At 37.5% G+C, this 123,830-nt stretch overlaps 1 protein-coding gene across 3 annotated transcripts; it reads left to right on the top strand.

Moving 5' to 3' along the window:
* Positions 1–8,998: 8,998 nt before the first annotated feature.
* Positions 8,999–114,086, top strand: LMBRD1 (LMBR1 domain containing 1). 3 transcript variants are annotated; one of them, XM_047760040.1, is made up of 17 exons: positions 8,999–9,222; positions 15,194–15,370; positions 24,629–24,689; positions 41,556–41,653; positions 44,336–44,403; positions 54,509–54,597; positions 57,535–57,608; positions 67,082–67,207; positions 69,799–69,951; positions 85,890–85,954; positions 86,313–86,415; positions 86,953–87,057; positions 88,982–89,131; positions 90,744–90,822; positions 96,366–96,427; positions 113,399–113,490; positions 113,628–114,086. In XM_047760040.1, the coding sequence occupies exons 1-17, from the start codon at positions 9,145–9,147 to the stop codon at positions 113,635–113,637; spliced, it is 1,590 nt and encodes a 529-aa protein (XP_047615996.1). In that variant the 5' UTR covers positions 8,999–9,144; the 3' UTR covers positions 113,638–114,086. The 3 variants fall into 3 exon arrangements, with proteins under 3 accessions (XP_047615996.1, XP_047615986.1, XP_047616005.1); XM_047760049.1 differs by lacking the exon at positions 96,366–96,427 and adding an exon at positions 10,664–10,745 and having other exon boundaries at positions 9,207–9,222; XM_047760030.1 differs by lacking the exon at positions 96,366–96,427 and having other exon boundaries at positions 9,007–9,222.
* Positions 114,087–123,830: the final 9,744 nt, after the last annotated feature.

Genomic DNA, 123,830 nt, shown 5'->3' with positions numbered 1-123,830 from the left:
AAGCTCTGTCTTCTTTCTCACCACCCCACTGAAATTGTCCTAGAAGTCATCAGTGATATACTCAGTGTGTACTTATTAGTTCTTTTCTACATTTGATATCAGTAATCACTGGCCTTTTTTTTTTTTTAATTATCTGCTTCCTCTGCTTCTACATTTCCTTGTCTTTTTTTTTGATTACTTCTTCCCTTTTGTCTTTAAATTTGGCTGTTCTTTAGGGTTTTCTGTTCAGCTGGCTATTCTTCTCACTCTAACTTGCATTCCCCAGGGATTTCATCTTTTCCATTGCTTCAACTTTCACTTGAGCATAGGTAACAAAAATTGCCTCTCCTTGGCAAGCCTCATACCTGAGTTTCATTAAGTTTTTTACCTACATGTTCTAGCCTTGTCCCTCAGGCCCCTCAAATTCAAGATACCAAATCAGAGCCACTACCTTGTTTCCTAAGGTGTCATGACTGTAAAATACACCATCATTTTAAAAACTACTAAGGAAAAAAAATATTTACAGTGGTGAGATTTCTTCAATTATAAGGCATCCTAACTTGAGATTTAAAATGTAAAGAAAAGAAAATGCATCTTGGAATTTATGTATTTTTTTAGGTTTTCATTTTTTCTATTATAGTTGATTTACAAGAATTTATGAAATACAGTAGATTTCCCTGTCATTGTCATTCCTGATCTGCTCTTCCTCATGTGTTCCCCATCTTAATTAGTGTCACAGTCCCCCTTCCCATCTCTCATTTCAGAATCCTAAAAAGAATATATAATGGTCAGTTTTATGGGTCAACTTATCTAGGCTAGAGCACTTAATTCTCTAAACACTAACTAGATATTTCTGTGAAGGTATATGGTGGATGTGATTAACATTTACAATCAGTTGACTAAGTGGGGGAGATTATTTTCCATAATCTAGATAGATCTGATCCAATCAGTTGAAAGCCCCTAAGAGCAGAATTGAGGTTGCCTGAGAAAGAAGAAATTCTGCCTGTGGACTGTCAATGTCAGTTTCTGCCTGAGAATTTCCAGTCTGCCTTCTGATGGCCTGCTCTGAATTTCAGCCTTGCCTTGCCAGCCCCCAGAAATGCATAATCCAACACCTTACAATAAATTGTCCCTTTCTCTCTCTCTCTTCGCCCTCTACCCTTAGACACCATGTCTTGAAAATGAATCTTCATTACTGTATCATAAATTTGTCTTCTTTCGTTTCGACAGCCTCAGTTTAGCTTTCATCATCTCTTGGTTTGACCATAACAACAGCATTTTAACTGAAATAAATCCCTGCTTCAAGTTTTCTCCATCTCCAACCTAAGCATTCAGATTATCCTAAAGGGACCTTTTTAAAATGAAAGTCTAATTATATCTTTCTCTGCTTAGAACACCTCACTGTTCTCATAACCTACAGGATGAACCCCAAGTTGCCTAGTAGGGAATATACATCCATTCAGGACCTAGTCTTTTAATTGGCTAATTCTCACCTGCACCCTGATTGCTTAAGCAATACCGAACCTGTGCTCTATCCTTTACATACTCTGTTCCCTTGATGGAATGTTTGCTTACTCTTCTCCTAGGCTACTTGATAAACTCTTCTCCAGTGGTTAAAACCTAGCCCAATATTACCTCCTTCTGGAGTCCTTTCTAAAGATCTATGAGTATTTTTTGTATTTTTAATTAAAATATTTTTAGGAGTTCCTGTCGTGGCTCAGTGGTTAATGAACCCGACTAGGAACCATGAGATTGTGGGTTCTATCCCTGGCCTCTCTCAGTGGGTTAAGGATCCCGCATTGCCGGGAGTTGTGGTGTAGATCGCAGACGCAGCTTGGATCCTACATTGCTATGGCTCTGGTGTAGGCCAGCGGCTACAGCTCCGATTAGACCCCTAGCCTGGGAATCTCCATATGCCGCAGGAGTGGCCCTAGAAAAGGCAAAAAGATAAAAAAAAAAAGAAAGAAACATTTTTTAAAAGAGAATTTGGGTACAATGGTTGAAACTTTCTACTTTGTATCCTTAAAAAACAATAGGAAAAATTACAGTATCTATTTGGCAACAAATGAAAACCTAAGTATGAATGTCTTTAGTCTATCCATTGTTTGAAAAGTTAAAGATCAATTTTAAATTCTTTCACATTGTGTTACCAATGTGGCTATCTAGACCTGGGCTATTTTAGCCCATAAACACAAAGAGAACCAATTGGCTTTACAAAATCTTATGACCAGTGAATCACCAATATGTGGGAATTGAACACCAAAAATTACACTTTGATTGCAAATATATTCTGAGAAACTCTGCCCAGATATGAGGCAAATGAAACCTCATAATAAAAAAGAATAGATTTTGGAGTCAGGAGAGAAAACCTATTGTTAAAAAAAGGTAACATATGCTGCTAATGAAAAAAAAAAATTCGTCCTCTGTTAAAAATATTGAGAGTGCTGTGGATCATTTTAAAATATCATAAATTGAAAATCAGTTTTTATTGTAATTTCTACTAATATTATAAACTGACTGACATTCTTCTGTATTTAAGTTGTATCACCAAATTTATTTTTTATACCTTAATGTACATAAACATCAGGTTCAGGAGTTGACACAATGAAAAACACATGAAGGTTTTAAGTGATATTTTAATATGTCTAGTCTATGGGTAAATCATTTCTTGCATAGCCAGAAGAAAAATCTTAAGAAGAAAAGGAACATGTATTACCAGTTCATGTGGGAATGTTTGTTCCATTAGAAGTATATAAACTGTATCCATTAAGAGTTTATGATTGTAGAAATACAGAATTGCAAATTTCACAATTCACATTATGATACTGTGTGCAATCTAATTTTAGGATGAAAAATTGGAAAGTTGCCTCTGTGTCCACAAATTAAAAACACTGAGATATTAACATTTCACGGTGTCATTTTCTTTTGGGCAGTTTTCTATACAAAGAAGCAGGTAAACTACATTTTTTAATATGCCTTACACTTTAGGGCTCCAAAAAAAAAAAAAAAGCTATTTTGATTTTAAATGGAAAAAAAAAAAAACCTGTGAGAACACAGATATTTAATTTTTCATGGATTGGCTCTTGTGTGAGAACCTCTGGCTCCCCACTGTGTTATATACAAATGAGCAAATGTTCCTGCAGAACCAAATGGGCTTCTCAACCATATGTGCCAACTGCTTTATAAACACATTGTAAGCTCTTTCACAAAGAAAAGAACTTCCTTAGGGTTGTGATGACCAATTCACACAAGTGGAAGAATAGGGTGGGGGGGAGATAGTACAGTGTTGGGAGGAAAAGTCTTGCTCAAACTTCCTCAAGCCCACGGTTATGTTCACTTTGAATCGTTGTCAAATCCTTTCGACAGAAGATTAAGTTTAGACAGAACAGGGAGCGCAACAGTGAAATAAATTCTAAATCAACACATAATGGATCAGGACAGACACAGACATGCAAAGTCACTAGGATCTGAGGCCAGGAAGGCTTAACTGTAACCTGACTGAAGGTATTAAAGTAGCTAAAGGAGAACTTGTCAATCAGAAGGAGGATTATCGGTTAGCAAGAGAAGCACAGACAAAATGACAGAAAGATAAATTCTGAGGATTTTCAAGTGTCTTATTTGGAAGGACAGTCTGATATCTTAAATTTCCCACAAAGTAACAAAATTTTTAAAAATGATGTATAAAAATCAGCTGTGTTTTTTTGTTTGTTTTGCTTTGCTTTGTTTTTTGCTTTCTAGGGCTGCACCCACGGCATATGGAGGTTCCCAGGCCAGGGGTCGAATCGGAGCTACAGCTGCCAGCCTCTGCCACAGCCACAGCAACGCAGGATCCAAGCCGTGTCTGCAACCTACACCACAGCTCATGGCAACGCCGGATCCTTAACCCACTGAGCAAGGCTAGGGATTGAAACCGAAACCTCATTGTTCCTAGTCGGATTTGTTTCCACTGAGCCACAACAGGAACACCAAAATCAGCTGTTTTTTAAACACAACATGTTAAATCCAGTAGTATAATAACACACAGTTAATTTGGGTGCATAACTAGATTTCACTGTAGTCTAAATGTAATTTCAGGGTGCAAGCCACATCAACTTGTCCAGTTACCATTAGGCAGTTTGGTGGACTCTCTTTTATGGGCCTAATCTCTGCAGTCATTGCAATGGGGCTCTTATAAATCGATGACTGCACCGCCTCCCCCCCAACAGCCCCTTACATATTTCCAACTCATCTACCCTCCTACTCTCCAGTTTTAGGCCTAAGTCGGCCTTTATATCCTATTTCCTTTCTTTATGACCTATTGGTTTAAGTTTTTCTTCCAGCCTGTTCTTTCCTCTTAAACTGCCAATTTTTTTTTTTTTTTTTGTCTTTTTGCCATTTCTTGGGCTGCTCCTGTGGCATATGGAAGTTCCCAGGCTAGGGGTCAAATAGGAGCTGTAGCCGCTGGCCTACACCAGAGCCACAGCAACTCGGGATCCAAGCCGTGTCTGTGACCTACACCACAGCTCACGGCAACGCCAGATCCTTAACCCACTGAGCAAGGCCAGGGATCGAACCTGCAACTTCAGGGTTCCTAGTCAGATTCGTTAACCACTCAGCCATGATGGGAACTCCTAAACTGTCCATCTTTTTTTTTTCTTTCTACCAATTTCTATATAAGATTATTTTTATAAATTTTATCTTACAGAACCTGTCACTTGATCATAACCCTAAATTTGGGTTTCCAAAAGCACCTTATAAAGAAAATGAGAAACCATTCTTATACCTCCTCTTTCCCACACCCACCCTCCAACCCCCTGCTCACTGAGGGGAGCTTCCTCAGTGCCATCAGGATGGCCTAAGAGGAGTGATTGTGTTTGCTTCACAGACTCTTTCGTTGAGAGTTTTGGCATCTCTGTTCATGGTAGTTTTCCTCTCTTGTTCTTTGCTTTTGGTGTCAAGATCACCTTTCTTGACAGGAATAGGTCATCCCTATCTGGTTTGGTTTCCCGCTTGGGCCACTCTGTCCTGCTAGCCACATGTTCCTGGTCCAGGCCAAGAGAATTCTCTAGCAGGCCTCTCCCAATAAAAGTTGTTGCATCTCTCCTTAGCCCTCCACAGGAATAAGCACATGGAAAGGGTGGTTCCACCAAAGTCTTCAGGGTGAGTTTAATGAGCTAGTGTGTATATGTGGGGGGAGGGGGGAATAGAGGGAATGGGAAGAAGCTAATCCACACCCCTTCTGAACCAAGAAACTCCTCATCAAGACCTTTAGGCCAGCTCAGCACTGCACACCTCTGTAATTGTCTACCCTCTGAAATTGCAGCCATGCTGGGCCTCTCCCAAAATTCATGTCATGCCCTCCAACCTTATGGATAATTCTCTTGTGTATCCCCCTGCAATTGGCTTTGAGGAAAGACTATTCAAAAGCTGAGATGGAGTTCCCCAGTGGATTGGCAGGTTAAGGAGCTGGCATTTTCACTGCAGCAGCTAGGGTTGCAGCTGTGGCTCGTGTTGGATTCCTGGCCCAGAACTTCCATGTGCCACGGGTGCGCCTCCTACCCCCTCCCCAAATAAAACCCTGCAAGAGAGAGAAATGGAGGATAGTTGCTTCCTTACACACATTGCCTTCCTGCAAAGGCGTCTTGCTTTCTTAATATCAAGGGGGTCTAGGCTTTGATAGGAGTGATGGGCTATACATGGCTCTATCTTTGAGCTTAAATCCTGGTACCTTTCCAAGAGATGTTGAGTGGGGGTGGGGCGTGGGGGTAGGGCAAGGGCTTCTACAGTAACTCCAGGTGTCTTGGTCCATTTGGGCTACTGCAACAAAAATAACATCAACTGGGTAGCTTGGAGACAGTAGACATTTTTTTTTTGTCTTTTTGTTGTTGTTGTTGTTGCTATTTCTTGGGCCGCTCCCGCGGCATATGGAGGTTCCCAGGCTAGGGGTCGAATCAGAGCTGTAGCCACCGGCCTACGCCAGAGCCACAGCAACGTGGGATCCGAGCCGCGTCTGCAACCTACACCACAGCTCACGGCAACGCCGGATCCTTAACCCACTGAGCAAGGGCAGGGACCGAACCCGCCACCTCATGGTTCCTAGTGGGATTCGTTAACCACTGCGCCACGACGGGAACTCCCTTTTTTTTTTTTTTTTTTTTTTTTTTTTTGTCTAGTAGACATTTTTTCCCACAGTTCTGGAGGCTGGAAGTCCAAGATGAAAAGTGCTGACAGATTCAGTGTCTGGCTAGGGCTGTCTTCTCTCTCACTTCACATAGCGAAGGGGCTAAAGAGCTCTCCAAGTTGTGCACTAACCAATCCTGAGAGCTCTGCCCTCATGACTTAAGCATCTCCCACAGGCCCCATCTCCCAATACCATCACCTTGGGCTTTAGAATTTAATATATGAATTTGGGGGAGGGGTGTACATATTCAAATATTTAATCTACAGCGTTAGGGGAGCAGGAAGGGACTGTCTATTGGGTTTTTACATCCTTATGCAATACAATAGAATGTGCACACAAAAAGCCTTGAATTATCACTGCAGTGGCTCAAGTCACTGCTTGAGTTTGATCCCTGACCTGGGAACTTCTGTATGCTGTGGGTTCTGCCCAAAAAAAGAAAAAAGAAAAAGAAAAGAAAAGACTGCAATGTTTTTGACAGATTATTGACATGGTATGATTTACCTTTTAAAAGATAATTTTTGGATTATAAAATTGATTACTGGACAGTTCTCTGTATCTCCCCTCCTCAAATGATGAGAGAAAGCAGTTCCTTCTTAAAGGCAAGTATCCAGGGGTGAGGAAGATTGCATTCATCATTTATTAGGAGTTTCAGTTTCTAAATTATCCATGTTTTGGAAATGTTATTAATGAGCATGTATTCCTTTTTAAATCGTAAACAACCAATAAAGGTGATATATTATTTTTAAAGAACTCTGGTCTTTAAACCAGAGTAATGGAAGCCTTCCTAGATTTAACAACGTCATTCAGGACAGTGTGTTCAGTTCTTGCTGGTCTGGATAGTACATCTGGATCACGTGAAAGAATGGGAGACGTGTTGATGTGCACATTTCTATCTGCTCAGGTGCCTCACTTTCTCTTTTGACCTCTCTCCCAATTTTCCTGATTCAAACCATTACCGTCCTTGTATGTAACTAGTCATTCTTATCAGCAACAGAAGTTTATAAGGCTTTTCCAAATTGAAAAATCAATTAACTTTCCAATACTACCCCAACAGTTAGTCTGCAAAAAGGTTCATTCCAGTCTTGAAAAAAGCATCAATTTTATTACGTAAAATTTAAAGTGGTGGGAAGATTATGACCTTTAATTCTTTGTCTCCATCCTAACCATAAATTCTCTTTTACATGCAGAGCTTAAAAGGCTCAGCAGGTTAAGGACCCTAAAGTTGTCTCTGAGGGGATGTGGGTTCAATCCCTGGCCTGGCTCAGTAGGTTAAGGATCTGATGTTGCTATAAGCTGTGGCGTAGGTCCCAGCAGACCTATAGGACCCCTGGCCCAGGAACTTCAGTATGGCACAGGTGTGGCTGTAAAAAGAGAAAGAAAAAAAAAATGGGATGTAAGAGAAATTTATTCTAAATTCTTGGGTCCTTCAGCCAAATAAAATATTAATAAATGGACTGGAGTTAGAGAACAGAAATTGAAGAGATTTTTTTTTTAATGAGATTTGGTGCTGGTTTATGAATTTCCACCTTTAACACAAAGAAGTGATATGTGTATAGAAGGTCGGGATGCGATGTTACCATCCATTTCTTAACTTAGTAAGGGAAGCCTCTAAGGAGCTACTTGGAAAATCTGAAATATGGCTTTGAATCTGAGAGAGGGCTGGTATCCAACTCAGGCCTGGGAGAACTTCAGCCAACTGTGGAGTATAAGCTGACTTCCTCCGAGATATCTAAGAAGGGCCAATTGCTTTAATGGTAGAAGTTGGAGAATGCAGCTACATTGGGAATGGCCAGTGGTCAAAGGTTACTGGTGCAAGGCATGTGTGATAATGTTGTGTATCAGGGATTTGGGTTATGTGGGGAAAGGGGGCGGGGACAACAGTGCATCCTGCAGCTAGTTAGGGAATTCTAAGTGGCCGCTTCGAAGAGAGATGTCTCTATCAACTTTGAGCAAACTATATGAGAGAGGTATCTAGAGAAGTGAGTGGCCCAGAAGAGAAAAGAGTCTTGCTCAAATATTCCCACGGTCAGAGGGCAGGAAGCCATCTTTGATGGTACACTGCATCATCTCTATTTTTTTTTCCCCCTTCTCATTTTGTCCAGGCAGGGAGATCACCCCACTTCTTCTCTTCAGTGGGATTTCAATCTGAAAGAGGTTCTAGGTGGGAGATAACATCACCACATTAATACATTGTAAAGAGATGGTGGGATTCATCCATAAAGTTATGTTTGGGTTACAAGTTATGTTTACTTAATTCAGCGGTTAAAAATGTGCCCACACGCCAATGGACCCAGGCAAGACATCCCGGGACCACTTCCCTCTGCCTCACTGTGGGCTTTTGGCAGTATTTTGTTTACTGGGAACATTATGGGGGAAGCTGAGATTTCATTATGATATGTATGCAAATTCAGATACCTTTAGGGTATAAGATCATCTTGGAAAATTACAAGCATGCAGAGATATAAACAGAAAAGCCATAACATCACACGATAACACAACATCCAGCCCAACAGCTACTCCGGCTGGGCCCAGTTCTGGCAAAGTACGAAATCAGTTGGGCAATCGGGAAACTTTTCCTTGAAAGTCAGCCATTCTTGAAACCTGGGCAGAACTTCTGCAAATCAAGCGCTCATTCTTCTTTGGACACTAGAGACCTCATTCTTTACAATGGTAATAGGCCAATCCCGACACACCCTTTCCACAGCGCTCCGTACTCCCCAACTTTGCCAGTCCCAGAGCTTTGACCAGAGGTGCAGCGGGGTTGCTGTGAGGCCACGCCTCTTCATAGCGCCGCCCTGCGAGCCGGCAGCGCGATGACGTCATGGCGTCCCGGAAGTGCCCCTCTCTGGGACGCCGGTCGCCAGGGGCCGCTCGCGGGCCTGGTCTCCTTGGCAACAGGAGCTCCGCCCCTCCGCCCCTATAACCTTTAGGGTGCGCGGGCGCCGCGTCTGTGCGCTCACTCCCTCTCCGCCCCTTCGCTCAGGCCTCCTCGGCCGGAAGCGAAGATGGCGGCAGCAGCGGCGGCGGGCGCGGCGTCTGCCGAGCTAGTGATCGGCTGGTGCATCTTCGGCCTCCTGCTCCTGGTAGGGGAGGCGCTTGGCGTTTCTCTGGGCCTGGGCTGGGGGCAGGAGGAAAGAGGCGGCTCCGCCGCTGGCCTCCTGGTCGGGATCCTTGTCGCCCCGCCCCTCCAGCTCCTGCTGGGCCCTGGGCGGGGACAGGGCCGGGGCAGTGGGGCGGGTGGAGAGAGCGCGCGCCCGCCTGTAGCTTCTGGGGAAGGTGTTCCCGAACAAGCTGGCTGCAGACCTGGCTGAGTGCGGGGCCGAGGGAAGCTGGGCACTGAGGCGGGTGGGTGAGGAGGATGGGTGAGGGGGGGCCGCAGGAGCCAGGAGCGCTTGGCTGTGCGCATCCCGTGAGCGCTGTGCTGGCCACCTGCGCCTAAGTGTTGACACCTGCCGGGGGTCGAGTCTCCAGCCTTCTCTCCCCATTGTGTTGTCCTGCCTTGATGACGTGGGCGTTCGTTCCACTCCTGGGTTTCTCGTTCTTTCCCATTCTCTGATGGGCGAGAAGCCTGCACAGAGTAGACCTGTGGCCCTCTTCACTGCCACTGTCAGGGTGTGTACGACCGCCTGTCTGACCTCAGGTGCTGCCTTTTCTGGCCACCTGACTCCTGTTTAGGCACTAAACAAAACGTGGACCTAACGGGCCAAATGGCCTAGCTTTTACTCCCCTAACCCGTATTAAAATCCTTTTATTTGGGAGTTCAGTTTCTTTTCTGTTCGTACCTCTCCGAATTCTCACACTTCCCTCGTGGTCTTCAGCCCTCCTCAGTGTCCCAGAATATTTTACCACTTTGCATTACGAAAACAAAATCAAACCTAAAAATTGTTTACTTCTTTTGAATTCAAGACTTCTCCGATTTTACTTTACTTTGTAGATTCTACTACCGTGTTTGCAACCTATGCAGTATTTTTTTCTAGCAGACGTTGCAGCAGAAACCCTCCCTCCCCCATTCAAAGCGTGAAAACTTGAGAAGATTTCTCTTGTTGCCCTTAAAACTCACCCATAAAACAATACTGCCCTTACTCTGGAACATGCTTTACTCTGCTTGGAGAAAATGGAAGCCGTGAAGGTTGACTGTAGTCTCCAAAGCCCGTCCAGTCCTGTACCTTGAGAGCTCACGGGGCTTTAAGGCCATCATACTCAGTTGACTTTGTAGGAGAGCAGAGTTTGGGCACCCCAAAGTATAACTATGGTTTAATAAGGACTTATTTAGGCTTATTTTTAAGAAGCAGAAGACTCAGGAAGACTTCGTTTTTACCTCTTAGCTGCTTAAGGAATTTAGAAGAGTCCTGTTCCCAAAATAGAGCTATCACCAGAGATATCAGCAAAGACTGTGGGCTGGGTGTGGTTGTGGTGGAGGATATGCCGTTGGGCCTAGAGTTCAGGAGTCCACTCAGTGGCCCATTGTCTTTGCCTGGCCCTGCAAACATTTGTTTACCAAACTTTTGCTTTTGTATCTGCAAGTGAATTGCCTTCCTCAGTGTTGAAGTTCCAGATCTTTAACCCCAGCATCCTCGTGTGTCTATAGCTGAAGGTGGTGTTTGAGGTGAGGGCTTTGGCCATTTTGGCCAGTTATTCAAGTTTTCTTGGGTCTCTGATATATGCATGTTTCTAAGCTTTTGTTTGATTTTCTCCTGTTAATCTATATCATGTCAATTTAATTCTTAGGCCAGCCAGAAGAACTTAGAAGGAAAGTTCCTCTAAGACAGTTTAGAGGAAAAAAAAGGAGCATGTAACTTGTATCAAAGCCTAAGTGGAATATCTTGGCAGTTATCAGTTAATAAACATTTAAGCTATAGCACTTGTGCTGTAAATTGTAGGAGGATGCAAACAAAACGAAATGTTGCTTATTTGATAGGGCCAGAAGATAGGTGGGAAAACAAAAATTCCTGAAATGTGTTTTAAGTATTGAAAACCAAAGTAGGATTTTATGAATTAAATAGGGTATAAGAGAATAATATTGGAAGAAAGTGGAATTAAGGAAAACTTTGGATAGGTGAAAAGGGGAAGGCATTTAAGTTGATGATTGCCTTCATCAGGAACAAAATAAGATGAGAAGGGAATTAAGAGTTTGAAACTAGATGTTGGAGTAGAAAAAAATTAGTAATGGGGCCGTTGTTTAATTTTCTACAAATCTCTTTAATTCCTGGATTATTAGAAGAGCTGGATTCCCATGTCTGCTCCTGCAGTCAGCCTTTTGAGATGTTGTTTTGGTTGAAGTAGATGAAGTGTGAGTGTCTTGTGGTTGGAAGCAGAGTATTTTTTAGATAATTGTGGATATTATTCTGTAACACTATACCAAAACTCAGTAAGTAGAAGCTCCTTAAATGTTAGTAGAAATATGGAATCTGAAACCCTGTCAGTAAATTTTTCATTCTGTTGCATTAAAATCCCTTGGTCCATTTTGCATTTTGAATGGGTCTTTCCCCATGCATGATTTGATAGCATGATACATTTGGTCATTTAGAAAATACTGGGTCACTGAATTATATACAGATCTTCCAAATAGGGGAACGTTTCATTACATAGTATCAAAAAACCATATTCATCAGTATCACCACCGATCTTGTCAGAGGAAATGTATTGGAAATAAGTATTAAGAAATTGTCAAGCTCATTGTCCTGGATAAAGATTTTCCAAAAATCCTGATTTTCATTTGAGAGCTTGAATTTTTATCATTGGCAACAAATACTGTCAATTGTTTTTCTTGAAGTGACAGGCTCCCTTTGTTCATTTAGACAAAATCTGCCAAATATCCAACTCTGAATAACCATATTTAGTCACTTGTGCTTTCAAGTGAAAATGTTTCTTGGAAATAGTGCCTGGTTTGGCTTTCAACTCATAATTATTGATGTACTTTCCCTGGAGACAGCCATCGCAACTTGGGTGCATACTTCACATTTTCCCCCATGGAGTATTGAAAGACTCAAGGGTTGAAGTTTAATAAAGTTAATGTTTACTGCATTTCCTGTTACTATGCAAGATGGGCTCCCCATTTCTATAAGTTTTGCTCTTCTTACTCAAGGTGAAGGGATCATCTGGGTACTTGTTAGAAATACAAAATATAAGACCCCAGCCCTACAGATTCAGAATCTGCAGTTTCACAATATCCCAGGCCTTACGTGTGCTGGTTTAGTTTAACAAATGTTCATCTGTTCTTATTCCTGCCTCTTCCCCAGTGGTTGTCCACCTTGATGCTTCATTAAAGCCACCCAGGGAGTGTTAAAAGTCCTGATGCCTAGACCAGTTAAATCAGAATCTCTTGAGAAGGGTTGGGGACAGCTCTAAACCATTCCTTATAATTGTTAGCAAAATTATATATTAGTTTATTTAATGAAATCCTCTATGATGTTATTTCATATGACGTTTAACAATAATTACTGTTTGTTTAGCAATTACTATGACCTGGCACTGTGCTAAATTCTTTACATGTCACTTAATTCTTATAACCTGCTATGAAAGAAGTATTTTATACCTATCTTCTAGATGAGAACATTTGATTTATAATATAGTAACTACTGATAGATATAACCCACATAAACAAAAAGCTCTTTGGGGTTCTGTTTTAAAACTGAGACCAGAAAGTTTGGGAAGCTCTGGCCTAACTATTTTGCTTAGGTTGTCTTTTACCTGAATGCCTGCTTTTATTGATAGACTCCTTCTTTGCAGTAATACCCATCACCTTGAACTTTGTAAAAGTTCAGATCTGGAAGTCCAACAATAAATTTATTGAGGACTTTGTGTCAGGTACTGCTAAGAATAGAAAGAAAAGGCTTGTCTTCCAGTTAACGCCAATATAACTTGAGAAATATTTTAAATATTTATGAGATCATTTAGAAGCAGACTCATTGAATATTAAAATAATATTCAATGAAAAATAATTTTCCCAAACGAAAAGAAATTAGTAAATAGTTAAGCCCAAATTTGAACCTAGGTAGGCCAGCCTACTTGCTTTCCTTCTTTCTTTCCTTCCGTCCTTCCTTTTTTCATCCTTTCCTTCCTTCCTTCCTTTTTCTCTCTTCTTCAGCATCCAGGTTCCAAAGTACACATTCCCTTTTCACTTTACTTTTTCTTGCTGTTCTGACACCAGCTGAAATGTTAGTAATGTGAAGGAATTACATGCAACAACTTGGATGGATTTCAAATGCATCATGCTGAGTGAAAGAAGCCAGATCCAGAAGACGTATAAGTACATCATGACATTCTAGAAAAAGCAGAAGTTATGGGAACAGATAACAGATAGTGGTTGTCAAGGGCTGGAGAGAGAGGTTAAATATGGAAGGGCATAGGGGATTTTTCTACCATGTTGGAACTATTCTGTCTTGATTGTGGTAGAAATTGGAAACTGGAACTAGTTAGGTGATGTTCTCACTTCACTTCTGGCTCCTGAACTAGGATACCCAGAATCCCAAAAAAGAGGATTCACCTCTTGGTGGGTGTGGAGTCAAAAATATACAACCGAGCCAAAGATTGGGAGAAGAGAAGATTTCTTGAGGCAAGCAAGGAGAACTCTGGGGATCTTCCTAAATTAGTGTCTCCTCAGCAACAAGATTAGGGAACTTGTAAGCTAAAGGTATTATGCATATTCATGAAGGGGCTTGAGCAGAGGAGAATTCTAATTTAAGATTGGGGCAAAGGTCAGTGGAGTCCATGCTTTAGTTGGCTGAAGTCGAGTGTCAGAAAAGATCAACATCATCATCCCTTGTTCCTGTTGACCTAGTGCTTGAGGGGGGTTTAAATTATGCTGAACAGCCCCAGAAAGAGCTTCAGGCTAATCTTTACCCTTGAAACAGAATCGGGCGTTTACCACTGATTTCTTATCTTTAGTGTTGTTACTTCTCTTGCCAATAACAGTGTTTTTTTTCCTTTAAGATCTTTAATTAGGTAGTTCCTTGTAGGACTTGTACTATCACTGGGTTTAGATCACATCTGGGTTTAGATGACTTGGGCCAAAATGGCTTCTCTTTCGTCAAGAAAGTCATTCTGGGTTCTCTTTCTCTAGGGAAGCCCTGCCTTTCCTGCTTACTCTCAAAGCTGAATCTGTTGGGATTCAACAGATTCAACAATCAAGGCATGAAAGGACAAAACAGTGCTTTTGTCCCAGAGCTTTTGTAGAGCTTACTTAAAACAATGGTTCTCAAGTTTGGCTCTTATTGAAATCCTCAGGCATTTTAAAGTGCTGATACCTGGAGGAGCCTCACTCTCTGAGTGAACTGATTTGCAGGGAGGGCGTAAGGGTAGTCAAGTTTTTACCCAGGTGATTCTAACACAGCCAAGGTTGAGAATCACGATTTAGTATCTATCTGCAATCCCCTATGATTGAGCAGAGCAGAGATTCTCAAAGTGTGGTTCCTGGGCCAATATCGTCCTCACCTGGGAATTTGTTACAGATGCAGATTTTTCTGGACCCTCTCCAGACCTATTGAATCTGAATCTTTGGGAGCAGGGCCATCCAAGGGGTTCTGATGCTCCCTAAGTCAGAGGAGCTGAAGAGTAAAGTCCTATACTCAATTAGTTTCTAGAAAGGCGTTGTTGACTATTAAGAGTACCTGGTTGGTTAGTGGTATATATTAATGCTTCCATAGTAAGAATAGAATAGAACAACTTCCAGTTAATCTTCAGTTAAGAGATCTGTAAGGAAGAAGTCTGCTGAGCTCATTACAACTGGAATGATTGTGTGAGACCATTAATGGTTGCACTGTGTTCGATGAGGAAATATGTAACTGAGCAATGTTATCGATAACTTTTGCTTGTTTTTGTGTGTGTGTGTGTTTGTCTTTGCACCCAAGTGAAGTTATATGGCATTCATGAAATAAGCTTTAAAAACTATAAATCTTAAGTTTATAAGGGGTGGCAGACCTTATACATCTGAAAGAATCTTTACTTGCCATAGTTTGCCATTGGAGACTTCCAAATACATACTAAAATTAGTTTTAGAGAATACGTGTTCTCACTTAGGGCAGTAACAAAACATTTCTTTTTGTTCTATTTCAGGCTATTTTGGCATTTTGCTGGATATATGTTCGTAAATATCAAAGTCAGCGGGAAAGTGAAGTTGTCTCCACCATAACAGCAATTTTTTCTCTGGCGATTGCACTGATCACATCAGCACTTCTCCCAGTGGATATATTTTTGGTTTCTTACATGAAAAATCAAAATGGTACATTTAAGGTAATTATTATCATATTTTGTGATTTTCTCCTCCCCCCCCCCTCATTTATTTTTTGCTTTTTAAGGCCGCATCTGTGGCATATGGAAGTTCCCAGGCTAGGGGCTGAATCGGAGCTGTAGCTGCAAGCCTACACCACAGCCATGGCAATGCCTGGTGCGGGTCTGCCACCTGCACCACAGCTCTCGGATCAGGATCGTGACACCAGATTCTCAACCTGCTGAGTGAGGCAAGGGATTGAACCTGCATCCTCATGTATTCCAGTTGGGTTCCTTTCTGCTGAGCCACAGCGGGCAACTGCCTCGCCTTTCATATTCTTGGCAATGAAGTGCTTAAGTGTCACAGTGCAGTGTTTATTGTGTTTTATCCATGTCTCTGGAAATAAGAGAGAATGGAAATAAGGCTGAGAATGTGACAACAAACTTGGAACAGACCCTCCACTGGCCTAAGGACTATTAATGCAACAGCCACTCAAGTGCGAAGAATGCCTTTTGTTAATCTGAGGCAATACTGAGTAATCATAATGGGTTTTATCTTTGTGCCTGTCATTGCTCCCTTGAATTCTGTTTGACTTGATTTGCATTAATGTAGTAAGTAGATAGTTTAGGAGGGCACTTGTTGGTGATAGACGTAGGGTCCTCATCTCTATCTCATATTGAATATTCTGGGTCACTCTTGCGTACGTAGTCTGTGGATTATCAGACCTGAGTTCTGGTCTCTTCACTATCTAGTATGTGTCATTGGCCAAAATGAACTTTTCTGAACTTCAAGTTCTTCATTTTTTTTTGTCTTTTTGTCTTTTTGTTGTTGTTGTTGTTGCTATTTCTTGGGCCGCTCCCGCGGCATATGGAGGTTCCCAGGCTAGGGGTCGAATCGGAGCTGTAGCCACTGGCCTGCGCCAGAGCCACAGCAACGCGGGATCCGAGCCGCGTCTGCAACCTACACCACAGCTCACAGCAACGCCGGATCCTTAACCCACTGAGCAAGGGCAGGGACCGAACCCGCAACCTCATGGTTCCTAGTCGGATTCGTTAACTACTGCGCCACGACCGGAACTCCAAGTTCTTCATTTTTAAAGTAAGTGGTGTTGGACCGAAGATTTCTGAGTTCTTTTTCAGTTATGCAAATATAAGCTTTTATGAAACAGGAACTGTGTCTTGTTTGTTTCTGTATGGCCAGTGTTTAACATGTAGTATGTACTTAGATATTTGAATTGAATACTATTTCAACTATCTGAATAATGCATGGTTCCAAAATAAGTTCCTGAATTGGACCAACTGGGCTTAAATAATTTAAAAATGTTTCTGTAGTTAGATTTGCCTGTTTTTGTTGTTGTTGTTGTTGTTTTTTGCAGCTACACCTGCTGCATATGAAAGTTCCCAGGCTTGGGGTCAAATCAGAGCTGTAGCAACTGGACTCAAACCTCATCTGCAACCTACGCCACTGCAACACTGGACTCAAATCGCATCTGCAACCTACACCGCACCTTGTGGCAAACTGGATCCTTAACCCAGGGATCGAACCTGAATCCTCACAGAGAAAACATCAGCCTGCTGAGCCACAGTGGGTACTCCCTGTAGTTAGGTTGGATAGATTCTGATTTTTGTGAAAACTACATTTACTTTCTGTTGGTCAGTCATTCATTTAGCAAGTATTAATTGAGCACTTAGTAAGTTCCAAATGTTGTAAAGAGAGATAGTAACTAACATCTGTCGAGTTCTTACTATGTTTCAGATCTTGTCCTAAATGTTTTATGTATCCTAACTGCTGTTAATGTCCCAAACAACCCTACAGGGTAGATAGTGTTATCCATGTTTTTATGGGCAGGAAACCAAGGTTCAGAGTTGATGGAACCCATCTCAGGTTGTAGGGTTTCTGAGTGCTATTGCTGGGATTTGAAGCTCTGATGTCTGGCTCCAGGGCTCTGCTCATAGGGATCTAGATCAGTACCTGTATCTATATCTGTCTGATGCAGTGGATATAGTATTTTCCCTTGTACAATTATTGTTTGAGCAGGAGATTTTTTTTTTTTTAAGTTTTAAATTTAGAATACTTGATTTGTTTAGATTTTGTGGGATTATGTTTTCATTTGAAATTTCTAAAGTAAGTGTTTTCATGAAACTATAAACCTTCTCTTTAGATTAGTAGTTGTTCTGAAACTATGCTTAATTTAGTAGTCACTTTCTGGGTACTAGTTTTTTGTTTTATATTTTGTTTTTTTGTCTCATCTAATTTATAATAAGATTGCATTATACTTGTTTAAACAAGACTTTAGGAATTCATCTACCTGAAGAAACAGAAGTATTTCCTATAAACTTATTAAATGCTCCATAAGAGAAGAAAATGTATAACAGTAGTTAATGTGCTTATATTATGTTAAATCAAAATGTGGCACTGATAATTAGAAGGGGAAAATTCCATGTTAATGTTTTTTCCCCTACATTTTTTTTTGGCTGCGCACGTGGCATGCGGAAGTTCCTGGGCCAGGGATTGAACCCAAGCCACAGCAGTGATGATGCTGGATTCCTAACTACTAGGCCACAGGGAACTCCTCCCTTACTTTAAAAAAACCTTTTTTTTTTTAATTATTGAGGGGTTATTCATTCAGCAATTGTATGCTCTTCCCCCCCCCCCCCCCTACTTTTCATTTACTTAGTTGTTTCTATTTAGTTGTTTGTTTTTAGCCAACTTGACCTGGCCTATGATAATACCCAAAGTTGAACTGAAAAGACTTTCATAGAACTCTTTCCCAATAAACTGTAGAGAGTATTTTCTTCGAAAACTTATTAATGAATTCTCTTGAGGTGCTTAGTGAAAGACAAGAGAAAGTATTTAAGAATTACTTTTCAGACTTTATGCCACAGCTCTCTATTTAGCTATCCTAGGGTGAATGTATGCCACAGTGTCTGTAATCTATTCCATCCTTATTAGTCAACATATACAGTATAAGACAATGTTATTGTCTATGATGAATTATTTTGTATCCCTGTTTTACAATGTGTATTTCTTGCTCCTAAATGAATACATGTATTGTCTTTCTCCATTTCCATCTCAAATATTGGAACCTATGACTGGTTATAGACCTGCTTTAAGGTATGATAACTGCTTGAAAGCTCCAGATGTCAATGACAGCTAACATTTGGCTTAGGAATCAAGGGTGCCAGGCAGGGAGTCAACAATACTTTCTCTATTTTGTCTTATTTACCTTCCCACCTGTCTCTGCCTTCTTTTGGCCAAGGGTATATTGTAATCATGTTTGAATTGTTTCCATTGACCCTTTTTTCAATACATGGAATTATAAATAATTTTAACCAGGTAATCTGTTTCTAGTTTTTTTATAAAATAATTTAGCTTTTTAGATTAAAAAAAAAACCCTAAAGAATAGCTGGAAGTGTTCTGTTACCGTGTCTTGTATAGTTGGCCAATAACTTTGGATAGTGATATACACATAGTGAACCAATCAAAAAATTAGAAATGGCCACTAATGTGAACAAATGTTTTTTTATTTTATACAGTGCATGAAATGAAAATAAAATTAGTAATTAAGATATGGCATCAGAACATTTAATATTTTGGTAGCTAAAGTGTCCATCTCTTCCTTCCCACTGCCAGTGATTAAATGTCTTTATGGCCTATTACTGTGAGATGTCTGGGTTGAATTCTCTACTGTTGCCTCACTGCTACTGTCAAACACTAGTAATTGTATTTTAGAACTTTGTATTCTTCACTACATTTTAATATATTCATTCACTTAATATTTATTTATTTATTTTTGCTTTTTAGGGCCGCACTTGCAGCATATAGAAGTTCCCAGGCTAGGGGTCAAATCTGAGCTGCAGCTGCCAGCCTATGCAACAGCCACAGAACTCAGGATCTGAGCCTCATCTACAACCTACACCACAACTCGAGGCAATAGTTGATCCTTAACCCACTGATCGAGGCCAGGGATCGAACTTGTATCCTCATGGATACTAGTGAGGTTAGTTACCTCTGAGCTACAACGGGAACTCTGTTTCACTTAATATTTCTTAAATATGCAACGTATAGCTGACAAATGATTTCTGGAGATTAACGATGACAACCAATGAGGCCGCTGGTCTCAGGGAACTTACATTCTGTAAGACCAGACTCATGTAAACAAACAAATAAAACAAGCTCACTTTGAGGTGCTCGATTCTATGAGGGTATAGAACAGATTGATGTGTGAGTCAATTTGGTTGTAGGTATTCAGATGGGAGGACTGGAAGGCTGGATTGCTGAGGCAGACCAGGCTGCCAAGCATCCTGAGTGAGGGAGCCTTACTGAGGAGCATCTGGTACAGGAGCCTTAGGCAGGCAGAACTTGGCCTGTTTGGCTGAGAGGTGTTGTGTTGGGGGTCAGGCTTTGTTATGAGCTGAGATGAGAGGAAGGTGGGGACCAGTTTTTTATGACTTTCAGGTCATGCTAATGGGTTTAGATTTTCTTATAACTGAAATGGAAAGTTACTGAAGGTAAAAAAATAAAAGTGACTTGGGTAAGACTGGTGCTTGCTAGTGGGGAAAAGTGATTAAAATTGGTATGTACTTTGGAGGTAGAACTGCTTGGATTTGCTGATGGATTAGATATGGGGGTTGACAGAAAAAGAAATCTGAAGCACTGATGCCTAGGTCTTTGTACACCTTGGAGAAATAGGGAAACCTGGGGGAATAATAAGACCTATGTTTGCACATGGGCAGGTGAAGGAATGTAAAAGAAGAACTAGCTGTATTTTGGACAGGTTACCTTCAAAGTGCCTGTCATATATATTCAAGTGGCCATGTCCAGTAGGGAGCTGAAGCTTCAGGGAAACCTTCAGGTGGAGAGAAGTATCTGGAAGTCATCAGCATGTGAATGTATTTAGAACTGTGGACTGAACAGTAGCTGTGGAGACTGGGTGGTCAGAGAAGGGCTGGCCTGAACCATGGATTGCAGTGCTGCGTTATGTGGAGGCTAGCCCAAGGGAGAGGCGACCACCTCAGAGGTGGAAGAGGGAGGCTGCTCAGGCAGAGAATGTGTTACAGGAAGAGTGATGTTGCCGGTGGAGGGAGAGAGGTAGAGAAGTGACCATTGGCTTTGGCCAGTGGTGACCAAAGAATGTGAAGTGTAAGTTCAGTGGAGTAGACGGGTAGTCAGATGTGGACAGGAAAGTGTCCCCCTCACTACTTTCTCACTTTCCTGTCCACAGGGAAGAGGGAAATGGAGTCAAGGGAGGTGTGTTTTTTTGTGGTGGTTGTGTTTTGTTTAGTGGAAACTACTAGAGTTTGTATCTGTGAGGTTTTTGGGAGGGGAGTGAGGGTATCATTGCAGGTGCAGTGTCCCTGAGAAAGCAGAGGGGTCGGGAACCTCAAAGTGAAAGGATTGGCTGTAAATCGTGCAGGCACTTGGCAGAAGGAAGAGCTGGCATTTGAGTACAGATGGAGGTAGGTCTTAGATTTGGGAATAAACTGAGTAGCTCTGGTCTTTTATTTCAGATTGTTTTAGAGAACTTGTCAGTGTTTCTCAACCATTGGCATTTTGTGCTGGGTAATTCTCTGTTGATGTTTACCACATCCTTGCCTCTACCCACTGGATGCCAAGATGTCAGTAGCATATAGACCTCCCCCTACCCAGCTCCGCAGTGTCCGAAACATGGCCAGATAGCCCATAGGGGACTAAATCACCCCTGAATGAGAACTACTGGTATAAAGTGAGGTTAAATTAAGGAGAGTCAAAGTATAGTTTTGTGTGGGACTGAGTATTTCAAAAAGTCATCTTGAAAAATAGGAAAGGGAGTTTTATATACACAGACCATTACATCTTTATTCTATGGAATTTATATTCTTTTCCTTTGTTCTAAAATGTTCTTTTTTAGGATTTCCCTGGTGGCCTGGTGGTTAAGGGTCACTGTTGTCACTGCTGTGGCTCAGGTCGCTGCTGTGCTGTGGATTTGATCCCTGGCCTGGAAATTTCCATATGCCGTGGGCATGGCCAAACAAAACAAAACAATACAAAATTATTTTCTTTAATATTCTCTATTTAGTATTCTTAAGATTGTCTCATGTTTCTTTGAGTCTTCTGAAGTTCCCTTTGGTCTCTACTTGGGGAGGCTGTAGTTTGTAAAATGTATCAAGGGCATAACATTTCTCAGAATGCAGAAAAAAAGATTTCGTAAACTAAGCACTTTTTTGAGAGTACATCAGAGTATATAAAAGCCAAATACACAAATAGTAGTTGAGTGATGTTGTATACTTTACACATATTTTTGATTTAAAATAGTAACAGTAATACTTTCTAACTGCCATAAGATTTGGTTAGACAAAAGAACCTTGGAGGGCAAAAGATGCTAAATTTCAGTGGACCTTTAGCATTAGGTTACTTTCAGACTTTCCACATTTACTCTTTTTCTGAGGTTTGGGTCTTCAGTTTTAAAATTGAACTTTCAAGTGATTGTCAGTGGATACATTAAGACCTCATTGATAGGAAGCTTGCGTAGGAATAGATGTAATTATCCTCTGTTTCAAAAAATCTTCAAGTTTTAGAAATCTTTTAAAATTTCTGTTTTGATGCATAAACTACCACTAAAGAAACACAGCTTTGGGGAGCTGAAGCTTTGATTGTGTATATATTCGTTTGGATACTTGAATCATTGATGAAAATTTTTCTGGTCATTGGCTAGAATTCTCCCCAGTGCTTTTCCAGTCTTATGTGGTAAGCACTATTTAATTTTCTTTACATTTTTTTCTGTAGTATATGTACAGTGTTTCATCATTTTCTAGACAAAGATTTCATTGTTAAAACTATTGGTTGCAACTTGTTTTGTCCCCCCCCCCCACACACACCTCAAAATTACTTCATGGATGATAGCCACATAGGCCAGTTTATAGGGCATTCATTGTTTTTAATGTCTATATGATATTCCATGTTATAAATGAATAGTGGTACATTTTACCATTTCTCCCCAGGCAATAATATTGTCTCCATTTTGTTGTTGTTTACAGTTTTTTAGTTTTTAAATCACATTACCGTGAATATTATTGGGAGAGAATCTTGGGTGAAAAATCAATCAACACTGCTTGGTACAGGTTGGACTTTATAGGGATAAGGGTCAGCAACTACACATGTTCTTATATGCTTGAGAGTCTGCACAGTGGTGAGTTTTCCTGAAGTGGAAGTGCTTCAGCAGCCACCCCTGCCTCCTTTTGTTCTCTCTTCCTGCAGGGCAAGCAGAAGAGTGGGCCCCTGGGTAGATAAACACTGTGGACTTGGTATGGATACAGGCTATTCATGGGGCGATGGAACATTTCAGTGTCTTTGGGCCCCTTGGTCATCTGGGTGATTGAGGTGGAGGACACCCCTCCTCCTGGTGGGCAGGGGAGATCCATCTGGGCTAACTTGTTGCCAGACATCCCAGCAGAAGACCTTGAGGTCACTCAGTGGATGGGACCACTTGTCTCAAAACATGCCTGTGCACTCATACTGCCCTGATTTGCGTGACTCTTTGTAGGGTAGATTCCAATGAAGAAATGTCTATGTCATGGACTGTCTTTCTTACTAATACTGTGTGTAGATGGCTTTTCCTCCACATTTGCCACTATTGGATGGTTTTACGTTTTGCCATTTAGGTAGGTGGCAAATACATTTTCGTGCTTTATTAGTAAAGTTTAGTAGTGGGGTAAATTCCTCATTGTTGGTCTTTTCCAAAAAATGTCTCCAGAGTCCCGTTGTGGCTCAGCAGGTTAAGAACCCAACATCAAGTCATGAGGATGCTGGTTTGACCCCCGGCCTCACTCAGTGGATGAGGATCCAGTGTGGCTGTGGCTATGGCTGTGGCATAGGTTGCAGATGCAGCTCCAATTTGACCCCTAGCCTGGGAACTTCCATATGCCGCAGATGGGGGCCTAAAAAAAAAATTTCTTCACTTTTGCTTGTATAGTTTTCAGATGCCTGTTAGAATCAGCATGTCAAAACACTGTACCTGCTATTGGGATTTTGATTGGCAATATACTGTTTTTATAGATTTGGGGAGATTTGGTATTTACATTGCAGTCTTTTCATGTGGGAACACGTGACTTCATTTATTTGGATTTTTTTATATGCTATAATTTTTTTCTTTATATAGTTAATGTAATTTTTAAATTTAGCCTATTAAGTTTTTTTTAATAGTCTTTTGCTATTGGAAAAAATACTATTTTTATTGTGCACTGTGTGTCAAGGTTTGCATTTGTAGTGCTAAATTTGTATTTTCCACATTTTTGTTCTTTTAGGCATCTGTCACTAAGAAATTCATAGATATTCATTGCTAGAGATGTTTGTAGGTGAAAGAAAGAAAAACCTAAATTATTTTAGAATTAAATGTTGGTACTCTTCCTTAAGAGACCTTGTAGTGGGATGTTGATACAGACTTGAGCTCTCAGAGTGGTGATAGAACAAAACTGACCTGGATACTAATTTGAGCCTTGCTACTTAATAGCAATGACCAGTAACATAAACTCTCCAGGTTTAATTTTTCATGTGCATAAGATTAGGATATTCCAGAGGACTTGCTCTTATACCTCAGGTTCTTTTTTTTTTTTTTTTGAAAAGATTCATTTGAATTAATGTTCTAAGTTAAATTATTAAGTTTAGATTGCTAATTTAAAACATGTGGGATGAATGTAAAAGACTTCAGATTAACTGTTCTTTTTTTTTAGGTATTTTCAAAAAAAATTATATTATGCTATCTTCTTTCAAAAACACAAATCATACTTGTCACTCTGCGTAAAAATGTATCACTGTTTTCCATTGCCCTTAGGACGGAGGCCAAAATGCTTAGCATGGCTCACAAGTCCCTCAAACCTATATCCTTCCTCTTCCTCACTCCACCTGCTTTCTCTTACCTTTCCAAAAGCTTTAGGCAATCTATTTTTAGCTTCTTGGAATTTTTTCAGACTTTCTCTTTAATGCTCCTTTACTCTCTTCCCTCCTTCCTACTATTTTTTTCAGGTCTCAGTTTAGGGTCATTTTGGGAAGCCATCTCTGGCCTTCAGTGGGCCCACAGTCGCCCCCTGCTTCTGTTTTCCCAGACATGTTGTCATCTTATCAGCATTTACCTGTTGAAATTTGTCAGTTTCCTTGCCCGTCTCTCACCTCTTGAGGCACAGACCATACTTGTAGGAGACAATTGATACATTTTTAAGGGATACTCAATCATATTCAAAGTTAATTATAACTGTTAAGCAAATGGATGCTTCATTAATATTTCTATTGTTTCCTTTTTATCCTAGGACTGGGCTAATGCTAATGTCAGCAGACAGATCGAGGACACGGTATTATATGGTTACTATAGTAAGTATCTTTCCATTTCATTTCCTATCTGGGTTGCTCACCAAAATGTAGAATAAAGCTACATGTAAACGTTTAGTTTTGATATCAGACTTGAGATGACTGTTTTTATACCATGTATAAGTAATGTGGAACTCACCTCATCATTCTGAAACTTCCTAATACCCTTTTCTTCACTTAGATTCACTTGCAGTGCTTCTTTGTGGGGGTTCAATGAAATTACTTTAAATCTCAGCTATCTTCCTTTGTTACCATTATTTGGTAGTGTTACATGTTACAAATTTCCCACTTGCTGTAAGATTTTTTAAATCTTGGAGTTTGCAGCATAGCCTTTCTTATACTCTATAGAGTCCATTAATCTAGGGGTCTTGGTAGATTGGGCCCTCCCTCTTTCCCTCTCTCTTCCTTCCCTAGTGTGGGATTAGAGAAGCTTTATAATAACCACCTAAATGTTTCCAAAATTTTCTCTTTGAGTAAACGTAAGACTCATGCTTTTATAAAAAATTTTTAAGTGCTCAGTTAGGAAAGAGATGTCATTTTTTTCAGCAGTGAATCAAGAGGTTGACTAAGATTTCAGTAGGACACAAAAAATCTACAGAAGATTCTGTTGATGGGATAATTTTTTTTCAAGGGTTTCAGTGGATTTTAATTTAGCTGCTTTGGCACTAACTTTTATCTTTTCTCCTGGTCTGAAATCTATAGGACCTTTGAAATTCTATCCCATTGATACAGATTTTAGAAATATTTTTGTGATATTTTATTATATTCTTTATTATTGCCAGTGAAATATATATCATGATTTAACTTTGACCTATTTAAGTTAAAACTTTTGAAATGCTATATTAATATTATTAGAATACTGCTTTTTCAATACAAACTTATTGGCAGGATATAAATAACTTATTCAAAAACATTTCTGGCTGATGGGGCCTGTCTCCCATGTAACACTAAAGTGTATTTATATGACATATGACAAGATAAGCCAGCTTTTATCTTAGTGTAGTCCAGTTGTATGAATGATATCTTATCATTGAACCTAGAGGCTACTGGATTAATCCATTGTTACCATGGTTACAAAGACTTCTACACTGGAGTATTAATTCAGCAGCTTTTCCAGTTGGTTTCCTGGAGAGAATTAAGCTTATAGGAAGTGATTTTTGTTATTATTTTTCTTAGTCCTCCCAAGGATAGGGTATCTCATTTTAAACGCATGAGGGGTTAGAGTTCCCATTGTGGCTCAGTGGGTTAAGGACCTGACATTTTCTCTCTGGAGATGCTGGTTCGATCCCTGGCTCACTTAGTGGGTTAAGGATCTGGTATTGCTGCAAGCTTTGGGGGCTATGGTATAAGTTGAAGATGTGGCTCAAATCCAGTGTTGCTGTGGCATAGGCCTGCAGCTGAAGCTCTGATTTGACTCCTAGCCAAGGAACTTGCATATGCTGCAGATGCAGAAATAAAAAGGAAAAAAAGTGCTTAAATGCGTGGGGGATAAATTAGTCATTATAAACAAGATGGCTCAGGAATTTAGGGCTTGATTATCCATATAACTTAAGTTGTAGTGAGAAATACAACTACCTTGGGATAGGATAGTTGAGACCCTGATCTAGGGAAGAAATTTGCTCAGAAAGCCAAATTATGAATAGACGATTTCTTGACGGAATCCAGAAAATAATCAAAATAGGGTTTAATTTGATAATATTAATGGCTATTGTCATAAAGTTAGTCATATCCATTTTAGCTATGACTGATTTAACTTTAACTCAGTTGGTTACTTAAACTTAGGACCCACAGCTTCTGAGGTAGTTACTGTTCCCAAGCCTGCTTTGTTTCCCAGAAAGGCTAGATATTATCTAACTACCCATTCGATGTCATCTTCTGGATCCTAAGGACTACACAGACTGTGGAGAATCTAAAATGTTTTCATCCATTCCCTTCTGTGAGATTCTGTAGTTCATCTAACTTCTCCTAAATAGCAACACATTTTCATTGTCGGATATTGCCAGGCAAGGATTTCACGGTCAACATTTTATTTGATATCATGAATGTCATTTTGTGAGGCGTTTTCTACATTTTGCAGATGAAGTAATTGATACTTAGAGATACTAAAGATCTTATTAGTGAGTGATGAAGCCCGGAGTGGATATTACGTCCTCAGCAGGAGTTGCTTACTACTAATTGAGCTGCTTTTTCATAAATGATTCTGGGGATATTACCTATGGGGATGCTTAGCAGCACTGAACCCCTGGGGCAGCTTCAAAAATCATCTGGAGACCTTTTAAGTAATGTGGACTGCTAGATTACATCTGGAAAGATTCTGATTTACTTTGGTATTCTGTTAATCACCAGTGTTCTTATCAGAGAAGTGTTTATGTGTTGGAAGGATGTAAGGTTTAAAGTGCTGTATTCAAGTTTTCCAATAATTCTGATTTTTCTCTGGAGAGCTCACATTTTTACACTGGCAACAAATACGGTTATTTATTTTCTTCAGAGTGACAGGCTCATTATTTATCTATGAGAAAGTCTGCCTGATACTCAAGTCTGGATAATTGTTGCTTTTCCATCTGCTGTTCTTTCAAGTAAAAATGATGTTCTTTGAAAGGAAGTGCCTAGTGTAGCTCACAACTGAAATAGCACAAGTGCTTCCCACAGGTATGCTATATGTGTACTTCCCTAAACTCAGAATATAAAAAGATGTGCACTCAAGGGTGGACATCTCAGAGAATTATTACTGCTTAAGGGACTTTCCTGAATTAAAGTGCCCCCATTGGTGAAGAGTACAGAAACTGCTGGTGGAAAGGGAAGCAACATCTTAACACTGTCATGAGAATAATTTCACATTGCGAATACCCTGAAAGGATCTCTACTAATCCTAATGTCTCAAAACCAATTTTTTTTTTTTTTTTTTAAGGGCTGCACCCATGGCATATGGAAGTTCCCAGGCTAGGGGTTGAATTGGAGCTACAGCCAGTGACCTACACCACAGTCATAGCAACACCATATCTAAGCCTGGTCTACGACCCCCACCATAGCTCATGGCAGTGCCGGATCCTTTACCCACTGAGGAAGGACAGGGATCGAACCCACATCCTCATGGGTGCTGATTGGGTTTGTTTCTGCTGAGCTATAACGGGAACTTCTCGAAACCACATTTTAAGGAACTTCTGTTATTCTAGTGGAACTTAGGTTTTTTTTTTTTTTTTTTCTGGAAAGTTTGTAGAAATCAGGCCTCCTGCTTCTACCCACGGGTACCCCCAGCTGTTGATTAGTTATTACCAGTCTTCATTAACTGAAGCTGCCTACAGAGATACCATTCCTGGAGCTCATTGAAGGATGAGAGGATAGAATTGTTAATCTGGGGACCCTCTGCTCAGAAGGGGACTCCCTCATCTGAGGATGTTGAGTCCACCTCAGAAACATTAAGGACTCGTTCTTTTTCTCCATTTGAATGTGTTTATTTATTTCTTCATCTGTGTCTTCAAATTTCTTTGATATTTTCTTTTAAAAAAACTTGTCCGACTTATTGGCTCTCAGTTCTGTTTTAATCTCATATTTCAGCCTCTTATGAAATCTTTTATCTCTATATGTGTTTAGCCTTTTATCTGAGTTTATTTTTGGTTTCAAATTTATTTTTATCTTTAAATTCTTTCATTTCATTGCTTTTCCAGGCAAGATAGAAAAACTGAGACTTATATTTTGGGGACTTGTTTAGTGATTCAGGTCTGTAAAGTTCTTTTTGATGAACTGGAGTTGTGCCCTATTTCCTGTTTCCCTCGCCCTTTTATTTTTTTTTAATTAAAAAAATTTTTTTTTGTCTTTTCAGGGCCACACTTGTAGCACATGGAAGTTCCCAGGATTGGGGTCGAATCAGAACTACAGCTGCCAGCCTATACCACAGATACAGCAACTTGAGATCTGAGCCGTATCTGCAACCTGCAATGTAGCTCATGGCAATGCCATGGGAATCCCACTGAATGGGGCCAGAGCTTGAACTTGTGTCCTTATGGATACTAGTCAGGTTCATTACTGCTGAGCCACAATGGGAATTCCTGTCTCCCTTTTAAAAAACATGTATTCTTAATCATAGGGGGACTTTCCTAAGTGGCTTTTAGTTAGGTTTATGCAAGAGACTCTCTAGATAATGACTTCTTGAGATTTAGTGACCTTAAGAATTTGTTTCCAAGTGGAAATATTAGGAAAAGGGTTTTCTTGGTCTTATATCTCATGTTATTTGTATATTCAATCTCTAAACAAGCTGCTAATTTGTAACATATCATAAACTTTCCTTAAGACTCCAAGGGGATAAAGACATAGAATCTTGATTTTTCCTTCTTACATTGCTTGTTGTGCCTTTTGAGTATCTTTGCTGGTTCTTTCTCTTTTTCCTGATCTCTTTAAATGTTTATGTGCCCTGGAGTTTAATCCTTGGGCCTATTCTCATCTCGATTAATCCCTTGGTTATTTTATAGCATTGCTTGATTCTAAATAACCATCTGTGTGCCAAACTCTCAGATGTAAATCTTTGTGCATACCTCTCCTTGTGTCCAATAGTCCACTTGACAGTTTTTACCAAGAGGTTAACATCTCAAACTTAACATTTCCAGAACAACTGATCCTCAGTCTGTTATATGCTATAAATTTCTTGGTTTCAGTGAAGAGCAACTGGAAGGATAAGAGTTGCTCAGGCTAGAAAACTTGGAATTATCCTTGACTCTATTTTTTCACAGTTTACATCAAATATGGCAGTATATTCTCTTGTGTTTGAGTTTCAAAATTTATCCAGAATCTGACCACTTCTCAGTACTGTCTTAGTCAGCTTGGACTGCTGTAAGAAAAGCATCATAGCTTCAGTGGCTTAAATAACAAACATTTACTTTTCTCAGTTCTGGAGACCAGGAGATCTAAGATTAAGGTGCTGATGATCTGTTGTCTGGTGAGGACCTGCTTTCTAGTTTGTAGATGGCTGTCCTTGTTGTGTCCTCACATGGCAGAGGAAGAGAAAGCAAGCTTTCCCTGTCTCCTCTTAAAAGCACTAATCCCATTCACAAGTCATCTACTCCCAGATCCTAATTACCTCCCATCTCCAAACACCAGGCATTGGAGATTAGATTTCAACATATGAATTTTGGGGGGATACCAACAATTAGTCTGTAATGTTCTGTAGATGAGAAGAGATAGTGTGTACCTCCATGTTAAGATTGAATGATCTGGTAGTGTGATTTCATACATGACCATGGAAGTAGAGTGGCAGATCCTCTCCCCAAAAGGCAATAAAAAATTGACAAAAGAACAACCTCAATGCTTTGGAAATCAACCAAAGGTGTAGAACAGTCTGAGAAGTGTTTATCCTTGAAAACTGTTAAGGACAGTGGTAGTGTGTAATATTTTAGACTAGGTCTGTTGCCTTCTCCCCCTAACCAGTTCTTCCCTCTCAGCCTGATTATGTTTTGAACTGAATGAAAATAAAAATACACCATATCATAATTTATGAGGTGTGGCTAAAGAAGTGCTTAGAGGATATTTACATCTTAAATTATTTCTCTTTGAGAAATTAAGTGCCAGTGCCTAAATTGGTGCCTTATAAACTAGAAAAAGAAAAGCCAGCTGAACTCTAAACAAGCAGAAGAAAGAAAAAAAGATTAGAACAGAAATCAGTGAAATATAAATCACATATTATATACCATGCAAAGTGAGATTCATCCCAAGAATGCAAGGTTGGTTTAACGTCCAAAAATCAAGACGTGTAACATACCATATTAATGGAATAAAGAAAAAAAACACAATTGATTAAAAAAAAAAAAGAACTCAATAGATACGAAAAAAGCATGAGTTTTACAAAATCCAGTAGCCATTGCTGATAGGAACTCTCAGCTATGTGGTTACAAAAAGGACTTCCTTAACTTGATAAAGGACATGTATGTATAATCTACTTTAAACATTATGTTTAGTGATGAAAGACCGAAGAATGCTTTTCCTCTAAGATTAGGAACAAGGTAAGAATGTCTGTTCTCACCAGTGCTGTTCAACACTGCCATGGGGATTCTAGTCAAGGCAATAAGTCCAAATAAAGAGATAAAGGCATCCAAACTGGAGAGGAAGAATGACATAGATTTATTTTCAGCTAACGTAGATCCTTTAGGTGGAAAATCTCAAGGAATTGTATAAAGTCAAATACAACCAAAAAACAAGTTTAACAAGCCTAGGGGTTGTGAGATTAATATGAAAACTAGAAACCTACAGTTCAAATAAAATGAAAAAAATAATTCCATTCACAAAGCATCAAAAGGGGGAAAAAAAAACTCTTGATAATACATTTAACAAAAAAGTGTAAGACTTATACACTGAAAACTACAAAAAATTATTGATAGAAATTAAAGATCTAAATAAATAGACATTATTATTAATGGATTTGGAGGCATAATATTGTAAGGATGGCAGTTACAATAATTTTCCTTCAAATTTATCTGTAATCTTTTTCTATTTGTTTAAGAAATTGACAAACGATTCCTAAGATTTATGTGGAAATGCAAAGGATGTAGATAAGCCAAAAATAATTTTGAAAAAGAATAATGTTAGAGAACTATACTATTAGATTTCAAAACTGACTATAAAGCACAATAACACACTGTTATATTGCAGATAAATAGGATATAGAGCCATAGAATTCAGAGACCAGAAATAAATATTCATGATCAATTGATTTTAAACAGCTGTGGCAGTGCAGTTTAATTCACTTTCAAAAATTGTTGGGTAAGTTGGATAGAACAATAACAATGACAACAATGAAACTTACTTCATATCATATATAAAAATTATTTTAGAAAATCAGAGACCTAAACTATAAAAGTTTAAAACTTCTAGAAATCAGAGGACATATTTTCATGATGTTGGGTTAGACAGAGTTCTTATATATGACCCCAAAAGCTTTATTCATAAGAGAAAGTTTGATAAATTCTACTTTATCAAAATTAAAAACTCTGTCCTTCAAAAGACATAATTAAAAAAATGACATTAAGCCACAGGGAGAAGATATTTGCAAATCATTTATCTCATAAAGGGCTTGTATTCAGAATATATAAACAATTCTTACCAGTCATTAATAACACAGTTTAAAAATGAGCAAAATATTTGAGCATACTTTCATCAATAAAGATCGGTAAATGCTTTTAAACACATAAACGGATGTTTAGCATTGTTAATCATTAGGAAGGCAGCTGTGCTCACCACTATACCATCAATGCTACTTGTTAATCATTGGGGAAATATAGGTTAATTCCCCAGTGAGATATTACTACTCATTGACTAGAATAGTTGTCTTAGCTTGGTCTGCTATCACAAAGTACCAGAAACTGGGTGACTTAAACAACAGACATGTATTTCTCATGGTTGCAGAGACTTGGAAGTGTAAGATCAAGGTGGCAGCAAGTTTAGTTCCTGGTGGGGCCTTCTTGGCTTGCAAAAGGCTGCCTTCTTGCTGTGTCCTCACAGAGCAGAGGAAGCGGGAAAGGAGGAGTCCGGAGAAAGAGGTCTGGCTACTCTTCCTTTTATCCTAAGGACCTGAATCGCATCATGGGGATCCTACTCATGACTTCATCTAAACCTAATTACCTACCAAAGGTCCCACCTCTAAATATCATCACATTGGATGTTATGACTTCAACTTGTGCATTCTGCAGGGGAACGAACATTTAGTCCTTAAGGGCTATATAATAAAAAACAGACAATATGTAAGTATTGACAGGGAGAAACTGGAATGTTTAAATACTGCCGTTGGAAATGTAAGATGGTAAGATGAGTTGGAAAATAGTTTTCAACTTTCTTAAGAAGTTAAACTTTATGAAACAGCAGTACACTTCAAAGAATATATTCCAGAAAAATGAATACAATGTCCACACAAGGATATGTTTGCAAATGCCATAGTGGCTTTTTCATAATAGCACAGAACTGGAAAGAATCCATATGGGCCAACAACTGGTGATCATTTAAGTAAGATGTGTTATGTCTGTATAATGAGATGCATGTTTAGGAGTCTTAAGTCAGGGATCAGCAAATTGTGGCACAACCCATGGGCCTAGTGTAAATCTAGCCATACCGATTTGTTTACCTGTTTTTGTTTGTTTGGTGGCTGTTTTCATGCTCTAACAGCAGAATTGAATGGTTGTGACAGAGTTGTATAGGCTGCAAAACTGAAAATATTATCTGACCCTTAATGGAAAAAAAAATGTCCCAACCCCTGTGCTTATTAGTGAAAGAAGCCAGATACAAAAGACTGCATCTTGTATAACTACATCTATATGAAAGGCAAATCTCTAGAGACATAAGCAGATCAGTGGTTGCCTCATAATGATGATTGGAGTGGGATTAATTGCAAATTGGCACAAAGCAGCTTATTCGAGGCAATGGAAATGTTGGATTATAGTGGTAGTTACCCAGCTGTATACATTTACTAAAAAATTGTTGAATTGTAGACTTACAATTTGTGCATCTTTTGATACGCAGATTATGAAGTTGTTGGAAAAAATACTGAGCAAATATAAGTCAAGAATACAGCATAGTGCTGGATACATGATAGGCTGTCAGCACAGGTTTTGCTGTTATGACTTAAAACTTGAGGGAACTCGCATTTTTATGATTTCTTTTTATTTTCTACAGTTGGAATCTTACCCTAAGTTACAGACGGAAAAAAAGAAAATGAGGCTGAAAAGTTAGGAAGTACCAAGTTTTATAAATTGGAATGTGGTTCTTTGCGTATCACACAACATGGACTCCAAAAGAATTGTCAGTTAGTAATGCTAATTTGCATTATGTGTTTTTTTGTGTACTGTTATTTCAGCTAATGTTTCTGTGCAGCTTTGGAGTCAACAGTCTAGTCATCATTAATTGCTACACAATTGTGAGTTACACTTTAAATTGCTTAGGCTTTTCTCTGACCATGTAATTTAACAAACAATTTCTTATTATCAAAATGGCGTTGCATTGTCAACCTTGGAATAAATACCATAGGAAGAAGAAACAATCAACCAAAACTTAAGGGAAACGAGTGTTCCCTAAAAGGCATATTCAACGTTAATACCTGTCAATGACTTTATTCTCTAAGTCCTATACCATTACATCATGCACCGGGATGTTTTAATCCCTTTGCTGTGCTGTCAGCAATGGTCCTAGTTATCTATTGTGTAATTTATCTCCAAATTTAGCAGTTTAAAACAGTTATCTCACAGTGTCTGTGGGTCAGGAATCCAGATGCAGCTGAGCCTGGGAACTCTGCTCAGGTTATCCCCTTGAGAGGCTGTAGTGGTATCTCCAAGTTCAGCTAGAGGAGACCTGGATCCCTAGCTCCCTCTCGTGGGCATAGAGGGAGCATCAGGTCTTGGCTGTCACCGGCAACATCAGTTCCTGGCCATGTGCACTTTCCACAGAGCAGTTCACAACATGGCAGTGAGCAATATAGAAAGCAGAGTCTTTTACTTTTTTATTTTTACTTATTTTTCTTTTTCGGCTGCCCTGCAGCATATGAAGTTCCCGGAACAGGGATCAGATCTGAGCCACAGTTGCAACCCAAGCCGCAGATCCTTAATTTACTGTGCCAGGCCGACTGTCGAACCTGGGTCCCAGCACTCCCAAGACAGCTCTGATCCCATTGCGCCACAGTAGGAACTCTGAAAGTAGAGTCTTTTAGTCTCTCATCCCAACTCTTTTGTCATACTCTCGTCATCAGCAGTGAGTCACTGGTCTAGCCCACACTCAAAGGAAGGGCGTGAGGATTGGGATCATCAGGAGCCATTTTAGAGGCTGCCCAGCACTGCTGGCTTGCAACTCTTCACAGCTCTGATATTTACTCAACATATGGTACTTTTATACTTGCAGAATATGAAGCATGCAAGAGGTGAGTTTGAAGTCACATTTTGGAGTCCCTGGTGTGCCTTTCCCCAGTCCCCTTAGAAATAACCACTATTTAAATTGAATCTAAGTTAATTCCTTGCTTGCCTTATAGTGTTACTATGTTTTATCCTTAGTTTTACATTTTTTGAATTTTAATGAAATTACTTGTTTTCATTCAACTACCTGTTCCTGAGATTCGTACCTGTTATTGTAAAAGTTTATTTTCATTGTCTACGGCTATACCACATGTTAATCAGCCTGGACATTTGAGTTTTTTGCTATTAAAAAATGTGCAGTGAACATGTTTGTACATGTTTCCTGTTGCATGTGTGCAAAATACATACGTAGGGTGGAGTTGATGAATCATAAGCTCTGTGCATCTTTGACATTCTAAGTAACGACATCATTTTTCTAAAAGTACCGGTTTTAAGTCCCATTAGGAGGACATAAGCCTTCTGGTGGCTCTATACCATGTGTTTTTAGTTTTTGCCAATCTGGTGAGTTGAAATGATTGTTCACTAAATCTGTGTTTCACTTATTTGGAAATGAAGTTGCATGTCTTTTAAAATGTATTGTCTTTTTCAGTTTTCTGCTTCAAGTGCTGTTTTGCAGTTGGAGCGTTTGTGTTTTTCTTTCTGATTTAAGAAAGTTTTTTATCTACTCTGAGTAGTTCACATAGTGATTCTAACCATTTTCTTTTTTCCCCACTGGCATTAGGTGAGGTAAGATTGGGGAACTTCTGAGTTTTGATCTAACCATGTCCATGACAACCTGAAACGATGCCTAGAGGGTATTCAGTAGGTGTCTGTTAAATTGAATACATTTGTCAGGGGAGATATTATGTGAGGCTTGTTTCTTTTTAGTTCTTCCAAGTGATGTATTGCATGGATAGATTGTTCTTAAACCAACTTTGCATTCCATGGATAAACTCAGATTGGTCATGATGGTGGCTTTTTTGGTTTGTTTTAAACTCTTTGCTGGGTTTGATTACTGCTGTCTTGTTTAGGATTCTTTTAAAAATTGCGTCGGAGGTGAAACTGGGCTGTAATTTTCCTTTATCTTACTCTCATCAGGTTTGAGTATCAAGGCTCTGTTAGCTTCATAAATGAATTGAGAAGTGCTCTTTCTATGTGTTAGAGAATGCTGTGAACCTGGGAGCACTCACCATATGGTTCTTTTCTCCCATGACCTCTATCCGTGTTACTGGTAACTAAGGGATAGAAGTGAGCATGGTGGTTTGTACTGCTATCTGTAATGAACTACTCACAAAGCTCTTGCTTTTTACCTTGCAGCTGAGCTCTGCTGTTTCAGAATTCTTTTTATTTTTTTTTGTCTTGTTTTTTTCTGCCACACCCACAACATATGTAGGTTCCCAGGCTTTAGGCCACACCTGTGGCGTATGTAGGTTTCCAGGCTAGGGGTTGAATTGGAGCTGCAGCTGCTGGCCTACGCCACAGGCACAGCACCACGGGATCCAAGCCATATCTGCAACCTATACCACAGCTCACAGCAACAACTGACCCTTAACCCACTGAGCGAGGCCAGGGATCCAGCCCGAGTCTTTATGGATACTAGTTGGGTTCTTTAACCACTGAGCCACAACGGGAACTCCTGTTTCAGAATTCTTAATAGCTATATGGGAGTACTTACAGCAATGATGAAACAGTGATTTTATGAATTAGGAGGTGTGATTTCTACCTGACCATTTTAGCTTCTTTTTTCCTTTGAATGAACAGGCAAAAATAGTTACTGTATCAGCTGGAGTGATTGGTGCTGATTTTAGGGGAAGTAGGGAAGGAGAAGTATATCTTGAACCCAGAGCTTTTGGTGCCTTGTGATGCTGCCATGTTCATTGGTAAAAACTAGTAGATCATTTCACTCACCCCTCACCAGCAGCACCACCAAGGACTCAGGATAGCTCAGGAGTGAGTGTTTGGAGTCCCTCATTTCTCCTAAAAATTCTCTTCCAGAAATTACACCCAGCTGCTATTAATAGATTGGAAATACACGGCTTAAGTAGTATGGTGGTTTTCAATCTTGCTTGAAGTAAGTCTGGAGATAGGTTATCCAGAGCTGATGTGGCAGTATTAGGAGTCTCTAAGCTTGTTTGCTCTCTGCTGTACATCCTTAGAACATGATTTCTATCTTAAGGTAACCAGAGAGTCCAAAATAGGGGCTGGAGTTTAAGCTATCATGTGTCCATTTCAGGCAGAAAGTAGAAGGAAGGAAGAAAGACAAAAAAGGGAATGTGAGCTGAAAGGAAAATGAGTACATATGAGTATATATGCATTTAGTGGTTAACTAATCTTAACCCCAGATTTCTTCAGCTGGGCAAATGGGATAATTTTAGAAGGCTTTTAGAGTTCCCAGAATATCTTTATACTTTGACCTTTTAAAACAAAAAGCTTTGTAATAATTAATTATACTATTACAATATCGAGTAAGTTTGTCTTATATTTTCATTGGTAGTTGGGAGGAATAAAGAATGTCTAAAAATTTAGAAGGCTAATTTATCCAAGTTAATCCTTATGTGAGTTATAATTTAATGATACAGTTTTTAAAAGGTAAGATTGTTGTATTTGCATACATATAAAAAATCATAAGAATTATCATGTATTCTTTACCACATTAAAAGGCTTTTGGCTTTTTAAGAGTTGATGGCTTTCTGTTCGCTTGTTTTTGCTAGTTTTGTTTAAAAAAAAAAAACAACTTGTTTTATGAGTTTAATTTTTGCCAATTTCTGTGGACATGAGGTTTAAAATATTTTTCTTAGTATGTTTTCTTTGATGTTAGTGGGACTATTAAACCAAATAGTCTGTTTATCTTTTACTTGGTAGTAGCGATCTTTTAACAAAAACAGTTTCGAGTAAAAGCTTATTTTATAAAGACATCAGGATATGAGAATATCATTGCTGTTGGAGTTAAGAATAATTTTCCTTTGAAAATAGATATCAGTTTGAAGTAGAACTTTAAAAGAAGCAATTCTCTGTTTCATGATACTGGTAGCAGCATTTTTTTTTTTTTTCCCATTTACAGGTGTATAAGTCCAACTTGGCATTAGAACTGATCTGAAACACATAAAAATATTAATTTAATTCCTTCTTTACAGTTAAACATTTATAGGCTAAAGGAAGAAATCTTTTTGCAGGACACTGAGAAAGAACAGTCAGATTACCAGAAGATAGCTTAGAATGTGGTGTCAGGGAAACAAAGATTTAGAGCAGCCCCAGACTCTATGGCGATATTATTATAGTCTCTTCAGAATTGTGTCTGTTTTCTACTTACTTCCTCCAGGTGTTGATTCCTAGAAACTATCTTTTTCTGGGTATTTCTGCTGGCAACATGGGAAATTTTTGGTTGCTATACATACTCAAGTCTCTTTGTCATTTATCATTAGCTGCCCCAACCACATTTTTGACTTGGGTCTTAATAAATTAGTTCTGCAAGTTCTAGAACTTTTTTTTTTTTTTTTGTCTTTTTGCCTTTTCTAGGGCTGCTCCCGCGGCATATGGAGGTTCCCAGGCACCACCTCTGCGACCTACACCACAGCTCACGGCAACGCTGGATCTTTAACCCACTGAGCAAGGCCAGGGATCGAACCCACAACCTCATGGTTCCCAGTCGGATTCGTTAACCACTGTGCCACGACGGGAACTCCTGGAACTTTTTTTTAATTGTAGAAAATGTAGTCTCGTGTCTGTGCTGGTTTTATTCTGCTTAAGGGCTGAGAGATTCATCTTCATTACATGTACTCAGAGTTTACTCATTTTTATTGCTGTGTGGTAGGTCATTTGTATGATTTTCCACTCAGCTTATCTGTTCACCTGTTGATGGACATTTGGATCATTTCCATTTCTTAATCACTATTAATGCTACTCCCAACATGCATACTTGTTGTGAATCATACCTGGTATTGTTTAACTCTTACTTATCTTTAGGAGGACCTGCTTGTGTGGCTGACCTTTGACCAATACTTGGGAACCTGGCCCTTGGATATTCCCTAATAATACCAATTGATGAGCAGTTATGTACAGCTGAATGTGGAACCATGTAGTACCAACTTGTTTAGACAGTTTATGCACGTGATTTATGGTGAACATTTGCTGTTCTTCTTGGGGTCTGTACCCGTGGTCATCATAGCTATCACTCAGGCAAATGAGCCTATGTTATATATAAAGTCCCTAGTAAGAGCACTAGCCTGCAGCTCAGGCAGGCTTCTCTGTGCATCAAGACTGCATATGTTACTGCCCTTCACTGCTGGAGGAATAGAATTGTTCAGTCATATGGTAGGTATATGTTTAACTTGGTGCGAAAAAGCTAGACAGTTTTCTATAGTGTTGTGCCATATTACACTCCTTCTAGCAAAATATGGAAATGTCTTTTGTTCTTCACTCTTGGCAACACTTGGTATTTGCCAGTTTAATTTTAGCCATTTTAGTGGGTCTGTCATATCTAATTATGGGTTTAGTTTGCATCTTCCTGATGACTAAAGACCATGAGCACCTTGTTAAATGTGTTCGTTGGCCATTTTGTATATCTTCTGTGATGAAGTATCTGTTTGTCTTTTGTCCATTTAGAAAAAGAGTTATTTGTATTTTCTTGAGTTATAGGGATTAATTTTATACCCTGTTATTCTAAATGAGTATGATGGTAACTTGTACATTTAAAAGACCATTGATCACACAAGTTCAGGAATACCAGAATGTTTATGAAATAGTCATTAGCCTCTTTGTGTCAAGGCCAAGGCCACCAAGTGGTAGACAGAAGTGGCATGTTGAGGCTGAAGCCAACCAGATCTTACTTCATCTTTCAGTTTATCAAAGTTTTTCGCATATGGCTGTCAGCCCATTAAAATCTGTTGTGCTAATTTAGGTTTTTTCCTATTCTGTACAGATTACTCAGTTATTTTAATCATAGTATTGTTAGGGCATTTATGGTGATTTATAGTCCTTTCCCTTCTATGTTTAATTTTTTTTGAAACTTTCAGAATACTTGAATTTTCATTTCTTTTCTCAGTATTTAGCTGTTTTTTTTTTTTTTTTTTGGCTGAGCCTGTGGCATGTGGAAGTTCCTGGGCCAGGGATTAATCCCACACCACAGTTGTAAACAGAGCCACAGAACACTGGATTCTTAACCCGCTGAGCTACCAGAGAACTATTTCCACTAGCTCTTAGATTTGTAGTAGAAGTGTTAATACTAACTACTCTGGTCTGTAGTAGACACACACCAATATTCATTACTCTTTAAAGATTCACTGTTTTATTAGTTTCTCATAATATTAAAAGACTGCATAAATTTTACTAAATATCTGTAGTGCCCAAATTCAGTGTGCTGACAGTCACTTTGTGATTATTCAGTATAAATTAACTCTGACCTATCAGTTATTTAGGGCCCTGTTTGTTCTAAGTTTTTTATTTTTTTTTAATTTTATTTTTATTTATTTACTTATTTATTTATTTTTGTCTTTTTGCCATTTCTTGGGCTGCTCTCATGGCACATGGAGGTTCCCAGGCTAGGGGTCTAATCGGAGCTGTAGCCGCCGGCGGCCTACACCACAGCCAGAGCAACGCGGGATCCGAGCCGTGTCTTCGACCTACACCACAGCTCATGGCAATACCGGATCCTTAATCCACTGAGGGAGGCCAGGGATCCAACCCGCAACCTCATGGTTCCTAGTCGCATTCGATAACCATTGCGCCACGATGGGAACTCCTGTTCTGATTTTTTTAAACTATGTTGCATTTGGGCTCTTTTGCTAAGTGGCTTCCAAATAAATGAGATAGTGCTAGCAAGTAGTTAGGTCATGTTTAAAAATCCTATAACCTGGACAGTCATTCCTTCTAAGAGAGTAAGTAATTTAGGCTTTGTTATACATTACTAACAAATACATTTTTTATAAAGGAGTAGGATAATTTTCATCCTGTTGTTGCTTTATATAAATATGTAGTCACTGTTTTCAATGAACTTATGGGTATGTAAATATACAGGTTTTAAGAACAGATTTCTTAGGTTTGTTAAGTCTTGAAAAGTTGTTATATTGTTTTTATGGCTAAAAACTACATCTTTGGCTCTTCAAATTTTAAGTTCTATATTGAATTAAAAGAAATATTTTGATTGACTCTGGTTGAAAGTATCTCAAATCTAAAATTATTTTAAAGCAGATAAATAGAAATTTGTATCAGTTAACTTTTTTTTTTTTTTTTTTGCTATTTCTTGGGCCGCTTCCACGGCATATAGAGATTCCCAGGCCAGGGGTCAAATTGGAGCTGTAGCCGCCGGCCTACACCACAGCCACAGTAGTGCGGGATCTGAGCTGTGTCTGCAACCTACACCACAGCTCATGGCAACACCAGATCCTTAACCCACTCAGTGAGGCTGGGGATTGAACCCATATCTTCAGGGATACTAGTTGGATTCGTTTCTGCTGCCCCATGATGGGAGCTCTCTTAGTCACATTCTTAACCAGCTGAGCCACAATGAGAACTACCTGTAAAAGGTAATTTAAATGAGGTGGTTCAGAGTTCTCCTGTGGAGCAGTGGGTTAAGGATCCAGTGCTGTCACTGTAGTGGCTTTGGTGGCTGTAGTTGCGCAGGTTTGATCTCTTGCTTGGGAACCTTTATGTGCTGCAGGTGCAGCCAAAAAAAAAGGGGGGGGGGAAATGAGGTGGTTCACAGAAAGTTCTTATCTTAGCACTGGTGAGTATGAGTAAGACCTGGGATGTTAACTGCTACAATTTTATTGGCACAAATACTATTTTTATTGCTAAAATATGCCCCATAGTTAACTTGAATTATGATTTGTTCTGTAATAATACTGTTAATTTCTTGGAACAGGGATCAGAAAAGGATGATTTTGATATTACATATATGTATAGAGTTATGGGCCAAGAGAATAGATGGGGGAGTAAATTGTGTGTATACATATGTACATATGAAGCAGTTATTAAGTTCATCTGTTCATATAACGCAGCTTGTTATTTCTTTCCGCAGCCTTATATTCTGTTATATTATTCTGTGTGTTCTTCTGGATCCCTTTTGTCTACTTCTACTATGAAGAAAAAGATGATGATGATACTGGTAAATGCACTGTAAGTAGCTTTATTTTAGATTTCTCTTTTGAGGGGGAAAGTTTATTTCCTCCTTTTTCAAGGATTGATGTGACTTTGAATTTGCTTTAGAGCAGTGTTGTCTAATAGAGATATAATGTAATCCACCTGTGAAATTTTAAATTTTTTAGTAGCCACATTAAAATAAGTAGAAAGGAACAGTTGAAATTATTTTTCATGACCCTTTGTATTTAATGTAATACGTTCCAAGTATTATTATTTCAAATAGTCAGAAACAGATTATTGAGATTTCTTTTTCACACTCTGTCTTTGAAATTTAGGGTGTATTTTTACATCTATAGCATATCCCAAATCAAACACGTCTTATTCCAAGTACTCAAGAGCCATGTGGAACTTGTGACTACTGTTCTAGAGCAATTCTAGAACAGGGCACTGCAAACTTGTTTCTGTAAAAGGCCAGATTTATCTTAGGCTTTGTAGGCCACTTAGTCTCTATCTCAACCACTCCACTCTCCAGCTGTCGTGTGAAAATAGCCAGAGACAGTACTCAGTGAACATGATGTGAAATAGGAGGCATGATGTGATTATCATTCGCTGACCCCTGTTCTAGGGCATAAGGAAGGAACACTTGTAGACTGTTCTCACTAATAAATGGTAACACCAGTACAAAAGCCTGATCAATAGAGCACATGTGCACAGGATCACTTAAGTACTGGTATAAAAATCTTCACTAAAACATTACGACATGGAATTTAGGAGCATCTTGAAAATACATTAATACAGTATAACTGAGTTGGGCCTGTCTCTATAGATTGCATGGGTGGTTTAGAATCAGGACAGCTGTTGATATACAGTAATTTAGCAGGTCCAAGAAGAAATTGTATGTTGACTAGTATTTGCCAACATCGGATACTTTTTTTTTTTTTTTTCTGATTTAAGGGATAAAAAGCAGCATAAAAGAAATGTCTTTTTATTGAGTTTTGAGAAATTTTTTTATACCTTGTTTTGTTTTGTGTTTAAATACAAAAACAAATAGATTCACTCAAAAGCCAGCATTATGGAGTTCCTGTTGTGGCACAGTGGAAATGAATCTGACTAGGAACCATGAGGTTGCGGGTTTGATCCCTGACCTCCCTCAGTGGGTTAAGGATCCGACATTGCCCTGAGCTGTGGTGTAGGTCGCAGATGTGGCTCAGATCTGGCGTTGCTGAAACTGTGGTGTAGGCCAGCAGCTGTAGCTCTGATTCGATCCCTAGCCTGGAAGCTTCCATATGCCGTGGGTGTGGCCCTAAAGAGAATAAAGAAAAAAAAAAGCCAGCATTATGCATACTGATACTTACTAAAACCTAAAGCATTTGTATTAACATCATGAACAGAGTACAGCAACAATATTTTAAATGATTCCCAGAGTGGTAATCAGAGCAGTTTGCTAGAGGAAAAAAAAAATAAGATGTGTTAAGTATTTATAAAGAAAGTCAAATTATTATTTGCAGATACTATGTATAACTCTGTATTTGAAAACCCAAGGTATGTAAGGTAAAGGATAAGGTAAAGTAGCTGGTTACAAAGTCATTGTTTACAATTGAATAAAATAGAGGCTTTTCCCTTCTCTTCTGCTAAAGGTCAACTTCCCATCCCTTTTGGTTGATCCCCCTTACCTTTAGGTATTTTCCTAAAGACTGTTCAACTCCTTTGTGAATAACAGTGTATCTTATGAAGCATAAACTTATATTTTGAAAGGTAGTTTTTAAGGACTTCTTAGGCTGAGACACAAAGTAATGTTTTTTATTTTTTATTTTTTTCTCACTGATTTAGCTTTTCCTTTGAATTTAAACTTTTCATATTTAGAATGTACAATTTGTGTTTATCTTTGGATTACATTATGGGTACTAAGCAAAGCACAGACTTTATTTTTTAATTTATTTTTATTTTTCAGAGTCTCCCATATAGGTTATCACTGAATATTGCATAGAATTCCCTGTGCTATACTGCAGGTCCCTGTTGACCATCCATTACATATACAACAGTGAAAGCACAGACTTTAAAGACCTAAGTTCTTGGTTTCAAGTTCTTATTTAATCACTTACCATCTTTGTGACTTAACAGAAAATTATTTAACCTCTGGACCACAGTTTCCTTATTTCTCAAGTAGGAATGGGAATACCTGACTCAGGGGTGTGGTGAGAATGAAATGAGTTAATGTATGCGAAGCTTTTATAGCAGTCCTGGCATGATATGGGCCTTGTATACATTTATATAGATGTTTTATATATTTTATATAATACATGTATAAATATATGGTGTATGTATATTATGTATACATACAAACATGTAAATAAATATTTATTATAATTATTAACTTATTTTGGCGAATTGGGAATAGGGGCATTGTAGATTCTGGCTTTTCCTGTTTTGAGGGCTATTTTATTAAATATTCTGGTAATTTTACTACAAATGCCCATTGGATAATTAATTATGCTTTGGATGTACTGCTTCTCACAAGGTCTAACCATTGAAAATATTTTTAAATCTAGTGTAGTTTGCAAAGATACTTAAGATGTGGTATTTACAGTGTTTAAATTTTAAGATTTGTTTTTAAATATAAATATACATTGGTTGTGAAAGTTTCAAAATGGTAGTGAGAATAATTTATATTTTAAAGGTCTTATTAAATGATATATTTTTTTCCCCTTTGACATGTAGCAAATTAAGACAGCACTCAAGTATACGTTGGGATTTGTTATGATTTGCGCACTTCTTCTTTTAGTTGGGTAAGTCTCGATTTTTCTTTTCCTGAAAATGGAAATAGCATTATTTTAATAATGATAATAGTAAGACTTATTCAGAAAAGTCCAGGAAAGAAAATAATAAAATCTGAAAACAGAGAAAACTACCTTTTGTATCACCAACAAGGAATAACTAACTAATCTTTTTGTCTGTGTTGTTCAGTGTAGACATTCTTTTTTTTTTTTTTTAACTAGTTACTAACCAATATCTTTTTTTTCCCCCACTGTACAGCAAGGGGATCAAGTTATATACATTACATTTTTTTCCCCCACCCTTTGTTCTGTTGCAACATGAGTATCTAGACATAGTTCTCAATGCTACTCAGCAGGATCTCCTTGTAAATCTATTCTAAGTTGTATCTGATAACCCCAAGCTCCCGATCCCTCCCACTCCCTCCCTCTCCCATCAGGCAGCCACAAGTCTATTTTCCAAGTCCATGATTTTCTTTTCTGTGAAGATGTTCATTTGTGCTGGATATTAGATTCTAGTTATAAGTGATATCATATGGTATTTATCTTTGTCTTTCTGACTCATTTCCCTCAGTATGAGATTCTCTAGTTCCATCCATGTTGCTGCAAATGGCATTATGTCATTCTTTTTGATGGCTGAGTAGTATTCCATTGTGTATATATACCACATCTTCCGAATCCAATCATCTGTTGATGGACATTTGGGTTGTTTCCATGTCCTGGCTATTGTGAATAGGACTGCAATGAACATGCGGGTGCATGTGTCTCTTTTAAGTAGAGTTTTGTCCGGATAGATGCCCAAGAGTGGGATTGTGGGGTCATATGGAAGTTCTATGTATAGATTTCTAAGGTATCCCCCAACTGTTCTCCATAGTAGCTGTACCAGTTTACATTCCCACCCACAGTGCAGGAGGGTTCCTTTTTGTCCACACCCCCTCCAGCACTTGTTATTTGTGGACTTCTTAATGATGGCCATTCTGACTGGTGTGAGTTGGTATCTCATGGTTGTTTTGATTTGCATTTCTCTTATGATCAGCGATGTTGAGCATTTTTTCATGTGTTTGCTGGCCATCTGTATATCTTCTTGGAGAACAGCAATGTAGACATTCTTTGTGTGCTCAAATACATGCTCAGTGCCCCTTCCCCCACATACCCTCCATGTTGTGATTTTACACAAATGTGATTATATTTAGGTCATTCTTAGAAATCTCCTGTTTGACATATTGCAGGCCTCTGTTCAGGATAATGAATGTAGATCCATCAATTTTGTCTGTATTGCATTACCTTCTTAGGAGGAAACAATTTATTTGACTGATCTTCTAACACTTGGGGTGTTTGCAGATTTTATATTTTTATAAACAACACTTTGATGAAAATCCTTGTCTGTACATCTTTTCAGATGCATCTTTGAATTTTTGAATTCATCTTTTTCAAGGAGTTCCTTCCTTTCTTTTTTTTCTTTATCAGCTGCACTCATAGCATATGGAAGTTTCCAGGCCAGGCATCTGAATCCAAGCTGCAGCTGTGACCTACAACCACAGCTGTGGCAATGCCAGATCCTTAAACTGCTGGACCACAGCAGGAATTCCCAAGGAGTTCCTTTCTTAATATTTCTTCCTTAAATTTTTATAAACTAATATCAGTAAAGTTTTACACGTTTTAACATGTGGATATTAAGTATTTCATGTTAGTGGTCCATGTGGCACCACTCAGCTCTACTCTTGTAGTTCTAAAGTAGTCATAGACAATGCATAAACCAAAAGACATGACTGAGTCCCAGTAAAACTTTATTAACAGACACAGGCAGTCAGTAGTTTGCCAGCTCCTTATTTATTTATTTATTAATTTTTATGGCCACACCTGAGGCATATGCAAGTTCTCGGGGCTAGGTGTCAAATCAGAGCTGCAGCTGCTGGCCTACACAGCCACAGTTACGCTGGATCCCCAGCCGCATCTGCCACCTACACTGCAGTTTGGGACAACGCTGAATCTTTAATCCACTGAGTGAAGCCAGGGCTTGAACCCACATCTTCACGGACACTTAATGTCAGGTTCTTAACCAACAGTCACAATGGGAACTCCCAGCTCCTGATTTAGAACATGACTTGAAACCATCAGTAAAATTGCAGATCTTTACAAAATATCTTTCCCAGACAAAAGGGAAAAAAAATTTCTTCTGAAATTTATTGGTTCCTTGCATGGTAAATCACCTTCGTTCCTAAAGAGTTTACATTTTGCATGATTTTAATAAGCTTTAACTGATTCTGTCCATAATATTTATTTATTTAGAAGCAATATATTAAAAGTGAAGCAAACAGTTCTTTGCAGATCCAGTAATAACAAGAAGTGATGGTTTGACCAGCCATTTTGAACAATATAACATTCAATTTATTTTCCAGATATCTATTGTATACCTGTAGTGTTCCAGTTATTGTACAGTGTACTGGTGAAACAGTGATTAACAGAAAAGACAATCCCTTTTCCTCTGGAGCATATGTTCAGGAGCGGACTAGGGGAGCAGAGAAAGAAAATACCAAGAAATAGGTTATGTTGGGGGTGTGGAATTTTCAGGAAGGCATTGCTGAGAAGGTAGTATTTGAGAAGACATTTGAAGGAGGTGTGGGAGCCATGAATATATGTAGGGGGAGGAACACTGCAGTCAGAGAAACAGCCTGTAAAGAGTCCCAAGGCAGCAGAGTGTCTCTCATGGTCAAGACAAAGTGAGGAAAGCAGGGTGGCTGGAGTTAGGAGTGAAGGCTGGGGTGGCTTAAAATGCAGTCAGAGGGGACCAGAGCTACCAGACTGCACAGGGCAGCAGGGGCCATTGTCAGGATTTTGGTGTTGTTTCAAGGGAATGGAAGACTGTTGGAGAGTTTTTGGTCCTTGGGTGACATAGCCTGTTTTTAGAGATTTCAGGATGGTGTGTTGAGAGTTGACATTGTGGTGTGAGGCTAGAAGCATGACAAAGTCTGTTGGGAGTTTTTCCAGTAACCCAGGCAAGACAGGGTGGTAGTAGCAAAGATAAGGTTCTGTCCGTTGTCCAGAGAAAGAGCCTGCAGGGTTTATTGCAGTTCCCAGGCTAGGAGTTGAATCGGAACTATAGCTGCCAGACTACAGCCACAGCCACAGCCACGCCAGATCAAAGGCATGTCTGCGATCTACACCACAGCTCATGGCAACTCCAGATCCTTAACCCACTGAGCGGGCCAGGGCTTGAACCTGCATCCTCATGGATGCTAGTTGGGTTCGTTTCTGCTGAGCTACAACAGGAACTGTGGCAAGGTTTTCTGATAGGTTAGCCGTGGAGGAGGGTATGAGAAGGAGAAACTGAGGATGTACCTCCTGGTCTGATAAACATTTTTCTCTCTTTTGAAACCAACTGCAAGCTTTGAGGGTTCCTCAAACCACTCTCACTTTTGATAATTCTCTAGAAGGACTTACAGAGCTCTCCAAAGGCATGGTTACCATTTATTACAGGTAAAGAATACAGATTAAAATCAGCCTTTTTAGAGAGGCATAGGACAGAGCCTATGCTGCAAGGGAACTTGAGGAAGTACTCTTTGAATCAAAATTTGATGGAGTGGAAATTGCTTAGCAGACTAGATAAAGAAAAAAGATGGATAGCATGTGTAATGTACAGCTCATTCTTGAACAACTTCAGTTTGAACTGGGTAGGCCCACTTACAGGTTTTTTGTTTCTTTGTTTTTTTCAGTAGTACACACTGCAGTATTCTGTGATTGGTTGAATGTGTGTTTGTGGAACTGTGGATCTTGAGAAACTGTGGATATGTAGGGACCATGTGCACAGAAGGCCCAATATAAGTCATACCCAGATTGTTGACTGTGTGGAGAGTTGACGCTGCTAACTAGTCAACCATTTGTCTGCTCACACTGCCTTAAACAACAGACATTTATTTTCTCCTAGTTCTAGAGGCTTGAGGTCATGATCAGGGTGCTGACAAGTTTTGTTTCTGGTGGGGGCTCTCTTCCTTGCTCATGGATGGTCTCATTGTGTCCTCAATGAGACTTTCCACCAGTCTTTCCTCTGTACCACCAGTCCTGTTGGGCTAGGGTCCCACCATCTTGACCCCATTTAACTTCAGTTATGTCTCTAAGGGCCCTGTATCTACCTACCATTGTTTTGAGAGGGCTTCAATGTGAATTTTTGGGGGACAAATTCAATCTGTAGCACTCTGTTCTCTGGCCCCTCAAAATTCATGTTCTCCCATGCAGAGTTCATTTATCCCAGCCCATCAAGCCCCCAAATTCTTAACCCAGCATCAAGTCTGAATCCTAAGGCTCATCTAAATATCATCTGAATCAAGTATGAGACTTGGAAGTAAGGCTCATCCTGAGTCAGAATTCTTCTTCATCAGTGAACCTGTGAAACTTGACAGGCTTTGTGCTTCCAAAATATAAAGGTGGGATAGGCATAGGATAGAGGTTTCCATCCCAAAAAGGAGACATCAGGAAGAAAAGGTGATGGGTCCCAAGCAAATCTAAAAGCTAGCAAGGCAAATTGTTAGATCTTAAGGCTCAAGAGTAATCATCTTTGATGGATGCTCTGCCCTGCAGGCCCACCAAGGGGTAGGTCACTGCTATGGTTCAAGGCAGTGGCCCTGCCTCTCCTGCCCCCTTAATTCTGGCTATAGGTCCTACAGCAGCTGCCTAGCAGGTAAAACTGAGGAGCAGACCCTGTTATCTGAAATTGAGGAGGAAGCAGCCTTGCCCCTTGGGCCTGTAGAAGTGGCAGCCTTGATGATAACTGAATTGCCATTGGGGTCATTCTTAGGTTTTCTAGAAAGATAAAGCATGTTCTCAGCGAACTATCACCCCTTCCTGTGGAATCCCAAATTCTCATAGCCTTCCTGTATTTTGTGTCAGCCACGTCACTTCTGGTGTCATCCTGTCACTGCTCCTGTCCTCTGCTGAGGAGCTGATTAAATCCTTTGTTTCCTCCTATACTAATCTTGTTAAATGTTATTCAGCTGCACTCTCTGAACATGCTGTCTCACTTTTTGCAGTATAGACAGGCTGGTTCCTTTTTATTTATCTCTGTCTTCTCCATTTTATTATTGGTGGGAAGGAGAAACCAGCTTGCTTCTAATGCTTTGCTTAGAATTTTCCTTAGCTAAATATGCAACTTTCTCTCTTACAAGTTCTGCCTCCCGTAATATACTACAAGACAGTTCAGCTGAACTCTGTCGCTTTATAATAAGGATGTCCTTTTTTTCAGTTTACTCATTTCTATCTGAGATCCCCTCACAATGACCTTTAGTTGCCCATATTTCTACCAACATTCTGTTAATGGTGATGTATGTCTTCTCCAAGATGATAGAGGCTTTCTTTATAACTCTCCTCTTTTATTTCTTAGTCCTTACCGGAACTGCCTTTTAACATTCACTTTTTTTTTTGACTGCTCCTGCAACATACAGAAGTTCCTGGGCTGGGGATCAAACCCGAGCCACAGCAGGGATGATGCCAAATCCTTAAACTTTAGGCCACTAGGGAACTCCACATCCACATTTTTATCGATAATCCCTTCAAGGCAGCTTAGGCTTTTTCTGGCATTCACCTTCAAAACTCTTTAGGCCTCTTCCAGTCACTGGGTTCCACAGTCACATCCACATCTTTAGGTGTTTGTTACAAAGTAGCAACCTACTTGTTGGTACCACAATCTGTATTCCTCTACTTAGGCTACTTTGGCAAAATACCACAGGCTGGGTAGCTTGAACTGTGGACACTTATTTTCTCACAGTTCTGGAGGCTAGAAGTTCATGATCATGGTGTCAGCAAGTTTGGTTTCTGGTGAGAGCTCTCTCCTCAGCTTGTAGACAGCAGCCTTCTTACCATGTCCTCACATGGCCTTTCCTCTGTTAGACACAGGAAAAGTGCTCTCTGGTGTCTCTTCCTCCTCTTTCTAGGACATCAATCCGTTTGATCAGAGCCTTACTCTTAGGGTCTCATTTAACCTTAATTACCTTCCCAAAGGCCCCATATCCAAATAGCATTCACATTGGAGGTTATTGTTTCAACATGTTAACTTGCGGGAGAGGGGACACAATTGAATCTTTAGCAGATAGTAACCGAGAGGCTCAAGTTAGCCTGGAATGGTTTAAGGAATAATATAAAAATGATAATGTGAATTTAAATCCTCCTTCCCTCATTAGCACACACAAAAAAGGATGTGATATTTTAAGTATTCGTGTTGGCAAGTAACAGAACATGACTTAACCCATATAGGTAGACTCTGGATCTTACATATAGTGTTTAAGGCTTTGGGTTTTATTTTGCTGAGGCTTTGAAAGACAGTGTAGATATGTATGTATTTGCATGTGAATGCAGTAAATATGTATGAATTTGTTGAGTTGCAACATTGGAGGATGCATTGAACTGTTGGGCATTTGGGAATTGGTCAGGGAAGTGAAATATAAATGGTGGATTGGAGTTCCCGTCGTGGCGCAGTGGTTAACGAATCTGACTAGGAACCATGAGGTTGCGGGTTCGGTCCCTGCCCTTGCTCAGTGGGTTAACGATCCGGCGTTGCCGTGAGCTGTGGTGTAGGTTGCAGACGCGGCTCGGATCCTGCGTTGCTGTGGCTCTGGAGTAGGCCGGTGGCTACAGCTCCGATTCAACCCCTAGCCTGGGAACCTCCATATGCCACGGGAGCGGCCCAAGAAATAGCAACAACAACAACAAAAAGGACAAAAAGACAAAAAAAAAAAAATTGGTGGATTGATTAGAAGACTAGTTATTTTACCATTGTCATAGTTCAGGTGAGACAAAAGGATCTGAACTAGAGTAGTTACAAAGAGAGCAGAGAAGAAACAGATGAACTGTTTGGAAGATGAATATGACTTGGTGATTGAGTGTAGGAGGTGAAAATCTTATTTTCAATCTGCCGAATTCATGATTTCAATTTCTACTGACATTCATCAGCCTTTCCTTTGTCTCTTTCTGAAGAGATGATCTGTATTAAGCTAATTCACTGAATCAGATTGGGTGTATAATATTTTTTCTAAGCAGTTTTACTATTGTTAAGAGTGTAAGGGAAATTTATAATCTTACAAGGTTCTGGTGCTTATCTTGACCTAAGATTGTATGTCTTTGAAAGCTAAGGATCTCTGCATCCATTATTTTGAGAAGGACTGAGATTTAGAATATATCTGTATCGTTCTATCTAATTACATTCTTGGTTACTTTAGTTATCATCACCATTTCGAAGATGCCTGATAATCTTTTTTTTTTATTTATTTTTTTTATTATTTCCCCAACACCCTTTTTTTTTTTTCCCACTATACAACATGGGGACCCAGTTACACATACATGTATACATAATTTTTTCTCCCATTGTTGCGCTGCATTGTAAGTATCTAGACATAGTGTTCGGGCTACACAGCAGGATCTCATTGCTAATCCATTCCATGAGCAATAGTTTGCATCCATTGACCCCAAGCTCCCAATCCCTCCCACTCCCCCCACCCCCCGGCAACCACAAGTCTATTCTCCAGGCCCATGGAAACTTTCATTTGTGCTGTATATTAGATACCAGATATGAGTGATATCATATGGTATTTGTCTTTCTCTTTCTGACTTATTTCACTCAGTATGAGATTCTCTAGTTTCTTCCATGTTGCTGCAAATGGCATTATGTCATTCTTTTTTATGGCTGAGTAGTATTCCATTGTGTACATATACCATGTCCTCCTAATACAATCATCTGTCGATGGACATTTGGGTTGTTTCCATGTCCTGGCTATTGTGAATAGAGCTGCAATGAACATGCGGGTGCAGGTGTCTTTTTTAAGGAAAGTTTTGTCCGGATATATGCCCAAGAGTGGGATTGCGGGGTCATATGGTAGTTCTATGTATAGATTTCTAAGGTGTGTTCATACTGATCTCCATAGTGGTTGTACCAGCTTCCATTCCCACCAGCAGTGCAGGAGGATTACCTTTTCTCCACACTCCCTCCAGCACTTGTTATTTGTGGACTTCTTAATGATGGCCATTCTGACTGGCGTGAGGTGGTATCTTGATTTGCATTTCTCTAATAATCAGGGATGTCGAGCATCTTTTCATGTGCTTGTTGGCCATCTGCTGATAATCTTATAACTGCTCTCTCCCCATCAAAATGAATGTGTCTCTGTCGTAGGCCTATCTAACTGAAGTTACCTCTGTATCTGTTAGGAGGTGCTCCCAACAGGTCTCTGTCTGGGTCTTTGTCTGTAGGGCTGACATTTGGCCAGTGAACATTAATTGGCCCCTTCTGGTTGTTAAATGGTTGGAATGCTTCCATATCAGTCAGTGGCTGCTCTGCCTTCTTGAGTCTTCTTACTCCACCCTTGGCCCATTCAGAGGGTATAACCTGGTTTAGCTGGCCTGGTTCCTCCAGAACCAAAAGGCCAGAATCTATGGTGAATAGTAGTGCCTTTGCCATATTGGTTGTTAAATCTTTTGAATCTTATTGCTCAGGACACATTTAGTTATAAATTCTGCTTATGGATGTTACTCTTAGTTTATGAGAAGATATTTTATGTCTGTTTATTGGATTATACAGTCCTAGTCACAAGGTGGCCACCACTTTTGATTTGTGCTTTTGCTGCTCCCTGTAGTTCCTCCCTAAAATAATAGTGCTAAAATGTTAGTGCTCTTCAAAACAAGTGTTTTCCTGAAGTCATTTTGACAGTAGTTTGGACTGTTTGACTTTTTAAAAAAATTTTTTTGGTCATGTAAACTTCCTTTGGTGTTATTCTTTGTTAAATATTTGAACTGCTAAAGAGCCCTGCTCAGCAGTTTGAACATGAAAGTGTCATCATGAGTGAGAGTTAATTTTCTTCTACCACTGGACAGAACCTTTGATTGTCTAAAACTGATATAGATACTGAATGTTCTAAGTATAAATGCTATTATTAGATATTTGTAATAGATATTTTAATATACTGTAGGTGATATTTTGTACAACATAAAAGTTTTTCTGCCTATTCATGGATGATTGTTCCAACTAATGAGTTCAAAATATGCTTTTTAAAATATGTATATCTGGGAGTTCCTGTCATGGCTCAGCGGAAACCAATCTGATTAGCATCCATGAGGACGCAGGTTTGATCCCTGGTCTTGCTCCATGGGTTAAGGATCTGGCATTGCTGTGAGCTGTGGTATATGTCACAGACATGGCTGGGTTCTGACGTTGCTGTGGCTGTGGCGTAGGCCAGTGGTTACAGCTCCGACTCGACCCCTAGCCTGAGAACCTCCATATGCCGTGGAGGCTCATGTTAAGAGTTACTTCTTACATTCCTGTTTGATTCTTCACATATACAATCTAAGGAATATCCAGCCCTTTACCTTAATCTTTGTCTTCTTGTTTCTGATGTAGATAATGAAGTGCCTTTCTGTCTCTTTGCCTTTGTCTTTCTCTCTCTTAGATGTGTATTGAGAAGTAAATAGAAACTATTTACTTTCATTATATGTATTGGGTAGAATCTTGAAAGATACAGAAAAAATACTAAAAAGAAAGTAGAAATCACCCCTAATTCTACAACGAGATATTTACTGTTAATTTTGGTGTATTTCCTTTCTTTTCTTTTTATGCATATGAATATACTGAAATCATTAGTTATATTCTGTTCATCTGATTTAACAAAGAGATTCTTAACCTGTTTTGTGCTATGGACCTTTTTGACTGTCTTGCACCTATGGCTCCTTCTCAGAATAGCTTTAAATGCAAAAAATAAGATAGAGGGAATTCCCTTGTAACTCAGTGGGTTAAGGAACCAGTGTTGCTGCAGCTGTGGTGCAGGCTGCAACTGCAGTGTGGGTTTGATATCTGGCCCAGGAACTTCTGCATGCCGCAGGTGTGTCCAAAGAAAGAGATACATATGATTACAAAGAAGACTAATTATACTGAATATAGTAATTAAACTATTAAAACAAATTTGATATAATAAACACATAGATAAGAAACTCCTCACATCCCTCTGTACATGGTGTAGATTTGATTTGCTTATTCTTTTGAGGGGAAAGTTGATCTTTGTTTAAAAAAATTATTGAAAATTGAGTTTCAGATCATTTATTTGACCTTTTGTCCTTAAAACCATTAAACAAAGTTTTTCCTCCTTTCTAGTGCTTTTGTTCCATTGAATGTTCCCAATAACAAAAATTCTACAGAATGGGAAAAGGTGAAGTTCCTGTTTGAAGAACTTGGAAGTAGTCGTAAGTATTCTTTTTTAAAAAATTCATTATAATTCATATTTCATGATCCTGGTGACTTTTTTCAGAAATAGTCTGCTAACTTCACAATTCTTTTAACTTGTGGTTAAAAGGGTGCTAGACAAATTAGGAGCTTTGTGTTACTGAGACTCATTCTAGCCATCTAACTTATATAACTTAGTCTCTTGACTTCATGAAATTATCATGTTGAAAAGAAAATGTAATCTTCAAAGTATTTTATCAGTAAAAATTTTAAAATTTCTTTATGGTCTTTAATTCACTTAGGATAATATAGAATAGCATGTTAAAAATGTACTAGATATATTGGTTCTTATTTTTAACTGAAGGAACCCTGTGTTAACTGTTTGAGCATGATTAAGTAATCTTTTTTGTGGAATATAAATTACAGAGGTTTTATGTGGATGAAACAATTTTTTAAAATGTTTTTGGTTTTTTTAGGACTGCACTGTGGCATATGGAAATTCCTATGCTAGGGGTCAAATTGGAGCTGCAGTTGCTGGCCAACACCACAGTCACAGCAACTTGAGATCTGAACCGCATCTGCAAACTACACAACAGCTCACGACAACACCAGATTCTTAACCCACTGAGTGAGGCCAGGGATCGAACCCTCGTCCTTATGAATGCTAGTTGGGTTTGTTTCTACTGAGCCGTGATGGGAACTCCTGAAATAATACTTTATTATAAATTTTCCTCACCTAAATATTTTGGAATTATTTTTCCAGAAGTTTCCCTTAACATGACCTAGGTTTTTAGAGAGGGGAACAAAAGTGGGTTTAGAAAGTTAGCTTAAGAAAGTTGCCTAGGAGTTCCCGTCGTGGCTCAGTGGTTAACGAATCCGACTAGGCACCATGAGGTTGTGGGTTCGATCCCTGGCCTTGCTCAGTGGGTTAGGGATCCGGCATTGCCGTGAGCTGTGGTATAGGTTGCAGACGTGGCTCGGATCCCGCATTGCTGTGGCTCTGGCATGGGCCGGTGGCTACAGCTCTGATTCAACCCCTAGCCTGGGAACCTCCATATGCCACAGGAGCGGCCCAAGAAATGGCAAAAAGACAAAAAAAAAAAAGTTGCTTAATCACTGAAAAATATAGTTGGCATTAAAACCTGATATCAAGTAAGAATGTGACATATTACACAGAATTTCATGTGCATTTGAACATAGTAACTCTATTTTCAAAGAAACCTAGAAAACTTATAAACATGCTGAAAGTTCTTACTGCTTTTGTATTTATTCTTTTTAATAGGTACTGTACTTTCTTTGATCAGCACTTCTTTCTCTTTAACCAGATACAATACTAAATGATGATTAAATTAAGTCTTGGAGTCTTTGCTATACAACTTCTTAATTTTCTTGCTTTCCACCTAAGATTTCGTCTTGTAAATTGTGGTCCATTAATATCTTGCTGATACCAGCAGGAATATAGTTAGCAGGCCTGGCATCTACTGATACTGAGTGTCAGGATTTATGCACCTGATCCCATTGTTAAGAAATAAATTGCTTTTTGTCCTGCAGTTAACTCTGAAGGTCTCTTGAGTAACTTCTCTTCTAACCTGAACATTGTGCTATAAGTTAGGCTTTGGGTATTAGTGTAACTCAAAGCAGTGATTATTTAGTAGCATTATTGCTCTTGCTATAATCTCATTCTCTTTTATCTTAAAAACCCTCAAATCTTAGAGTACATTTTTCTTATCCTTATTAGTAATATTAACTTTTTTGCTTGGCAATGTTAACAGAATAGTCTACTTTATCAATTCTAAAATGTGTATTTTTACACCTTTTTATATCTCTGATTTTGTGTTGTATTTTAAAAGTGGAGTTACTTAAAATTGCTATCAGCCAAAAGCCAGACCTCTCCTACTTCTATGAATACTTTTTGGGTTGATACTTCTAGTAAGATCAAGAAAGTATATCAGCATCAATGTCTGTGATTTGGTAAAATGTGGTATTATAATTTTAAAAAATTAAGGCTTAAAAATTTGCTTTGCATAGTTTCTGAACTTGTTAATATGATCACTTATTTAAGTGTTAGATTTTAAAACTGAGTTTTAAGATGATAGGTCATTCTAATTTTATTCATGGAAAGATTAATATTGATACATTAAATTAATCAAAAATTGTATTTGGTTCCATAGGACCTGCATTTAAACTAGATCAATAGAACAATTAGTATTACTTCCATTTAAGAATATTAAAATTTGTGTAGTGTTTCATTGCATTTTCTGGTATATTTGTTTGAGAGTGTCACTCTTGCTCAGAACTCATTCATTGACCTTCCTTTAAATAGTTTGCTAAAGCTAGCTTGTTAGCATTGTATTCCTATTTGGGTATTATATTTGAATCTATTTTCTGTTTGTTTGCTATTTTTTTTTAACTTAGGGAGCATGCCAGCTTCTTTCAAGTTTAAGGGTGAAATAAACTCTAAAATTTTAGTTTTAGGCTATATTCTAAAAACTTTTTTGAAAATTAAGAACAAAAAACCAGGAGTTTGAGATTAAGCAGAGAGGGAAGAAAGGATCAACATCCATTGATCCATTATAGTGGCATTTCTATAATGTTATTTCTCAAGGTCTGCCATTGAGAAAGGCCAGGAATTTTTTTTTTTTTTTTTTTTGCCATTTAAGCATCTAATATTTTACTGATTTCTCTTTAGACTTAATAGGCAGTAATTTCTCCCTTTAATTTTAAGAGGTAAAGGAAAAATCATATTAGTTAATCTGAAAGATCTTTAACAAATCAACTTATGAAGAGCTATTTAAAAACTCTTTTCCACTTGGAGTTAGCATTTCAGGAATGAACTAATCCATATTAGGTTTATTCCTATAGAATGTGTAAGAAACCCAATATTTATTTTATTGATTTGTTGAGTGTAAACATTTGAATAACTATACATTTTTAACAGTATTTTTCTTTCTTTGCAGATGGTTTAGCTGCCTTGTCATTTTCCATTAGTTCTCTGACCTTGATTGGAATGTTGGCAGCTATAACCTACACAGTAAGTGTAATGCTGATATTTGAGTTAAAATGAGAGAATCTCTTTATGAAGCAATATTTTTTTACCATATTCATGTATCAGATCTGTTTCCTTCTTTAATATTTTAGTGCTTTCTTCCTTTTTCTTGAAAAGTGGCTATGCAATAATAGATTTAGTGATATATAAGCATATTAGAACTCCGAACCATAGATCACTATCTGTTATGGAGTCAGTAAGTTCATCCTATTTGGGGATATAGGACTTTTAAAATCAGATATTTTACATAACTTGATAGTTCTCTAGTAACAGGAAATCTAATCTTAAACTCTCAGAGACTTGAGTTTTTTCTTTTCCTTTTGGTTGTGCCTGTGGCTTGTGGAGTCCCCAATCTAGGGCTTATACCTATGCCACAGCAGTGACAACGCTGGATCCTTAACTACTAGGCCACCAAGGAGCTCCAGAGACTGATTTTTTTTTTTAATATCTCTGGGGATGGTACAATATGAATTATAATAGCCAGGGTAACTTGTGTACAGACTGCGTTTTTAGTTTTATGCTCAAATTATAGAGCAAACACCAGTAAAAATGCTTCTTATCTGCCTCCCAAAAGAGAGTTGTGCAGGAAGCTTTAAATTATGTGGAACCCTTTTCATATTATTGGAATTTATATTTACAGCATTCTGGATTTTTGCAAAGATGGAAAATATTAGTTTTAAAAATTTTTTGGATATTCTTCCAATATCTCTTCCTTTAGGTCTAAAGGAAATGAGCTATTACTGTGATAGCACTTTCTAGTTTTGTTACGTAATCATTCAAGTGTCATATAATAAAAGAAGTCTAAAGTACTGCATTTTAGTATCTTTTAGTATCTTTCAGGTGCTTATTTGAATACTCGGTTTTATTATCAAGTGCCGTTTTTGCTTTTTTCTTCTATTACTACACAAGGAATATATTAATGGGTAATTATCCTCCCATCTTACAGAATATATGTATAGCACAATATATGTATAGCACAATGAACTGTCTCTTAGAAAACATTCATAAGCTAATTACACATTAGGAGGTAGACCTGACTCTGATTGCTGTGAGTGACGTGTTATGCTAATCTTGAGTTTGTCTTTTAACCTTCCTGGGTCAGTGTCTTCCACATTAAATGGGAATTAAAAAAAACAGGATTTTTAAAGATCAAATGATGCTTATTGTTAAAGTGCTTTGAAAGTATGGGGAAATGAGGATCTAGCAGTCAATGAAAGATTGGTCAGGAGAAGTAAATAGAAAAAGAGGAAACCAGTAAGCCAAGGTCACCATCAGTTTGTAAGAAGTATGAAGGATCTGAGGTTTTACCCTACTTGTAGCCTGCTGTGGTTTCATGGATTTTGGTCAAAGACGCAGGACTTCTGGTCGCAGACAGAGAACTCTATTACTCACAGCCATAGCAGTAGCCACAGAATCAGTGCTGTCTTGTGCCAGTATTCTGAGTCCCAACTCCCTCGTGGAGATGTGAAGATCACCAAGAGAGACTGTCACAAAGCAGGGGACTCTTGAGTGTAGGGAAGCTGAGTCTGTAATAGACAATAAGCATGCCTCCCAGACTCTAGAAGAAGAGTCTGTCTTTGGACAAAGGTTCTTGAAAAGCTAGTACAGAAAAAAAAGAGCAGTTGGTGCCTAGCTTGTAAGATGTACAGAGATGAGAGACCCATCTCTGTCTTCTGATGGCCCAACAATTGATGCTGTGGACGAGCTCAAACGGGGCAGTGTAAAGGGATGGGCAATGGCGAAAGACCAGGGTAAGCTTGTTTAACCATTGAACAGAGACCTGAGTGAGGTGAAAGGCCAGCCAGTCAGGAGGGCAGGGCAGTGCAGAAACCCTGAGGTAAGTACAGGTATGCTGTATCAGGGAGTCAGAGCTGGTGTGGTTGGAGGTAGGATACTGAAGTATGGGTGAGAAGCAGCCAGAGGACATGTTTTATAGTGCTTTGTGGACCATGGTTAGGATTTTATATTTTACTCTGATTAACATTAGAAATCATAGGAAGGTTTTAAATGGAAAAGTAATAGGATCTGACTAACATTATTCTGGTGGATCTGAATTAAGCTTTGGGGGTGTTGAGTGGGAGTGGGAAATGTGAAATTATTAAAATTCTTTTAAAGAGAGCTTCCCTGTAGGAATAATATTATTATAAAGATAAATATTTCAAATTAATATGATATTTTATATTTAAATTGAAACTGTGGAAGTTATCATTTATGCAATCAATTAAACCAATTAAACAGTAATCATACCAGCTTAGTTAACATATCCCCTTAGAAGAGCTTTAAATTTCTAGAATGCAGAGGGCTTGGCTCAAGGACATTGATCAGACAATCAGAGGGCCTGATGACAGGAACAAGAAAGACGGGAGATGCTGAGTTAGGTAGGGAAGGTCCACTTCAGGCCCGAGACCAAAGGAGAGGGTCCGTTGTGATGCACACCAGGTCAGACTACCTAGGAGTTGCCTTGTATGTTTTCTTTAAACAGCATGAGCTATGCAATTGTGATCATTGGAAGAGAGGCTTAAATGTAGATCCCTCTTAAGTCCATGGGTCCCTTGAACTACCTTGCCATCTAAATTTACTCATCTCTAAAGTGGGAGTAATCTCTAAAGTGGGAATAATGTTTAATAAGGTTGTAAGGGTTTAATTAATTACACACTTCACCAAGTCTTGAAATCTTTAGGCCATTCAATAAATAGTCACTAGTAGCTCAAATTGTTGAATATTCAGTTTCATTTTGTTTACATTATAGTTCCCACCTCTTTTGCAGTGAAAGGTAAGCCAGGTTGGAGTTCCTGTCATGGCTCAGTGGCTAATGCATCCGGCTAGGAATCATGAGGTTGCGGGTTCAATCCCTGGCCTTGTTCAGTGGGTTGAGGATCCGGCATTGCCGTGAGCTGTGTTGTAGGTCACAGATGCAGCTCGGATCCCGAGTTGCTGTGGCTGTGGCATAGGCTAGCAGCTGCCATCCCGATTCGACCCCTAGCCTTGGAAACCTCCATATGCTGTGGGTGTGGCCCTAGAAAAGACAAAAAAAAAAAAGGAAGCCAGGTGTTAACAGTATTATGATCAGTGAGAATGTGAATTTATGAAAAGATGAATAAATAAAAATAAATTGAATGGTGGTTACTTTTAGGTGTGATGATAGATTAAAAGCATTTAGATAGCACTATGAAATACACTCATAACTTGGTGGAAGAATGTTTTGCTACCAAACCATAGTCTCGCCAGTTTTCCTATGTAGGTGGGGTAGAGAAGACCCTGTTTAAGGGGGTGGCATGGTGTTTATAGCTGAGTATGAGCCGTTATGTAAAAATCTAATTTCTGAATCCTGGCTTCCCCATCTGTAAAAGTGGGCCAATGATACCTATTCAGACTTCATTAAAATCAACTCTTTATGGATAGGTGGTTTTATTATGGATAGGTGGTTATCGTAATTTGCAAAATGCTTGTGCAATATGACAGACAGTATTATGCAGTTAAAACTATGCAATCTAGTTTTCTCCTAGGTTGTTAGGGAAAAGCTTAAGAATTGGTCTGTTCATGGGGAAATGTGGAGAAGTATAAGTTTAATTGTCATTAATTACCCACAGTGGGAACTTAATACTTAGACTACTTTGGCCCCGAGTACAAAGAATTAATTATGAAAGGTGAAGTCATGTCTGTTATAGGATCTATAACAATTAGTATTGAGACTCCAGAAGTTTTGGTAATGTATGTGTCAGCCGACTGTGAATTACTTAGTTATGCATTATTGTTTAGTTTTTAGAAACTAGTTGATTATTTAAATTTTACCAAGATTGTATCCATCATACCACATATTAGCCGAATAATTAATTGAGCATTCAATTTTAGGAGAGGAAGAACGCCAAATGACAAATTATCTTGTCTCTTGTTTTCAGCTTAAATTGAAAGGGAATCTGGTACTTTTTGAATTAAAAAAGAAGAAACTGCTACGCACAGATATTTGTGCAGACATTTTAATTTTTTGGTGCCACCAAGTGGGAGAATGTTGAATAATGCCCTTTTCATACAAAGTGTATCATATGGACCACAGACATGCCTATAAAAGCAGCAACTACTGAACTTATCAGTAAAAAAATTGAACATATCTTCCAGGAGTTTATGAGTTATATATACATGTATTTATTTATGTGGATCTATATGAATTTAATATAAGCTAATGGAGTAAAGATCAGAATGATAAATTAAGGATTCAAAAGTAGAAATAAATAAAGCGGTAGTTCTCAGTAATGATTAAAGACAAAAATTCACTTTAAAAGTCAAATATCTCAGCCTTCCATGTGATACTGTATTTCATTGACCCTATGACATTGATTGTAAGATGCACCTTTCTTCTATGGACCACAATAAGGAAAATATCCTTGCCCATGCTTTCTTATTTATAATTTTTGTTTTATATTAATGAGAGAAGTGTTTTAGACTTACATAAAATTCTGTCAATCTTCATAAAAAATAAGGAAATATAAATGAAATAAGTTGGAAAAGTATTTCTGAAACTTGGCATTGGGAACATGAGTCTTCTGAGTCAGTTTTTTTTTTTTTTTTTTTTTTCCCTTTTTAGGGCTGCACATGCAGCATACGGAAGTTCCCAGGCTAGGGTTTGAATTGGAGCTTCAGCTGCCGGCCTACGCCACAGCCACAGCAACGCAGGATTTAAGCCATGTCTTTGACCTGCACCACAGTGCATCGCAACACTGGATCCCTAACCCACTCTGGGAGGCAAAGATCCTGATGGATACTATTCTGATTCATAACCCTCTGAACCACAGCAGGAACTCCCTGAGTCACTTTTTTGAATTGGTTCTTCTTGTCTGCATTTCGGTCTACAAGCTTATCTTTTGTGTTGTCAAGAGAATTGATGATGCGGCTTTTCTTGAGTGCTCCACTCTTGTCTCTGGGTTTTTCTTTATAGCTGCTAACACACCTATTATATAAATTTAAGGTTTTTTTTGTTGTTTTTTTATTGTTTTTTCTTGCTACCTAAGTCATAAAATACAAAATGTCTTCTACTTTGGGCATCTTTCTTTCTTAAGCTCAAAAATCCTTTGACTGTTGCTTTACAAGAAAATGAAGAATCATGCTTATTGTTCCAGTGAATTTTTGTTCCTTTTTTCAGTTTCTCCTTACACAGTAACTTTTTGCTTCAGTGTCAAATCGTAGTACTATCTTATAAGACAATGTAAGTGGCAATTAAACTCAATATTGGTATCAAGAATTCATGTAATTCAACTGAGGAAGTAACTAATATAACCAGCTGTGACCAAATTTGTGAATATTCAGGTAATTATAGCAGTGTCATAATTTTTACCTAGCCAGTGTTTATAAGATGCAGCCACATTTCACTGATGTTAAATGGGAAAAAGTACATATATATTTTTGAATCAATGAATAATTTAAAAGAGAAATTTTTAGGGAGTTTCCATCACAGCGCAGCAGAAATGAACCCAACTAGTATCCATGAGGACACGGGTTTGATCCCTGGCCTTGCGCAGTGGGTGGAGGATCCAGTGTTGCCGTGAGCTCTGTGGTGTAGGTTGCAGATGCAGCTTGGATCTATTGTTGCTATAGCCGTGGCATAGGCCAGCTATTACAGCTCTGATTTGACCCCTAGCTTGGGAAGTTCCATGTGCCACGGGTGCAGTCCTAAAAAGACAAAATAAATAAATAAAAGGGAAATCTTTATTGAGTACATGTTGAGTTGTTTTATTAGTCATAACAGATCCATGTCCTTGAATAATAGGTTTTATAAATATATGCAAATATATATTCAGTTTACAGGCAGTGCTTGGCGTTGATCTTTTGCAGTAATCCAAGGCTCATAGGTTAGAAACTGTCATCCTACACGGAAAAGAGATATTCAGGGAAAGGCGTTCTAACCTGGACAAAAAGGTATTAGAAATGTTTGTACTTTGTATATATTCTTTAAAAACATTTGGGTTTTAAAATATAGGTGGTGATTTATTCTTGGAAGTTGAAACAAATAAAATTAGAGGCAATTATGGCTGACCTGGAAGCATTTTAAGTGATCTCTTTAGCCTTGTTGATTTTCTGATCATTCACTAGAGGGCAGTAATAAGCAATGAGTTTGGTGTTGTCTGAAAAGGAGTCTTCATTTTTTCAAAGAAGTGTGGGGTTAAATTCATAAGATTGTTGTTCAGAAATCTTAAAGTTATAGTGATTAAATGTTTTGTAATGTATTATGTCAGTTTTATCATAATCTAAATGTTATAGTTAAATTCCCTGATAATTTTTGAAACTTAAGCATGCAATCCAAAAACAAGCAAAAAGCTAGGTAACCAAAATAATTCTTACTTTCTTTTATTTGTTTTCTTCAGACAATTAACAGTTCACAAAAATGTATTGTATTCTGGTCCCATGTTACAACAAGGTATTAGCAAGGATACATTTGTATTTTCTGCAGTTTTTGCATTAAGCTGTTTATTTAAGCTATAGGAATTCAGTTTAACTCTACTAATAGATGAATAAATTCCATACAAGGAAATATGTTCATATGAATAAAGAGTTCTTTAAAAAAGTTTTTTTGGTCAAATATTATTAGAGAAGTTACTTTATTAATTGAATACATGTTTATTCTTGGAATAAAGATAGGACGAAGAAATTGGAGACCTAGTCGTTCCATACAAAATAGTCTACTGCAGTTATTTCTAGTCTGGTTGAGAAACCTGTATTGTTATGAGCTTCCTGAATGATTCTGATTAATAGATGTAGTGATAAACAGATGTACAGACCAATAATGTTAATGTTCAGTGTCTTGTATATAATTGAGTTATAAGCAAGGCACATTTACAAATCAAAGAAGATTTCTCAGACATGGTGTAATTAAGCTGAGACCTGAAGGACATTGGACTCTGCTAATGAAGTAAGGTGAGAAGATAGGAATTCGAGATGAGGGCACTGTGTGTGCTAAAGTATGGATGCTGGGCAAACCTAAAGTAGTGTGAAACTGGAGTGATTTAGGAGTAGTGATTAGATTATGTGCTAGGATTAGATAATGGTGCCTATTCACAAGACTAGTAATTCTACCTCTCTCTGTGTTCGTATGTATGTATGTATGTATAAATCAATAGATGAACAAAGTAGAATTGCTCTGGCCTGAAGTGGTAGCAGGTCCCTCCAAGGCTCCCTGCCTTATCCCTGCAGTGGCCCTAGTGGCACCTGACCAGAATCCTAGGGACTTGTGCCAGAGTACTTTGAAAAATACCCTTATTGGTCCTGGAGAATTTCAGTTGGTATTAGAAGAATGACATTATCTCCTAGTGGCACCTGACCAGAATCCTAGGGACTTGTGCCAGAGTACTTTGAAAAATACCCTTATTGGTCCTGGAGAATTTCAGTTGGTATTAGAAGAATGACATTATCTGACTTGAGTGTTAGAGAGCGATCACTTTGGAAACAATATAGAAGATGGATTTGTAGAGAGTGAGAAGACCAGCAGACCAGATGGGAGAATTAGATGACCTTGTATTTGACAGTAAATTCTAAGTAGGGGCTTCATTTTTAACACTAACTAGAGTAACAAATCCCTTGGGAAATAGTGTTAAATACTGAGATTGCTAGATTTAGAGACCCAGATCCATCCAACACTGAATAGCAAGCATTGGGATGAAATAAGCCTAGTCTGGAGATGGTTGGAAAGATGGGGAAATAAACTTGTAAACTTGGCCATTAACTGGGTTTAGCAAGGTATTTTTGACTTGGTGACTGGTTGTAAAAAGCAACACAGAGTTGTGGTAAAATGATATGTGAATGTGAAGAATTGGTAAATAATCGTCATGTAATCCTATATTCATTAGAGTCTTAAAGTTCTTTTCAATAATGTTTAAAAGAAGTAGAACTACTAGAACAACAAATAAGTCAAAGTGACACTAGGAATAGGACAGTTGTATGAGGAAAGTGTAAAGGTCTGTGGGACACTTGTCTTCCATAAGCTTTTTTCTTGACATTTTCAGTGCTTTGAGAATGTAAAATTTAATGTTAAAAATAGAAATTTAAAGCTGATTCTGTTTTTCTTGTTTACATTTTATCAAGGTCTAGGGATATAAATTGGATAAGAATTTAGGAGAAAATTATTCTACTCTATACAAATTATATTTTCTTCTAATATAAACAGAACCTTTCCTTAGTCTCCTTTTTAAAATTTTTTTTCATATAGCAGAGAAATCATGAAAACATTAACTTATGCTTTAACAATATTTAAAATGCAAGATTTTAAGTATTTCTCCTTTAAAAAAATGCAGAGATTTGTATATTGGGTAATAATTTCATTTAGTCAGTTACCTAAAACAACATGCTATAGAGTTGATATTACCTGATAGAACTGGTTGATCTGAGATTTCCTTTTAGTCATGTTCTTTGTTCATATTCTCCCTTAATTACAAAACAACCCTGATGTATCAGAATATATGCTTCACTCTATGAATTGTGGTTTAATCAGTGTTGAATCAATGTCTAAAGGAGACTCAGTAAGATTGTTGAAGTGATGAAAATTGACACTAAAGGTATTTGAGGTCATCCTGGGAGTTGACAACCAGGCAGCAGAAAGCATGAGAGAAAATATGCAGGACCACTCAGGACATTTTGGAGATGGGGGGTAAGCCCAAGAGGTATCATTTCACTTCTGCTCACATTTCATTGTTTGAACTCAATTTCATGGTCCTACTAACCTAACTTCAGGGAAGACTGGTCCAGGTGTTTGTCTGTGTCCTTAGGAAGAAAATGAAAATGAGCTCTACTTTAGAGCCTGTTGCTTTAATCAGGAGATGATAGTTGTCAGTTTTGCCTCTAAGGATTTAAGATGAACAATGATTTTGAATAATGGTCATAAGGCATTTGCCATTAAGTGTTTTTAGTAGTTACAATTAAAAATACACATTTGGGATAGCTAATATAGAATCAGGTAATATTAAATAATAGTATGTTTATTTTTAATGCTGATTATTATTTTAAAATTTTTTATATAGGTAAATACTTAAAATACTTAGTAGAAAGATTATAAATATTAGGATTTATAAGTAAACTACATACAAATCATTGGTATGATAATCAAATAACATGTTTATTAAAATACATTTTACTAGGGTTTAGTATATATATATACTTGTATAATTAGCCTGAAATTGTGATTGATTACCTTGATAAAGTATTATGTTTACATTAATTTTTTAGCTTTAAGAAATAGATACTGTCTGTTCTGGGCATAGTTAGATTTACAGATGTAATCTCTGTAACTGTGAAATAAATGGGAATTATGAGATGCTATAATCATGGTTCACCCACATATACCATGTTGTTCAATGACTGTGCGTTCACAACTGCTTATTCTTTTTATTACTTTAAAGGACATTTTTTACCTGAAAATTGTGTATAATATGTTTAAAATGGTCTTATTAAAACATGTTTTCTCTTATTTCTTTTAGGCCTATGGCATGTCGGCACTGCCTTTAAATCTGATAAAAGGCACGAGAAGCGCTGCTTACGAACGTTTAGAGAACACTGAAGACATTGAAGAAGTGGAGCAACACATCCAGACAATTAAATCGAAGGTGAGTTGATATTTTATTATAATTGGGGAGCATAAAAATACTTGTCTTTGGACTGCTTTCTGTTGTGATTTAGACTTTGGTAAACTCATATTTGACATTGAGTTTTTGGGCAACATATCCTTAAAGAACCACATCTATATTTTAAAAAGATTTGTCTTTTGTGAAATGTTGGACACTGACAGTTTGAGAGTTCTTATGACAGTTATGACAACTAAAGCACAAAAATTCTCCTTACACATGATTAAGACCTTGCTGGTCTCAGGTACACTGATTCCATGTGTAATATCCGATTTTACAGTATCGATTATGTTTTATGTACTGGTTGAATAAAATAAGATTTTATTTATTTTAAATGAACAATTAGCATGTAACCACTTGCTAATTAAACATACTTCTAAAAACACAATAAAATTTTTCTTCCTTTGTCACCTTCAGTAATAGTTAAATCTTATTTATAGAAGATAAGAAAAAATGGAAAGTTATCTGAATTTATCCTATTAAATTATTATAATCCCAGTACAGAAACCAGATGGTAATAGCACACAAAAAACAAAACTGCTTATATACTTACTGGTCTCTTTTATGAAAGTATAGACAGATATTTTAATATAAATAAAAATATTTGCAATTCAAAAACTATGCTGTTAGAATATTTCATAATAATTATTTAATATATTGAGATTAAATGAGAAATTTAAACATCTTGATAGATGTCAAAGAGGAGTAAGAATCAATTTGTAGTTACGATTTTTAGAAAAAAAGTGTTATCAAATTAGAAATAAGAAACTTTTTAGCCAGGGAAGCCGTAGTGAGCATCATACTTAATGATGAATGATAAATCTCATTAAAGTCTTGAATAGGACAGCGATGTCAGTAGCATACTCCTGGAGGTTCTGGTCAGATGAGAAAGAAGGTAGATATAAATATGGGAGAGAGAGGAGAAAAAAAGGGAAGTAACTTTTATATTTGCATAAGTCATCTATCAAGAAAATCTTGAAAGAATCAGCTGACAAACCGATAGAACTAATGAGTTCTACGTATACACGTATGAATCATTCTGCAGTTGGAGGATGTAATAAAAATGATCTCATTCACAATAACTTCAGACTATAAAATAATAAGAAATGTCAGGATCTTCCTGGTAGAAATGATAAAATTTATTGAGATACATAGTGGAATACGGAAATGAATGGAGAACTTCCATAGGTCCCTAATTAGGAAGATTCAGTATTGCAGAGAGGACAGACTTTCGTAAGTTTCGAAATTCAGTAGTCTATAAAAGATAATACGTTTTCATAAACCTCCTACTATATAAAACAAATTCTGAATTTATATCACATGTAACATTTATAAAACATTAGGAGAACATGAAAATAAAATTTTATCCTGGTGTGTAGAACACCTTTATAAACAAGACTCAAAACCTGAATGCAAATTAAGGAATTAGCGAGGTTTAAATTTTTATGTTTTAAAATTTATATACCCAAAAAGCAGCACCAAAAAGGATTTTAAAGAACCAAAGAACCGGGTTGGTTTATATAGCTTAGCGAATATGTCTTATAAAATCAAATTAGATTTTCTCAGTTTAAACATCTCCTTATGAAAGGGGATCTGGGTATTGTCGACACTGTACCTGTTATTTCCAATTGAGTCTGCTCCAGGGTATGCTGCTGAACACTGCTCTGTGTCTCCCAGCATCCTATTTAAACCCTAATAGGGATTTGAACATTCTAAATATCTAACATCTTTACATTTCAAAAATGTAGTCCCATGTAAATATTTTCTTGTTTCTTCCAAGAAAAGTGAACAGACTTACAGTTCTCCTTTTCAATATTTAGCAGTTGTTGTGTTATTGTGGTTTATTACTGTACACAGTTGAAGACACTTAAGAACAGGGGGCATTCACATGGAAAAGTGTCACTCAGACACTACCAGAAAGGTGCTGCTCACGGTTACAGTAAGTATCATGTGCAAATAGATGAGATTGTCTGTTGGATAGAGATTATCTGTTGGATAGAAAACATGACTCATTTACAGATGTACTTGGAGAATAAGAAAGAGCCAGTTCTTAACAGTTGTTTTAAAAACCTGTGCATACCACATACTAGTATTGCTTCCTTCTGCTGGTGTTTGAAGCAGCAGCTGAGAAGCATCACCTCAGGTTAGCTATAACACAGTCACTTGACAAAAAGGAGAGAAAAGATAGGGTCCAGTATATTAAGATAAAGGAATGAGGAATTTGGAGGTGACGGAGAGTAATGAGCAAAAAACATAAAGAACCTCATAAAAAAAAGGTGTTTTAAAAAATATTTATCTGTCTCCATATAACTTTACCATATATAGTATTTGGAAAATAGGGATCAGGAGGCAGTTCAGCATTAAATGTACACACATCCACATCACATTTCGATGCTGATCTTGGTTTAGAGATGTATACATAGAAGTTTTTGGGGTTTTTTTCCAATTCATAAAATTGCCAAATCCAACGTGAGAAAGTTTTTGTTGCCTGGTCCACTAAATCTGGTGGATACCTTATTAAAATTTTAATGATTAAAAAAACCCTATGTATTATTTTTTTCTGTTATTTGCAGAGCAAAGATGGTCGACCTTTGCCAATAAGGGATAGACGTGCCTTAAAACAATTTGAAGAAAGGTTACGGACACTTAGAAAAAGAGAGAGACATTTAGAATTCATTGAAAATAGCTGGTGGACAAAATTCTGTGGTGCTCTGCGTCCCCTGAAGGTAAATGGAATTTTTAAAAAATTATGCTGTCCCGCTTCTCAGTTTATGTAGCACCTCTCAGAGAGCATGAGTTCTTTTGAGGCATGGCAGCATGGTACGTAAGAGCCTGAGTTTTAGAGTTAAAATTCTCTGGTTTTGAATTACAGCTCTTTGGTAATTGGGGCAAGTCTGGGGCAAGTTTGGGTACTTTGAGCTTCATTTACTTATGTGTAATGTAAGTATTATTAACAGAGCTTTTGAGAAATTTAAAATACATGTAAGTGCTATAGTATGCTCCAAGCATTTTTCTTTCAAGTTTGTACATATCTATAGGAGATCTGGGGCCATATTAGACCTTTTTCAGTTAGTTGGATTTCAATTTCAGATTTGAAATTTTCAATAGAATTTGCTTCATTGTCAGGTGGTATGTTTCTGAAAGTATGTAAAAAGGTTGTATTTAAGGTGGAAAACTGTTCATTTCCTTTTTTTTGGGAAACTGTCAAATTTGCCAGCCTTGAATTCTTCAGCCTGTGGTCTTCCTCTTATAATTCAAAAGGAAATGAGGAAATGGACAGACTCCTCATCCAAAAAGCTCCTCTTTTGAAAGAGTTCTTCAAAACATATCATAATCACTTAGGTCTACTGTGTATCAGTGTTTAAACTTTGTGTTATAATCAACTTTTTTTTTCCCCCAAGGCAATTGACCTTATAGTACCAAAGGTATGAATTCAGCATTAAATTGTTTAGGTAGCTTCTTTCTAAATATTTATAACCTAGCCGCTAACATTAGCTGGCTTGTTTTAAACATGCTCTGTGCCATTTCACTGTCCCTGTGTTTTGAGGGATCTTCAAGTAAACTTTATTGCATGTGCAGATTGATTTTGCCAAATACAGATACATAGCTACAGAGGATCCACATCACTACAAAAAGTTACTTTGTGGTCCCCCTGCTCCCGCTACATTGAGCTCAGACGCTAATGTCCTTCTGTCACTGAGATTTAGTTTTATGTGTTCTGTGGAATCATGGCATATGAAATCTTTGGCTCAACCAATGCTTTGGAGATTCATCCATGTTATTGCATCTCTTTCCAGTGGTTCATTCTATTTTACTGCTCTGTAGCATTGCGATGCGTCTATTACAATTTGTTTATCTACTCACCTGTTAGTGGGGATTTGAGTTGTTAACAATTTGAGGCTATTATGAATAATGCTGATGTGAACATTTGTGTACAATCTTTGTGTAGATGTGTGTTTTTATTTCATTCATTTTTCTTGGGTAAATATTTAGGAGTAGAATTGCAGGGTTTAATGTTTAGTACACATTTAACTTCATAAGAAACTGCCAGAGCATTTTTCAAAGTGGTTGCAGTATTTTGCATTCCCAGAGCAGTATGAGATTTCAAATTGCTTCATACCCTTGTCAGTTTTATATTGTAACTATTTGTAATGGTTATTCAAATGGGTGTATCTCATTATGGTTTTGATTTGCATTTCCCTGATGACTAATGATATTGAGCATCTTTTTGTATTCTTACTGGCCATTTGTATGTCTGCTCTCTAATGCCTGTTTAAATCTTTTGGCCACTTTTAAAGTTGGGGGGGGTTGTTTTTTATTTTTTAAGTCAGTGAATTTTATTACATTTGTAGTTGTACAACGATCATCACAACTCAATTTTAATGGCATTTCCATCCCAAACCCCCAGCCTATCTCCCCACCCCCAACCTTTCTCCTCTGGAAACCATAACTTTTTTAAAGTCTGTGAGTCAGTTCTGCAAAGAAGTTCATTGTGTCCCTTTTTTAGATTCCACATGTAAGTGATAACATGTGACGTTGCTGTCTCACTAACTTCACTTAGCATGATAATTTCTAGGTCCATCCATGTTGCTGCATATGCCATGATTTCTTTCCTTATAATGGCTGGGTAATTTTCCATTGTGTTTATATATCCTCTTCTTTATCTGCTCCTCTGTTGGTGGGCACTTAGATTGTTTCTCTGTCTTGTCTATTGTATATAATGCTGCGGTGAACGTTGGAGTACATGTGTCTTTTCGAGTCATGGTTTTCTCTGGATAGATGCCCAAGAGTGGGATTGCTGGATCAAATAGTAATTCTATTTTTAGTTTTCTGAGGAATCTCCACACTGTGGGTTTTTTTGTTGTTGTTGTCTTTTGTCTTTCTAGGACTGCACCCATGGCATATGGAGGTTCCCAGGCTAGGGGTCTAATTGGAGCTACAGCTGCCAGCCAGCCTATGCCACAGCCACAGCAATGCCAGATCCAAGTCATGTCTGCGAGCTACACCACAGCTAACAGCCAGAGCTTAACCCACTGAGTGAGGCCAGGGATTGAACCTGCAACCTCACGGTTCGTAGTTGGATTCGTTTCCACTGCGCTACAATGGGAACTCCTCCACACTGTTTTCCACAGTGGTTGCGCCAATTTACATTCCCACCAACAGTGTAATAGGGTTCTCTTTTCTCCACACTCTCTCCAGCATTTATTATTTGTAGACTTTTTGATGATGGCCATTCTGGATGGTATAAGGCGATACTTCATAGTAGTTTTCATCGGCATTTCTGGAATAATGAGTGATGTTGAACATCTTTTCATGTTTTTTTTGACCATCTCTATGTCTTCTTTGGAAAATTGTTTAGATCTTCTGCCCATTTTTTGGTGGGATTGTTTGTTTTTTTGGTATTGAGCTGCATGAGGTGTTTATAAATTTTGGAGATTAATCCCTTGTCAGTCACTTCATTTGCAAATATTTTCTCCCATTCTGTGGGTTGTCTTTTTGTTTTGTTTAGGGTTTCCTTTGCTGTGCAGAAACTTTTAAGTTTAATTAGGTCCCATTTGTTTATTTTGGTTTTTATTGTCATTACTCTAGGAGGTGCTGAGAAGATATTGCTGTGGTTTATGTCAGGGAGTGTTTGGCCTATCTTTTCCCCTAAGAGTTTACTAGTATCTGATCTTATATTTAGGTCTTTAATCCATTTTGAGTTTATTTTTGTGTTAATGGTGTTAGGAAGTGTTCTAATTGTATTGTTTTACATGTAGCGGTCCAGTTTTCCCAGCACCACTTATTGTAGGGACTGTCTTTTCTCCATTGTATATTCTTGCCTCTTTTGTCATAGATTAGTTGACTGTAGGTGCGTGAGTTTAACTCTGGGCTCTCTATCCTGTTCCACTAATCTACATTTCTGTTTTTGTGCCAGTACCAAACAATTTTGATGGCTGTAGCTTTGTAGTATAGTCTGAAGCAAGGGAGACTGATTCCTCCAGTTCCATTTTTCTTTCTCAGGATGGCTTTGGCTACTCTGGGTCTTATATTTTGTTCTAGTTCAGTGAAAAATGTCCTTGGTAATTAGATAGCAATTGCATTGAATCTGTAGATTGCCTTGGGTAGTATGGTCATTTTCATAATATTAAATCTTCCAATCCAAGAGCATGGTATACCTTGCTACACCCATGGCATATAGAAGTTCCTAGGATAGGGGTCCAGTTGGAACGGTAGCCACTGGCCTATATCAGAGCCATAGCAATGCAGGATCCGAGCTGCATCTGCAACCTACACCACAGCTTATGGAAATGCCAGATCCTTAACCCACTGAGCAAGGCCAGGGATCGAACCTTCATCCTCATGGATGCTACTCGGGTTTGCTAACTGCTGAGCCATGATAGGAACTCCTTGTCTTTGATTTCTTTCATCAGTGTCTTACAGTTTTCAGAGTACATGTCTTTTGTCTCTTTAGGTAGTTTTATTCTTTTTGATGCGATGGTAAATGGGATTGTTTCCCTAATTTCTCTTTCTGATCTTTCTTTGTTAGTATATAGAAATGTAGTCGATTTCTGTGTATTAATTTTGTAACCTGTGACTTTGCCAAATTCACTGATGAGCTCTAACAGACATCTTTAGGATTGTCTAGGTATAGTATCATGTCATCTGCAAACAGTGATAGTTTTACTTCTTCCTTTCCAATTTGGATTCCTTGTATTTCTTTTTCTTCTCTGATTGCCATGGCTAGAACTTTCAAAACTGTTGAATGGTAGTGGTGAGAGTGGACATCCTTGTCTTGACCCTGACATCAGTGGGAATTCTTTCAGGCTTTCACCATTGAGAATGATGTTAGCTGTGGGTTTGTTGTATTTGGCCTTTACTATGTTGAGGTAGGTTCCCTCTATGCCCACTTTCTGGAGGGTGTTTTTTTTTTTTTTTTTTCCCCCCCATCAGAAATGGGTGTTGGATTTTGTCAAAGGATTTTTCTGCATCTATTGAAAGAATCATGGTTTTTATTCAGTTCGTTAATGTGGTTAAAGTTAGGTTTTTGTTTTATGAGTGAGTTATGAGACTTGTTTATATATTCTGGACCAATGGCTTTGTCAAATATGTGTATTTTGAATGTTGGCTTTTGTTTTTTTAACGCTGTCATTCAAAGAAATGTTTCTTTTTATGGAAAGTATTTTCTCCTAGATGATAGATTTGGCTCTTATATTTAGGCTTATAGTCCACTTTAAATTAATTTTGTGGAATGGTATGACTTCGGGGTCAAATTTTTTTTTCCCATATGGATATTTGTATCTGGTTGTTTCAGCGACTTTTTTTTTTTTTTGGCAGGACTATCCTTTGCTCATTGAATTCCCTCGGTAGTACTTTTGTCAAATCAATTGGTTATATATGTGTGTGGGTCTATTTCTGGACTCTTCTTCTGTTCCATTGAGCTAAATGTCCTTATGCTAAAACTTGGGTTACTGGAGCTTTATAATCAGTCATGAAATCAAGTAGTGTAAGTTTTGTTTTCCTTTTTCAGTGTTGTTATGGCTGGATCCTTTGCGTTTCCATATAGATTTAGAATCACCTCATAACTCTTCAAAACGCTGTAATTTCTATCGGGATTACTTTGAAATAATAGGTAAATTTGGGGAGAATTGCTATTTTAATACTGAATCTTTCAACTCATGAACATGACATCTTTCATTTATTTATTTTATCTTAAATTTCTCTCCAGCATTGTTTTGTAGTGTTCAGGGCAATACTTTGATAATGCTTGCTAATACTTTGACAAATTTATATCTTTGTTTACACTGTCACTATTATTTTTTATTATTTTAATTTCAGTTCTCAATTTGTTGTTAATATATAGAAATTCATTTTTGTACATTGACCTTGTATCAGGCAACCTGGCTAAATTGTTAGTTCTGGTAGCTTTATTATGATTCCTGATTATGTCAGCTACTAGAAGACAGTTTTACTTCTTCCTTTCAAATACAAGATTTCCAATTTTTTTTTTCTAATTGTGCTAAAATTTTCAGTACAGGAGTTACCGCTGTGGCTCAGTGGGATCAGTGACATCTCCGGAGTCCTGAGACACAGGTTCAATCCCCAGCCTGGAATAGTGGGTTAAGAATCTGGCACTGCTGCAGCTGCAGCATAAGTCACAACTGTGGCTCAGATCTGATCCCTGGCCCAGAAACTCCATATGTGCAGGGGTGGCCAAAAAAGAAAAAAGGAAAAACCCAAATTTTCAGTATAGTCCGTTTACCTTTTATTCCTTTTGTTATATATATGTTTCATTCGTGAATATGGATGGGAATTCTTACCTTCTATTGTCCGATTATCTGATTCTAAGTTAGAAATAATAGGAATAAATTGGGAACATTTAGGGATAATTAGTAGTAGGCATGCCTGATGGAAAAATCTAGGAATGTAAACTTGTGTGATTGAGAATTTAACATGAATTTGACTCACAGGAAATATGAAAATGATTTATTATCTATCACTTGTCTGTGCACAGTTGATCTCATTCAGAAATAGGAATCCATGCTACCATTTTCTTCTCACACTTTAGCATCCAAGTGGTCCTAGTGAGAGCAAGTAGACAGGTCCACTCTTGCCTCTGCACTGCTCAGCCATGCCAGAGGTCATTCACAACCTCTGAGGAACTTCTAATGCTAAATTTCTTTCTTTTTTTTTTTTTTTTTTGTCTTTTTAGGGCTGCATCCATGGCACATGGAGGTTCCCAGGTTAGGGGTCCAGTTGGAGCTACAGCTGCCAGCCTGCGCCAGAGCCACAGCAACACCATATTCGAGCCATGACTGTGACCTACACTACAGCTCATGGCAATGCCAGATCCTTAACCCACTGAGTGAGGCCAGGGATTGAACCTGCAACCTCACGGTTCCTAGTCAGATTTGTTTCTGCTGTGCCACAATAGGAACTCCCTGATGCAAAATTTCGTTGAACTTATATTCTGTATGAAAATTTTGTGTTAGTGTTGCCTTTTACTGTGTGCTATATATAACCCATGTTTATTATAAAAGTCTTAAATTAAAACTTTTGCAGATACAAAGCTTCAAGTTCTACAATTACCATTTTTTCTGAGAAAATTTTACAATTTTTTTCGTAAGAGTAGACCCCCCCCCATGTGCCTGTTGATCTTATGATTTCACATTTCCATGACCCCGAACTTACTCAGCAACTCTTGGGTGAAAGGAGAAATAAAAACAAATTGCAGATTTAACAGAAATTCATATTAGAATCTATAGGATATATTTTAAAACGGTGATCAGAGAAAGTCATAATCTTACACATTTACCAATGAAAATGAAAGAATAAAAATATGTGCAATAATTTTCAAGCCCAAAAAGCTAGCAAGGGAGCAAAGTAAACAACAACAAAAAAGCACAAGGGAAGAAAAAAGAAAATAACAAGATAAATAGATAAATTAATAATTTCTGTATATGTATGTTTTAATTAAATATAAAACACTAACTTCATCAAAAGGAATCAGGGCTGCTTGGGGAAATGGCTGAATCTGATACTGGGACTGGGGAAAAAGTATATGATGAGTTAACATCTGCTTAAGTCAGAAAAAAAAAGAAAGCGCTGGAAATAGCATAATAAAGGGATCCTCCGTGAAGGGTTCCCACTGCCTAAGTCTGGAGCAATTTCATTATCAAAAAAGTAATGTTAATAGTTGATAAGCCATTGAATAGGGATCTCTTAATCTGTGTCGGTACAAGTAAATTAAGTAAATGGAGAAAACTCTCCCTTACAGTAGAATTCTAACAAATAAATGTAAAATAAATGTCAAAATTAGAAAATCAGCATTTGTCAAGTACTATGTATTGTTTCTGGCAAGAGACATAATAGATACTAAAATTGGAAGGTGAAAGTTTGGTGAGAACAGGACAGCTGCATAATCTCAAAGTATTTTTCCATAAGTCTTATTAATTATAGTGAGGACTGTCATAATTTTACAGAGGAGACACATTGCCTAAATCACCTTAACCTCGTAATCCAAGTTAGGCTCATCAGTAAGGGGCAAATAGATATGATTGCATCATTTCTGCCAAAAATACATGATCTGAATACAAATGTGAAGATATAGGCAACCCCAGTTGAAGGACAACACACATAACTGCCTTGGATTTTTCATAATATAAGAAAGTAAAAGCAATTAAAGAACTATTGCAAATTAAATGATGCTAAAGAGACATAAGCAATAAATGATTCTGCATTGTATTTTAGACCAGAAAAAAATTTATTTTTGTGTAAATGAATATATATAAATATATATGCCATCCCAAAGCAGCAGAATACACCTTGTTTTCAAGTGGACATGGGATATTTTCAGGATGAATCACATGCTAGGCCATAAAGCAAATGTCAGTAATTTTAAGGAAATTGAAATCATATCAAGCACCTTTTCTGACCACAACACTATGAAGTTAGAAATCAACTGCAAGAAAAAAACTGCCCAAAATGCAAACACGTGGAGGCTGAACAATATGGCTCACTGAAGAAGTCAAAAATTACCTGTCAACAAATGAAAAATGAAAGCACAACAATTCAAAATCTATAGGGTGCAGCAAAAGCTGATCTAAGAGGAAAGTTTATAGTGATATGAACCTACCTCAGAAAACAAGAAAAATCTCGGACAACCTAACTTTATACTTCATTTTCCATTTTGTAATGGAGCTTTTTCTGAATTGAGGCCTGTACCCCAAATTCTCACATTTCTTATCTCCCTTGAATCCACTTTGTTTTCTTCAGGCTAGCTATATACTATTCCATGTTTGGGGGAGGGGTTGTATTTTTTCTAGCTTGAATTACAAAGATTTGACCAAACTGGTTCATATCTCTCTGCTTTGTGTACATATGCATGTTCACTATAATAAATCATTAGCAAAAATCCTTGGGTCACATACAGCAAAATTCAGGATATTAAAAAAATGATTTTTTAAATAGGTATGTTTATTATACATTTAATAATATCCCCTATAGGAACCAGAACAACATTTCTCTTTCCTTCTTTCAAGCAGATTAATAATTCTGCAGTGATATGTGAATATTCATTAAAAAAGGGTTAAAAATGATAAAAAGCCACATATTAGTTTAAGCCAAGTTTTATATCAACAAATGAGTTAGAAGACAAGTTCAATTTCTAGAACAATTTAGATTTCAAAATTAGTGGTTAAATGATTATAGACCTATATAACTTTAAAATATTTATATCTAACTCTGTATCATAAAATTCACCCTTTTGAAGTGTAGAGTGGTTTTTCCCCATTATATTAATAGGATTATACAGCCATCACCATCCAATTCCAGAATATTTTCTTCACCTCAAAAAAAAAAAAAAAATCACATACCATTAAATGTGTTCTGCCCCATCCCCACCTCACCCCCAAGTCTCTGGCAACCACTAATCTATTCTCTTTCTCAATAGATTTGTTCATTATGGGCATTTCATGTAAATTAAATCACTCAATATATATCTGTTGTTTTCCTCTTAGCATAATGTTTTCAAAGGTTCATCCATGGTGTATATGTAGCAATGCTCCATTTCTTTTAATGGCTGAATAGTATTTCTTTGTGTGGATAATAATACATTTTGTTTGTACATTATCAGTAGATGGACATTTAGGTTGTTTCAGCTTTTTAAGTATCATGGATAATGCTGCTATTGTTTGTTGGGTGTATATTACAACAAGGGATGGGATATCTGGGTCATAAGGTAACTCTGTTTAATTTTTTTTTTTTTTGACTTTTTTTAGGGCCATACCCACAGCATGTGGAGGTTCTCAGGCTAGGGGTTGAATCGTAGCTGTAGCTGCTGGCCTTTGCCACAGCCACAGCAACGCCAGATCTGAGCCAAGTCTGTGACCTACACTACAGCTCAAGGCAACGCAAGATCCTTAACCCACTGAGTGAGGCCAGAGATCGAATGTCCGTCCTCATGGATACTAGTCAGATTCGTTTCCACTGAGCCATGACGGGAACTCCTATATTTAACTTTTTGAGGAGATGTCAGACTGTATCCCAAGCCACTTTATCACTTTATATTCCCACCATAATTATATGAGGGCTTCAGTTTTACTCATCCTCACCAACAGTTTTATTGTTTATCTTTTTATTTTATTATAGTCATCCTCGTTAGAGAAATAGTATCTCATTGTGAATTTGATTTGCATTTCCATAATGAATGATGTTGGATATCTTTTCAGAGGCTGCTTAGCTATTTGTATATTTGTTTGGAGAGATTATCTATTTATATCCTTTGCCATTTTTAAATTGAGTTGTCTTTTATTGTTGAAGTGTAAGAATTATTTATATTCAGGAAACAAATATTTTCTCCCATTCTGTGGGTTGTCTTGATAGTATCCTTTGAAGCACAAACATTTTTACTTTTGATGAAGTTCAGTTTATATTTCTTTCATTGTGCTTTGTAGGTATGTTTTCAGGAAGACCACAGCCAAATTCAAAGTCGTAGATATTTTTCTGTGTTTTCTGCTAAGAGTTTTGTAGTTTTAGCTTTTATATTAAGGTCTTTGATTCATTTTGAATTAATTTTTGTATATGGTCAGAGGTAGGAGGCTCAATTTTATTTTTATAAGTGGATATCCATTTACCCCAGCACTATTTATTGAAAAGATTATTCTTCCCCCATTGAATTTTCTTGGCATCTTTGTCAAAAGTTAATACACCTATATAGATATAGTTTTATTTCTGGGATCTCAGTTTCATTCCATTGATCTATATGTCTAATCTAATGCCAGTGGCACATAGTCTTAATTACTATAGATTTATAGTAAGATTTGAAAGTGGATATGTGAGTCCTTCAAATTTTTGTTCATTTTCAAGGTGGTTTTGGTTATTCTGAGTCCCTTGCATTCCCATATAAATTTGAGGACCAGCTTGACAATTTCTGGAATTGTAATAGACATGGCATTGGATCTGTACGCCAGTGTAAAATTTGAAAATATTAAATATTTATGAACAAGAGAGATCTTTCCATTTATTGAAGTCTTTAGTATTTTATAGTTTTCAGTGTACGAGTCTTATAGCTCCTTTTTTAAAACTGCTAAATATTTTATTATTGATGCTATTTTGAATAAACTTGTTTTCATAATTTCATTTCAGACTGTTCATTGCTGATATAAAAATATAGCTGATTTTTAAAAAAAATTATTATTTTTTTTTAGGGCTACATTCACGGCATATGGAGGTTCTAGGCTAGGGGTTGAATCAGAGCTGTAGCTTCAGGCCTATGCCACAGCCACAGCCATGCCATATCTGAGCCGAGTCTGTGACCTATGCCACAGTTCATGGCAACGCCAGATTCTTAACCCACTGAGCGGGGCCAGGGATTGAACCTCTGTCCTCGTGGATGCTAGTCAGATTCGTTTCCACTGAGCCACAATGGGAACTCCAGAATATAACTGATTTTTGTATACCAATCTTGTGTCTTTCAGTCGTGCTGAATTCATTTATTTGCTCTAATTGTTTCATTGTGATATTCTTAGGATTTTCTATTTATAAAATAATGTCATCTGCAAATATATATAGTTGTGTTTCTTTCTTTCCAATCTGGATATCTTTTATTTCTATGTCTTGCCTATTGCACTCATAGAATATCTTTGTTTTGTTCCTGATTTAGTGGGAAATCTTTTAAGTCTGTCTCCATTAAATATGGTGTTTGCTCTGTAAGTTTTGTCAGTGCCATTAACAGGTTTTGTTTCTATGCATTTCTGTTTGTTGAGTATGTTTCTCATGAAAGTGTGTTGGATTTGGTCAGATGCTCTTTCTATATCTTTTGTGATGATTAGTGGTTTTTGTTTTTTATCTTAATGCGGCATAGTATATTGATTGATTTTCTTATGTTAAACTAACCCTTGTACTTCTGGGATAAATTGCACTTGTTCATGGTAAGTATAGCCCTTTTTACATGTTGCCAGGTTTGGTTTGCTGGGGTTTTTTGTTCAGGACTCTTGCAGTTATTTTTACAAGGTAAATAGGCCTCTAGTTTTCCTTTTTTATGATGCATTTGTTTGGTTTTGGTATCAGAGTAATACTGGTCTCATGGAATGATTTGGGAGGTGGTCTTTCCTCTTCTTTTTTTTTTGGAATAAGTTTTTGAAAGATTAGTGCTTATTCTTTAAACCTTTGCTAAAATTCACTTGTGGGAGTTCCTGTCATTGCTCAGTGGTTAACGAATCTGACTAGGAACCATGAGGTTGCAGGTTTGATCCCTGGCCTTGCTCAGTGGGTTAAGAATCCAGTGTTGCTGTGAGCTGTGGTGTAGGTCACAGACGTGGCTTGGATCCCACGTTGCTGTGGCTCTGTCATAGGCCGGCAGCTACAGCTCCCGTTAGACCCCCTAGCCTGGGAACCTCCATATGCCGCGGTTGCGGCCCTAGAAAATACAAAAAACAAAAACAAAACAGAAATTCACTTGTGAAGTCATCTTGTCTTGGGGTTTTGTTGTGGAAAGTTGTTTTTTGTTGTTGTTGTTGTTGTTTTAATTAGTCAGTTCCTTTACCTTGTTATAGATTGCTTCAGATTTTCTTTTTAAATCAGTTCTGGTAATTGTTGTCTTTCAAGAAATTTTTCCATTTATTCTAGGTTCATCTAAACTGTTTTTCCACTGCTTTCAGATTCACATGGCTTCTGAAAGGAAATAAGCAATAGTCTTACCTGAGGATCACTTTTACGTGGCGAATCTCTTCCCTCTTACTGCTTTCAAGATCTCTTTGATTTGCTCTCCAGCCTTCTCCCCACCTGCAGTTTATGACATGTCTAGGTGTGGATGTCTTTCAGTTTATTCTTTTGGGACTTGTTGAGCTTCTTGGATATGTAGTTTATTTTTCATGAAGTATCCTCTCCGCCCCTTTTCTACTTCTCTTTCTAGGATACCCATTTTGCTTACATTGTTATTCTTCATGGTGCCCTACATGTTTCTGATGGTCTATCATTTTACTTCATTGTTTTGTTTCTTTTTCTGTTTCTGACTTGATCAACTCATTTGATTTACTTCAAGTTTAATGATTCTTTTCTTCTGCGTGCTCACATCTGCCGAATTTTTCATTTTGTTTTCTAGAGAGCTTCTTGTTTCAGTTCTATTTTTCATCTTGAGAATTCCAATTCACTTTTTTAATAGTTTCTGTTTATTGATAGTCTGTATTTGATGAGACATTGCTCCTTTAATTATTTTGGTTCTAAGACATGGTTTTTCTTTAGTTCCTTAAACATATTTAAAATAGCGGCTTTAAAGTTTTGTCTGATAAGTCCAGCATCCACAAGGACAGTACCTCTTGGTTTATTCCTCTCTGTATTAGCCATATTTTCTTGTTGCTTTGCATGTCTCTTCTTTTTAAAAAAAAAAAAATTATTAAAACCTGGGAATTTTTAAATACAACATGGTAACTCTGAAGGTCAGATTCTCCCCCTCTTTCCTGGGTTTACTATTATTATTCCTTATTACTTGTTTAGTGACTCTATGGATAATTCTGTAAAGTCTGTATTCTTTGTTGTATGCTATCGTCAAAGTTTCTGCTTGCTTAGTTTAGTTAATAATTGGACAGAGATTTTCTCAAACACCTGGAACCAGTAACTCTGCCAGTATTTGCTAAACGGCTCTGTGTATGTGGACATGACTTTAACACTCAGGCTAGCTCTTTTACAATGCTGCCTTAGCCTGCACTTTCTGTTTGTGCAGACAGAGTTTCAAGGTCAATCAGAAGAGGGAATTTCAGCCTTCTAATCGCTTTCCCGAGTATGCATCCAGCCCTGAGCATGCTCAGGGCCTTCTTCATTCCCAGGAATATGTGGAAACTTTTCAGAGCCCCTGTAAATATCTCTTCCCCTAGGTTCCCATTTTAAACTTTTGGGTTGGTTGGTTATTTATTTTTAATGCATCCACGGCATATGGAAGTTCCTGGGCTGGGGACTGAATCCAAGCCACAGTTGCAACCTATGCTGCAGCTGTGGCAGTGCTGGATCCTTTAACCCACCACACTGGACTAAAGATTGAACCTGCACCTCTGCAGTGACCCATGCAGCTGCAGTCAGATTCTTGACCCACTGCACCACAGCAGGAACTCCTGATTGGTTTATTTTTTGCCTGATACCGACTAGCTCTTGTGGCCATGAAGCTCATTAGTTGCCTGTAATTTTTTGAGAAACACATGGGGAAAAGGAGTTTTTGCACCTTGTAAGCTTCAGTTTATGCCAAACACAGTCTTGTAAATGGGATATTCCATGGAGTTACTAGACAGGTCATATAATGGCAACTCTCTGTGAAGGAGACTGTAACTCTTTTCTGCTTACTCAGGTGGCTGCTAGGCCTCTGTTTTTTCACAGGCTATTTTCAAAGCTACCTTCCATGAGAGAGGAGGGATTGGTACTAGAGCAAGTCAAAATGCCACAGTGCTCTGTGCTCTTGTTGAGATTTAGCCTGTTTCTTGAATAAATATTCCTGGATTGTTGCATGCATTTGGTTAATTTCCAAAGTGTTGAAAAAGTTGATTCTGACAATTTATGCCAGTTTTCTCATTGCTTTTAGGGAGGAAAGAATTTTCAATGGTTCTTATTGTTACCTTTACTGATCTCATCTCTAGCTTAATTTTTATTTCAAAATTGACATTACAGCTAATGTGGAATATGTAGCATGTAGGCCAACCCAAGGTAGTCATCACTGACATGATTCTGCAAGTACTAATTTAAGTTCTCATATTTAAATATATACAGATTCTTTTGGTCTTTATAAAACAATGATCTTTTTAATGTTTTTATTTTAATTTGCTATGATTAAATAGTCGAACTCTGGGTTATTCATCTCAATGGACTGGGAAAATAGTTAAGGATTTTCTTTTTTTTTCTCTCCCAAAATGGGCATCCAGGGAGGGGAATCTTAATTTCTTCTACTGTCTCTGTGTCATGTTTCTCTGCTACTCATTGGCATTTGGCAGTTTTGCTACCTCATAGTCCAAGCTATTTCTTATTAACATGCTACTGGGAAGTAATGTGTATCCTCAGAACATGGATATCGTCCCCAGTTCTTTTAGGTGTCAAATGTAGGTGTTCAAATCTAGTAGGAAAAGATTGCATATGCTCCTTTATATCCTCTGCCAATGAACTTTTGTTACTATAAAGGATCACTTCAAACTTATTTAGCAGTGAAAACTTAAACATTTTTTTAAGGCGTTTTTGTTTTTGTTTTTGTTTTTTTAGCTACAACTGAAGCATGTAGATGTTCCCAGGCCAGGGATTGAACCCACATTGCATCAGCAGCCTGAGCCACTGCAGTGACAATGCTGGATCCTTAACCCCCTGTGCCACAGAGGAACTCTGACATGTAGTGTTTTTTATTTCAAGTGGTGACTGTAGCATTTTTGGTCCTTTCTTGCCAAGCTGCTGCTTCTAGTGAGCCCTAAAGGCACTCTTTGAGAACTGAAGAGACTTCCCTAGGATACAGTCCTAAAATCTGTTTCCAAATTCATCTTTATATGCTGGAACGGATAATGTTTTATTTCAGTTTTTTTTCCTATCAATTCTAGGAATTGTGAAGTAATTCTTGTGAAATAAGATGAAAAATCGCCCTAAAACCCATGATGTTTTCCATCCATTCCTATCAGTTCTAGGCCAGGAGAAGCCAAAACACTTAACTATACTTAATAGGAATCTTCTTGTTGGCTCTTGCCAAACATAAATTTCATAAATTTATTCTGAAATTTTATTCTTTAAAGACACAGTTCCAATAATTGTCTGGCTTATTTTCTGTAGTCCTGATATAATGTTCCTACTTTATGCTTTCATACTCTGTACATATGCTTTCATACTATAAAGTTCATATTTGGAGTACAAGGAAGAATGTTCTTCCGTCGATTACAATGCTTATTACCACATTTTCCCATACAAATAGTTTTATGTGACAGTTTCTTCTGTGCTGTTAATACTCAACTTCAAGAATATTGCTGGTTATATGGGCTTTAATAGGCTGTGGTATAATTTATTTATAAGTGTATATATACAGTTGCTCCATGAACAACATGGTTTGAACTGCAGATCCACTTAAACATGGATACTTTTCAGTGGTAAATATCACAGTACCACACGATGCATGGTGGGTTGAATCTATGGATATGTAGGAGCCTTGTATACATAGGGCCAGCTATAAGTTATACACAGATTTTTGACTGTGTGAAGGGTCAGTTTCTCTAACCTCTGAAGTTTTCAAGGGTCAACTATATATCTCATTACTTCTGTGAGAAAATGTTCTGTGTTCTTAAACAATAGTGTCATATAACTTGAGTTTCTTGGTTGTTTTTTGTGTGTATGTGTATGTATATTTGTCTTAATGTAGTTTTCAACTATTTATAATTGAGTGTAACTGAGTATAAACCTTTTATTTGACTTAGCCAAGAGTCTCATTTGTTTACTTACCATTGAAGACATTTAAATGCCTTATCTCTTTTGTGTATTTGTCATCAAATAATCTCATAATGAAAATTCAGATGACGTGTGCCTAGGATTCTCTACTAAATTAAAATGTATCTTAGGTCATTTCATTTAGATCATTGTCATATACTAGCAACTCATATTGAGCATAATGGTTTTGTGCTTTTAATATTACTTTGGAACTATATTTTAATGAATATTAATGCTTTTTTTTTGCTTGTAGATCATTTGGGGAGTATTTTTCATCTTAGTTGCATTGCTATTTGTAGTCTCTCTCTTCCTGTCAAAGTAAGTACAGAGGACACATTTTCTAAAGCACTTATACACATCCTGTGATGGTACACATTTTCCATGCTGAATGCCATTAGGGTAGCCTATTCGTCTTAAGTAGCTATTTTGCTTGAAATGTTTTAACAGCATTAGCTCAAAAAATAACTAAAAAGTCTCAATAATAGACAGTATTTCGTTGTTCTATATCAATTGAACAATATATGTAAGATATTTAAGTGAGGTTTAATTTGTCATCCGTGGTTTTCTTTGACTCAGTTGAATCTGCATGGTTAAGTTATAGTGATATTCTAAGTTGGGTAAAAATATGGTGGTATACTATATAAACTCACTCAGTATACATTTTTCTTTGTTCTAGCTTGGATAAAGCTCTTCATTCAGCTGGAATAGATTCTGGTTTCATAATTTTTGGAGCTAACCTGAGTAATCCACTGAATATGCTTTTGCCTTTACTACAAACAGTAAGTAAAAACAATCAGTCATTTTATACTCTAGCAAAACATTCTTACCCTATCAAATTATTATGTTGACAAACCTATTAATACTTGGCAATATATGCTTGTGCCCTCTGCTGATTTGGCTTTTTCTTTACATATAACTTCTACATTGTTACGTTGCTTTAAAAATTATTGATGTATTACTGAATTCTAACTTACACATAATTTGGGGGGGATACATTATAAAACTTAGGGTGAACTTTTCTAAGCAATTCCTGTTTTTCTTTTTAATGAAGTATTTTATTCCATATATAAATATAATTTTTAAATTTCTTACAGAACTTACTTAGGATATCAATACTAAGAAACTCTTTAGTAATGGTTTGTTAATTGGTTTTTGAAGATTTTTTGTGGGGGTGGGTGTTGCCTCATCATGATAGCCTGAATGAGGGTTTGTATTTTAAAAATTGCCAATTATGAATAATGAAGTTTCAGTTAATTTTGCATAACTTCTAGAGCTCTTGTTGTTTATGTATTAAATTTAATTTTATCTTTTTTCAGGTGTTTCCTCTTGATTATATTCTTATAACAATTATTATTATGTACTTTATTTTTACTTCAATGGCGGGGATTCGAAATATTGGCATATGGTTCTTCTGGATTAGAGTGAGTATATATTACAATATTCTTTTGATTTTTTCATCATTTTGTGCATCATCTCCATTTTTGCAAATTATCTTAGATTTATAACAGAAGTTGTAAATATCGTGCTACCAGAAAGACTGGAAATATTACTTTTTTGCTTCATGTTAACATAAAAGTGCTGCTTTCTGTCTAGAGCAGTGGTTCCTAAATGGATGATTTTGCCTTCCTTGGATACACTTGGCAAAGTCTGGAGATGTTTTCAGTTGCTATAACTAGTAGGTGCTGCTGGCAGCTAGCGGGTAGAGGCCAGGGATTCTGCTAAACATCCTACATTGCACAGAGCGGCCCCCACCACAAAGACTTACCCAGACCAAAATGTCAGTCATTAGTGCCAAGGTTAAGAAATCCTGGTTTAAAAGTTCTGCTCTTTTCCTTAGTGTTTGCCTACATGGAAACACATTAAAGCACAAATGGATACACTGTAGCCCAAAAGATGGCCATTACTCCTAGGAGTGAAAGATCATTGTATGCATGGAGAAAGAGTTACTTTATTCTTATATCACATTTAAATATTCTTAATTTATATCCAAATGAGTGTATTATCTTCATGTTTCCAGCTATGGGTAAAAGAAAATTGAATAGTGGCTTGAAGTAATGAAAGACTTCTTTCTATGGAAAAAAATTTTAAATCTGGCATTGCTTCATTAGCTCAGTAATATCTCTGGATTCCTCTTGGCCTCTTCATCATGATTGTAACAGGGCTGCTTCAGCTTCATTTATCCCATCCATGATCCAGCAGAAAAAGGGAGCTGGGAGAAGAGGTGACACTTGTATCAAAAAAAAAAAAAAAAAAAAAGACTTGCCTGGAAATCCACAGCAGACTGCCTTTCTTTTGATATTTAATGTTTTATCACTACTAGCCACTCTGTAGGTGTTGGGAAGCTGGGAAATGTAGTTTTTTAGGTGATTCCTATCCCTTGCAGAACTGGAGTCCCTTTACTCTATGTTGTACTATAGTAATAAAACAGGGAGGTCGTATCTTCTTTTTTTTTTCAAGGGCCGCACCCACGGCATATGGAGGTTACTAGGCTAGGGGTCTAATCGGAGCTGTAGCCGCTGGCCTTCGCCAGAGCTACAATAACACGGGATCCAAGCCACATCTGCAACCTACACCACAGCTCACGGCTATGCTGGATCCTTAACCCACTGAGCGAGGCCAGGGATTGAACCCGCATTCTCATGGTTCCTAGTCAGATTCGTTAACCACTGAGCCATGATGGGAACTCCAAGTCTCGTATCTTAGTTGCTAAAATAAGTATGCTCTGTCATTGAAATGAAGCCTGTCACCAATTTCTTTGTGTCTGTTACCATGTTTTTGGTTTCTCTCCTATATAGATGGATGTGAAAATAGCTGTAGTGAGATGATCATAAATTGCTATAAACTAGTCCATAGTTTTGTAGTAGAGTATAATGTGAGGATGTCATGAGTATTTCAAAGAAATAAGTATTTAAAACATGTAACATGTACATCCGCGTGTAGTAATATCATATAAAACTACAGATTTATCACTAATACTTAGAGTTTAAACTCACTCCTTTAATCTTTAGATAGAATTCGTTCACAGTTCTTAGCTCTGAGAACTTTCAACAGATGCTATTGCATAAGTGTAGATGATTTTTTTGAAACAGACCATGTGAATACTAATATATTCTCTAGGTCTTGAGTTTTTAAAATAAGATGAATCTAAGCCTAAAAGCTTTACAGGGAAAGAATTATCTTTGTTGTTCTTATAATTATCTGGAAAGATTAAGAGTTCTTAGCATTTATTTTGGAAGATAGAAATGGTTGAACGAACTGTGTTTGTTATCCCCTCACAATTGAGCGGGACTCAGTGCCTTCACATAAAACATATTGCTGCAATACCATCATCTTTTTTCTTTCCAGTTGTATAAAATCAGAAGAGGTAGAACCAGGCCCCAGGCTCTTCTGTTTCTCTGCATGATACTTCTGCTTATTGTCCTTCACACTAGCTACATGATTTACAGTCTCGCTCCCCAATATGTTATGTATGGAAGCCAAAACTACCTAATAGAGGTAAGTGCAAATTTCAAAAAAGGTCATTATTTTTATATTTTAAACACAGTGGTATCTAAAACCAATTCTAATTTGTGAAAGCTAGCATAAAATATTAGCTCATCAGATTAAATATAATATTGCTAAAACTGGTTTTTCATTCTATTGTTGGACATATTTATATTTCATACATGTTCTTTTAAAACTAATATTGAATTTCATTCTAATAGTTCCTTAAATGGATCCCATTGTGCCAAGCTACTGGGCTTTATCTTAGCACTTTGCTAAAACTCATAATATTTACTCTAAAATAATATTTTAAGTAACTTTATTAATGTGGCTCCCCCAAAAGTTTTAGTGGGCAAAAAGATATGTCTGCTCATTGATACCATGAACCCCTGAGAAGAGACCTTATAAATATTTTATTTGTAGGTAACTGTGCATTCTTTTAACATGATTATCCTCTTACTTGTTACACTGGTTCCTTGGTGTTGATCTTTTAAAAGCCAGTTGTGATTCCTGGTTGTAACTAGAGAGCTAGTTTGTCTTTCTTGACGGTTTATAATGTTTTGACTGTGTCTAATTTAACTTTGTTTAGTTTCCTTTTCTTAAAATATCTATTGATCTCCCCCCCCCTTTTTTTTGTTTTTTTTAAGGCCGCACCTGCAGCATATGGAAGTTCCCAGGCTAGGGGTCAAATCAGAGCTGCGGTTTTCAGCCTGCACCACAGCCACAGCAACATGGGATCTGAGCTGCATCTGCGACCTACGCAGCAGCTCACAGTAATACTGGATCCTTACACCCATGCAGCAGCTCACAGCAACCCTGGATCCTTACACCCTCTGAGCGAGGCCAGGGATCGAACCCACATCCTTATGGATACTAGCTAGATTCTTAACAGTTCAAATCAAATTAATGTTTCCGGGCAATTCAAGCCTTACTCCTTAAGGGAATCTTTCATTATTAATATATTCTATCCAGATCACTCCTTTTTTATCCTGCACTCCCTCCATTCTTTCTTTACTTTAACATGTAATTAGGAACAACAACAAGCACATCAGACATTTAAACAATACCATCCATAATATTGCTATGGTTTGAAATATTAGTTCATTGAAAAATATTACATAATAATATGAGTGGACTATAGATAAGGCATACATCATAATGGAGGTACATGAATGACCTGAGTTTGGGAAACACAATGCTAGATCACTTTAGTCATTTTTCTAATTTCTTATGTGCCTTACTCTCTTATTATCCCCTGCACCTAGTTCACTAAGTCATGCTTATGAAACATTCTTCTATGAATGAGTGAAATAAGATCATGCTTTTTGCATGGATGAAAGATACTTTTCTTGTTCCACAGTGGAAAAGTAAGTAGGCTGTTTCTCTTGGCAGAAGCTCTGTTTTTCAACATAGGACCTAAAGATTGTTGCAGGAAAGCCCTAATGTTAAATTTACGATAAGTCTTTTTCTTCTAATTGAAGTTTTACATAATATTTACCTTTTAGAATATTAGCTAGGTGTAGCTTAATAGAAAACAGATATAAAGTTCATAATGTGATTACTTTTTATCAAAATATATTTATTAAGATAATATTTATATTTTAATTATGTTTTCATCTCTCAGAGCAATATAACTTACGATGACCATAAAGGCAATTCAACTCTGTCTGTGCCAAAAAGATGTGATGCAGATGCCCCTGAAGGTAAAACAGCGTTTATCACCTGTCTTAGAGTTTATATCTCTGTAAGAAAAGATTTGTCTTGTATTTTGGTGTCTTAATCATTTGATGCATTTGTTTTAATATGTGGTGACAAAAGAAGTTTTAGCAAAAATAAATTGGTAAGTCTCTTCAATAGGATTTTTGGTGATATAATTGTTTCCATTGGGGAAGGAATCATTATAAATCAGTTACCTTTGAAGAACAAAGTACTTATCACGTGTACTAGCATAAGTCATTCTTAAATTACTTTTGTTGTTCTTAAAAAATTCAAGAGAGTTTTGGTGAAATCTGCAATTTTTAGGACTGAGACCAAAAGTACCTATGACCTAGAACAACTTTCAATCTCATCAGTTTAGTTAATAATTAATAATGTTGATAACAGCAGTTAACTTTTAAGAACATAGCATAATGTCTGGAACACAGTTATAAGTATTTCATGTACAATCTGACAAAAAGTCTGTGATCCTGTGCTCTTAACCTTTGTGTATTTTAAGAGAATTGTTTTTTTTCTATTTTCTGTATGATAAGGTGATTTTTTTTTTTCTTTTCAGTATTGTAGTATTCTATCCTGATTAAGGGTTCCAGATTGATTCTTTTAAGAAATTATTATTATTATTATTTTTTTTTTTTTACTTTTGCCTTCAAAATGCTTCTATTTCAGGGTAAAGCAATATGTCAAATATAGCATATTCCCTGATAAATCATTCCAGGGTACCATTATGAAAAAGATAAATTTGGAATTGGTTAGCAGGGTCAGCTCTGGACTATGACAGAGTAACAGGAAAAAGCATAGAATACAGGGTATCCCAGAGGAAGAAGTAACAAACTTTACCTGGAAATCACTGCATCTCATCTCCTGAGAGCTGTGAGGGCCTCTGGACACAAAACTGAAGTGGCAAAAGTTTTGCTGAGTGAATAGAAGCAGGATCTGACTGAAGATAAGTTAGTGATAGATAAATTTCAGGGGACAGAGATGAAATTATCTGTATTTTTATAGAAGAAATCTGTATAGCTAGTATTATTCTCCATCAGTGCCTAGGTTGTCTGGGAAGGTGGGTTGAAGGATTAAAGTAGGATACAAAGCAAAGGATAGGCTGAGAGTTAGAGAATCAAGTGACCAGAGTTCAGGGTATATAGGGAAAGAAGGGAAGATACTAAAACTGGAAGAAAAGAACAAAACGAGATGAGACAGGAAAACAACATGAAGAAATAATAGTAAAATGTTTCTATTATAAACACGACTTGATATTTCAGTTCTACTTTTGTAATGATTTTACTCCCAGATTTTTCCCTTTGAAATGTGCGTGCACACACACATGACAAGTAGGGTTGAGAGTTGAAATGCTTTGGGTTGTCACTTTTAGCTAAGGGAAAATAGAATGAAAAACTACTGTTGAGTTGATTTGTAATTTTTTTTTTAAGAGGGCACTAACCCTGAAGATCTAAAATGGGTTCTGTTTCTTAAATTCTTAGAATAGTATTGAAACCTTAGCAGAACAAATCAAAATTTCAAAATCAAGTTGCACTGGTAAAGGAGGCTTTAAATGCCCTTGTATTGCTGAATGGAATGAACTTATATATTATAGATCAATAAGCTTTAGTCAAGTGATACACGTGGCCATAACTTTTTTATGAATCACATTCAGTGTTTTCCTTTTTCATTCTAATCTAATTTATGGTGGTTAAACTGTTGAATATTTTTCTGAAACATTTTAGTTGACTTATCCTTTGAAATGTTACTTTGAAGTACAAAAATATACCCTTCAGTTTTATGGATTTATTTTCCAGAATTTTTTTGTTTTCTGGCTAATCTCTAAATGTCACATTTGCCCGTGCATGGAGTTTCTGTCAGTGATTAATGAACCCGACTAGTATCCATGAGGATGTGGGCCTGATCCCTGGCCTTGCTCAGTGGGTTAAGGATCTGGCATTGCCATGAGCTGTGGTGTAGGTCACAGACACAGCTTGGGTCTGGTGTTGCTGTGGCTCTGGTGTAGGCTGGCAGCTCTAGCTCCAATTGAACCCCTAGCCTGAGAACTTCCATATGCTGTGGGTGTGGCCCTAAAAAAAATAGATGGATGGATGGATAGATAGATAAAACTTGCCTGTGCATACTTGGAAGAGGATGGTAGAAGTATGATGATTGAATTTGGGGTGGAGGGGTAGATTTTTTAAGTGAATACTTTAAATAAAAATAATGATAGGCTCTAATAGAACTCTCCATCAGATTCAAAATTAAGATATCTTTGGATACTGTTGCTCATAGGAAAATATTAATCCTACTAATTCATATATAAAGAAATAAAATGGAGGTTTTTTTTGTTTTGTTTTTTGTTTTTGTTTTTTTTCCACTGTGCCTGTGGCACATGGAAATTCTCAGTCCAGGGATCGAACCCATGCCACAGCAGCAACCCCAGCTGCTTCAGTAGAGACTATACCAGATCCTTAACCCACTGTGCCACAGGAGAACTCCTGAGTTTTATATGTTAAAAAGTCCTTCTTAAATGATAGGGAAAGATGAAGAAGCAAATTAGAAGATGAGATTTGACACAGAAGTGTGGGGATAGGGTGGAATGTTTGGTGACAGACTTTTAAGGCAGAATCCATTTGAATGTAAGGTAGGAAATCTCAGCATACAGAGAAAAAAGACAACACTATTTGTGACATGTTGGTGGGCACGTTGACTAGAATAGATGCCGCTATAATATTAACACCCAAAAGGCACTTGCTTATCTGTTGCAAATAACAGCAATTTGGAGAATGGTTTTTAGATTTAGAAATAAAAATTATAATTTATAGTGTTATATGATGTTAAAGCAATAATTTCTATAAATACATATATTGATCTTTTACCAATATTAAGTATATTTTAGAGACTTTTTTTCTTAAGTAATATTGCGCTTGGAGTTCCCATCACGGCTCAGTGGAAACGAATGTGACCAGTATCCATGAGGATGCAGGTTCAATCCCAGGCCTAGCTCAGTGGATATAAGGATCTGGCATTGCCGTGAGCTGTGGTGTGGGTCGCCGACGTGACTTGGGTTTGGCATTGCTGTGACTGTTTTGTAGGTCAGCAGCTGTAGCTCTAATTCAACCCCTTGCCTGTGAACTTCCATATGCCATGGGTTTGGTCCTAAAAAGACAAAAACATTGCAGTCCTATAACATTTATTGAATGTTACAATGTTTGAGAGTCATCTGAAAATAGTTTAGGTTCTTTGTCTTTTTTTAGGGCCACACTTGCAACATATGTAAGTTCCCAGGCTAGGGGTCAAATTAGAGCTACGGTTGCCGATCTATACCACAGCTACAGCAATGCAGGATCTGAGCCAGGCCTGTGACCTACACTACAGCTCATGGCAATGCTGGATCCTTAACCCTCTGAGCGAGGCCAGGGATTGAACCTGCGTCAGTGTCCTCATGGATGCTAGTCAGATTCGTTTCTGCTGAGCCATGATGAAAACTCCTAGGTTCTTTGTATTTAGAATAATCTCTTAAATGATAATGATTTAGTAGATTTATAAAGACTGCTTATCAGATTTCCCTTCGTGGCTCAGTGGTTAACGAATCCGACTAGGAACCATGAGGTTGCAGGTTTGATCCCTGGCCTCAGTGGGTTAAAGATCCAGCACTGCCATGAGCTGTGGTGTAGCTTGCAGACACGGCTTGGATCCCTCATTGCTGTGGCTGTGCTAGGCCGGTGGCTACAGCTCCGATCGGACCCTTAGCATTGGAACTTCCATATGCCACGGGGGCAGCCCTAAAAAGACCAAAAAAAAAAAAGAAGACTGCTTATCATACCGTGTTTCTAAAGTTCTTTTAAAACAACAATGTTACTTAATTTATTCTTAGAAGTAATCCATTGTTTATAAGTTCAACGTGAGTCAGCTGAGCAAATTAGAAATCAGGTTTTAAATTTTGTATGCTATTATGGCAAAAGGACCTTTGCATTCTTAGTTTTATGTTCTTTTATTGCCTCTTATTCTAATAAGCATGAATACACTGACAGTTTCTATGTTAATGTGAACAAAATAGATAAAACAAACACAGATTTATCAAAAGTAACAGAAAAGAAATATTTGAGTCCACATAGGAAGATGAATGATCAGTATCCCTTAGTGAACAGAGTAGTGGGGTAGATTTTGGGAAGACAAGAAAGCATCAGAGGAAACCTATGATCCCTACCTTTGAAAAGGAAACAGCATAATGGATTTAGATATGAAAATAAATATTGTAATAGAAAAGTAAATGGCAAGCTGTAATGAAATTACAAATTGCTATGGGAAAGTAAAAGGGGACAGTGGTTTACTCTGCAGGGTAACATTTTAACTGGACCCAAAAGCATAAGTTATATCTAAATGCAGAAACAAACAAACAAAAAAGGCTATTCCAGGCAGAGAGGGAACTGCATTTACAAGCCATAAAAACAGATATATTTGGCATGTTATAGAAAAGTAAATTGTACCAGAGGCATTGACTATTTGGGAAATACAGTGAGGAGTGAAGCAAGATACTGTATTTCCAAATGGTCATTATTAAAAATCTGTGAACCCAGAGTTCCCAATGTGGCGCAACGTGTTAAGGATCCAGCATTACTGCAGCTGTGACATAGGTCACAGCTACAGCTTGGATTCAATACCTGGCCCAGAAACTTCCATATGCCATGGGTACAGCCAGAAAAAAAAAGAAAAGAAAAAAATCTATGAACCTGAAGCCTTACTTCTGCTGTCTTAGTTAATTATTTTATCTTTTCTTGAAGTAAACTTGTGTTGTCTAATTTAGACATTAAAACAACTAGAAATGGGATGATCAGTATAAATCAAACTTGATTTTTATGAGTTATTCTGGTTAAGTATATTTGTTAATATATATATCCACCCTTAAAAAACATCAAGCAATTTATGGCTTTAGATTTTAGTATTAGAATATAATTTTACTAGGACAAATGGTTAAGATGACTCAAGTTAGATGATGCTAAAATAGAAACTGATATGTTAAACTAATCTATTAATCTATATAAATTACATAAAAACTGAACAGATCTAAAATTAAAGAGCTGAAGGAGGGTTATAATTATATATACTAAGTACAAAGGGAAAAGTAAGAATTATTTTGAATAACTAAAGATAATGTTGGAGAAAAGTTAATAAAGTAAAATGTGCGTTGATATCTTACTTTAGTTGAACACTGAGTTCTGGAGTAAACAAGCCTATTATCAAGGAGTGACTCAAAATGCATTCTCTGCAATTAAAACTCGTTTACCAAGATGTTTTGCATTTGTCAGTGATAAAAGCAGGTTGACTTGCAATACTTATCCTTCTGTTAACATTTATCTAAGATATTATGTCAGAGAATATTTTCCCCCTCATTTTTGGTATGAGAATTATAGAAATGGAAATAAAGGACACAGAGAGACACTTAAGTTGTAAACCATTTTAGAAATATAATCTAGAATCTTAAAGCAAAATAAGGAAACTTTAGTGAGGCCATCTAACTGGTTTAATCCTCATTTCTTTGCAAATACAGAACCTAAACCCCTAAGAGATGAGTTAAAAGTTGATAATATGAGACTTGGGACTGCAATGCAGGTATCTAGATTTCAAGTCTCTTTTCTATGTTTAACACTTTTTTGTGTGTTTTGTTTGTGTCATCTGTCCTTTAAAAACAAAAGGTATTACTGCTTTTCTTGATGTAATTGAAATGGTCATTTGAAGCCAGGAGGAAATCAAAGTCACATGTAATATAAAGGAAAATCAGGTCAAAGAGCTTAAATGAGGTTATTTGAGAAGGAAACATGAGTCTGGACAATGAGAGATGAACAGAATATGATAGCCTTATGGGATCCAAGGTAGTGTTACATGCAGTGATCATTCGTGTTGATGCTTCAGAGAGAGATTTACCAAACCAATCTTAAACCTTTTAGAATGTAATTTCATTAGGGTTATATGGGCTGAAGTATTAGAGGATTAGGTGAAAAGATTTAACTATGAAGAAAATTTCTTATTCCGAGTGTGGTTTAGGTTTGGGATTTTTACCATCCTTTCTAAACAGCCTTACAAATCCCATGTGTTGAATGGCACATGAACTAAAAGCCACAGGGTAGTACTGAAAGTTGTGTGTAACTCTACTTTTTAATATGAGATCATACTGAATTGCATTCAGGAGCTAGCTATTTGGCTAGTTTCTCTTGAGTGTTTTTGCAAAGTGCATATATCCCTAATTCCATAGGTCCATTTCCTTAATTTCATGCATTGAAGGAGAACATGGGGTTCAGGTTTGCTTATTTTGGGGTCGAGTCATTCACTGAACATCCAAGTAGAGATCTTGATTTGGGTATGTATATCTAGAGAAGTCTATGATGGATTGGTGGGAAGGAAAGCTGTGAAGCTGGATGTGAGATCACCAAGAGGATGAACTGAAAAGGAAAAGAGGTGCAGAGTGGAGCTCTGTGGCTGTCCAGTGTTAGGAGGTTAGAAAGAAGAACAACCAGCAATGGAGAACTAAGAAGGAGGAAAATAAGGAATTATAGTTTCCTATAAGCCATGGGAGGAATGATTGACCGTTTTGAGTTAAAAAAAAAAAAATGGAGAGACTGTAAAAATATTTAAACAGATTATTACATTAGGGAGAAGGGGGCTGTGGCAATAGGTAGAGGAGAGACTTTAAAAATATTTAAATAGATTATTACACTAGGGAGAATGGGGCTGTTGCAATAGGTAGAGGATGAAAGTACTATAAATGGGATAAATGATATCTCAAAGTATGAACTATAGAGTAAATTTTTGAAGTACAATATCCACCTTAAAATTACTGAATTTAACAGCTATACTCTGGTTATATGAGAGAACATCTGTATATTAAAAAGTACTGAGACAGGTGGCTGAGTAGAAGGACCTGGAGCTCATCTCCTTTCATGAGCACACCAAAATCACAACTAACTGCTGAATAGCCATCAAATAAGACTGGAAGCTACCAAAAAAAATGTTGTACATTCAGAGACAAAAAAAAAATCACAGCAAGATGGTAGGAAGGTCACACACATGATATAACCAATCCCATACCCACTGAGTCGGTGACCTAAAAACTGGAAAACAATTATATTGCAGAAGTTCTTCCACAAGAATGAGAATTTGAGGCCCCATGTCAGCCTGGGGATCTAGCATTGGGAAGATGAGCCCCCATAGTATTTGTCTTTGAAGGCCAGTAGGGCTTAAACACAGGAGTTCTACAGGACCAGAGGAAATGGGGACTCTACCCTTGGAGGATGCACACAACATCTCTTATGCACTGAGACGAAAGGAAAAAGTAGACTTGATAGGAGCCTGTTCCAGACTTACATGCTGGTCTTGGAACATCTTCTGGGGAGGTGGGGTAGGGTGGGGGGAGAAGCTGTGGCTCGCTGTGAGGACTTGGAGATTAGCAGTAGAGATAACAGGAAATATTTATCAGCATCAGCTCTCCTGGAGGCTGCCATTTTGGAACCAAGACTCCAGTGCTGGAACACCTCAGGCCAAACAACCAACAGGGCAGGAACTCAGCCCCATCTGTCAGCTGATAAACTACCTAAATACTTCCTGAGCCCACAGCCACCTCTAAACACACCCTTTTACATAACCCTGGCCAACCAGAGGGATAAGACTCGGCTCCACCCATCAGTGAGTAGGCAGCAGTTCCTCCCATCAGGAAGCCTACACAAGCCTCTAGGCTAGCCACAACCACTATGGGGCAGACACCAAAGGAGGAAAACTATAGTCTAACAGCTGCAGAACCTACCCTATGTCCAGCCGGTCCCTGAACATTGAGTAGCAAGAGGGAAATGTACTGCTCGAACACATAGGACATCCCCTACAGAGGTCCACTTCTCTAAGGTCAAAAAACATAACTTTTCACATTCATAAAAATACGAATAGAAATTTAGACCAAATGAGATGGCAGAGAAATATGTTCCAGACAAAGGAGCAAGGTAAAACACTAGAAGAATAACTAAGTGATGTGAAAATAGGCAGTCCACCCAAGAAGGACTTAAGAGTAATGACTATAAAGATGATCCAAGAACTCAGGAAAAAAAAAAAAAAAAAGATGGATGCACAGAGTGAGAAGTTACATGAAGTTTTGAACAGAGTTGGGCAATATAAAGAACAGCCAAACAGAATTGAAGAACACAATAACAAGTGAAAAATACACTTGAAAGAATCAATAGCAGAATAAATAAGGCAGAAGGATCGATGAGTGAGCTGGAAGACAGAAAATCATGAAAATCACTGATGTGGACCAGAATAAGGAACAAAGATGAAAATAAAGAAATAAGACAGACAGAAAAGCAGGAGTCGCAACGCTCATATCAGACAAAATAGACTTTAAAACAAAAGACATAAAGACAGACAAAGAAGGACACTACTTAATGATTAAGGGATCCATCCAAGGAGAGGATGTTATTATCATCAACATCTATGCCCCAAATACAGGAGCACCCAGATACATACAACAAATATTAACAGACATGAAGGGAGATATTGATGAGAATACAATCATAGTAGGAGACCTTAATACCCCCCTCACATCAATGGACACATCCTCTAGATAGAAAACCAATAAAGCAACAGAGAGCCTAAAGGAAACAATAGAAAAGTTAGACTTAATTGATATCTTCAGGACACTACATCCAAAAAAATCAGAATACACATTCTTCTCAAATGCTCATGGAACATTCTCAAGAATCGACCACATCTTGGGACACAAAGCTAATCTCAATAAATTTAGGAGCATAGAAATTATCTCAAGTATCTTCTCTGACCACAATGCCATGAAATTAGAAACCAACCATGGGAAAAGGAAAGAGAAAAAACCTACTACATGGAGACTAAACAACATGCTACTAAAAAACCAATGGGTCAATGAGGAAATCAAGAAGGAAATTAAAAACTACCTTGAAACAAATGATAATGAAGACACAACCACTCAAAATCGATGAGATGCTGCGAAAGCAGTGCTCAGAGGGAAATTTATAGCAATACAGGCCTTTCTCAAAAAAGAAGAAAGATCCCAAATGGACAACTTAACCCTCCACCTAAATGAATTAGAAAAAGAAGAACAAAAAAGGCCTAAAGTCAGCAGAAGGAAGGAAATTATAAAGATCAAAGAAGAAATCAATAAAGTAGAGACTCAAAAAACAATAGAGAAAATTAATAAAACCAAGAGCTGGTTCTTTGAAAAGGTCAACAAAATTGACAACCCCCTGGCCAGACTCACTAAAAAGAGGAGAGAAAGAACCCAAATAACCAAAATTAGAAATGAAAAAGGAGAAATCACAACGGATACAGCAGAAATACAAAAAACCATAAGAGAATACTATGAACAACTATATGGCAACAAGTTTGACAATCTGGAAGAAATGGACAATTTTCTAGAATCTTATAGCCTGCCAAAACTGAATCAAGTAGAAACAGACCAACTGAACAGACCGATCACTAGAAATGAAATGGAAGAGGTCATAAAATCACTCCCTACAAGTAAAAGTCCAGGACCAGATGGCTTCACAGGTGAATTTTATCAAACATATAAAGAGGACTTGGTGCCCATCCTCCTTAAACTCTTTCAAAAGGTTGAAGAAGAAGGAATACTCCCAAAGACATTCTATGATGCCACCATCCCCCTCATTCCAAAACCAGACAGAGATACCACCAAAAAAGAAAACTATCGCCCAATATCATTGATGAATATAGATGCAAAAATTCTCAACAAAATCTTAGCCAACCGAATCCAACAACATACCAAAAAAATTATACACCATGACCAGGTTGGGTTCATCCCAGGTTCACAAGGATGGTTCAACATATGCAAATCAATCAGCATCATACACCACGTTAACAAAAAAAAAGTCAAAAGTCATATGATCATCTCAATAGATGCAGAAAAAGCATTTGACAAAGTCCAACATCCATTCATGATCAAGACCCTCGCCAAAGTGGGTATAGAGGGAACATTCCTGAATATAATCAAAGCCATTTATGATAAACCCACAGCAAATATAATCCTCAATGGGGAAAAACTGAAAGCCTTCTCACTCCAATCTGGAACAAGACAGGGATGCCCACTCTCACCACTGCTCTTCAACATCGTTTTGGAAGTCCTAGCCACAGCAATTAGACAAACCAAAGAAATCAAAGGCATCCATATAGGAAGAGAAGAGATCAAACTGTCACTGTATGCAGATGACATGATACTACACATAGAAAACCCTAAGGACTCAACCCAAAAACTACTGGAACTGATTAATCAATTCAGCAAAGTAGCAGGATATAAGATGAACATTCAGAAGTCAGTTGCATTTCTGTATACCAGCAATGAAATATTAGAAAAGGAACACAAAAATATAATACCTTTTAAAATTGCACCTCACAAAATCAAATACCTCGGAATACACCTGACCAAGGAGGTAAAGGACCTATATGCCGAGAACTATAAAACTTTAATCAAAGAAATCAAAGAAGATGTAAAGAAATGGAAAGATATTCCATGCTCCTGGATTGGGAAAATCAATATTGTAAAAATGGCCATCCTACCCAAAGCAATCTACAGATTCAGTGCAATCCCTATCAAATTACCCATGCCATTTTTCACAGAACTAGAACAAACAATCCAAACATTTATATGGAACCACAAAAGACCCAGAATCGCCAAAGCAATCCTGAGAAACAAAAACCAAGCAGGAGGCATCACTCTCCCAGACTTCAAGAAATGCTACAAAGCCACAGTCATCAAAACAGTGTGGTACTGGTATCAAAACAGACAGACAGACCAATGGAGCAGAATAGAGAATCCGGAAATAAACCCTGACACCTATGGTCAATTAATCTTTGACAAGGGAGGCAAGAACATCAAATGGGAAAAAGAAAGTCTATTCAGCAAGCATTGCTGGGAAACCTGGACAGCTTCATGAAAAAGCAGTGAAATTAGAACACACCCTCACACCATGCACAAAAACAAACTCAAAATGGCTGAAAGACTTCAATATACGACAGGACACCATCAAACTCCTAGAAGAAAACATAGGCAAAACACTCTCTGACATCAACATCATGAATATTTTCTCAGGTCAGTCTCCCAAAGCAATCGAAATTAGAGCAAAAATAAACCCATGGGACCTCATCAAACTGACAAGCTTTTGCACAGCAAAGGAAACCCAAAAGAAAACAAAAAGACAACTTACAGAATGGGAGAAAATAGTTTCAAATGATGCCACTGACAAGGGCTTAATCTCTAGAATATATAAGCAACTTATACAACCCAACAGCAAAAAAGCTAATCAATCAATGGAAAAATGGGCAAAAGACCTGAATAGACATTTCTCCAAAGAAGATATACAGATGGCCAACAAACACATGAAAAAATGCTCAACATCGCTGATTATAAGAGAAATGCAAATCAAAACTACCATGAGATATCACCTCACACCCGTCAGAATGGCCATCATTAATAAATCCACAAATAACAAGTGCTGGAGGGGGTGTGGAGAAAAGGGAACCCTCCTACACTGTTGGTGGGAATGTAAACTGGTACAGCCACTATGGAGAACAGTTTGTAGATACCTTAGAAATCTATACATAGAACTTCCATATGACTCCGCAATCCCACTCTTGGGCATCTATCCAGACAAAACTCTTACTTCAAAGAGACATGTGCACCCGCATGTTCATTGCAGCGTTATTCACAATAGCCAAGACATGGAAACAACCCAAATGTCCATCGACAGATGATTGGATTTGGAAGAAGTGGTATATATACACAATGGAATACTACTCAGCCATAAAAAAGAATGACATAATGCCATTTGCAGCAACATGGATGGAGCTAGAGAACCTCATACTGAGTGAAATGAGCCAGAAAGACAAAGACAAATACCATGTGATATCACTTATAACTGGAATCTAATATCCAGCACAAATGAACATCTCCTCAGAAAAGAAAATCATGGACTTGGAGAAAAGACTTGTGGCTGCCTGATGGGAGGGGGAGGGAGTGGGAGGGATCGAGAGCTTGGGCTTATCAGACACAACTTAGAATAGATTTACAAGGAGATCCTGCTGAATAGCATTGAGAACTTTGTCTAGATACTCATGTTGCAACAGAAGAAAGGCTGGGGGAAAAATGTAATTGTCATGTATACATGTAAGGATAACCTGACCCCCTTGCTGTACAGTGGGAAAATAAAAAAAAAGAAAAAAAAAAGAAATAAGACAGTTTGAGACCTCTGAGACAACATCAGATGCAACAAAATTCTCATTATCGAGGTCTCAAGAAGGAAAAGTGAGAGAGAAAGAGCCTATGAAAATAGTTTGAGATAGTAGCTGAAAAATTCACTAACATGGGAAAGAAAACAGTCACCCAAGTTCAGAAGCACGGAGTCCCGCACAGGAGTAACCCAAGGAAAAACATGACAAGACACATCATAATCAAATTGACAAAAATTAAAGACAAAAAATTTAAAAGCAACAAGGGGGCAACAAATAATATTCCAGGGAATCTCCATAAGATTATCAGAGAATTTTTCTGCAGAAAATCTATAAGCCATAATGGAGTAGCACAATATATTTAAAGCAATAGAAGGAAAATTCCAAAATCTAGAATACTCTACCAAGTAAGTCTCTCATTAGATTTGATGGAAAAATCAAAAGCTTTACAGACAAGCAAAAGCTGAAAGAATTTAGCAACACCAAACCCGCTTTACAACAAGTCCTAAAGGAACTTCTTTAGGCAGAAAAGAGGCCACATCTAGAAACGAAATGAGAAAGCTCACCAGGACAGGCAAATGTACAGTTAAGTTAGGAAACCATCCACACACAACTATGGTATTGAAACCAGTAATCGTGAGAGGAGTAGACTACAAATGCAGGATATTTGAAATTCACTTGAAGTTAAGAGATCAGAAACTTAAAACAATCAGGTATATTTATGGACTGCTATATCAAAACCTCATGGTAATTGCAAACCAAAATCTATAACAGATATATATATATGCAAAAAAAGAAAAAGGAATCCAAACGCAATACTAAATAGCCATCAAATCACAAAGAAGAGAAGAGGAAGGAAAGAAAAAAGATGTACGAAAAAAATCCAAAACAGTTAATAAAATGGCAGTGAAATCATACAATAATCACCTTAAACATAACTGGGCTAAATGCCCCAACCAAAAAACATAGAAATCCCAGAGGTAAAGTCATGCACCTATAGTCAACTATTCTATGACAAAGGAGGCAAGAATATACAATGGAGGAACGACAGTCTCTTCAATAAGTGGTTCTAGGAAAACTGGACAGCTACATGTGAAAGAATGAAATTAGAACATTTTCTAACTCCATGCACAAAAATAAACTCAAAATGGATTAAAGACATAAACTGCTAGCGAAAAACTATGCAACACTCTTTGACATAAATTTCAGTAGTGTCTTTTTGGATCCACCTCCTAGAATGTTGAAAATAGAAACAAAAATAAATGGGAGCTAATTAAACTTCTGCACTGCAAAGGAAACCTTAAAATAACAGAAAGACAATCAATGGGAGATATCTTTGCAAACAAAGTTACTGACAAGGGAATAATCTCCAAAATATATGAACATCTCATGCAGATTTATACCGAAAAAACACCCCCCCCAATAATGGTCAGAAAGAAGATCTAAGTACACATTTCTCCAAAGAAGATAGAGATGGCTGAAAAGCACCTGAAACGATGTTCAACATCAGTAATTTAAAATTAGAGAAATGCAGATCAAAACTACAATGAGGTATCACCTCACACCAGCCAGAATGGCCATCATCAATAACTCTACAAACAATAAATAAATGCTCCAGAGGGTTTGAAAAAGAGGGAACCTTCCTACATTGTTTGTGGGAATATAAGTTGGTGCAACCACTATGGGGAACAGTACGGTAGTTCCTCAAAAAACTAAAAATAGAACTCCTATATGACCAGCAGCCCCACTGCTGGGCATCTATCCAGAGAAGACCATAATTTGAAAAAATACATACACCCCACTATTTACTGCAGCACTATTTACAGTAGCCAAGACATGGAACCAACTTAAATGCCCTTCAACAGAGGAGTAGATAAAGATGTGGTACATATATACAGTGGAATATTACTCAGCATAAAAAGGAATGAGATAATGTCATTGCAGCAACATGGGTGGATTTAGAGATTATCATACTAAGTGAAGTAAGCCAGACAGAGAAGACACATGGCATATATCACTTATATGTGGAATCTAAAAAAGCTGCAAATGAACTCATATATAAAACAGACACACAGACATAGAAAACAAATTTATGATTATCAAAGTGGAAAGTAGGGAAGGGATAAATTAGGAGTTTGGGATTAACATGTACACACTACTATATAACCGACAAGGACCTACTGCATAGCACAGGGACCTATACTCAATATTTTTTAGTAAACTATAAGAGAAAAGAATCTGAAAAAAAATATTTTTGTATGTAACTGAGTCATTTTGCTTTACATTTGAAACTAATGCAGCATTTTAAGTCAACTATACTTCAATTTTAAAAATGCACGAAAGTTGCTACCAAAAACATTAAAAAAAAAAAAATGCTGAGCTGTTAGTGTGTATCATGATAAAAAGTAGGAAAAAAAACCCACATGAGAACCACTATACACCACCAGATGGCTACTGTTTTAAAAACTGATGGTACAAAGTGCAGACCAAGTTACAGAATTACTAAGGATAACCATTTCTAATTACCATTTTGAGGGTATTATACATTATATTATTTATGTAATTTACATTATTTATGTGCTTTTATGGAGTTCTCTTGTGGCCTAGCAGTTAAGGATTCAGCCTTGTCACTGTTGTTGTATGGGTTTGATCCCTGGCCTGGGAACTTCAGCATGCTGCAGTCAAGGCCAAAAAAAAAAAAAAAAAAGGCAAACCAAAAAAAACCCCTCATACTTCTATGTGTTATTTTTCTTAGACTCCAAAAAGCTAAATGTATATGCCCAGTGGTTCAACATGATATATTTTGCCCCACAAAATGACGTGTTTTCAATATAAGAATTAGTGTAGAATACAATGTATGCTATCTAGTATTTCCCTAAACAGTTTAGATTAAAAGATATAACTTCTTGTGAAAGTGAGTTGATCTTTTGTGTTTATTTTCAGTTATCAACTGCTACAAAATAATTCTTCTCTCACATTTTCCTGTCACTTCCAGTATAAATTTCTAGCATCAAATAAACCTTGATTTAATTATAGGCATATTCATTCATGGAAAATGAATCATTCTTTGACCTGGTTTACAGAATCTGTTTCTTTTGAGGCTCTGCAAAAAGGCAACAACAAAAAACAGTTTAAATCCTCAAATAGTATATTAAAACCTCTTCAGAAATTAAACTTATAAGGCACATTAATACTTTTTGATATTTTAAAATAATCCACCAGTTTAAATGCAAAGATGCTAGTCTCTATTGGATAATATAATAAACTTTCTTAAACAACTTAAGATATTTTATAAATTCCTCACCTAATTTTTTTAAGATAGCAATTTTTACACTTTCTTATCTGAAGCATTTGCTTTGAAAGCTATGAGCTGAACAGGAGACTTTTCTAATCAGAGTTGTATCTTACAGTATCAGAAACTTAGCCTTCATTCTGCACATTTGCCATATTGACTCTAACTCCAACATATTATCCAAAAATTCCAGGGCAGTGTATTTTAACAACTCAAAATAGACTATCTGAAGTTTAAGCCATTCCCAAATGCTGCTCAATAAATTTTAAAAGCCTTTTGATCCTATAAAATGTGGGAAACTGACACCAACATCATGTTGCTAATATTCTGTAATTCCGGGCACAGCTGCATTTCCATGGCATATGGATGTTCCCAGGCTAGGGGTCCAATCAAAGCTGTAGCTGCCAGCCTCCTCCAGATCCACAACAACACGGGATCCTAGCTGTGTCTGCGACCTACACCACAGCTCATGGCAACACCAGATCCTTAACCCACTGAGCAGAGCGAGGGATCGAACCTGGGTCCTGGATGCTAGTCGGATTCATTAACCGCTAGGCCATGACAGGAACGCCCCTGTCCTTACTTTAAATACTACTGAGGACCAACACAAATGGTTGACTTGCTCCAGGAAATAATTAATTCCTGACTGTGAAACAACTAAGATAGCTTAATTAATTGTCCAAGAAAGGGAGTTCCCATTGTGGTGCAGTGGTAACAAATCCAACTAGTATCCATGAGGATACAGGTTTGATCTCACCTTGCTCAGTGGGTTAAGGATACGACGTTGCCATGAGCTGTGGTGTAGTTTGCAGATGCGGCTCAGATCTGGCATGGCTGTGGCTGTGGTGTAGGCCAGCAGCTGCAGCTCCATTTCGACCCCTAGCCTGAGAGATTCCATATGCTGTGGGTGCAGCCCTAAAAAGAAAAAAAAAAAATTGCCCCAAAAGACTTGATTTTCAAGATTTCTTATTTCATTGCATCCACCAGTCCAAAACCTGTTATCATAAACTTAGCCCAATTCTAGCCAGTTCCTCACTTTGTAAGACCTTGATTAAAGGCATTAAGCCTTTTTTTTTAAGATGAAAACAATGAGAGACAAGATAGTGGCATGCATATAGGCCTAGTAGCTACTGATTAGAGAAGAGTGTTTTTCTTTCAGTTTGTTGAGAAGTGACAGTGGGGCGGTAGTTCCTGAGACTTTGAAAAAATATGATTCCTGAATTCTTGGTACCATCTTTTTCCAAGAATTTGAAATGTTTCTGGCTACCTTCTAAGGTTCTAGGAAATTTTGTTTAGAAGTCAAGCTAAGTAATAGTGTTCATGACATTATCACTAACAGTGGATTCAGGTGATTTTTTTTTTTGATTTACCCACCCATACTTTCACATACAGGAAAAGAACTATTGAAAATGGTGTCTTGCAAGAGATACTTCTGTTTAAAACTTGTTTTATTAAAGGAGTTACTGCACTAGTTTACGCTTGTTGTTTGATTTATACAATTATAAATAAAAATTTCATTTTAAGGAAAGCCAGTTTTAATAGGCTAAAAAGGGTTTTCATTAAAAACTTAGCCGTATGGGCTGAGGTGAAAAAGGGATGCTGATGCCTTGCTGTATTTGTTAATGTCTCCTGTGGTGTTGTGTGCTCAAGTGCTCTTCCTGTGCTTTTCATTTAATATCTACTATGGGCCTGACACTATTCTAGGTACTAGGGCTGCAACAGTGAACAAACTCAAATTCTCTTTCCCCATGGGTCTTACTTAGGAGACAAATAAGAATGTCAGATGGTAAATATTAACGGAAAAAATAAAGAGCCAAAGGAGGGTTATGTGGTTCTCAGAAGGAGCAATGATTTGAAATTAAATAGAATAGAAAGGAAACACATACTGAGAAGCTGACATTTGAGCTTAAGAAAGTAAGGAGCACAGGCAGATACCTGGGGGAAAGCACTGCAGATCAAGGTGACAGCAGGTGCAGGGTGAGAGATGCTAGAAGAGGTAGAAGAATAGCATGTCATCAAGTATAAGGACCTCAGCTTTTACTTAGCTGGAAAGTCTAGAAGATTGTGTGCAGATGACTTAATGTGGCTTATATTCACAAGGGATCACTTTGGCTACTATGTTGCATATAGACTAGGGTGTGGCAACCTTTTTCTGTAAAGGACAGATAGAAAACATCTTAGGCTTTGTGGGACATGCAGTAGTGTCTCATACTACTCAGCTCTGCCACTGCACCAGAAATCTGCCATAGACAGTACATTTTGTATGGCTGTGGCTATGTTCCAGCAAAACTTAAATAAGTGGTGGACTAAATTTATCCTTTAGGAATATAGTTTACCAGCCCTTGAGATAGACCATAATAAACCAAGGGCAAAATCCAGTTGGCAGGTGACTTTTGTAGGAATCCAAGGGAGAGCCGGTGATGGTGGTCAGATTCTGGATATATTTTGAAGATAGCATCAGTAGGATTTTCTGAGTAGTTTAGTATAGGCTTTAAGAATGAAAGGGGTTATACCTATGGTTTTTAGAGTTTAATTTTAAAATGTTACTTAATATTTTATATTCTATTTTTGATAATACCTAGAATAATTTTCTTTAAAATCTGTTTGCAGCTGTTAAGGCTACCTTTTTAAAATTTCTTTGCGCCTGTTTGATTTTATTTTGTTCTTGGACAAGAAGCCTAATAACTTTGCAGTCTACTATTGGTTACTGCACATTTTTTCATTAGTTTTCCATTATGGCCAAAAGCATCTGTGTAGTTGTAACATGATGTGTAGGTTAAGGTGGTACCTGGTGTTCAGAGGAAGAAAGCAAAGATGTTTGCGTGTTATCTGCAGGTACCTATGAATGGAACTTACCAACCATATGAAAATAATATACAGAGCCATTTTATTTTGGCAATATGCTTATTAAAATGTTTAAAATAAATAATTCTTGGGCAAGTACAAACTATTAGTTAAGGACTTTGACTACACTTCCTGACTTCACTGTTACTTTACCTCACATGCTTTGAAGTACAGTTATCTTCATTCACTTTTTCTCTTCACCTAATCAGTCGCTAAGGGATGGATGCAGTCTGCTGCCATAGTGACTGACCCTCACATCTTACCTAAATGACATCTCACATGAATTGCTGTACCTTTTAAGTAGTGCTCCATTCTGATTCACACTGCACAGTGCAGTTAGCGTAATTGTCTGAAACAGTGGTTATCAAAGTTTTGCATACATCAGAGTCACTCCTTGGAAGGCTCATGAAATATAAATTACAAAATTTTTGCTTCAGTAGATCTGCAGAATTTTCTGATAGTTTGGTGTGGAAACCGTGCTGCAGGAACTGCTGTTCTAAAGTCCTCTGATAATGCCATTCCTCCAGTAAGGACCTTAGGTTCTTCTCCCTACACCGTCTGATGAATTTGGCCAAGGATTGAAGGATTCTACTCTTAACACATCGTACATGTTTCTAACATTTTAAAATACATTTTCTGAACGTGGCCATCTTTTCCGTCTTTGTTCTTCACCCATTTGTTCTTTAAAATATCACCACCAGTTTCTATCCAGCTCCTCCCATCTTTATCAGTGAGAATCCTGGCCAACTTACAGGGTTTATTTCAAACATGACCTTTTTTGAACCTCCAAACACATATGCAGTTTCTTTTTTTTTATCCTTTGTATTCCCATAGCATTTATACTTCTTATGACATGACCTTACCCTGTCTTAGTGTCATTTATATATCTTATCTCTATCCTACTCTTTTATAGGAATGTAAGCTCCTTGGGATAAGGAAGCATGTATACATAGTACTATAGGTATGTAGTATATTTTTTTCTTTTGTTCAACCAACATTTGTGGAATGTTGGTTCTGCATTCTAGAATGAACCACATTTTTTTTCATTTGTTCCTTTTTATTTCTCTGGAGAAATGTTATTAAAGTGACATAAGATTAATATCTACCTAGAATCTTGTAGTTTCTTGCTCACCTTATCTGTTGGATGGAACCCACTGTATTCACTTCCAAGTACCTACCAATTCCTTTTCTTATTTGGGTCAGTTTTCTAATTCTCTTCAGCTCTATTGTCTTAATTTCTGCTCATTGGACTTCTGATGGTTTATAATGATAAACCATATCTTCTTTCTTGATTTCTTTCCCCAAGCTCTACTTTTCTTAGGGATAAAAAAAGAAAAGAAATGCTTTGTGTGAAATACATATCTGTAAGGTCCTTGTAATCTGAAAAGTATTTTATCCTCAGCAGTTGATAGAATTAATGGGTAGTTTGTGCTTAGAATTCTACGTAAGGGATCATTTCCTTTAGAACTTTAAAAGACATTGCACCAGCTGTGTTTCATTTTTAACTGGTAAGGAATCTCGTGCCAATCTATTTTTCTTTCGAAGTTAATTTGACAGTTACTCTTTTCTCCATTTTCTCTTTAGGGAGCTCTTGTTCACTAGTTGTTGGATGTCTTCAACTGATCATCTGTCTCCTCTCATTTCATATCTTCTGCCTACTATTTTGCTCTAGATTCCTAAGTCTGTATTTGGCTTTATCTTCACACTACACCCTATTATTTCATACATTTTTACTTTTGTTGAGGTACTTTATTCTGATTTTTCTTTTTCAAGCATTCTTTGTTTTATGAATTTTAATATCTCCTTCAGCATATGAAGATACTAAATATTTTCCTTAATTGTTTCCTTTAAGTAAAATTACAGTTCTGTTTATCTTGAAACAGTTTCATTTATCTTGTTCCTTCCCTTCATGCTGATGGTTTTCTGTATAAGTCTTATGATCCATTCATATTTATGTTAATTTGTATTTCACTATTGGGAGTGAGAAAGCCTCCTCAGTAGGGACTCTGTGACTGGAGTTCCTTGATCCTTAAATTACCTCTTAAAATAAATGAGAGGGAAACGAGTTGTTTTACTGGACAGCTTTTAACTGTCTTTCCATCTTCCAGAATATTGCAGAATATCTTATCATTGGATGGCCTACCTCTCATTCCCTTTGCTGCTAAAGGTTGCTACTGGCTTTATTCCTATACTATAACTTTAATGAGGTCCTGGGAAGGACATGAAACAAATAACTGTGCTCACTTTGTCCTCTTGAACCAGAAAGTTTGTTTCAATAAGTTAAAATCCTCCTGGTTAAGTACTATAAACTTAAAATCTTTTACTTGACAAATAATAACTTTATGTTGATAGCCTCATTCAGTTTAATTCCACCCATCAAATAAGTAAAGCAGTAGTGAGGTTAGAGATGAGATAGATTTATTACTTATAGGTCTTGCCATACCATGATCTCTAGCATCTGTATTTCATTCCAGATAAGTGAACAGAGAGGAAACTAAAGTATTAGCCAGAAGGCAGCTTATTAATTTACCATAGTAAGTGTAAGTGTTAAACTACAGGCTCAGGGTTTGTAAATCCTCACCAAAGAGAAGGAAACTGTATGGAAAGCCTAGTTTATGATCATGCAGTTTCTAGGTAGGTGTGGGGTCAGAAGAGGGCCTCATTGATCTTATTGGCTCATACTATCCAGCTGAGAAAGCCTCATGTATTGTGTCCATTGTCAAGTGAGGTTGCCATGCAGACCAGAAAATTGAGTATTGAGTTAAAAGAAATTAGAAAATGTATGATTTAGCAATATGATTTTTAAATGAAATACCTTTTTTAAAAATTTAGTTTAACTTCAACAGCATATTGAAGATGAATGCCAGGTGTTCTGATGGGTACTTTGGAATACTCAGGCTAATCTCATGGAAAAGTGACAAGCTGAATAAGTTACATTACCAGGAAGTATGGTCTTTAATAGAGGCAAGATAAAACATGGAGAGAGTGAATGACCAGTGGCTCTCCTGTCAGGGGGTCTCGTCTGCTGGCCTGAGCTCCCAGGGCCTAGTGTCAGGCTATAATCGTGGGTGCCAGTAATTGCAGGAGAGGAGAGAAACATTTCTTCCATGCCTGCTGCTTGACACCTTTTTGGTTTTTCTTACGAAGCTCCGAATATTCCTTCTAGACTTTTCTGTTGAGAAGGAGACCAGAGAATATGAAGGGGCTCTGGAGGGCTCAGTAGGTCAGCATTCAGGTGGCTGTCCCTGCTTGTGAGAGGCAGGGTTGCCTCCTTGTTGAATAGCATGTTTTCCTGCCAGAAGCAGAGACTGCTTTGTCCAGCTTGGTGTTGAGCTGTTCAGAAGGAAATGCTGAACTACAGGGAAAGGGATGGGAGTATTGGGATAAAATATAACCTAAATCTACTTTTCAGAAGTCCGGGTGACAAATGGTTTTAATAAACTAGTATTTCCTCAGTCGTCATTTACTAGGTATATGTCAGTCTATATAAAGGACTTTGTAAATGAATGGAAATAATGTATTTGTATAAAATAGTATGGGGTCTCACACAAATATCAAATAACCAGTCTGCCACTTTCTCTTCAAGAGTTACTCCTTTTTTTGAAGGAGAAAAATAAATGATTTCTTTTGAAATTCAAGCTATAATGCTTCTAAAGTTCAGACAGTAAGCAAATTGGTAAATAATGATTTTTGTATTTCTTTCAAAGCAGCAGACATCTTTTTAATAGCACTTTTTTAAATAGCACTTTTTTCATTTTTTTAAAGTTTCATTGAAGTGTAGTTGATTTACAGTGTTGTGATAATTTTCAATGGCATTTTTTGAGAAGAAAAAAAACCCTCAAATCTCTCAAGTGAGCTATCCTGAGAGTTAGATTTACTTCTTTTATTCTGTCATTCTTCATCAGGAAAACTTTGTTTTGTTTTAGGACATGTCTGGCACTCCAAGTTAAAATGTTTCTTCTAGTTCAAATACAGCGAATTAGCCAATGTCATTTTTTATACCTAAGTATTAGTTGATAATTTAAACTATATTTTGGTGATTGAAAAGAGTGGGCTTTGGAGATAGAAATAGGATTGAAAACTAGGTCTAACACTGATAATTCATTTTGTGTTAATAACCTTTTATGTAAAGTATTAATAGCCTATTTAAAGAGAGACACTCTCTTACCTTAGTCCTTTATTTGCTTTTATAGATCAATGTACTGTCACCCGGACATACCTGTTCCTTCACAAGTTCTGGTTCTTTAGTGCTGCCTACTATTTTGGTAACTGGGCCTTTCTTGGGGTAAGTACAGGTGTCCCAAGGATCCTTTGACCCTTAGTGGCCTGTTTATATCCCAGTAATGGGATTGATTTTAAATTTGGTACTTTCTGAATGACTTCAGATTTGAGAAATAACCTATAGCTTGTTTACACTTATAGGTGTTCGTGATTGGGTTGGTCGTATCCTGTTGTAAAGGGAAGAAATCGGTCATTGAAGGAGTGGATGAGGATGACTCAGACCTGAGTGATGATGAGCCCTCCATCTATTCTGTCTGACTGCCTCTCTGGTACGGGTTTTACAAAGCTGACTATTTCTTGTGTATTTTTAAAGTGTCAAACTAACATTAGGATGAACTGACTAGCTTTCATCAAAAATGGGAGCATGGCTATTAAAAAACTATATTTTTTATGTTTTCTGAAGTAATGTATCATAGATTAACATTTAAATTGCTATAATAATACTGTGTAAATATAAAACTACTGGCTTTGTGAGGGAATGTGGAAATTTTTTTTCTAGTGTGTAATATAATAGTGATGAAATGATTAAAAATCTTCCAGAAGTAATATTCCCTTTTGTCACTTTGTAAAAATGTAATAAATCACTCATATTTGTGCCTTTGGGTCTCTATAGAGTAATGTGGAATTTTCAAGTGTCTATATCTGATTTCTAAAAATAATATTTATAATAGAGCTGATAAATATTACTCCCCAATACAGCTTGTTTTCTATTTTCTACATTAAATCATTAGTGCCATTGAAATAGATTTCATGACTAAATTTCAAGGCTACATGTTGCACTAATAAAACCATGGCATTCCAAGATATATTATATTTAAAGATAATTATCCATTAGCTATCTTATCACCTCTATCTACAGTGTTAAAGACACATACATTTTTGTAGGTTGCTAACCTCAAAATTTGTATGCCGGCATAAATGGGAGTATTGTCAATAATAGCTAATACTGGAAAAAAAAATCAATGTACTAATCCGTATAAGATATATGACATGTTTTGGCTTTTAAAAATATTGTTCTCATTCTAAAGATTTAGAATTTGCCAAAGATATAGGGAAAGCTATATAATTATTGATTGGCTATTTTGTATTCATTCTAGAAGGTGAGAGATCATCACAAGTAATGTCCAAGCTTACTACCACAGGCAAATTAGAACTCATAAAAAGCACATATTATGATCCTTGAAATAAAATAACCATTAAGTATCTGAAAAAAACTTAGGCATTAACAACCACCTCCCACTTAATTCTTCTCTGCCTTAATTTTTGTGCCACTTTGGGGTTCTGATTCTTTGTCTTGGTAGACCTTTGCACCCCTTCATGTTTGGCACCCTTTAATAGTATTCACCAAGATCCATCCCCTTGTATTCTTATTTCACATTTTCGTTCTGGTCAATCTCATATACCCTTGGCTCCACCTATGTTATTCTTAAGCTGCAAACTTTTACTTCTTTGTTAACTAGAAATTACTACTTCAATTGCAGCATGTTGATAATTGAACTTCTCATTTTTTTCTGGGCATATCAAGCCTCCTCCCATATTCATTTTTTGACAAATGGCTCCAGCTCATACATGATTGCCGAAACAAAACAAAACAAAAAAAATCAAGCAGACCTCCTTATCTCCTGTGTATACTTGACATATCACCAGTCAAGTCATGTTGATTTCTACTTAACTATCCTTCTATTTCTCCCCTCTTTTCTGCACTTACTGTGTTATGGCTGAATTGTACCCACTCCCCCCCCCATTTTTTTTTTCTTCTTTGTTGAAGTCCTAACCCCTAGTAACTGGGAGTCTGACTATATTTGGAGATAGGGTCTTTAAAGAGGTAACTAGGTGGAAGCCTAAACCAGTATGACTGGTGCACTTATAAGAAGAGGTAGAGACATCAGGAACATTCATGAACAGAGGAAAGGCCATGTGAGGATCTGCAGGCCAGTGAGAGGCCTCTGGAAAGCCCAACCCTGCCAAACACCTTCTTCTTGGGCTTCCAGCCTCTAGAACTGTGAGACAATAAGTTTCAATTGTTTAAGGCCCCCAGCCTGTGGTATTTTGTTATAGCAGCCTCAGCCTTCTGATAACACTGATTCTTAATTTCCTCACTGGGCTTTCTGCCAAGTCCCAGCTTCTGTCAATTTTTCCTCACAAATAAAAGTACAAATTAGATGATGTCATTTCTTTGCTCTGAAAAACTTTGCATTATTTTAAAGTGAAATCCATGAGCTTTTATATGATATCTAAGACCTTTCTGGTGTTTGTCTTATTTATCCAGTTTTCTCTGCCATCTTCATAGTTTATGTGAGCCAGATTCACAGATGTCTCACCATTATCCACACAGCTCTGATTTCTTATATCTCCACTCTGTTGAAAGGTGCTTTCTGCTTATGACGCCCTTCCCCTTTGAATCTTAAGAGAATCCTCATTCTTAATCCCAGCTGTGACATTATCTCATCAGGTACCCCTCCCCTGAGTTTTCCAGGCAATTAGGCATTGTCTTATCCCTGCTCACATGACTCCCTGTACAGTGTGTTGTGGTTATTGCCTTCAGGTCTGCTTCCTCTGTAATGCAAGTCCTTGAATGTGCATCGTTTTTTCACCTCCTACCCTAGTGCCAGAATAGCTCCAGGCACATAGAAAGCACTCAGTTGACAGGCAGATTTGCTAATAAGCTTTAGGGGAGAGGAATCTAGATGGAGGTAGGGAAGGACATGGAGCTCACCTTCTTCCTCCTTCTCCAACAAATACATGAAAAATATATCTACATATAAGACAGTTATCACACTGAACACTGGCAGAATACCTGATGCCCCAAATAACAAGAAAGATCTCTAGGTAACTGGGTAGAACAAAAGGAATCAGACTGGAACCTGCGGCCCTATGAGGAAGCTGTGAAAGAGGACAGGTTCCCACACCCTGAAAAGCCCCTTCGCTAGTGAGATCAGTCAGGACAGAAGGGAAGCCTCAGAACCTGGAGGAGAAACAGCAGCCTATCTGCAGCAGGCAGAACAGATATAACTGCACAGATGGTCTGCGCCACTGCCCTGTTCTCCCCAGACTAAGACACATATCTGCTGGTGTAGCTGGAGGCAGGGTGCTGAAACTCAGGCTCCATAAGACCCAGGGAGAGGACTAAGGTTGGCTTTATGGAGACAGCCTGAAAGGGCTGCAGTCAGGTATGGCCATAACCCATGGGTGTACCTGGAACAAGCCCAGGCCCATGTTGGAAGTGAAGCTCCATTACAGGGCACACAAAGGTAGGAGTGGGGCCCATGATAGCAGCCTCTTTCTCCATACCCTCTCAGCTGGCATAGTGCCACCCCTGCAAACTCCAGGAGGACACAAGTGCCAGTGGATTGCCCACATGCAGAGGTGGGGCTAAAATCAGAGCCAAGCTACAGGGATCATGACACTTAAGAAGCAGGGCTAAAATCTGAGCCCTTGCCACAGGGCAGTGCAACTCTAGGATTTACACCACCACCACCAGCCTTGTAAACTCAGTGCCTGTGGGACATCTGGTCAATAGGTTCTCCTGTGACTTGGATAGGCTTAGCCTTAGCAGCTGTGGGATTAAAGGACCCACACATGTGGAGACAGGGCCAGGGTCTGGGCTGATTACATAGCTCACACGACAAGTCTAGGTATGCAACTGCTGTGGTCTTAGTACTGACTTAAGTGGATCTATGCCTGTGGGTCTGTGCTGGTGGCTTTGTGAACATAGTGCCTGAGGACCCCAGAGCTGATTATCAACATTCCCGTGGTTGAAATGAGACTGAGGGCAGTGACAATAGTGTCCTGTGTGAGCCCACAAAACAGGTGACTCTACAGAGTGCACTCCCAGGAGGAAATCTCCAGTAAAGGAACATTCAGTGGCTCCTCTCCCAGTGGGAGTGCTGCAGTCAGGCCTACCTCACACCAAAGCACAGAAACAGATCGAAGGGCTTCTACTCCAAAAACTAGTGAATAGACCTTGTCCCACAACATGGTGGTGACAACCACAGAGCAAAGATGAGGCCCCTCAGTGTAGGCTTTGGTCATCACAGCACTAGAACCAGCATACACCTACAAAAGACATGACAGGCAACCACACTAAATTAAAAAGAGAACTCACACCAAAAAATATTAGACTCAAGCAGACTACACAGAAACAGTCCCATATAAAAGCCAGCCCTTCAAAGCCACAAAAAGGAGAATGAAAATACTGAAGGAATTAAAGAGGGTATTGAGGGAGTTCCCGTCGTGGCGCAGTGGTTAATGAATCTGACTAGGAACCATGAGGTTGCGGGTTCGGTCCCTGCCCTTGCTCAGTGGGGTTAACGATCCGGCGTTGCCGTGAGCTGTGGTGTAGGTTGCAGATGCGGCTCGGATCCCGCGTTGCTGTGGCTCTGGCGTAGGCCGGTGGCTACAGCTCCGATTAGACCCCTAGCCTGGGAACCTCCATATGCCACGGGAGCAGCCCAAGAAATAACAACAACAACAACAACAAAAAAGACAAAAGACAAAAAAAAAGGGTATTGATAGAAATATAGATTAATACTAAAAAGGAACTAGAGGAGTTCCTGGTGTGGCTCAGTGGTTAACGAATCTGACTAGGAACAATGAGGTTGCAGGTTTGATCCCTGGTCTTGCTCAGTGTGTTAAGGATCCAGCATTGCCATGAGCTGTGGTGTAGGTTGCAGATGCCGTTTGGATCTGGTGTTGCTGTGGCTATGGCATAGGCTGGTGGCTACAGCTCCAATTAGACCCCTAGCCTGGGAACCTCCATATGCCACAAGTGTGACCCTGGAAAAAACAAACAAAAAAAAACAAACTAGAAACTATAAAGGGGAGCCAATTAAAATTAGAAAACTCACTTGCAAAAGGAAAACTAAAGGCAATGATTAGCAGATCGAATAGTGGATAAGAACAAATAATACAGAATATAGAATAATGGAAATCAATCGGAAACATATAGGATAATATAAAGCATGTCAATCTATGCATAATAGGAATACCAGAATGAGAAGAGGAGGGAATCCAAGATGTATTTGAAGGAATTATGGCTGAAAACTTCTCAAACCTTTAGATATTCAGGTATAGGAATCACAGAGGGTCCCAAACAAGATGGACCCAAACAGAGCTATACCAAGACATGATTAAAGTGGCAAAAGTGAAAAAGAGAGGATGTTAAAGGCCACAACAGAAAAACAGAGTTAACTACAAAGGAACTCCCAAAGACTATTAGCTGATTACAGGAACTTTTGCAGACCAAAGAGAATGGCAAGACATTCAAAGTCCTGCAAGGAATATTCCATGAAGCAAGCTTATCTTTTTTTTTTTTTTTTGTCTTTTTAGGGCCACACCTACAACATATGGAGATTCCTGGGCAAGTGGGGGTCAAATTAGAGCCATAGTCATGCCTGTGCCACAGCCACAGCAATGCTAGATCCAAGCCACATCTGCAACCTACACTGTAGCTTGTGGCAGTGCTGGATCCTTAACCCACTGAGTGAGCCCAGGGATCGAACCTGCATCCTCATGTTATTAACCCACTGAGACACAATGGGAACTCCAAGCTTATCATTTATAATAGAAGAAGAGAGAAATAATTTCTTAAACAAGCAAAAACTAAAAGAATACATGAATACTGACAGTTCCCTTCGTGGCTCAGAAGTTAACAAACCCAACAAGGATCCATGAGGATGTGGGTTCGATCCCTGGCCTCACTCAGTAAGTTAAGGATCCAGCATTACCATCAGCTGTGGTGTAGTTCACAGATGTGGCTTGGATCTGGTGTGACTGTGGCTGTGGCCAGCAGCTGTAGCTCTGATTCAACACCTAGCCTGGGAACTTTCATATGCCATGGGTGAGACCCTAAAAAGTCAAAAAAAAAAAAAAAGACTACATCAATACTAAACCTATCTTAAAAGAATGTTGAAAGGTCTTCTCTAATGAAAAAGCAACAAGAATGTACAGTAAAGAGAAAATCACAATTGGAATGTAAATCACTTAAATAAGCCACTACACAGCTTTTTTAAAAAGTCAAAACATTTTTGTGAAAGCAATGATAGTCACAATGAACAGCAAAAGGATCAACATGAAGATGGACATTAGAATCAAAATGTTGGTGAAGGTGAATAAAAACATAACATAGACTTTTTTCTTTTTTTAGAATGTATTTGAAAGTATATAGGAAGGGGGTACCACACTTGAAACACAAGGTAACCACAAATTAAAAACATAATCACGAAAAAAAAAAAGGAAAATGAGCATAATACAAAAGGAAATTACCAAACCACAATAGTGACAACAGAAAAAGAAAGGAGCAAAGCAGAAATACAATATAAACTAAAAAGCAAAGCTTAAAATGGCAATAAATACAGATCTATTGATAATTGCCTTAAATATCAATGAACCAAAGGCTACAATCAAAAGACAGAATGGCAGATAGGATTTAAAAACAAGAGCCTATAATATACTGTCTATAAGCAACACACTTTAGGGCATAGGACAGACATAGATTGAAAGTGAGGAAATGGGAAAAGATATTTCAAGCAAGCAGAAATGACAAGAAAGCAGGGTGATGCAATATTCATATCAGACAATATAAACAAATACTAATGGACATAGTGGGAAAATTGATGGAATACAATAATAGTAGAAGACTTCAGCACCCTGGAATTAACTTAGAAATCAACCGCAGGAAAAGAATTGAGAAAAAAGCAGTTACATGGAGATTAATCAATATGCTACTAAAAGAAAAAAATGGGTCAATGATGAAGTCAAAGAGGAAATTTAAAAGTACATTGAAATAAATGACAATGAAAAAAAACTATGTAAAATATATGGCATTCAGCAAAAGCAATTCTTAGAGGGAAATTCATAGCAATACAGGGCTTGAAAAAAAAGAAAAACAGAAAAACTCAAACAACCTAATCCACCACCTAAAATAATTAGAAAAAAGAACAAACAAAGTTCAGCAGAAGGAAAAAAATATGAAGATCAGAGAGGAAATAAACTAGAAATTAAAAAAAAGAAATACAACTAAGAATTTGTTCTTTGAAAGGGTAAATAAAATTGACAAACCTCTGGCCAGTTTTACAAAGAAGGAAAGATGGAGTATTCAAAAAGATAAAATAAGAAATGAAAGAGGAGAAACAGCAACTAATACCAAAGAAATACAAAACAAAACAAAAAAATAAGAGAATACAATGAACTGCTATATGTCAGCAAATTCACCAACCCAGAAGAAATGGACAAGCTTCTAGAAACATGCAGTTCCCCAAAACTGAGTCAAGAAAAAATAGATACAACCTTTGAAGATTGAACAAGGGAAAAATAGAAAGGAAAAAAATGAATAGACCAATCACAAGTACTGAAATTGAAACAGTGATTACAAAACTTCTAACAAACAAAAGTCTAGGACCAGATGGCTTTCGCAGGTGAATTCCATCAAACATGTAGAGAAAGGTTAACACCTATGCTTCTGAAACTCTTCTAAAAAATTGCAGAGGGAGGAAAACTCCCAAACCTATTCTATAAATCCACCATCACCTGATGCCAAAATGAGACAAAGATACCACACACAAAAAAAGAAAATTATAGGCCAATATCATGGATAAGCAAATGCAAAAAAAAAAAAAAATCCTCAAAGAAATACTAGAAAACTGAATCCAACAATACATTAAAAGGCTCATACACCATGATCAAGTGGGGTTTATCCCAAGTATGCAAGGATTATTCAATATATGCAAATTAATCAATGTTACACATTAACAAGCTGAAGAATAAAAACATCTGATCTTAATAGAAAAACTTTTTAATAAAATTCAACATCACCTTATAACAATGACTCTCAAAAAAAATGGGCATAGATGGAACATATCTCAACATAATAAAGGCCATCTATGACAAGCCCACAGCTCACATAATTCTCAATTGTGAAATCCTGAAAAAATTTTCCTAAGATCAGGAACAAGACAAGGATGTTTGTTCTCACCACTTTTATTCAACACTGTTTTGGAAGTCCTAGCTCCAGCAACAGAGAAGAAAAAGAAATAAAAGGAATGCAAATTGGGAAAGAAGTAAAACTGTCATTATCTGCAGATGGCATGATATTAAATATAGAAAATCCTAAAGAAAACTACTAAAGTTCATTGATGAATTTGGTAAAGTTGTAAGATACACAATATACAGAAATCTCTTGCATTTCTATGCACTAACAACAAAAGATCAGAAAGTAAAATTAAGGAAATAGTCCCATTTACCATTCACATCCAAAAGAATGAAATGCCAAGAAATAAAACTACTTAAGGTAGAAAAATACATACTCTGAAAATTGTAAAACACTGATGGAGAAAACTGAAGATGACACAAACAGGTGAAAAGAGATGCCATATTCTTGAATTGGAAGAATCAATATACTCAAAATGGCTATACTACTCAGGCAATCTACAGATAACAAAAGCAATCCTAAGAAAGAAAAACAGCTGGAAGAATCATGCTCCCTAACTTCAGACTATACTACAAAGTGACAGTAATCAAAACAGCATCATACTGATATAGATCAATGAGACAGGATAGCAAGCCCAGAAATAAACCCAGACACCTATTGTCAATTTATCTATGACAAAGGAGGAAAGAATATACAGTAGAGAAAAGACCATCTCTTCACTAAGTGGTGCTGGGAAAACTGGACAGTTACATATAAAAGAATGAAATTAGAACACTCTCTAGGAGTCCTGTCATGGCTCAGTGGTTAATGAATCTGACTAGGAACCATGGGGTTGCAGGTTCGATCCCTGGCCTTACTCAGTAGGTTAAGGATCTGGTGTTGCCGTGAGCTGTGGTATAGGTTGCAGATGTGGCTCAGATCCCACATTGCTGTTGCTCTGGTGTAGGCCGGCGGCTACAGCTTCAATTAGACCACTAGCCTGGGAACCTCCATATGCTGTGGTAGCGGTCCTAGAAAAGGCAAAAAGAAAAAAAAAAAAAGAACACTCTCTAACACCATATACAAGAATAAATTCAAAATGGATTAAATATTTAAATGTAAGGGAGGATAACATAAAACTCATAGAGGAAAACATAGGCAGAACACTCTGACAAATCACAGCAATGACTTTTTGGATCCACATCCTAGAGTAATGAAAATAAAAACAAGAGCAAATAAATCAGACCCAATTAAACTTATAAACTTTTGTACAGTAAAAGAAACCATAAGAAAAATGAAAAGATAAGAATGGGGGAAATTATCTGCAAATGAAGAAATTGACAAGGGATTAATCAACAAGGGATTAATCTCCAAATTACACAAACAACTCATGCAGCCAAATATCAAAAACAAAAACAAAACAAAAAACTCAAATTTCCTAACTGGGTTAAGGATCCAGTTTTGTGCCATGGCTTGGGTCACAGCTGTGGCACAGTTCAATCCCCAGCCCTGGAACTTCCAACTGCCATCCATGGCTACAGCAAAAAAAAAAAAAAAAAAAAAAAAGGAAAAGAAAAGAAAAGAAAAGAATAACTAACCCAAACTTAAAACATAAAATGAGAAGTTCCCTTTCGGTGCACTGGGTTAAGGAGCTGGGTTTTCCGCAGCTACGTTGCAGGTCACAACTATGACATAGTTTCATTCCCTGGCCTGGGAACTTCCACATGCTGTGGGTGCAGCAAAAACAAAAACAAAAAACAAAAAACCAAACAACCCCATCAAAAATGGGTAGAAGATCTAAACAGATATTTCTACAAAGAAAACATAGAGCTAGTCAAAATTCACATGAAAAGATGCTCAACATCAATATTTCTTAGAGAAATGCAAATCAAAACTACAATGAGGATTTCTGGTCATGGCACAGTGGTTAACGAATCTGACTAGGAACCACGAGATTGTGGGTTAGATCCCTGACCTTGCTCAGTGGCTTAAGGATCTGGCATTGCTGTGAGCTGTGGTGTAGGTCTCAGACGTGGCTCAGATCCTGCATTGCTGTGGCAGTGGCATAGGCCGGTGGCTGCAGCTCCAATTAGACCCCTAGCCTGGGACCCTCCATATGCCATGGGAAGCTGCCTGAGAAAAGGCAAAAAAAAGACAATAAAAAAATACTACAATGAGTTATTACCTCACACGGTCAGAATGGCCATCGCCCAAAAGTCTACAAATAACAAATACTGGAGAGAGTATGGAGAAAGAAAACACTTCTACATTGTTGGTGGGAATGTAAATTGTAAATTTCCACCATGGAAAATAGTTTGGAGGTTCCTCAAGAAACTAAAAATTAAATTACCTTATGATCCAGCAATCCCACTCCTGGGTGTATAGCTAAAGAAAACCATAATTGGAAAAGATACATGAACCCCAATATTCACTGCAGC

The sequence above is a fragment of the Phacochoerus africanus genome, chromosome 2, assembly GCF_016906955.1.
Source record: "Phacochoerus africanus isolate WHEZ1 chromosome 2, ROS_Pafr_v1, whole genome shotgun sequence".
Taxonomy (NCBI): Eukaryota; Metazoa; Chordata; class Mammalia; order Artiodactyla; family Suidae; genus Phacochoerus; species Phacochoerus africanus.
Note: the sequence above shows the minus strand (reverse complement) of the source record. Positions and strands in the feature narration are given on the sequence as shown.

Bases quoted from the DNA above. Each gene is read 5' to 3' on its own strand.
- LMBRD1 (XM_047760030.1), top strand. From the start codon at position 9,145: ATGGCGGCAGCAGCGGCGGCGGGCGCGGCGTCTGCCGAGCTAGTGATC. The intron at 41,654-44,335 runs GTAAGTAGCTTT...TTTGACATGTAG, and splicing joins ATGATACTGGTAAATGCACT to CAAATTAAGACAGCACTCAA. The intron at 90,823-113,398 runs GTAAAACAGCGT...TTGCTTTTATAG, and splicing joins TGATGCAGATGCCCCTGAAG to ATCAATGTACTGTCACCCGG.